Source organism: Vicia villosa, unplaced genomic scaffold, assembly GCF_029867415.1.
Source record: "Vicia villosa cultivar HV-30 ecotype Madison, WI unplaced genomic scaffold, Vvil1.0 ctg.001419F_1_1, whole genome shotgun sequence".
Taxonomy (NCBI): Eukaryota; Viridiplantae; Streptophyta; class Magnoliopsida; order Fabales; family Fabaceae; genus Vicia; species Vicia villosa.
Window position 1 is genome coordinate 334,922 of NW_026705611.1, and position 144,179 is coordinate 479,100.

General features: G+C 36.1%; 1 protein-coding gene, 1 long non-coding RNA gene and 1 other non-coding gene across 3 annotated transcripts; 1 reads left to right on the top strand and 2 right to left on the bottom strand.

Annotated features, from left to right (window-relative positions):
• Positions 1–77,159: 77,159 nt before the first annotated feature.
• LOC131635058 (uncharacterized) lies at positions 77,160–78,401 on the top strand. Its single transcript, XM_058905660.1, has one exon. It carries the CDS (start codon positions 77,160–77,162, stop codon positions 78,399–78,401), a length of 1,242 nt encoding a protein of 413 aa, XP_058761643.1.
• LOC131635065 (small nucleolar RNA R71) lies at positions 77,493–77,599 on the bottom strand. The gene has a single exon (XR_009293708.1). It is a non-coding gene; the product is annotated as a small nucleolar RNA R71 (small nucleolar RNA).
• Positions 78,402–94,928: 16,527 nt separating the features above from the next.
• Positions 94,929–98,711, bottom strand: LOC131635060 (uncharacterized). The gene is made up of 7 exons (XR_009293707.1): positions 98,191–98,711; positions 97,863–97,896; positions 97,598–97,727; positions 96,788–97,068; positions 95,884–96,321; positions 95,533–95,755; positions 94,929–95,177 (listed from the first exon to the last, which is right to left on the bottom strand). It is a non-coding gene; the product is annotated as an uncharacterized LOC131635060 (long non-coding RNA).
• Between the last annotated feature and the right edge of the window lie 45,468 nt (positions 98,712–144,179).

A 144,179-nucleotide genomic window follows, 5' to 3' on the forward strand; every position in this document is an offset into this window, starting at 1 on the left:
CTCGATCAAAGATACAAGACCTAATTGACAGTCTGCATTGTTCTTAAGGAATGCTCTTGTTCTGATTGGATCATCCTTCTTTCCAAGAATGACATCTTCTGAATGACCAGAGATGAGTCTGGATGATCTTCTGACAGATGGTTCTTCAGAAATGCTTAGATTCTCCAGAGAAGCTGATACTTGATCTTCAGATTCTTTGCTTCTGAGAAGCTCTGCTTCTGATGCGTTGCTTCTTGGCTCAACAACTTCTGATACATCAATATCACAATCTGCAAAATTATCAAACTGCTTTGGTTTTTCAGAACCAAGCTTATCATCAAACCTGATATTGATTGATTCTTCTACAATCAATGTTTCAGTATTGTATACTCTGTAGCCTTTTGAGCGTTCAGAATATCCAAGAAGGAAACATTTTTGTGCTTTGGAATCAAACTTACCAAGATGATCTTTAGTGTTCAGAATAAAGCACACACATCCAAAAGGATGGAAATATGAAATGTTGGGCTTTATATTCTTCCACAATTCATAAGGAGGCTTATTTAGAATAGGTCTGATAGAGATTCTATTCTGAATATAGCATGCAGTGTTTATTGCTTCTGCCCAGAAATGCTTAGCCATATTGGTTTCATTGATCATGGTTCTGGCCATTTCTTGCAGAGTCCTATTCTTTCGTTCTACGACTCCATTTTGCTGTGGAGTTCTAGGACAAGAGAAATCATTGGCAATACCATTTTCTTTGAAGAACTCTTCAAAGAATCTGTTCTCAAATTCACCACCATGATCACTTCTAACCTTTATGATTTTACACTCTTTTTCAGATTGAATCTGAATGCAGAAATCAAAGAACATTGAATGAGACTCATCCTTGTGTTTCAAGAACTTTACCCATGTCCAGCGGCTATAATCATCTACGATGACTAATCCATATTTCTTCCCTCTGACAGATGCTGTTTTGACTGGGCCAAACAGATCAATGTGCAAGAGTTCTAATGGCCTTGAGGTAGAAACAACATTCTTGGACTTGAATGCAGGTTTGGAGAACTTGCCCTTCTGACATGCTTCACAAAGAGCATCTGATTTGAATTTCAGATTAGGGAGTCCTCTGACAAGATCCAGTTTGTTAATCTGAGAAATCTTTCTCAAACTAGCATGACCTAATCTTCTGTGCCAGACCCACTGCTCTTCAGAAACAGACATAAGACAAGTCACCTTCTGACTCATAAGATCTTGCAGATCTGTCTTATAAATGTTGTTCTTCCTCTTGCCGGTAAATAGGATTGAGCCATCCTTCTGATTTACAGCCTTGCAAGACTTTTGATTACAGATTATATCATAACCATTGTCACTCAATTGACTGATAGATAAGAGGTTATGTGTTAATCCTTCTACAAGAAGTACATTTGAGATGGAAGGAGAGTTACCAGACTTTATAGTTCCAGAGCCAATTATCTTGCCCTTCTGATCTCCTCCAAACTTGACTTCTCCTCCAGACTTAAGCACCAGGTCTTGGAACATAGACCTTCTTCCTGTCATGTGTCGTGAGCATCCAGAGTCCAGGTACCACGACATGTTGTGCGTTGTCCTTTTTGCAGCCAAGGATATCTGCAATAGGAATAATCTTATCCTTAGGTACCCACATTTTCTTGGGTCCTTTCATGTTAGATTTTCTCAAGTTCTGATTGAACTTGGGTTTAACATTGTAAGCAATAGGAGGAACAGCATGATAATTCTTAATGTTTGTTTCATGATATTTCCTAGGTTGTGTCACATGCTTTTTGGTGTGTGTTATGTAAAAACTTTGAGCATGTGATGTGTGCCTAATATCATGTGAGTGGCCATACTTGAACTGCTCATACAATGGCTTGTATGTGATTTTCATTTTATCAACAGGTTCAAGTTTGTATGGGGTTTCACCCTCAAAACCAATGCCGACTCTATTGTTTCCAGACACAGCATATATCATAGAAGCTAGCTGACTTCTGCCAATACTTCTAGATAAGAACTTCCTGAAACTTAAATCATATTCTTTCAGAATATGGTTTAGACTAGGAGTGGATTTTTCTGAATTGGAAGGAGATCCAACATTATTGGATAATTTTAAAACTTTTTCTTTTAATTCAGAATTTTCCAACTCAAGCTTCTTCGTTTCAAATTCAAATAGCTTTTTCAGCTTTTTGTATTTGAGACTAATCTGAGACTTGAATTCCAGAAGTTCTGTTAGACTGGAAACTAACTCATCTCTAGTAAGTTTAGAAAATACCTCTTCAGAATCTGATTCTGATGTAGATTCTGATCCGTCATCTTCTGTCGCCATCAGCGCACAGTTAGCCTGCTCATCTTCAGAGTCTGAATCATCTTCTGACTCATCCCAGGTTGCCATAAGACCTTTCTTCTTATGAAACTTCTTCTTGGGATTTTCCTTCTGAAGTTTTGGACATTCATTCTTGAAGTGTCCGGGCTCATTGCATTCATAGCACATGACCTTCTTCTTGTCAAATCTTCTGTCATCAGAAGATTCTCCACGTTCAAATTTCTTTGAACTTCTGACGCCTCTGAACTTCCTTTGCTTGTTCTTCCAGAGTTGATTTAGCCTTCTGGAGATCAAGGACAGTTCATCTTCTTCTTCAGATTCTGATTCTTCAGGATCTTCTTCTCTAGCCTGAAAAGCGTTAGTGCATTTCTTGATATTGGATTTTAATGCAATAGACTTACCTTTCTTTTGAGGCTCGTTTGCATCCAGTTCAATTTCATGACTCCTCAGGGCACTGATCAGCTCTTCCAAAGAGACTTCATTTAGATTCTTCGCAATCTTAAATGCAGTCACCATAGGACCCCATCTTCTGGGTAAGCTTCTGATGATCTTCTTTACGTGATCAGCCTTGGTGTATCCCTTGTCAAGAACTCTCAATCCAGCAGTAAGAGTTTGAAATCTTGAAAACATCTTTTCAATGTCTTCATCATCCTCCATCTTGAAGGCTTCATATTTCTGGATTAGAGCAAGAGCTTTAGTCTCCTTGACTTGAGCATTTCCTTCATGAGTCATTTTCAAGGACTCATATATGTCATAGGCCGTTTCCCTGTTAGATATCTTCTCATACTCAGCATGAGAGATAGCATTCAGCAAAACAGTTCTGCATTTATGATGTTTCCTGAAAAGCTTCTTCTGATCATCACTCATTTCTTGCCTTGTCAGCTTTACGCCACTGGCATTTACCGGATGTTTGTAACCATCCATCAGAAGATCCCATAGATCACCATCTAGACCAAGAAAGTAACTTTCCAGTTTATCTTTCCAGTATTAAAAGTTTTCACCATCAAATACCGGCGGTCTAGTATAACCATTGTTACCGTTGTGTTGCTCAGCAGAGCCAGATGTAGATGTAGACTTTGCAGTTTCATCAGCCATCTTCGCTGATGGAAGACCGGACATGTCAGAAGTTTATGCTGAAATTTTCAAAACTCAGGAAGTCTCCTCTAAATCAAAATTCAAAAAATATGAAGGAATACTACCAGGTGTGGGCGAAAATATTTTTGGGATGTATCTTCCACCGTAAAGCCACGAGCTCTTCAGACTACGTAAATGCTGATCAACAATATCTTCTGTACTGCCTCAGCCAAGATATTAAGATTAATTCACCTTACATTCTCTTTAAGCATATGTGGTCTCATGTCAAGGAAACCAGAGAAGAGGAAAGAAACCGAAAAACTGGCAGCAAGAAAAACTGGATTCCACTGTCAAGACTGGTATCAAACATTCTGACGGAGAATGGCCTGATAGCACACCTTGAAGATGCAAAACTTCTAAAAGAGCTAGATCCAATATGTGGCAAAACTTTGAGTGAAAAGAATCTGAAGAAGATGAATATTATTAAAACAATATTCAGCCAAACCACTCCTTACACTGCTAGTTATATCACACAAAGAAGAGTTCAGATTAAAGACTCCCCCCTGTTCAATGCTGGAGACACTCTGTAATACGGTGGGAGAACTGACTTTTTGAAATATTGCGGATAACAAGAGTCGCCACCGACTTTTATTTATCCAATATATAGAAAGGCTAAAAGAACAGGAAAAGACCTTTTAAAAATATTTTGAGTTCGGGGGGTAGGTTATACAAAGGGAAGGTGTGAGCACCCATTGTATCCATGGGCTCATAATTGCTTAGCTCACTTTTTGTTTTCAAAATGTTTGAAGTGTAGTGTGTGAATAGAAAAAGAATTTGAATAAGAAATTTAGCTTGTAAATAAGCGTAGCCTTTTTAAAAATATTCTTTGAAAAGAAGTGGGAAAGGATTTTGCATTTTTAATTTGAATTTGAATAGAGCAAGCAATCAGGAGCACCTACCCTAAGTCAGAAAAATTGTTCTTTTAGCTTTTCAGTTTGAAAAGGCTATCCATACCATAAAAGGGTAAGAAGTCCTTTCATTGGATGTTGAAGGGTCATCGAGAAACATCGTTCGCCATAAAACTGAAGGATAGAAAAACACTTAGAAAGGGGGGGTTTGAATAAGTGTAGCTTTAAAAACTTGACCGATGAAAATAAATTGCACAGTTATTTTTATCCTGGTTCGTTGTTAACTAAACTACTCCAGTCCACCCCCGCAGAGATGATTTACCTCAACTGAGGATTTAATCCACTAATCGCACGGATTACAATGGTTCTCCACTTAGTCAGCAACTAAGTCTTCCAGAGTCTTCTGATCACACACTGATCACTCCAGGAACAACTGCTTAGATACCCTCTAAGACTTTCTAGAGTATTCTGATCCACACGATCACTCTAGTTACAACCTGCTTAGATAACCTCTAAGACTTCCTAGAGTATTCTGATCCACACGATCACTCTAGTTCCTTACAACTTAATGTAATCAAATCTAAGAGTATTACAATTGCTTCTTAAAAGCTATAATCACAAACTGTGATATTTCTCTTAACGTTTAAGCTTAATCTCACTAATATATTAAAACAGCAATGTAGTGAGCTTTGATGAAGATGAAGATTCTGAGCTTTGAATAGAACAGAGTTTCAGCAAGTTAATATGAGTTGTTTTGTTCAGAATCGTTAACCTTGCTTCTCATCAGAACTTCATATTTATAGGCGTTGGAGAAGATGACCGTTGAGTGCATTTAATGCTTTGCGTGTTCCGTACAGCATCGCATTTAATGTTATACGCTTTTGTCAACTACCTCGAGCCTTGTTCACGCTGTGTCTACTGACGTTGCCTTTAATAGCTTCTAACGTTCCTTTTGTCAGTCAGCGTAGCCTGCCACATGTACTTCCTTCTGATCTGATGTTTGTGAATACAACGTTTGAATATCATCAGAGTCAAACAGCTTGGTGCAAAGCATCTTCTGATCTTCTGACCTTGAAGTGCTTCTGTGCGTGATACCATTAGAACTTCAGTGCTTCTGATCTCATGTTCTTCTGATGCTTCCATAGACCCATGTTCTGATTCTGCTTCGACCATCTTCTGATGTCTTGCCAGACCATGTTCTGATGTTGCATGCTGAACCCTTGAGAGACAAAGCTTCTGAGCGCTGAATTATGCATACTCTTTATATATTTCCTGAAAAGGAAATTGCATTGGATTAGAGTACCATATTATCTTAAGCAAAATTCATATTATTGTTATCATCAAAACTAAGATAATTGATCATAACAAATCTTGTTCTAACAAAAACTGTCCTTACCATATAGAGGGTAGGTAGTCTCGGGGAAGGATAGAATAGTCATTTAATCTTTAGGCAACCGGCGAGGATACCTTAGCAATTGGGACAATCATCATTACCGAGGAAACATCGAGGGGACTATGATCTTATGATGATTGTCATACCCCAAAATTTTCCCATCTCATTTAACTTTCAAACTCATACAATGATTCAAGGCTCAAGGGTTAATCTAAGGCACACTCTCCTAATCAGAGACCTCCTGAATTAGGGTTTTGCATTCCTTCAAGAAAATTGCTGAATCAAGGTCTCCAAAGGGTTTCATATGACTTATGATATTTCAAACAATCTCTATGACAAAGTTCAAAGCTTCAATTCCAAAGATTGCTCAGTCAATTGCTCAGATAATCAACAGTCGACTAGTTTGACCTAAAAGTCAACTGTGGTCAAAGTACAGTTAAAGTTCCTGATTTTTGGTCAACATCCTTATTTTGAAGTATCATTCATCATTTGATCAAATTTTGAGCATGAATCATCAAGGAAAGCTCATAAATCGACAAAACTCATAGTTTCTAAATTAGGGTTTTTTGACCTAAGAGTCAATTGAACTTTGACCAGCCATAACTTTCACATGGAACATCAGAAATTCTCCATCCAAAGCTCATTTTTAAGGAAATTGAATTTTCTACAAATTTGTTTCTCACATTCCAAGGCTAAAATGCTTCATTTGAGAGATATGGATCAAAACATTACAGGTCCTTTTTGAAAGTCAACCAAAAGTAGTTTTTTGTCAAAGCCCATATCATTAAGATAAAATATTCAAATGGAGAAAAGGTTCCAAAGTGGGTTATAGAGGACATCTTGAGCTTTCCAATAACTCCTAGAAATCCTTCATATCTTAAAAATTGAGAGAGATATGCCTTGTCAAATTTGGACAACTTTTAGAGAAAAATGTGAAACAAAAGGGCTTCAAAATGGATTTATTTGCAAAGAGGCCCAAATTTTTATGATCCAATATTGATCCTCAAGTTATCCAAGGTTTCAAATCTAGTTGCCACGAATTTTTGGATTTTTATTTGATTTTATATGAATTTTTAATCATGTAAAAGTGATAATTAATTTATATAAATCATGTAAAATTCAAATATTCAATTAGAGATCTTATCCTAATCAAATCCAATCAACATTCACACCATAATACCAATCAAATTTTGTTCATATTTGATTTGGAATAATTAAATCAAATATTGGACAAAATTAGAAAGATTAGGAACCATATTTGAAATCATATTTTCTTAAATGCAAATAAAAGATTCAAGTGGATTATCTCTATAATTGTTAACCTAATTCGTTCTATCATAAATAGAGGACAAGTGCAGACCCCTAGACAAGTTTTTGCAGCATCTGAAACCTTGCCCGAGCTCTCTAGCGATCAAGAAAATCTCAAGATCGTTTTTGGAGTTTGAGGCCGATTCAAAGCATTGTGAGTGTGTTTACTACTAATTGCCATTGTTAGGGTTTCAAAACCTTTTTTAGGGCTTTACATTTAGGGTAAAATTAAGGAAAATCAAGGTTGTTTTTGAACTCTGGGCACCTGGACGACCACAACGGTGTGGTCGCAAAAAAATTTTGCTTGTGTTTTACTGTATTCGTAGGTGGCCAAACTATGGTGACGGCGCTGTCTGTCGGTAAAGGTACTTTCAGAGCTAATACGACGGTTCCACGAAGAAGACGATTAGGTGACGTTACCTGATTGGACGGATTCAAATCAAAAATGCGCGCTCTCCTTTGTGAAGCCCAGAATGAGCCAGTGTGTTGTCGTCCACGCTTGTGTGATGCGCCTTCGCTCCATCAGCCATTAGATGCGCTCCCAGATCAATCCAACGTTCCTGGATGCGCAGATGTACCATATACCTCCAGGAGCCAGCCACACCTAATCAAAGCTAAGTTTTTTTTCAAATTTTTTTTATTTATTTTTAATTACATAAATCTTTTTTTATTTACTTCATTTTTCTTTCCCTTATTTTATTTAATTTATTTAATTTAAACATATTATTATATAATGATTTTATATAGCTACTTATTCTATTTAATCGAAGATTTGATTTTTCTCACAATATTAAAAATAATTGTTTTTTTAATAATAAAAAAGAATATTATTTTTTATGTGTTTTTTAAATTGATTAATTAATTAGGGTTAATCCAGTAATTATTTAATTATTATATTTAATCAAATATTCGACTTTCTTAAACTTTTAATAGTTATTTAAAAATATTAAATTATTTATTTTACATAATTTGTTTAAGTCAATTATTTTGAATTAGGGTTTGTTAGATAATCAATAGATCTTTAATACACTAACCTTTCTCTTCTTCATTCTTAATATTCAGGGTTGATCAAGGATCGATGAAGGCTCAAGCCATTTGATTACCTTGAATTAATTATTCTCTTTTTCTTTTTGCTTTTATCTTTTTTCTTCTGCCCACAGGTGTTTATTGTAATAGCGTAGGAATTTATCTTTTCTGCCTTTAATTTCCGTATAATATTAATTGTTGTGGTTAGTAATCCTAGGGAGTGCAAGCCTGTTAATTGAATTAGCATCACTAATTATAAGATAAATATCTGAATCTAATCACCTGAATGTGCCACACACACACCTTTAGGGAAACCTCTCTTGTTGCCTGCTGCCTTTAATTACGATCAAATAGTCAAGTCCCTCGATTCCGAGGATACCTAAAGCAAAACAAATGTTGCCCTCAGTTCATTATCATCATCAATTTTGTCTCTCGAGGTTGCCTTGTAAATGATGATTGTCCCAATTGCTAAGGTATCCTCGCCTGTTGCCTAAAAATGACTATTATATCCTTCCCTAGATTACCTGCCCTCTTTATGGCAGGGACAGTCTTGTGGCGAACGATAATTTCGATGACCCTTTTTAAATCCAATGAAAGGATTACCTGCCCTCTTTATGGTATGGATAGACCTTTCCCATTAATGTCTAAAAGAACAATTTTAAAACTTGGTGTAATTGCTACTAATTGCTTGCTCTAAATTAAAAATCTTTTTCACACTCTCTTTTCAAATGCTTTCAAAAAGGCTACGCTTATTTTACAAGCTAAAGTCCTTATTTAAATTCTTTTTCTATTCACACATTACACTTCAAACTTTTTGAAAACAAAGTGAGCTAAGCAATTAAGAGCCCATGGATAACCATGGATACAAAGGGTGCTTACACCTTCCCTTTGTATAACTTACCCCCCGAACTCAAAGTCTTTTAAAAAGGTTTTTTTTTGTTCTTTTAGCCTTTCTATAAATTGGATAAAATAAAAGTCGGTGGCGATTCTTGCTATCCGCACATTTAAAAAAGTCAGTTCTCCTACCGTATTACAATGATGAACTGAGAGTAACATTTGTTTTGCTTAGGTATCCTCGTATTCGAGGGACATGAATATTTTAGAATCGTAATTAAAAGGCAACAGGCAGCATAAGAAGGGTTACCCTAAAGGTGTGTGTGTGGCCCAATCATGTGGTTAAATTCAGATATTTATCTTGTAAATAAGTGGGCTAATTCATTTTAACAAGACTTGCACTCCCTAGGATTACTAACCACGCAGTTAAGAATCATACATAAATTAAAGGCAGAGAATATAAGTTCCTACGCTATTACAATAAACACATGTGGACAGAAAAATTAAGGCGGAAAAGAAAACCTAAATCTGTTACAATAAACACCTGCAGATGAATAGAGGAAAAATAATAGAAACCCTAAGCTATTACAAGGCTTTGGGACAGATGTAATATAGAGGAAGAATTGGGCGCGAGAATAAAAGTAGGATAAAATTTAAAGGAAAGCGAAAAGGCAAAAAAAAAAAAATTTTGAAATCGAAACCCTTAAGCTAAACCCTTATTTTTCTAATTATCCTAATTAAAATTAATAATTAAATCAATTAACTAATTATTCTAATTACTAAATTAAAATTTACTAATTAATTAAAAAAACATTAATCCTAATTTTTTAGGTGATTAAACTAATCATACTAATTAAATTAACCTAAATGTATAACCTAAAAGGTTGACATTTTAAAAGAAAGTTTTTATAAAAAGATTTATGTAACAAACAAAAAAAAAAGTAAAAAAAAAGTAAAAAAACAACTAAAAGAAATAATGAAAGAAATTCAAACCAAACCCAGGCGCTGGATTTAGTGTGGCTCCCTTGCGCAAGTCCATGGTGGGCGTCATGTTCTGGGTCCTTGGATATAGCTTGAGTGGAAATCTTGTGGAAGAGATTGGAGGTGCATTGTAAGCCTGTGCTGGTCATACGCGTGGGATTTGGAAATCAAGAAATACAAAGAAAAAAATAGAAAGAGAGCCTGGACCAATGAGGATTGGGGAGAGTGCTTTGAAACGTTGACTGGCGAATGAATATGAAGCACGCGTGGAGGGAGAAAGAGGGATTCTGACCGGCCAATGGAATTCGCACGCATGCGCCGCAAGTGGGACTAGATGACACCTCATCATCTTCTTCCATGGGACATGCGGATTCACCCGCGAAATTAGCTAGGGCCTTACCTGCGGATTTTTCCACAGGCTCTTCTTCTTCTTGGCTGCGATTTGAAACCTTCCATAACCAACGTCAAGCAAACATAAAGCTTACCCAGTTCCACTAATTGGAATATTGTGAATTCAATGGTGACGGTCATGAGGTCTAAAACGGTCTGGAACATGCATCACGAACAAAACCTCTCTTATGCCCTAACCATGGCACAGTTGTGTACCTGTATTAAACCTTCAAGACAATGGTTCTAAAAGATCCTAAACATGATCATAAACACATTAAAGGCACAAAATCATAGTGAAACATGTTGGATAGCCAAGCACAAAAATTTCGAATATGAATGAATATGGACAAGCCTAATATGGAGATTCACGTGTTATATGAATCAAAGATGAACGTGCACCTACTCTTTCTTACCTCAAGAACGAGATTGGATGGTCGTTGGCCTTCGAAACTAGCTGCACCAAGGAATAAGGATTTCTCACTTTGTTTGACTTTTTGTGTCTTTGAAAACCTTAGTTCTTTCTCCCAAAAATTGTCCCCTTTTTCTATCAATGTGATGTGTATAAAAAATGGAATGAATTAGGGTAAAAGTTGGGCTTGGATCTTTGAGTTTTTGATCTCTTGAAAATTTGATAAAATATGATATTATTCTTTCAAATTTTAGCCAAATCTTGATCTTATTCTTCCAAAATTGATTAGCACGAAATTCAATCAAATATATGGTCCATTATGTGATTGAATTTGATTAGAAAATTTAACCAAATCAATCTTTTCATATTTTATTGATTATTTGATTTTAAATCCTAATTTTAATGAATAAAAATTCAATAAAAATCAAATAATTGTCAAAATTTCGTGGACTTGGACTTGGAGTTTCTTATTAACTTGAGGAACAAGATTGGATCTTAAAAGATTGGGCCCCTTTGCAAGACAATCCATTTTAGCCCTTATTTGCTTCATGTATTTCTTCAAAATGTTGCCAACTTCAACAAGTCATAACTCCTTCAATATTTATCATATGAAGGTGTTCTAAGACTTTTTGGAAAGCCAAAGATGTCCTCTACCAGCCACTTTGGAACATATTTTTCATTTGGAGATTTTATCTTGATGATATTGCTCCTGACAAAAAACAGCTTTTTGCGATCTTCTAGAAGGACCTGTAATGTTTTGGCTCATATCTCCCAAATGGTGCACTTCTGGCCTTGGATTTGGAGAGACAGTGTTGTAGAGAACTCAATTTCCTTCAAAATAGGCTTTTGTTGGAAAATTTCTGACGTTCCATGTGAAAGTTATGGCTGGTCAAAGTTCAGTTGACTTTTAGGTCAAAACCCTAAATTAGAAACTTGGACTTCTGATAATTTTGAAGCTTTCTTTGATGAATCATGATCAAACCTTGATCAAATGATGAATTTGACTTCAAAATATTGATGTTGACCAAAAATCAGGATTTTTGACTGTAATTTGACCATAGTTGACTTTTAGGTCAAATTGGTCAACTGTTGATCATTTGAGTAGTTGATTGATCAAACTTGTGAATCAAAGCTTGTAACTTGGCATGAGGATCCTTTGAAGCATATGGGAGGTAATGGAATCCATTTGAGGTATCAGAACTTGATTTTACTTTGAGAGAATCAAAACCCTAATTGGAGGTTTATTGCTTAGGAGAGAGATAGTCAGGCTCATTTCTCATTGCTTGAGCCAAAACATGATGGGCAAATTTTGGGGTATGACACACTCTTGAGATAATTCTTAACTTCATTGAACTAAACAAGTAGGCAGGCATACCGATCGATCCATTCTGGTTTCAGGGCGAAAACAACCCCATTCTAGAAGGTAAGAAAAATAAGAGGAAATCCAGAAAGAGGAAATCAGCCGAAGAAGGCACATTCGCTGAAGCTCCCAAGGTTCATAAGAGAAAGAAGAAAAAGTATTAAGGTAATCCTTCTACTTTCATCTCTGCTATTAATTCTGATAATATTGAAACATCTGAACCATTTGAATCTAAATCTACTGAAACCCACGACCATCAAATTTCCAAATCTTGTCCATCTCAATCACCTGAACCAGTCTCACCTCAACAAACTTCTAATCATCAAGATCAAAACATTGCACAACTACTATCAGACATAGATATTTTTGAACCAATTGAACATGTCGATCACAAGAAATCAACACCATCACTCAGCAACAAAAAAACCCAATTCTATCTTTCCATCTCACAAATTCAACCACCTCAGAGATCCTAGTAGAAACAGAACTTCAAACTTCCACACAAAGGGAATCCTCACCCATACCATCTGATGAAACTCAAACAATAATCACACCAGAAAACCTACCTGAAAATTCTGTCCTTGTTTTCACACCAACAAATCAAAATACATCAGAACTCTCACCGCCAAAAGAAAAAGAAAATCCCCCACGAAAGAGAAAGTATCTCCTATTCCTTCAAAACCAGAGACAACACCTTTACAAGAAAGAGTTCAACTAACTCTTGTTGAAAAATCCTGTCCAGAATCCTCTGAGATCATACCACAGCTTTCAAACCAAATCCCAAAACCTTATGAATGGCATCAAGGATCATGGAACATCCCTGGCATCACCAGTCCCCTAGCTGTGATAATGCCTGATATTCCAGAACATAACACATATGTTATCTCTGAATCAATCACACACTCACAACCTCATCCAATTGAAAATACCTCACCTCACTCCCCACAACATATTTCCATTCCATTATCGTCATAAGTACAAATTATCTCATCTTCACCATCACCACAAAACTCACCAATCAATACAACAGACTCACATCTGATCACAATAGAAGTTCTCTCTCTAGAACCCCAACCAACCAAATTTCCCGAACTTCATCAAGAAAAATCCTTTGAACCTGAACCAGAGCAATCTCTTGAACCAGAACCAGAACAATCTCCTGTACCTGAACCAGTACAACCCACTGAACCTCAACATCATGAACCTACCCCAACAGATGTTAACATATTATTTAAGAATTTTGAAACAGAGACGCAGGGTTGGATTGCAAGACTAAAAGCTGATTATGCAACAAACGGGAGCCCAGTGGCCTCAGAAGCCCTTTGGGATGCGTTCAGAAGGAGATTCAACTTTGAATCTCTCAAACTCAAAGAAGTATGCCGTATTCATGTTAATGAGAAATTTTCTGAGAGTCTAAATGTTGTCATCATAATAGTGATGGATCTCTGGGCGTGAAAGCCTCCTCTGGTGATTAGCAATGCTCCTTGTTGTGAATCCTCTGAACATATGGATATCGATGATGATCAAGAAAATCCTTTGGCCATAGTAAAACAAATTCCGGTCGAAGTGCCTAAAGATATTTGTGAAGGAAGAATACCAACTTGGTTGATAGATGCATATCGTTTGTCTCCTAATATTGTTATTGTCTCCTATGTGCTTGCAACTTCTGACAATGCCTCAACTTCCGATCCATCTGCTTAAATGCTAAGCACGCTTAATGAGCTGAAAAAGGAAAATGCAGCAGTGAAGGAACGTCTAGAGAGGCAGGACAAGGCCAACAAGGAATTCAAAACCTGGATGAAGAGACAAGAAGAATCCATAAATGAAATCAAAAACCTTCTTCTCTCTCTGATCCCTAAAAATTCTTAGTTCACGTCGTGTTTTGGATCTTTCGATTGTGATCTTCTTACTGTTTTCAATATTTTGTTTACCTTGTGAATTGCTTTGAATTTGGTGTTTTAGATATTTTGTATGATTATCCTTGCGTGCTTTATTGATTGTTTAATTCATTTTTACATCTTTTTGATTATGACAAAAAGGGGGGAGAATTAAAGTTAAGAAGTATTAGAAATTTTGAAGTCCTCATTAAAAGATATATATCTCTCAAAAGTAGAAAATTGATATTCTGATTATTGAAAAAGCTTAACATGTCTGATATCCTGATCATTAAACAAGTTAAGGAAAATACTATTCTAAATGATCTAAACATTGCTAACAAGTACAAAGTACAAAAATATTTTCTTTCTGAAAGTCTGCAGATAAATTCTGAAAGAAAGAACTTATCAAGAAGTGCACGAACTCATTCTGAATGAAAGATATTCTGAAACAAAAAGTGTTCTATACGATATCTGAAAGAAAGATATTTTAGAACTTCTAGAAGATGCGGCAATTAGTCAGGGAAGTTATCATTTACATTTCTCTTCAAGTATTTATTTTAGGGGGAGATTATACATCTCAGGGGGAGACCATTTCTCTTATATACAAAATTTCTGAACAGAACATAAATGTTTTGTCATCATCAAAAAGGGGGAGATTGTTAGAACATAGTTTGGTTCTAATCATATTTTTAGTGTTTTGATGATAACAAGCAAATATATTTTGTATAAGCAAATGTGGTACTCTAATTATATGTTTCTGATTTCAGAAGATGATTCAATACAAGTACCATCAGAACTTGATGCGCAAAGATAAACAAATGCAAAGATACTCAAGTCCTAAGGCAATTTTTGATCAAGCACCGAAGCGCTGCAAACATACTGATGTAGAAGATATATTCCAAGCTGAACAGAAGATCATGAAGTCTGATTCAATGAGAAAAGATACAGTTAAAAACATAATCATTAGCAAGGCGGTTGCAACACTCAAAAAGCGCAACTCCCACGGTTGATTAAAGAAGCTATCCACATCCAGTTCATTGGAGAAAACAAAAATGAAAAGCAACACACAAGCATTCAATGCTCTCCAATAACCAAGATTAAACGAGCAAAAGTCAGAAGATATAAATACACACAAAATCACTCCTTAAAAGTGTGTGTGGTGTGGGCATCCAACAAAGAATTGATACATACAGAACATCAACACATCACGATGAACTCATGCACTGAAGAATAACCAAATCTTTGAGTTTAAATATTATGTGCTAAATATTAGTGAAATATCACAGTTGTGTTTAATGCTTTATAGAAGCAATATTAAACACTATCATTTGAAGTTACACTATAACAGTTTCTTGAAAGACTAGTTGGGTCAGATTTCTCAAGAGGTCTAGGACTAGTTTAGTATTATTGGTTTCTGAATTAATAAACGTTATATCTCGTGGAGATCCCTGGACGATTATAGGTTTACTAAATTAAGTTGTTTACTAACAACATTAGGATAAAAAGTCAATTAATCGCGTAATCACTTAATTCACATATAATCACACAAATAACACGAAAAATTTACCAATCACAATTAAATAAATAAAGCGATTAAAAATGGGGCATTATAGTCACGAGCAGTTGGCTTGTGCAGGGTTAGTCACAAGCAGTTGGCTTGTGCAGGAGTTACTAGGCTGATGAACGTTATATCTTACTGAGATCACTGAACGGCTTATCATCTAGGGTTAGTCACTCGCGGGTAGCTTGTGCAGGAAGTTAGTCACGACAATTAATCGTGCAGTTGTAATCAGTTTGATTACAGTGGATTAAGTCCTCGATTGAGAGAGGCAAAATCACCTGAGAAGGGTGTACTGAATGTAGCCTTGTTGAGGAGGGTGTTCTACATCTTTCATTTAACTCAGAACATTCACGCTGATTATCTTTAGAACAATACTTGACTAAGTCAAAAGTTCTAATGGAGTTAAGAAGTTAAATTAAATGTATATCTCATTGGTTATGTCGTGTTATCTAAAATATGCTTCCGCAACAAATGATCTAATAATATTCAAAAAAATGAGATACTAGAAGAAAGAAAAGATTAATTGAAAGGGAAACAAAATTTGAAAGAACACAATTCAAACCCCCCTTTCTTGTGTTTTTCTCCACCTTCACAGAAGTCTTGTAATGGCGAAAGATCTGGTATTCGTTGCTATCATTGTAAGAAGGAGACACAAGAAAGGTGTGCCCTGAACGCCTGAAAGATCATGGTGGTAAGGATAATGGCAACACAACTATTGTTCAAGATGATTTCGAATCATCTGATGTTCTTTTGCTTTAAAGCAGTGACTTGAGTAAGGAGTGGATTATGGGTTCAGGTTGCACTTGGCACATGAATCCAAACAAAGACTTGTTCGAGGAATTATGTGATCAAGATGATGGATTTGTATTGCTGGGAAACAACAAAGCTTGCAAGATTGCAGGTGTTGGATCTTTGAGATTCAAGCTCCATGATGAGTCAATAAGGTTGTTGACTAAAGTCAGGTATGTTCTTGATATGAAGAGTATTGAGAAGCGTGAAGAAACAAGGCTTGTATACCCTCGAGGCTGAAGTTGTAAGTGGTTCGACAAATGTTGCATCCACGAAACCTTTGTCAAAGACAAAAATTTGGCACATGAGATTGGGCCATGTCCGTGAAAGGGGTCTGGTCGAATTGGGAAAACAAAATCTTCTTGGTGGATACAAAGTCTAAAAGCTGAAGTTTTGTGAACCATGTGTACTTGGAAAACATTGCATAATGAAGTTCAACAAAGGTAAACAAAGAACACATGGATCCCGTGATTATATACATGCCGATCTTTGGGGGCCTGAAGGTATTCATCACATTCAGGAGCAAAAAACAGAGTGGAAATCGATTTCCTACAGAGGGAAATCGATTTCCTGCGCACAGTTTTCAAAAAAACAGCATTAGGAAGCATAAAACCTTGTTTAAGGAAAAAAACAAACACCTTATGATCTCATATATCAATGTGCACGAATTTTCCATCAAATCTTCACCAATTATCACCAATATAGCATCAAAGATGCATCACACACAAGCACAAAAGAATCACATCGTGGAATATAAAAAAAGATATAGAAATTTACCAAATATTGAACAAAACTTGGATCTACTTCAAGAACACACCAACACAAGTCTTGATCTCTCAACAATTGAAGAAAAAAAGAGAGATGGATGATGGTTTAGCTCAAAGTTAGTGAGGTTCAAGATGTAACTCACTAACTTTATGAAAGAAAAGAGAGCTTTGAGTGAATTTGGTAGGGATGAGGAGAGAAATTGCAAGAGTTTATTTGGCTATTCAAGCTTGTCAAATGAAGAGGTGAAGGCCTCTATTTATAGAGTTGGAGATAGAGGTGTGGGAAATTTTGTCATTGTTCATTTGGTGATTAATTTGTGTTTAATTTGGTAAAGTGGGGTTAAAATGAGGTTAATGAAAGAAATTAATTTGTGGTGAGGTGGAATATTAGTAAATGACAAAGAATAATCAAGGAAAATGTGTTTGGTGCCAAAATGATGTCATGCTTACCTCTTTTTTTTTTCAAATTTCGTCTCAGGAAATCGATTTCCCATATGGGTAAATCGATGTCCACAATAAAATTTTCAAAATTCCTTTTCTTGCACTGTTTTAATTTTTGTCCGATCTTTTACCTGTAAAATATAAACAAAAGAAATAACATACATATTTTTGGATTTTGGTTTGTATAAAACAAATTAAAAGCTAGATGTGCTTGATGGTTCCCCTCAGAGATGATCACAGTATCAAAAATAGAGCTTCGAAATGGTGCTCTTGATTGATGATTAAGATGCAACTGATGTATGATCTTAGGGTCAAAAATTGGGGTATGACACAACTGCCAACGTCTTCTTGAGAATATTAACTACAACTTGGCTACTTAAGAAACAATATACAATGCCTTCTTGAGAATCTTAACCACAACTAGATTACTCAAGAAACAATACACAACGTCTTCTTGAGATTCTTAACCACAACTTGGTTACTCAAGAAATGTTACAATAATAACTTCTAACTAGTGAATTTAATGCTTCTTAATCTAAGCTATATCACAACTGTGATTTTTCACTATGTTTAAGTACAATGAATATGACTTTCGTATGATAACATGAACGAAATATTTTCATTCAGCGTAAGAGTTCACGTCAGTATGCTATACTTCTTTCTTTTTCAAATGATCTTCTATTTATAGCCTTTTGGAAGTTATTGTCTGTTGCTTCCTCGTAAGTTGTTCTGCAATAGATGTTGCGTGTCATCTTGGTTTTGTGCTTTGCATGCTTCTTAATATTTGTTCCTCACAAATGCTTCAGCCGTATTTTAATCATTATGTCTCTAACGGTATTTTATCTTGTATCGGAACTTTGCACTTTGTTTTTCCTTTTCTTCACAACTTCTGTCTTGACTTTGTGAATATAACTTCTATCAGAATTTGTCTACAGCGGTTGGTGCATTGATAAGTCTTCATGCATTAGAACTCCTTGAACTTCAGCGTGACTTTTCTTTGTTTGTTCAACTTTACATAAAGTCCATGTTCTAATGGTACTTGAGTTAGAACTTCTTCTGAAACAAGAAACATATAATTAGAGTACCACATTTACTTATACAATTTATTTAATTGTTATCATCAAAACTCTAAGATATGATTAGAGCCAAACTATGTTCTAACAATCTCCCCCTTTTGATGATGACAAAACATTTAAGTTCTGATCAGAAATTTTGTATGTAAGAAAGACAATCTCCCCCTAAAATAAGTACTTAGAGAAAAATTTAAGAGATAACATACCTTAGCATATTTTTCTCTCCAGCGTACTCTTTCAGAAGATTAACTTGTTTTTCTTTTTAGAGTGCTTCTTTAGCAGATCTATCAGATTTTCTTTCAGAATATGATTTTCCTGCATACTTTCAGAAAGAAGGACAACTTTTTGTATACTTGTTATAAATGTTTGAGACTTAGTCCCATAACTGTTATATTTAATCAGATCAAATTTCAATTTCTCTCCCCCTTTTTGTCATAAATCAAAAAGCGTAAATAAAAAAAATCTTTCAGATAAGAGAGTAGCGTAACCCCTGATCTTTTTATTCAGATATTATTGTTCTTTAACCAAAGCTTTTCAGAATATTCCTATTCTTACTTTAATGAATACACAAATATATTAAGTAAAATGTTTGAGGTATTGAGTTCAGGTAAGCTATTGTGATATCAAAATATTCTAAGTTCTTCCCTTTTATATCAATAATAAAGAAAAATGCAGAAACAAGGAAATTTTCATTAATGATATGGAAAAGAATTACAAGAACCAATTACAACAAATAGAAACTTCTAATAATTAATATCGAAATCTTTACAAGTAAAGGAAAAAGCTTCACAAGGCTCAACAAATAGAACTTCGTCGTTGTTTGGAAAGTCTGCATAGCGAAGAATTTCCACTACTCTGGCAGATTCGAACAGAGCGGAGAAGGCTCGACCATAAGGGATGTAGAAGTTCTGACCACATTTGAAGGCCAAGAGATATTCCCTCAAATGGTTGAAGATAATGGTAGGAAGACTTTTGGACGTCCTTTTTTAAGGCGATGGATGAGAAAACGATATCTAGAATGCAAGATTTTGTGAAAGTCTCCTCGAGGCTGCAAGTTGAAGAGAGCAAGGAGAAACAAGACCCTTTTTGTAGGAGAAATAAAAAATGGATTGTTGAGAACTCGTCGGGCAGTTTTGCTTAGGTTGTCGCACGCTCGCGAAAATGAACAGAGTCGCCACCAATATATTTATCCCATAAGGGAAAGGAATATCAGAAAACCTAGAATAAGGATAAGAGAAGGTCTTGCGACCAGAGATAAGGTACGGGAGTCGGTTACGCAAGGGGAAGGTGCTAGCACCCCTCACGCCCATCGTACTCGATGGTATCCACCTATGTTTGTTGCTATCTAAAGGGTGTATAAATCTAAAGCTTAATTACTAAGGGAATGCATGCAAATGAAAGAAGAAGAAACACGGGGAAAATAAGGTTTATAAATAGTTGTGCTCGCTTAGGCCCCGCGACCTAATGCCTACGTATCCTTTTCAGGAATCAGAGCGCCGTAGTTCGGCTCTTTAGTTTTTGTTTGTTTTTGTGTTTTTTAGTTGAACAGTTACATTCGCACTCCGTTGCTCGACCTCTGGAGTCTTAAGCTGGGAATAGAGCGGAAATAACGTGTCCGATTAGGAGAAAGAATGCCCTGAAGGCAAGAGAAAGAATGCCTCGGAGGCAAGAGAGAGAAGAGAGAAAATTGGTTTATGTCTTTTAGGTGTAATTCCATGATGGACGAAAACCCACTACAAGGCTTCGCATCACTTCCTTACTTTGCTTAGCTCTGAGCCTTTATTAGATATTTTGAAGTGTTTTTGGTTGGATATCTTTTAAGGGAAATTAATTTGTGACTTGAATCATGCCTTAAAAAAGTTTTTTTGAATATTTAGAGAACGCACATCGAGGCCTACACCACAATCGTTTCTCTAAATAGTGGTTAAGAAATACAAAGTTTTGGATATTTAGAGAATGCACATCGAGGCCTATGCCACAATCGTTTCTCTAAATAGCGGTTGAGAAGTACACCGAGGCCTACGCCTCAATCATTTCTCTCCCGCTAAGTGGGAAAGAACATACATCGGGGCCTACGCCCCAATCATTTCCTTCACACTAAAAAAAGGCATTTAGCATGATTCGCGTCGTCCTTTATTAATGTTTTAAAGTTGAAAAGAAAAAGGGGAAAAAACTAGCCTAAAATGAATAACTAGCCTAAGTGTTATGAAGGGAACTTCTAAGTCCTAATGTTGTCATGGTTTCTACCTAAAGTTAGGAATTAAAGAGACATGAAAATAAAGTCACATTAGAAGCAAAATTGAGAATGGTACAATGGTACAAAATCACACATAAACATGAAATATCAAGTCAAAAATATAGAACAAAATGAAATAAGATACTACTATTTTTTTATATTGTTTTTCATGAAGGAAATTGAATTACAAATCAAGTAAAGACTAAAACAAATAGCCTAAAACTAATATTTTTGTGATTATTTTTATATGTCCAAAATTATGTTAAAGTCTCAAAATTCATAGAAAAAATTAGTTTTTATTCACTAAAAAAAATGGCAAAAAAAACTAATAGAACCTAAAAATATTAATGGAAACAAGGGGTGTAAACTGAAATATATGGTGTGAAGAGCAACTGGGCGCAGGGCCCATGGAGTCTGGCCCAGAGGTTATTTTTGTTGCAGCGTTTTTCTTATGTCAAAAACAAGGTGAGAGTGATACATGGGCCCCTGGGGGTGTAGTAATTAGGAATTCCGGTGTAAGGCCCAAGATGGTTCTGTATTGACCCACATTTACATATTATTATAATTCTTAATAATAAAACCAAGAATTAAATGAAAATAATAAATAAAATAAGAAATAACAAAAAAGGAAGAAAAGGGCTAGGGTTGAGTTACGACGTGTTGCCTTCTTCAGTCTCGTTCTCGCCCCTTTCGTTCACTCACACACGCCGGCGACCGGAGAAACTCTTTCTCCTCCGACGGAATTGTAGCGATCTCCACCGCGAGAGTCCCCTCCTTTCAATTTCTCTCATACCCATTCTCACTCTCTAATTCTCAAAAAGAAACGAAAACCCTAAATGACAACAACTAGATTACGCGGCAATTTCGGTCCAATTGGAAGCTACTACCATGGGGTTTCGATCAACAGAGCAAGCTTTATTACATGGTAGATGAAGAAAACGCAAGAAGATGAAGAATCAAGAGATTGGGGCGTTTACCTGTGGAGTGTGAAGCTTGAAAGCAATGATGAAGCAGATAGAAATCCAGAGATTCTCAAGCAATTGGCGAAATAAACGCGACATATACTTCAACCGGTAATCACTCGTTCTTCTCCTTCTTGCATACACTTCTTCATCTTCTTCCGTCTCCGACTTTCTCTTTTGAACTTGTTGGTATTGCTGTGTGTTGAGATTGAACGATTAGGAATTGAAAGGAGTTAAGCTCTGTAGATTAGAGCCTCAGAGATTGAGACTCTAACAATAATAGAGAATGAGCTTTAGTGAGAGGGTAGGAGTGATCGATTGCAGAGAGTGTGAGGTTGATGAATTGAGTGTGTGAATGGTTGAAGGTTTTTGGTGGAGAGTGAATGTGATGTATTGTGAAGACCAGAAGTGAAGGAGTGAAGATGATAATGAATGAAGTGGAAAATGGTGGAGAAAATGGTCAAGGGATTGAGGAGTTGTGGAGAAGGATTCGAGAGAATGAAGATGGAGAGTGGTGAAGATTGAGAAGTTTCAGAGAGAATGAAGATGGAGAATGGTGAAGAATAGAGAAGTGGAGAAAAGATGGTGGGAAAAATGGTGTGAAGTGGAAGAGAATGATGAAGTTGATGATGAGTGAAGTGATGCTGAGAATGGGAGAAGAGATTGCAAGTTATGAAAATGGTGGAGGGAACTGATTCTGAAGAAGGAGCTCAAGTTATATAGAGGTTGATCCTCAAGGTTAGTTTTTTGAACTCTTCTCTTGAATTTCTGTTAACCGATTCTGTTATGACCTGTTCCCTTTTCTTCTCTGAATTCTGTTGGTGAACTGTTATACAATTCTGTTAGGGTTAGTTGAAATTCGGTTAGGAATTGGTTATAAACTAGTACTAGGTTATTATACTGTTAGAGGAAGTTGGTTTTCTGTTATAACTGATGGTTAGTTAGGTTAGAAAAAGGAGGTTACAATTCTGTTAAAGGTTGATTGGTTATAGGTTTGATTCTGTTAGGGAATGGTTAGAGATTCTGTTGTTATACTAATTTGGTATGTGAAATTGATTAAACTGTTAGGAGTCAACTGTCAGGGGATTAGAAACAGGTTGAAAGTTTGAATTATGACATGCTATGGTTTGGAATAAATTGAAACTAATTTTGACTTGTTCTATTTATGCAAGCTTCAGGTCCTGCCATGGTGATAACTAATGTTCAAGAATGTGTAGCATGACATGGATTTCCCTTGATCATGAAGAAGAGTGGCTTTATACTGATTTTTGGATGCTGAAGCTTTCTGTCCTTCTGATTTTTGCAGGTAGTGCCATGTGATGTGAATTTTTGCTGCGCAGCCAACTTTATCATGTACTGATATGGTCTTGTGTACAGGTAGTGTTAATGGCTTTAGGAATACACGAAGACGGGTCTGTCTGGACGCTTGATGATGCACATGAAAGTTCGTTTTAGCTATGGCATATAGATGGCGAGCAGAAAGCTGCAGTGAAAACACCATGATGAAGATATATCTCTTTTTTAGCGACCCTAGGCTTAGCATATATATTTGACATAATCCTCTCTTTATTTCTCTTCTGGAATTCTTGATGCTGATGTAATTTATTTGAAATCGAATGGCAATTTATAAACATCGGATGAAGTTATGGAAGTGGTTTCATAGCCTTAATGTATGCAGGGATATTTTCTTTGCATTGGCTTGAATCTGATATAGTGTTGAATAGCATAAATGTTTAGAAATTCAAAGTCAATGGGCTGGTCAATGGTCTATGGTTTGACTTGGTCCTCAGTTTGATCGAACGTCAAAGCTCTTTTTTTTGCTTTTTTTCCTTGCAATATATTTCAATTTGAATTTTCAAATCTTTTTCCAATTTGCGCTCCATGAGGTTTTAATGAGACACCAATGAATTATCCCACCGAACGGATGAATTTAAATCTTTAAAGAACGAACCAGCTCTTCGAACATCTGACTACCAAACCATGAGATAATTTCAATTAACCAATTGTTCACTAACCATTTAGAGAAATAAACTCTAAGCCACAAACTGGTTGTTTAATTAATGAACCATAAAAGCCATCTAATTAAGTGCCAAACCGCCATCTTTTTCATGACAAAAAGACGAATAAATAAACTTCATTCCAATGTTCCTTTAATCTCTTTATCATCACACGGAATAGGGAAATAACCCTAATCCATGTTCCAGGAGAACTTTAGTTGAAGCAAACTTGCAAAAGACAACGAGTTCACCATAAGAGCTTTGATCCCATGTCTCAATTTACTTCCTGAATGAATGCAAGGTTATGTACATGACCTATGAAAATATGCAGATGAATGAGAAACATAAGCCAATTAGAAATAAAATTAGATGGGCAAATTTTGGGGTGCAACATAGGTCATTCAGAACGACAAATGCATTCGAGTGATCAAAGTATGCTTGACTTGCAGCATTTGGGTTAGAGGGACAACCAATGGTTGCAGCAATAGATGCTTCGGTGATGGTGAAAGGAATCCCATGAATGAAGGATGTGATGCTTAAATTGTCATTGCTGACAGAAGCATGACTCCAGAAGTTTTTCACCAGGTTTCTGAACCAAATAGGTCAAATGTTTCTAAATGGTTTCACTTTTAACTTCTGAAGAATTATGAATCAGATAGTTCATTTTAGGCAAAAGAATGTTCTAAAGGCATTTCAGATATTTAACATAGCTTCATTCTGGACAAAATTCCATACTAATGTTTTTCAGAATGAATTTGAATATATCTTCAGAAAGAGGTTTGGTGAAGATATCAGCCCATTGATGGTCTGAATCAACGAAATTTAAATTGAGTATCCCTTTCTGAATATAGTCCCTAATGAAGTGATGTTTAATTTCTATATGCTTAGCTTTAGAATGTAAAATAGGATTTTTTGAGAGACAAATAGATGAAGTATTATCACAGAAAATAGGAATCTTAGACTCATAGATGTGATAATCTTCTAATTGACTTTTCATCCACAACATCTAAGTGCTACCGCCTGTAGCAGCTACATATTTAGCTTCTGTAGTTGTTAGTGCAATCGTAGATTGCTTCTTGCTATACTAGGAGATCAGATTCTTTCCTAGAAACTGACAGCTTTCGGAAGTGCTTTTACGTTCCACTCTGTCTCCAGCAAAATCAGCATCTCAATATCCTACTAAGTTGAAATTTTTTGATCTTCTAAAAAGCAATCTAACATTAGTAGTACCTTTCAGATACCTCAGAATTCACTTGACAACCGTCAAGCGAGATTCTCTAGGATCTGATTGGAATCTTGCACATAAACATACACTAAATAGAATATCTGGTCTAGATGCAGTTAGATAAAGTAGAGATCCAATCATACCTCTGTAGAGTTTTTGATCTACTTTCTTGCTTACCTCATCTTTTCCCAGAATGCATGTAAGATGCATTGGAGTTTTAGCTTCTTTACTTTCTGATAGATGGAATTTCTTCAGAAGTTCTTTGACATACTTTGTTTGATGTATGTAAGTTCCTTCAGAAGTTGGTTCAACCATAGAAACTAATCCACATAGAGATTCTTGATTGTTTCTGAGAAATGATCTGGTTCTAATGGGGTCATCTTTCTTTTCGAGTATAACATGTTCTAGATGTGCTAAGGTGAGTCTAGAAGATATTTTCTGTGAGGTTTCCTCAGAAATTCTCAAGTTCTCCATAGATGATGTAATTTGAGGATATTTTGAATTATCTTTTGCTTCTGAGTCTTCAGAGTTTGTAAGTTGAAATTCCATATCTGCAAAATTTTCAGCTTGCTTTGGCTTTTGATGGCCAAACTTATCATCAAATGTGACATTGATTGATTCTTCAACAATCAGAGTTTATGTATTGTATACTATATAACCTTTTGAACATTCAGAGTATCCAAGCAGAAAGCACTTTTCTGCCTTAGAATCAAACTTTTTCAGATGTTCTTTAGTGTTCAGTATATAACAAGTACATCCAAAAGGATGTAAATATGAAATGTTGGGTTTTCTTTTCTTCCATAATTCATAAGGAGTCTTTTCAAGAATAGGTCTTATAGAGATTCTATTCTGAATATAACACGCTGTGTTCACTGCTTCTTCCCATAAATGTTTAGCCATATTGGTTTCGTTAATCATGGTTTTGGCCATTTCTTGCAATGCTCTATTCTTTTGTTCTACAACTCCATTTTGTTGGGGAGTTCTAGGACAAGATAAATCATGAGAAATGCCATTTTCTTTAAAGAACTTTTCAAAGAGATTGTTCTCAAATTCTCCTCCATGATCACTTCTAACCTTTATGATTCTAAACTCTTTTTCATTTTGAACTTGGTTACAGAAATCAAAGAACACAGAATGTGACTCATCCTTATGTTTTAAGAACTTAACCCATGTCCATCTACCATAGTCATCAACAATTACCAATCCATACTTCTTGCCTCTGATTGATGCAGTTTTCACTGGACTAAACAAATCAATATGCATAAGTTCTAATGGCCTAGAGGCAGAGACAACATTTTTTGATTTAAAAGAGGGTTTTGAAAACTTTTCCTTTTGACATGCTTCACACAGAGCTTCTGAGTTGCACTTCAGATTGGGAAGCCCTCTAACCAGATTGGGTTTGTTAATCTGAGATATTTTTCTCATGCTAACATGTCCCAATCTTATGTGCCTGACCCATTGCTCATCATTAACGGACAGAAGACAAGTTACTTTCTGAGTTTTAAGTTCAAAAAGATCAATTTTATAGATGTTGTTCTTTCTCTTGCCAGTGAATAGGATTGACCCATCTTTCTGACTGACAGCTTTATAGGACTTTTGATTAAAGATTATGTCATAGCCGTTGTCACTTAATTGACTTATGGACAACAAGTTATGTGTTAATCCTTCTACTAACAGAATTTTAGTTATGGAGGGAGAATTACCGTTTCCAATAGTTCCAGAACCGATAATCTTTACTTTTTGATTTTGTCATACCCCAAAATTTTCCCAACATATTTCAATATATCTTGACTCATATGATCTTCAGTTACTCAAGCATATGCAAGAATTGGGCACACTTACTTATCTCTTAAGCAATCAACCCACAACTAGGGTCTTGCTTCTCTCAAGATCAAATCAAGTTCTAAGACCTCAAATGGATCACATGGTATCTCATATGCTTCAAAGGATCCTCGTGCCAAGCTTCAAGCTCTGATTCATAAGATTGCCCTGTCAACTGCTTAGATGGTCAACAATCGATCTACTTGACCTAAAAGTCAACTACGGTCAAAATACACTCAAAACTCCTGATTTTTGGTCAACATACTTCATTTGAAGTAATATTCATCATTTGATCAAGAGTTGATCATGATTCATCCAGAAAAGCTCTAAAATCATCAAAAGTCCAAGTTTCTAAATCAGGGTTTCGAGGAGAAAGTCAACCCAACTTTGACTGGGCATATCTCTCTCATACTTTATCAGAAATTACTCAACAATAGTTCATTCTCAAGGAAAATCAATTCTCTACAACTTTTATGTTGGACCCAAGGTCAAGAAATGCTTTCGCCTAAGAGATATAAGTCAAAACATTACAGGTCCTTCTAGAAGCTCGCAAAAAGCTGTTTTTGTGAGGAGCCATATCTTCAAGATAAAAACTCCAAATGCAAAAAAAAATCCAAAGAGGCTTGTAGAGGACATCTTGGGCTTTCCAAAAAGTCGTAGAACATCTACATATGATAAATATTGAACGAGTTATGGCTTGTACACGTTGGGCGATTTTGAGTAGATGCATAAAAACCAAATTGAGTAATTTTGGGTTTTTGAACCAATGGGCCCAAGTCTTATATTCCAAGCACACATATGATCCATGAAAGGGCCTATAAAACCATCCTTTTATTTTTGGAATTTTTATTTCTATTTATTTGAATTTTATTCATTTAAATTATAAATAAATCAAGTAAAATATCAAAAATACAAATTAAATTGTGAGGCTTTGGTTTGGATCATATAGAGGCCCAAGAAACTCCTTGAGGACCATAAAATTTCGTAGTGCATGGTTTCAATAATTATTTTATTTATTCTTTGATTTTATACAATTTAAATCAATGAAAAATAAAGTAAATATCTAATTGATGCATGATCAGATTTTTTTAATCAATAGCCATTCTTGGAACTCAAGCAAGTCATTCATATTTGATTGGAATAATATTTGGATGAAAATAGCAAGTTATTATGAGATTTTCAATCAAATATTTTGTAAAATTTCCAAATATTCAATCATCTTATTTTTTCCAAGTTTTCTTGGCCTAATTTTCTCCTATATATATAGCCAACATACTCGGCCAAAGGGGACGAAATTGAGAGAGAAAGAATAAGGGTTTCAAAGGAGCAAATTTTCAAAGAAAGGTGTGATTTTCGTGGGCTTTCCTCAAGCAATTCCAAAGCTCCCAATTCATTCAATCATATTCCCCTGGTAGTATAGGGTAAGAATGAGCCATTGATTACGTCCCGTAATGCATAAAACACATGCTTCATGTTCATCATATTCTAGACATTATGATTTTTGTTTTTGATTAATTACTATGTTTTAATCCAATCTAATTGTTTGCATGAGCTCCTGACACCATTTAGGAGAGGATTGAACCATCAATACGAAGCTTTAACGTCCATAAAGGGAGACGCCATTGTTAGGGCAAGAGGAGTCAAGCTCTTCGTTTTCATGCATACGAGCAATTTCAGGACAAACGAACCCCATATTTGAACTCAGGGGATGTTTTTACATAGAACTGGGGCCCTTCAATATTTTTCTAACATCGTTTTGGTTGAGTTTTTAATGTCTGCAAAATAGGAAGGAAAATCCGCAGGTAATTCCGCGGCTAAGGTCGCAGCAAAATTCGCAGGAAAGAAGGAACAAGATAATGAACAGGAACTTAGAATTGTTGACCACGCGTGTTCGTTTTCCATTCGTTGTTCAACCATCCTCATCCTCTCTCCTATTTTCATTGGATCGCGCACGTCAGGTGGGACCAGGCTGAGTTACGTTTTTTACTTTCTTCCATTTAATTCATAATTTTATATTTCTTTCATTGATTTGGTGCCATCATTTGTAAGTAAACACATCTCAATTGGCAAGGGCAAAGCTTCAGTAATCTCACATGTCTGGGTTCGAGTCTAGCGTAAGACATTTTTTTCTAATGAATTACTTGCAAATTCAGTGCACCACGCCATCGCAACTCGGTCGTGTGCCTTCACCTATCAGCCATTTAATCACCAGCGAACACAGATCCAACGCCTTAGAGCTTGTAGATACACCATGCGCCCTCAGAAGCCTCACACACCAGAATATATGCGCCCAGGTTTTTTAATAGTACCTTAATTTTTTTATTTATTTGTTTTCTCTTTCTTTTTATTTTTAATTAAATATTTTTTATAATTTCCTTTTCTTCACTTCTTTAAAATAAACTTTTCTTCACATATACCAAAATCAACCCTTTTTTATTGTTTAATTAATTTGATTTTTTTTAAAATTAGTTTCAATTAGTTAAATAATTAGGTTATTTAAAATTAAAATTAGGATTAATTAGTTTAGGTTAATTAAAAAACAAATTAGGGTTTGTAATATCAATTTAATCAGGATTAGCCGATCCTAAATTTAATTAGGTTAAAAATCAATAATTAATTTTTAGGTTTGTTAGACTTGATTTAATTAGAAACCCTAGTAGCCTTAGGTATTATTAGGCAGGTGTTGTCCATTAACTTAGCGTGTCAATTAGTCTCATAAAACTTCATTCCCTAAAAAATCAGGGTTTACCCTGAATATTTTCAGAAAATCTTTTGCCTTCTTTTTTTTTCAAAAACCTCTTATTTTCTTTTCTATTTTAATTTATTTTATCATTACTTTTTATTTGCCTTTGCCTTATTGTTCTGGTTTACAATTCTAATCTATAATGTATTTGCCCCAAAGCCATGTACAAAAAGTTTTCTACCTTTCTTTCTGCCTTTTATTTTCCGTTACCCTTCAGGGTTTTATTCTAATAGTAATAAGATTTATTTTTCTGCCTTTTGTAATAGTAATTCGGTTTATTTTTCTGCCTTTATTTTCCCGCATTCGCAAGTGTTTTATTGTAATAGCGTAGGATCATTAAATTGTTCATTATAACTGCTATGGTTAGTAATCCTAGGGAGTGATAAACCCTGAATTGAACATAGAATCACTAATTTTTACAAGATAAAATTATCTGAATATTAATCACTTGATTGTGCATCCACACACCTTTAGGGTAATCCTTCTTGTTGCCTTTATTTGTGAAAAATAGTCAAGTCCCTCGATTCCGAGGATACCTAAAGCAAAGGTTGCCTTTAAAGATTGAAATCATCATATGAGATCTAGTCCCTCGATGCTGCCTCGGAAAAACATGATGATTGTCCCAATTGCTAAGGTATCCTCGCCTGTTGCCTAAAAGAATAAATGACTATTCTATCCTTCCCTAAAGTCTACCTACTTCCACATGGTAGGGATAGTTTTATAGCGAACGATAATCTTCGATGACCCTTCCACATCCAATGAAAGGACTTCCTACCCACTTATGGTATGGATAGCCCCTTCACCTTGAAAAGCTAAAAGAACCTTTCTTTCAAACTTAGGGTACGTGCTCTTAAATGCTTGCTCCTTTCAAAATTCAAAACTATCTTTTTCCCACTAATTTTCAAATACTTTCAAACAAGGCTACACTTATTTACAAGATAAAGTCCTTAACAAAGTTTTTACTATTCACACACTACACTTACTTTCAAACATTCAAAAAGTGAGCTAAGCAATTAAGAGCCCATGGATAACCATGGATACAAAGGGTGCTTACACCTTCCCTTTGTATAACTTACCCCCTGAACTCAAAATCTTTTTAAAAGGTCTTTTCCTGTTCTTTTATGCCTTTCTATATATTAGATAAAATAAAAGTCGGTGGCGACTCTTGCTATCTGCAACATTTCAAAAAAATCAGTTCTCTCACCGTATTACAGAACTGGCGACTCTGTTGGGGATGAATTCGAATAAAAGAGGGGTTACCTTAAAGTTTAGGATCACTTAAATGTTTTCAATTGTTTGTTTTGATTGCTTTATTTTATAGGTTGCTTGGGAATTAAATGAAGGACGAATCCTATACCCGGATTCAAGTATACTTAAGATAGGAGTGGCATAGTCAAGGCGACCTCTTTTCACATATGTGGGAGATGAGTCAATATGAAGTTCACACTTAAGTTAGGACTCCATAGATATATACACACCTTGCTCAAATGAGGGAGGTCTATGTATATACCTTTGGGTGCGCCGGAGCTTAAGGACCTTTAGTTACCCTTTAACCCATCTTGGCCTTTAGGACGTAGTGGGGGGGCTACTCTTGACAAATGTTGAGGGCCTAGTCGCTACCCGATACTACAACTCAGATAGGTTATTTCTTAAAGTATCATTGCATGATGCGAATGCATCATGTCCGAGGGTGCTTTAGAGGGGCTGACAATTTTGAGTAACTGGTAGAACCCTGTTACTAAATCTCTTTATCCATAGAAGTACCTTTGGGGAAGGGTAGTTACCTGGTCAGACTCCATGCAAGCCTTTAAACCTAAGGACACTTGTGTGACTTGCTTGTGTGTGCTGCTAACCCTTTGATTTCCTAGCAGGTTTTGTTGTAGGATTTGTTTGTCCTTACTATCTTACGCTTGGCCTGATGCACTACATTCGCATAACATCATGACATCATAACATCATAACATCACATGTTAACTAACCCTTTCAAGGATCTTAGGAATTTAGGGCGCACAATTTCAGGTGCTCTTATCAAGGACTGAATTCCTACCAAGGGGCAAGAGGATTTATTTTCCTCTAGCCATGTACCTTCCAATTCAGAAGTATCCAGAATCAGAGGCGATGACCCACTCGATATGGTGAGCTTGATTCTCAAAGAAGGATGTTTTAGGACGAAAGCCAAGATTCTTCAGACGAATCTGCGACCGATTTAATTTCTAATGTTGCCAACTAGATTCCTTAAAGATCCTTGAAAACATTGCATTTGCACCCATAAAATCGCATCACAGGTTTCTACCACAGGTTTCTCATCCTCCCTCGCTATTTATTTCAGACACAAATGGATCTCGAGCAATCAGTCAAAGACCTTCAGGCTCAGAACACCCAGTTCCAAACTTTAATTTTGAACTTGTCCAAGGGGCAAGACGTGTTGAAAACCCTCTTGACCAAGAGTGAGAAGAAGTCCAGAAGATCTGTGGGTGTCCTTAATATGGGAAGAAGATTCTGAGGCCCACTTAAGAAAGCTGAAGAAGTCAAGGTTTTCGAAGAGGATGACGATGAACAAAAGGACGACGCTAGTGTCAAGACTGATGCAAAAAGTAATCATGATTCTGTCAAGCCCTCTCAAAAAGAAGGATATTACTACTTTGAGGACGAATATCCTGATGACAAACACAAGTTACTGGAAGATCGCATAAAATTTATGGAACTTCAGAAAGTATCTGGTCTGGATTTTAAGGAGCTAGGACTCGTCTCTGGAGTTGGTATCCCTCCGAAGTTCAAGACTCTAACTTTTGCTAAGTACGACGGAGTCTCTTGTCCTAAACTGCATTTGAAATCATATGTGAGGAAGATTCAACCTCACACTGCCTATAAGAAGCTTTGGATCCACGTTTTCCAAGAGAGCTTATCTGGAACTCAACTCGAATGGTACTATCAACTGGAGGGTACCCATATCCGTACTTGGGAAGACTTGGTTGTTGCTTTCTATAAGCAATACCAATACAATGCTGATCTCGCTCCAAGTCGCATGCAACTACAAAGCATGTCTATGGGCTCTAATGAAAGCTTCAAAGAGTATGCTAAAAAATGGAGAGACATGGCTGGCAGAGTTCAACCGCCGCTGGCTGACAGAGAATTGGTTGATATGTTTATGAGCACACTGACTGGTCCTTTCTATAGTCATTTGTTGGGAAGTTCATCGTCTGGGTTCACTGAGCTTATATTGACTGGGGAACGTGTCGAGAATGGCATCCGAAGTGGTAAGACTCAAGCGGCTACATCCTCAGGCGTTACAAAGAAGCACTTCAATGGGAAGTCAGCGTCCAATGCTGTGTATGGTCAGAAAAGGAGTAACCATGACCAATCTTTTGGGGCAGTTCTGATTTCCACACCGGCGCCTCAACAAGGTCGTCAAAACAAGCAAGACACGCCTAGGCGTCAGTTCACAAAGATCAATATGTCGCTGACTCAAGCCTTACAACATCTGCTGAAGGCAAATTTGATTACCCTGAAGGATCCTCCTAAAAATCCTAACACCTCTGCTCCTAGCTATAAACCCAACGCGAGGTGCGCATATCATTCCAATTGTCTAGGGCATGACACAGAAAATTGTTGGCCGTTGAAGAATAAGATCCAAGATATGATCGACGCGGGTGAAATTGTGTTCGACCCTCCTAAGACCCCTATGGTGATCACTGCTCCCATGCCTAATCATGACAGGTCTAACTAATGTCTAGAAGGATGGATTATTGGGTCATTAGCTTTGCTTTCATTTGCAATTTTCTTTCCTGTCGGTTTAAACATCTGACTCATGATAGACATTATCTGTTTTAATAATCATCATTAGTGCATTGCATATGTTTGTCTTGAATAAATTATTTTGCTATCACTCATTTTAAATTGTGTCTTTACTTTGCATATGTTTTGTGATATTCAACTCCTGCTAAGCTGTAAGCCTTTTTTAGGGAGGATGACGAAAACGATACCACAACCTCATAACCTCATACAATATGCTTTTGAACGGACTATGTTGACGATGTACAAAAATTGTTTCAATTCCTAAAAAGTGGAGATATAAGGATTTTAATCCCTCGTGAAACCCTTTGTGCCTAAGGTGTAGGAGTTTTCTTTCACGTGCAAATTGAAACCCTTTAATCATAACCTGGGGCAGGGTAGTTACTTAGTTAACTCAATTATTCTAGCCGTTGTTTACACAAATAATGATGGGTCCCCGCAACCATTAAGTCAGGCAGTCAATATCCACCAAAAAGATAAAGATGTTAAGTCAAAACCTATGAAGGAGACTTATCAAAAATCAAAACATCTCGCTGACAGTAATCTCAAAATAAACAGTTCAGGCAAAGTTAGGGATAATAAAGTCAAAAAACCAAAAGAGGTTGTTATAAATCCTCGACAAAAAAATTATTACAAAAAAGGATGACTGGCTGTCTAAATAAACTTACAACGCCTAAACCATCATCAAATATCAGTGGTATGACTTCAAAACCTACTAGAACTTAAATGCAAAGTTAACTGAGCATAGGATCGAAGAACATCACGAAGATTGGGATGGGTACAAATAAACTTTGAGCCATTATCCTTTGTTTCTTAAACTGTGAACCAAGCCACGTTACAACCCTTGAATGTCCTAACTGAAGCATGGTTAGTTCGAAAGCATACTGTCACCAAAAAGGTATCCTGACTCCTTAAGGTTTACCACAAATGCTGAGTTGATATTTAGTTTTTACAAATATCATGTTTTTATAAACATCACGCTTTTACATCTCCTGTTTTAATGTTTTTCAAAAAAACAAGACAGACATATGTATTGCATCTCATGAATTCATTATTAAACATATTTTGCTAAATAATTTCAAATGTTAACATTAGGAAGAATTTGCACAGTGTACAACTAATGACTAAAGGTTATCTCGACAGACGAAATCATTTTAGAAGAAACGTCTCCTACGTATACAAGGGGCTTGACACAGTTTATCCAGTCTATATGGGGCAATCTGGTTAAGATTCCGAGAATCTCTCAAGAATGCCAAACAATCAGGGGCATGCAACTACTTCCCAATCGACATGGGGCATTGTCCTAAGTCTATAATTACTGGGGGCATGTCATCGATAATACACATCTCATAAAAGTCCTCGCGAGGCAAATCTTTCCAAAATCCCTACTAGCAGGGGCAAATCTAGGCAAGTCCAGTTGACACTTCGACCAATACTTATTGGTGCCTCAATCAATACGAGTCCAGGAATGGCAAGTGCTATAATCACTGGGGGTAATATTCAAGGCATCCATGGTTTCCTACAGTGCCAAGCTCACAAGGATCATATCCCCACAAAGTAATCCTCAAGAAGATATCTCCAATGTTCTCTTCCTGACAAATACTTAGTTCCCCAACAGAGTTTACATCTTCAACACTGCCGGTTCTCCGATACTTCTGTTTTCTGTAAGCAAGGTTATTCAACTCTCTTATCCCCAGTCAAGGTACATCAAGATCAATCATTCAAGTGGCTCTCATCCCCAAGCAGAAATCATAAATCCCCAGCTGAGCATCTTCAAAACAAGATCAGACATCAAAATCACAATGATATAGAGATTTATTTTCTCAATCAAGAAAAATTACTAATATACTCCAGATAGCATAAACATATTCATACATTGCATACATTACTTCATAATAAACATACAAGTTTCTCATTTATTTTGAGAGACTCATCATATAATACATGCATCATGACATTGCATAAAGACTAACTTTACCTTTTTCAGAATACAGGTACAAACAAATAAACAAAATCTCCAATCTTCAAAGATCTAAATTCATCAATACGATTGGTGGATACGATCATTCTAAGATCTAAATTGGTTACCCCACGAGGTGCCGAGATGATCAACAATTCAAGATCTAAATTCATCAATACAAACAGTGGAGACGATCATTCTAAGATCTAAATTGGTTACCCCACAAGGTGCCGAGACAATCAACAATTCAAGATCTAAATTCATCAATACAAAAGGTGGAGACGATCATTCCAAGATCTAAATTGGTTACCCCACAAGGTGCTGAGACGATCGACATTATAAGATCTAAATTGGTTACCCCACAAGGTGCTGAGACGATCGTCATTACAAGATCTAAATTGGTTACCCCACAAGGTGCTGAGACGATCGACATTACAAGATCTAAATTGGTTACCCCACAAGGTGCTGACACGGTCGACATTCTGAGATCTAAATCAGTTACTATACACGGTACTGAGACGATCGACGATCCAAGATCTAAATCTATCCTCACAACGGTAGAGACGATCATTTTCTTAAAATCTAAATCAGTTACTACAAAAGGTACTGATACGATCGACATTCAAATCAATCTAACAAGTTAGATGGCATCTTTAAGCCCATCTCCAACAGACACTTCTCAACATACTAAGCTCAGATGCAGCCTAACGTATGGCTCATTCTGGTACTTCTCAAAACAAAGGATTCAGTCTAACGTACGACTCGTCCTAGGATACAACCTGACGTACGGTGTATTCTGACAATTATCAACACAGGGGACTTGGTCTAACGTATGACCTATCCTATAGCCTATCGTACGGCTTACTTATCCAGACATCTATCAATGCAATTGGACCCGGTCTAACGTATGACCCGTCCTACAGCCTAACGTACGACTTACCTTTCCAGACATTTAACAATGCAAACTGGACCCAGTCTAGCGCATGACTCGTCCTAAAAGTATAGCCTAACGTACGACTTACTTTGACACTTATCAATATAGTGGATTCAGTCTAACGTACGATTCATCCCAAGTATATCCTGCAGATACAGTCTAATGTACGACATATTCTGATCCTCAAATCTATCAAGCTGGATGGCATCTTTAAGCCCATCCCAATCAATTCTCCCAATAACTGATGGCATTTGCAAGCCCATCTCCGATAACTTTCTGTTAACATCCAGAAGGCATCTTTAAGCCCATCTCCCACAATACTGCGTCCAGATGGATTCATAAGCCCGTCTCCGACAACACTTTTCCTAGATGGCATCTTTAAGCCCAGTTCCGAAGAAGGTCCTGCATCATCAAGGGCAAATTTCTTGGTATTCTAGTGTTCAACCCTCTTCCACCTTCAGATTATGACAAGCACACAAGTCGATCTACATCCTCAAGTGTAAGAAGATTGAACAGGGGCAGATGTCATACCCCAAAATTTGCCCATCATATTTCAATATATCTTGACTCATATGATCTTCAGTTACTCAAGCATATGCAAGAATTGGGCACACTTACTTATCTCCTAAGCAATCAACCCACAACTAGGGTCTTGCTTCTCTCAAGATCAAATAAAGTTCTAAGACCTCAAATGGATCACATGGTATCTCATATGCTTCAAAGGATCCTCGTGCCAAGCTTCAAGCTCTGATTCATAAGATTGCCCAGTCAACTGCTTAGATGGTCAACAATCGATCTACTTGACCTAAAAGTCATCTATGGTCAAAATACAGTCAAAACTCCTGATTTTTGGTCAACATACTTCATTTGAAGTAATATTCATCATTTGATCAAGAGTTGATCATGATTCATCCAGAAAAGCTCTAAAATCATCAAAAGTCCAAGTTTCTAAATAAGGGTTTTGAGGAGAAAGTCAACCCAACTTTGACTGAGCATATCACTCTCATACTTTATCAGAAATCCCTCAACCAAAGCTCATCCTCAAGGAAAATCAATTCTATACAACTTTTATGTTGGGCCCAAGGTCAAGAAATGCTTCCGCCTAAGAGATATAAGTCAAAACATTACAGGTCCTTCTAGAAGCTCGCAAAAAGCTGTTTTTGTGAGGAGCCATATCTTCAAGATAAAAACTCCAAATGCAAAAAAGATTCCAAAGAGGCTTGTAGAGGACATCTTGTGCTTTCCAAAAAGTCCTAGAACATCTACATATGATAAATATTGAACGAGTTATGGCTTGTACACGTTGGGCGATTTTGAGTAGATGCATAAAAACCAAATTGAGTAATTTTGGGTTTTTGAACCAATGGGCCCAAGTCTTAGATTCCAAGCACACATATGATCCATGAAAGGGCCTATTAAACCATCCTTGTATTTTTGGAATTTTTATTTCTATTTATTTGAATTTTATTCATTTAAATTATAAATAAATAAAGTAAAATATCAAAAATACAAATTAAATTGTGATGCTTTGGTTTGGATCATATAGAGGCCCAAGAAACTCCTTGAGGACCATAAAATTTCGTAGTGCATGGTTTCAATAATTATTTTATTTATTCTTTGATTTTATACAATTTAAATCAATGAAAAATAAAGTAAATATCTAATTGATGCATGATCAGATTTTTTTAATCAATAGCCATTCTTGGAACTCAAGCAAGTCATTCATATTTGATTGGAATAATATTTGGATGAAAATAGCAAGTTATTATGAGATTTTCAATCAAATATTTTATAAAATTTCCAAATATTCAATCATCTTATTTTTTCCAAGTTTTCTTGACCTAATTTTCTCCTATATATATAGCCAACATACTCAGCCAAAGGGGACGAAATTGAGAGAGAAAGAATAAGGGTTTCAAAGGAGCAAATTTTCAAAGAAAGGTGTGATTTTCGTGGGCTTTCCTCGAGCAATTCCAAAGCTCCCAATTCATTCAATCATATTCCCCAGGTAGTATAGGGTAAGAATGAGCCATTGATTATGTCCCGTAATGCATAAAACGCATGCTTCATGTTCATCATATTCTTGACATTATGATTTTCGTTTTTGATTAATTACTATGTTTTAATCCAATCTAATCGTTTGCATGAGCTCCTGACACCATTTAGGAGAGGATTGAACCATCAACACGAAGCTTTAACGTCCATAAAGGGAGACGCCATTGTTAGGGCAAGAGGAGTCTAGCTCTTCGTTTTCATGCCTACGAGCAATTTCAGGACAAACGAACCCAATATTTGAACTCAGGGGATGTTTTTACATAGAACTGGGGCCCTTCACTATTTTTCTAACATCGTTTTGGTTGAGTTTTTAATGTCTGCAAAATAGGAAGGAAAATCCGCAGGTAATTCCGCGGCTAAGGTCGCAGCAAAAATCGCAGGAAAGAAGGAACAAGATAATGAACAGGAACTTAGAATTGTTGACCACGCGTGTTCGTTTTCCATTCGTTGTTCAACCATCCTCATCCTCTCTCCTATTTTCATTGGATCGCGCGCGTCAGGTGGGACTAGGCTGAGTTACGTTTTTTACTTTCTTCCATTTAATTCATAATTTTATATTTCTTTCATTGATTTGGTGCCATCATCTGTAAGTAAACACATCTCAATTGGCAAGGGCAAAGCTTCAGTAATCTCACATGTTTGGGTTCGAGTCTGGCGTAAGACATTTTTTTTCTAATGAATTACTTGCAGATTCAGTGCACCATGCCATCGCAACTCTGTCGCGCGCCTTCACCTATCAGCCATTTAATCACCAGCGAACACAGATCCAACGCCTCAGAGCTTGTAGATACACCATGCGCCCTCAGAAGCCTCACACACCAGAATATATGCGCCCAGGTTTTTTAATAGTACCTTAATTTTTTTATTTATTTGTTTTCTCTTTCTTTTTATTTTTAATTAAATATTTTTTATAGTTTCCTTTTCTTCACTTCTTTAAAATAAACTTTTCTTCACATATACCAAAATCAACCCTTTTTTATTGTTTAATTAATTTGATTTTTTTTAAAATTAGTTTCAATTAGTTAAATAATTAGGTTATTTAAAATTAAAATTAGGATTAATTAGTTTAGGTTAATTAAAAAACAAATTAGGGTTTGTAATATCAATTTAATCAGGATTAGCCGATCTTAAATTTAATTAGGTTAAAAATCAATAATTAATTTTTAGGTTTGTTAGCCTTGATTTAATTAGAAATCCTAGTAGCCTTAGGTATTTTTAGGCAGGTGTTGTCCATTAACTTAGCGTGTCAATTAGTCTCATAAAACTTCATTCCCTAAAAAAATCAGGGTTTACCCTGAATATTTTCAGAAAATCTTTTGCCTTCTATTTTTTTCAAAAACCTCTTATTTTCTTTTCTATTTTAATTTATTTTATCATTACCTTTTATTTGCCTTTGCCTTATTGTTCTGGTTTATAATTCTAATCTATAATGTATCTGCCCCAAAGCCATGTACAAAAAGTTTTCTACCTTTGCCTTTTATTTTCCGTTACCCTTCAGGGTTTTATTCTAATAGTAATTAGATTTATTTTTCTGCCTTTTGTAATAGTAATTCGGTTTATTTTTCTGCCTTTATTTTCCCGCATTCGCAGGTGTTTTATTGTAATAGCGTAGGATCATTAAATTGTTCATTATAACTGTTATGGTTAGTAATCCTAGGGAGTGATAAACCCTGAATTGAACATAGAATCACTAATTTTTACAAGATAAAATTATCTAAATATTAATCACTTGATTGTGCACCCACACACCTTTAGGGTAATCCTTCTTGTTGCCTTGTTGCCTTGTTGCCTTTATTTGTGAAAAATAGTCCAGTCCCTCGATTCCAAGGATGCCTAAAGCAAAGGTTGCCTTTAAAGATTGAAATCATCATATGAGATCTAGTCCCTCGATGCTGCCTCGGAAAAACATGATGATTGTCCCAATTGCTAAGGTATCCTCGCCTGTTGCCTAAAAGATTAAATGACTATTCTATCCTTCCCTAAAGTCTACCTACTTCCACATGGTAGGGATAGTTTTATAGCGAACGATAATCTTCGATGACCCTTCCACATCCAATGAAAGGACTTCCTACCCACTTATGGTATGGATAGCCCCTTCACCTTGAAAAGCTAAAAGAACCTTTCTTTCAAACTTAGGGTACGTGCTCTTAAATGCTTGCTCCTTTCAAAATTCAAAACTATCTTTTTCCCACTAATTTTCAAATACTTTCAAACAAGGCTACACTTATTTACAAGCTAAAGTCCTTAACAAAGTTTTTACTATTCACACACTACACTTACTTTCAAACATTCAAAAAGTGAGCTAAGCAATTAAGAGCCCATGGATAACCATGGATACAAAGGGTGCTTACACCTTCCCTTTGTATAACTTACCCCCTGAACTCAAAATCTTTTTAAAAGGTCTTTTCCTGTTCTTTTATGCCTTTCTATATATTAGATAAAATAAAAGTCGGTGGCGACTCTTGCTATCTGCAACATTTCAAAAAAATTAGTTCTCCCACCGTATTACAGAACTGGCGACTCTGTTGGGGATGAATTCGAATAAAAGAGGGGTTACCTTAAAGTTTAGGATCACTTAAATGTTTTCAATTGTTTGTTTTGATTGCTTTATTTTAAAGGTTGCTTGGGAATTAAATGAAGGACGAATCCTATACCCGGATTCAAGTACACTTAAGATAGGAAAGGCATAGTCATGGCGACCTCTTTTCACATATGTGGGAGATGAGTCAATATGAAGTTCACACTTAAGTTAGGACTCCATAGATATATACACACCTTGCTCAAATGAGGGAGGCCTATGTATATACCTTTGGGTGCGCCGGAGCTTAAGGACCTTTAGTTACCCTTTAACCCATCTTGGCCTTTAGGACGTAGTGGGGGGCTACTCTTGACAAATGTTGAGGGCCTAGTCGCTACCCGATACTACAACTCAGATAGGTTCTTTCATAAAGTATCATTGCATGATGTGAATGCATCATGTCCGAGGGTGCTTTAGAGGGGCTGACAATTCTGAGTAACTGGTAGAACCCTGTTACTAAATCTCTTTATCCATAGAAGTACTTTTGGGGATGGGTAGTTACCTGGTCAGACTCCATGCAAGCCTTTAAACCTAAGGACACTTGTGTGACTTGCTTGTGTGTGCTGCTAACCCTTTGATTTCCTTGCAGGTTTTGTTGTAGGATTTGTTTGTCCTTACTATCTTACGCTTGGCCTGATGCACTGCATTCGCATAATATCATGACATTATAACATCATAACATCACATGTTAACTAACCCTTTCAAGGATCTTAGGAATTTAGGGCACACAATTTCAGGTGCTCTTATCAAGGACTAAATTCCTATCGAGGGGCAAGAGGATTTATTTTCCTCTAGCCATGTACCTTCCAATTCAGAAGTATCCAGAATCAGAGGCGATGACCCACTCGATATGGTGAGCTTGATTCTCAAAGAAGGACGTTCAAGGACGAAAGCCAAGATTCTTCAGACGAAGCTGCGACCGGTTTAATTTCTAATATTGCCAACTAGATTCCTTAAAGATCCTTGAAAACATTGCATTTGCACCCATAAAATCGCATCACAGATTTCTACCACAGGTTTCTCATCCTCCCTCGCTGTTTATTTCAGACACAAATGGATCTCGAGCAATCACTCAAAGACCTTCAGGCTCAGAACACCCAGTTCCAAACTTTAATTTTGAACTTGTCCAAGGGGCAAGACGTGCTGAAAACCCTCTTGACCAAGAATGAGAAGATGTCCAGAAGATCTGTGGGTGTCCTTAATATGGGAAGAAGATTCTGAGGCCCACTTAAGAAAGCTGAAGAAGTCAAGGTTTCCGAAGAGGATGACGATGAACAAAAGGACGACGCTAGTGTCAAGACTGATGCAAAAAGTAATCATGATTCTGTCAAGCCCTCTTAGAAAGAAGGAGATTACTACTTTGAGGACGAATATCCTGATGACAAACACAAGTTACTGGAAGATCGCATAAAATTTATGGAACTTCAGAAAGTACCTGGTCTGGATTTTAAGGAGCTAGGACTCGTCTCTGGAGTTGGTATCCCTCCGAAGTTCAAGACTCCAACTTTTGCTAAGTACGACGGAGTCTCTTGTCCTAAACTGCATTTGAAATCATATGTGAGGAAGATTCAACCTCACATTGCCGATAAGAAGCTATGGATCCACTTTTTCCAAGAGAGCTTAACTGGAACTCAACTCGAATGGTACTATCAACTGGAGGGTACCCATATCCGTACTTGGGAAGACTTGGTTGTTGCTTTCTATAAGCAATACCAATACAATGCTGATCTCACGCAAACTCGCATGCAACTATAAAGCATGTCTATGGGCTCTAATAAAAGCTTCAAAGAGTATGGTAAAAAATGGAGAGACTTGGCTGGCAGAGTTCAACCCCCGCTGGCTGACAGAGAATTGGTTGATATGTTTATGAGCACGCTGACTGGTCCTTTCTATAGTCATTTGTTAGGAAGTTCATCGTCTGGGTTCACTGAGCTTATATTGACTGGGGAACGTGTCGAGAATGGCATCCGAGTGGTAAGATTCAAACGGCTACATCCTCAGGCGTTACGAAGAAGCACTTCAATGGGAAGTCAGCGTCCAATGCTGTGTATGGTCAGAAAAGGAATAACCATGACCAATCTGTTGGGGCAGTTCTGATTTCCACACCGGCGCCTCAACAAGGTCGTCAAAACAAGCAAGACACGCCTAGGCGTCAATTCACAAAGATCAATATGTCGCTGGCTCAAGCCTTACAACATCTGCTGAAAGCAAATTTGATTACCCTGAGGGATCCTCCTAAAAATCCTAACACCTCTGCTCCTAGCTATAAACCCAACGCGAGGTGCGCATATCATTCCAATTGTCTGGGGCATGACAAAGAAAATTGTTGGCCGTTGAAGAATAAGATCCAAGATATGATCGACGCGGGTGAAATTGAGTTCGACGCTCCTAAGACCCCTATGGTGATCACTGCTCCCATGCCTAATCATGACAGGTCTAACTAATGTCTAGAAGGATGGATTATTGGGTCATTAGCTTTGCTTTCATTTGCAATTTTCTTTCCTGTCTGTTTAAACATCTGACTCATGATAGACATTATCTGTTTTAATAATCATCATTAGTGCATTGCATATGTTTGTCTTGAATAAATTATTTCGCTATCACTCATTTTAAGTTGTGTCTTTACTTTGCATATGTTTTGTGATATTCAACTCCTGTTAAGTTGTAAGCCTTTTTAGGGAGGATGACGAAAACGATACCACAACCTCATACAATATGCTTTTGAACGGACTATGTTGACAATGTACAGGCATTTTTTTAATTCCTAAAAAGTGGAGATATAAGGAATTTAATCACTCGTGAAACCCTTTGAGCCTAAGGTGTAGGAGTTTTCTTTCACGTGCAAATTGAAACCCTTTAATCATAACCTGGGGCAGGGTAGTTACTCAGTTAACTCAATTATACTAGCCGTTGTTTACACAAATAATGATGAGTCCCCGCAACCATTAAGTCAGGTAGTCAATATCCACCAAAAAGATAAAGATGTTAAGTCAAAACCTATGAAGGAGACTTATCAATAATCAAAACATCTCGCAGACTGTAATCTCAAAATAAACAGTTCAGGCAAAGTTAGGGATAATAAAGTCAAAAAACCAAAAGAGGTTATTATAAATCCTCGACAAAAAATTATTACAAAAAAGGATAATTGACTGTCCAAATAAACTTACAACGCCTAAAAACCATCATCAAATGTCAGTGGTATGACTTCAAAACCTGCTAGAACTTAAATGCAAAGTTAACTGAGCATAGGATCGAAGAACATCACGAAGATTGGGATGGGTACAAATAAACTTTTAGCCATTATCCTTTGTTTCTAAAACCGTGAACCAAGCCATGTTACAACCCTTGAAAGTCCTAACTGAAGCATGGTTAGTTCGAAAGCATACTGTCACCAAAAAGGTATCCTGACTCCTTAAGGTTTACCACAAATGCTGAGTTGATATTTCGTTTTTACAAATATCATGTTTTTATAAACATCACACTTTTACATCTCCTGCTTTAATGTTTTTGAGAAAAGCAAGACAAACATATGTATTGCATCTCATGAATTCATTATTAAACATATTTTGCTACATAATTTCAAATGTTAGCATCAGGAAGAATTTGCACAGCGTACAACTAATGACTAAAGGTTATCTCGAAAGACGAAATCATATCAGAAGCAGCGTCTCCTACGTATAAAAGGGGCATGACACAGTTTATCCAGTCTATCTGGGGCAATCTGGTTAAGATTCCGAGAATCTCTCAAGAATGCCAAACAATCAGGGGCATGCAACTACTTCCCAATCGGCATGGGGCATTGTCCTAAGTCTATAATTACTGGGGGTATGTCATCCATAATACACATCTTATAAAAGTCCTCGCAAGGTAAATCTTTCCAAAATCCCTACTAGCAGGGGCAAATCTAGGCAAGTCCAGTTGACACTTCGACCAATACTCATTGGTGCCTCGATCAATACGAGTCCAGGAATGGCAAGTGCTATAATCACTGGGGGTAATATTCAAGGCATCCATGGTTTCCTACAGTGCCAATCTCACAAGGATCATATTCCCACAAAGTAATCCTCAAGAAGATATCTCCAATGTTCTCTTCCTGACAAATACTTAGTTCCCCAACGGAGTTTACATCTTCAACACTTCCGGTTCTCCGATACTTCTGTTTTCTGTAAACAAGGTTATTCAACTCTCCTATCCCCAGTCAAGGTACCTCAAGATCAATCATTCAAATGGCTCTCATCCCCAAGCAGAAATCATAAATCCCCAGCTGAGCATCTTTAAAATAAGATCAGACATCAAAATCACAATGATATAGAGATTGATTTTCTCAATCAAGAAAAATTACTAATATACTCCAGATAGCATAAACATATTCACACATTGCATACATTACTTCATATTAATGGTACAAGTTTCTTATTTATTTTGAGAGACTCGTCATATAATACATGCATCATGACATTGCATAAAGACTAACTCTACCTTTTTCAGAATACAGGTACAAACAAATAAACAAAATCTCCAATCTTTAGAGATCTAAATTCATCAATACGAACGGTGGAGACGATCATTCTAAGATCTAAATTGGTTACCCCACGAGGTTCCGAGATGATCAACAATTCAAGATCTAAATTTATCAATTCAAACGGTGGAGATGATCATTCTAAGATCTAAATTGGTTACCCCACAAGGTGCCGATACGATCAACAATTCAATATCTAAATTCATCAATACAAACGGTGGAGACGATCATTCCAAGATCTAAATTGGTTACCCCACAAGGTGCTGAGACGATAGACATTATAAGATCTAAATTTGTTACCCCACAAGGTGCTGAGACGATCGACATTACAAGATCTAAATTGGTTACCCCACAAGGTGCTGAGACGATCGACATTACAAGATCTAAATTGGTTACCCCACAAGGTGCTGAGACGGTCGACATTCTGAGATCTAAATTAGTTACTATAGACGGTACTAAGACGATCAACGATCCAAGATCTAAATCTATCCTCACAACGGTAGAGACGATCATTTTCTTAAAATCTAAATCAGTTACTACAAAAGGTACTGAGACGATCGACATTCAAATCAATCTAACAAGTTAGATGGCATCTTTAAGCCCATCTCCAAAAGACACTTCTCAACATACTAAGCTCAGATGCAGCCTAACGTATGAATCATTAAGGTACTTCTTAAAACAACGGATTCAGTCTAACGTACGACTCGTCCTAGGATACAACCTGACGTACGGTGTATTCTGACAATTATCAACACAGGGGACTTGGTCTAACGTACGACCTATCCTATAGCCTATCGTACGACTTACTTATCCAGACATCTATCAATGCAATTGGACCCGGTCTAACGTATGACCCGTCCTACAGCCTAACGTACGACTTACCTTTCTAGACATTTAACAATGCAAACAGGACCCAGTCTAGCGCATGACTCGTCCTTAAAGTATAGCCTAACGTACGACTTACTTTGACACTTATCAATACAGTGGATTTAGTCTAATGTACGACTCATCCCAAGTATATCCTGCAGATACAGTCTAACGTACGATGTATTCTGACCCTCAAATCTATCAAGCTGGATGGCATCTTTAAGCCCATCCCAATCAATTCTCCCAATAACTGATGGCATTTGCAAGCCCTGAAGGATAGAAAAACACTTAGAAAGGGGGGGATTGAATAAGTGTGACTTTAAAAACTTGGACGATAAAAATAAATTGCACAATTATTTTTATCCTGGTTCGCTGTTAACGAAGCTACTCCAGTCCACCCCCGCAGAGATGATTTACCTCAACCTGAGGATTTAATCCACTAATCGCACGGATTACAATGGTTTTCCACTTAGTCCGCAACTAAGTCTTCCAGAGTCTTCTGATCACACACTGATCACTCCAGGAACAACTGCTTAGATACCCTCTAAGACTTTTTCTAGAGTCTACTGATCAACACGATCACTCTAGGCTTAGTTCACTCCTAAGACTTCTCTAGAGTATTCTGATCAACACGATCACTCTAGTTACAAGCTGCTCAGCCAACTGCTAAGACTTCCTAGAGTATACTGATCACACTGATCACTCTAGTTCCTTACAACTTAATGTAAATCTAAGAGTATTACAAATGCTTCTTAAAAGCTATAATCACAAACTGTGATATTTCTCTTAACGTTTAAGCTTAATCTCACTAAGATATTACAACAGCAATGTAGTGAGTTGATGAAGATTCTGAGCTTTGATTGAATAGCGTTTCAGCAAGTTTATTTTCGTTCAGAGTTGTTAAGAATTGGTAACCTTGCTTCTCATCAGAACTTCATATTTATAGGCGTTGAGAAGATGACCGTTGAATGCATTTAATGCTTTGCGTGTTCCGTACAGCATCGCATTTAATGTTATACGCTTTTGTCAACTACCTCGAGCTTTGTTCACGCTGTGTCTACTGACGTAGCCTTTAATAGCTTTTAACGTTCCTTTTGTCAGTCAGCGTAGCTTGCCACGTGTACTTTCTTCTGATCTGATGTTTGTGAATATAACGTTTGAATATCATCAGAGTCAAACAGCTTGGTGCATAGCATCTTCTGATCTTCTGACCTTGAAGTGCTTCTGAGCGTGATACCATCTTCTGATCTTCAGTGCTTCTGATCTCATGTTCTTCTGATGCTTCCATAGACCCATGTTCTGATTCTGCTTCGACCATCTTCTGATGTCTTGCCAGACCATGTTCTGATGTTGCATGCTGAACCATTTGAGACACAACTTCTGAGCGCTGAATTATGCGTACTCTTTATATATTTCCTGAAAGGGAAATTGCATTGGATTAGAGTACCATATTATCTTAAGCAAAATTCATATTATTGTTATCATCAAAACTAAGATAATTGATAAGAACAAATCTTGTTCTAACAATCTCCCCCTTTTTGATGATGACAAAAACATATATAAATGATATGAATTTGCGATCAGAAAGAGTAGACGGCAAAAGACAAATTACACAGCTATAGCATAAGCATATGAATATGTCTCCCCCTGAGATTAACAATCTCCCCCTGAGATAAATAATCTCCCCCTGAAATAAATACTCGAAGAACTTTGATAAAAGACTTCCCTGATTATTTCGGTAGAGACGATCATATAAGCTTCTGCCTTCAGAGAATTCATAGCTTCTGACTTCTGCTTCCATTGGACAGCTTCAGAACTTGAATTTCTTTAGATCCTTAGAACACTCACAGCTTCTGATTCCTGCTTCCATCATGGACAGCTTCAGAACTTGAATTTCTTTGATCTTCAGAACATTCACAGCTTCTGACTTCTGCTTCCATTCAGGACAGCTTCAGAACTTGAGTTTTCTGGATCTTTTAGAACATTCACATCTTCTGATTTCTGCTTCCCTCGGATAGCTTCAGAACTTTGAATGTCTACCAATCATCACTTCATGCTAGATTTGTATCAGAACATTGTTGAATGTACCAGAGCATCATCAGAGCATCTCTACATCCTGAAATGTTACAGAACAAAAACTAAACGACAAAAGTCAGCATGAACGAGTTAGAACATAAAATGTATGTTTGAACACATTATATGTATCAGAGCCATATAGGCTGAAATAATGTATCAGAGCAAATAATGTATCAGAGCCATAACATTATATGTATCAGAGCAAATAGAATTTTGTCAGAACAGGATAGACAATGATATTCAAATTCTATTATCAGTGCTTCTGATTCATTCTTCTTTCTTGCTTCTGATCTCTGAAGCTTGACAGCACTCAGCTTGCTTCAGTTTCCAAGAGCTTATTCCTTTTACAGAATAACGCTTCTTATGGTTTTGCTTCTTGTGTTTGCTTTGAAGATTCTCTTCAGTATACCTGTACCTGCAAAACACTCAAATCATATAGAACTTGCAGTTCTTGTTAGTGAATGTGTGGGAGCCTCTTTACCCAGCAACTGATAGATTTAATCAAATCATTTATCATTTATCTTCTCCCCCTTTTTGTCATAACATCAAAAAGAATATTTAAAAAGATTCAGATGTATAAAACGACAAATAGAAACACTGGAATGAAAAAGCAAAGAAAATTTTTCATTGATAACCAAACAAGGATTACAAGAAAGGAATGCAGGAAAACAGATGCAGCAAGGAAAGGAAACTACAAAGACCAAAAGACTAAGATCCTAGCCTACGCAAAATCCGTGCCAGAACATCATGAATCCCGTCAGTGCTTGTAGCTTGCCTTGTCATGAAGGAACGAAACTCAGCATTGGCTGCTTCTTGCGCGTCCAAACGAGAAGCCAGCATAGCTTGATTCTGATGAAGAGTTTCCAAGGTCTCCATCAGAGCTGAGGTTTCACCAGAAGAAGAAGCACCAGTATTTCTGCCCAGAGGGACAGCAATCTCAGCAGAGTGATCTTCTGGAAGATCTTCAGCTTGTGCATATTCCATTTCCTCATCTGAGTCTGACTCAGAAGGAGCCTTGGCATATTCTGGTTCAGGCAGCTCAGAAGTTCCATCTTCCAATGCTTGAAGAATAGCTGCAAGGTTTGTTGGAGGAGTAGGACCAGCAACTTCAGCACGATAAACCACTACTGGAAAGACCATGAGAGGTGCTTTTTCAGAAGGGTTCATTCTGAACCAGTTGAACAGCCACTGAAAATCTCCAGTCAGCACAGGAAACCAGAGCACAGAAGACCGGGGTTTCCACACCACGATATCTCTGCAGAGATTTTCTTCTTCCAACTCATCTGCAGGTATCTTCTCTTCAAGAACGCTTCTGTTCCTGATGAGACAGTGGTGGCTGCTTTCACCCACTTCCAACTGACGACCACGAGGACCAGGAGCTTCAGACAAGATCCTTCTCTTAGTGTCAGTAGCCTTCACCAGAAAGTCCTGAAGAAAGGTATCCCAGAGGTTGCTCATAGCATACATATCCAGATGGTTAAGGTAGGCAGCACCCAGGATCTCCAACCAGCCGTTTACATCAGAATGTAAACGCTCCAGAGAGGATTGAGTAGAAGGGGTTGGAGGGATTATGGTGAATCTGAAGTCTGGACGAACAACACTATAGGGATTAGGTGTTCTGGTGGGAAAAGGGTATGAGAGAGGTGAAGAAATATCGGATGGAAGGGTTGAAGGAGAGGAGATATCAGATGGTGAAGAAGGTGGTTCTGAGAGGATGAATGAGGAGGAAGAGGTGGTGGAGGTCTTTGAAGAGGGGGTTGATTGAGGGGAACCGTCAAGGGGTTGATACACTTTGAGAGGGTCATAGGAGATCCTAACTCTTTTAGGTTTGGTTTCTGGTTCAGCAGATGCCTTTCTCTTTTGTTTCCTATCATTGTCTTGATTCCCAGAGCTTGACGATGGATTCATGATGAATTTTCAGATGTTGGAAACTGCTAGGGTTTATGATATGAAAAGAGAGAGAGAGACGAAAAGAAACCGAATGCAGAGAGAGAGAAATATGAGAGGGAAAAGAAACGTTTGAAGAGTATAAAAAGAAAACTGAAAGAGAGTAAATGATGAAAAGCATTTAATGTTACGTGACATGAGGAGAGATAATAATGACAAAAGACGTGATTTGCACAGTTACCTAAGTAGACGTCCCCTCAACTGCACGCACGCTTGTCCAGGAATAGTGAACACGTGTTTACCATCTGGATAGCCAGTTACAGCTGTTTTGCTTTTATAGAGATTCTGAATCAACTTAGACACTGAAACGTTAGTAATAACAGAATCACAATTTCTAATTGATTTCTATCAGAACTTCTAAAAAAAATTTCATATCAAAGGATACTCATACGTAAGAATTTCTCATCTTTTCATTCTGAGCTTGTTTCTGAAGACCCAAATTGTGCCGATTATATTGAATCCATCTGGTCTAGGAACAAGATCCTAAACATCATTCCTTGCAAACTGATTTAATTCTTCTTGCATGGCAATTATCCAGTCTGGATCTTCTAGAGCATGATCAACAGAAGTTGGCTCGATCAAAGATACAAGACCTAATTGACAGTCTGCATTGTTCTTAAGGAATGCTCTTGTTCTGATTGGATCATCCTTCTTTCCAAGAATGACATCTTCTGAATGACCAGAGATGAGTCTGGATGATCTTCTGACAGATGGTTCTTCAGAAATACTTAGATCCTCCAGAGAAGCTGATACTTGATCTTCAGATTCTTTGCTTCTGAGAAGCTCTGCTTCTGATGCGTTGCTTCTTGGCTCAACAACTTCTGATATATCAATATCACAATCTGCAAAATTATCAAACTGCTTTGGTTTTTCAGAACCAAGCTTATCATCAAACCTGATATTGATTGATTCTTCTACAATCAATGTTTCAGTATTGTATACTCTGTAGCCTTTTGAGCGTTCAGAATATCCAAGAAGGAAACATTTCTGTGCTTTGGAATCAAACTTACCAAGATAATCTTTAGTGTTCAGAATAAAGCATACACATCCAAAAGGATGGAAATATGAAATGTTGGGCTTTTTATTCTTCCACAATTCATAGGGAGTCTTATTTAGAATAGGTCTGATAGAGATTCTATTCTGAATATAGCATGCAGTGTTTATTGCTTCTGCCCAGAAATGCTTAGCCATATTGGTTTCATTGATCATGGTTCTGGCCATTTCTTGCAGAGTCCTATTCTTTCGCTCTACAACTCCATTTTGCTGTGGAGTTCTAGGACAAGAGAAATCATGGGCAATACCATTTTCTTTGAAGAACTCTTCAAAGGATCTGTTCTCAAATTCGCCACCATGATCACTTCTGACCTTTATGATTTTACACTCTTTTTCAGATTGAATCTGAATGCAGAAATCAAAGAACACTGAATGAGTTTCATCCTTGTGTTTCAAGAATTTTACCCATGTCCAGCGACTATAATCATCTACGATGACTAATCCATATTTCTTTCCTCTGACAGATGCTGTTTTGACTGGTCCAAACAGATCAATGTGCAAGAGTTCTAATGGCCTTGAGGTAGAAACAACATTCTTAGACTTGAATGCAGGTTTGGAGAACTTGCCCTTCTGACATGCTTCACAAAGAGCATCTGATTTGAATTTCAGATTAGGGAGTCCTCTGACAAGATTCAGTTTGTTAATCTGAGAGATCTTTCTCAAACTAGCATGACCTAATCTCCTGTGCCAGACCCACTGCTCTTCAGAAACAGACATAAGACAAGTCACCTTCTGACTCATAAGATCTTGCAGATCTGTCTTATAAATGTTGTTCTTCCTCTTGCCTGTAAATAGGATTGAGCCATCCTTCTGATTTACAGCCTTGCAAGACTTTTGATTGAAGATTATATCATAACCATTGTCACTTAATTGACTGATAGATAAGAGGTTATGAGTTAATCCTTCTACAAGAAGTACATTAGAAATGGAAGGAGAGTTACCAGACTTTATAGTTCCAGAGCCAATTATCTTGCCCTTCTGATCTCCTCCGAACTTGACTTCTCCTCCAGACTTAAGCACCAGGTCTTGGAACATAGACCTTCTTCCTGTCATGTGTCGTGAGCATCCAGAGTCCAGGTACCATGACATGTTGTGCTTTGTCCTTCTTGCAGCCAAGGATATCTGCAATAGGAATAATCTTATCCTTAGGTACCCACATTTTCTTGGGTCCTTTCTTGTTAGATTTTCTCAAGTTCTGATTGAACTTGGGTTTGAAATTATAAGCAATAGGAGGAACAGCATGATAATTTTTAATATGAGTTTCATGATATTTCCTAGGTTGTGTCACATGCTTCTTGGTGTGTGTTATGTGAAAACTTTGTGCATGTGAAGTGTGCCTAATATCATGAGAGTGGCCATACTTGAACTGATCATACAATGGCTTGTATGTGAGTTTCATTTCATCAACAGGTTCAAGTTTGTATGGGGTTTCACCCTCATAACCAATGCCAACTCTTTTGTTTCCAGATACGGCATATATCATAGAAGCTAGCTGACTTCTGCCAATACTTCTAGATAAGAACTTCCTGAAACTTAAGTCATGTTCTTTCAGAATATGGTTTAGACTAGGAGTGGATTTTTCTGAATTAGAAGGAGATCCAACATTATTGGATAATTTTAAAAGTTTTTCTTTTAATTCAGAATTCTCCAACTCAAGCTTCTTTGTTTCAAATTCAAATAGCTTTTTCAGCTTTTTGTATTTGAGACTAATCTGAGACTTGAGTTCCAGAAGTTCAGTTAGACCGGAAACTAACTCATCTCTAGTAAGTTCAGAAAATACCTCTTCAGAATCTGATTCTGATGTAGATTCTGATCCGTCATCTTCTGTCGCCATCAGCGCACAGTTAGCCTGCTCATCTTCTGAATCATCTTCTGACTCATCCCAGGTTGCCATAAGACCTTTCTTCTTATGAAACTTCTTCTTGGGATTCTCCTTCTGAAGATTTGGACATTCATTCCTGAAGTGTCCTGGTTCATTGCATTCATAGCACATGACCTTCTTCTTGTCAGATCTTCTGTCATCAGAAGATTCTCCATGTTCAAATCTCTTTGAACTTCTGAAGCCTCTGAACTTCCTTTGCTTGCTCTTCCAGAGTTGATTTACCCTTCTGGAAATCATGGACAGTTCATCTTCTTCTTCAGATTCTGATTCTTCAGGATCTTCTTCTTTGGCCTGAAAAGCGTTAGTGCATTTCTTGATATTAGATTTTAATGCAATAGATTTACCTTTCTTTTGAGGCTCATTTGTATCCAGCTCAATCTCATGGCTTCTCAAGGCACTGATCAGCTCTTCCAGAGAAACTTCATTCAGATTCTTTGCAATCTTGAATGCAGTCACCATAGGACCCCATCTTCTGGGTAAGCTTCTGATGATCTTCTTTACATGATCAGCCTTGGTGTATCCCTTGTCAAGAACTCTCAATCCAGCAGTAAGAGTTTGAAATCTTGAAAACATCTTTTCAATGTCTTCATCATCCTCCATCTTGAAGGCTTCATACTTCTGGATTAAGGCAAGAGCTTTTGTCTCCTTGACTTGAGCATTTCCTTCATGAGTCATTTTCAAGGACTCATATATATCATAGGCTGTTTCCCTGTTTGATATTTTCTCATACTCAACATGAGAAATAGCATTCAGCAAAACAGTTCTGCATTTATGATGATTCCTGAAATGCTTCTTTTGATCATCATTCATTTCTTGCCTTGTCAGCTTTACGCCTCTGGCATTTACAGGATGTTTGTAACCATCCATCAGAAGATCCCATAGATCACCATCTAGACCAAGAAAGTAACTCTCCAGTTTATCTTTCCAGTATTCAAAGTTTTCACCCTCAAATACCGGCGGTCTTGTATAACCATTGTTACCGTTGTATTGCTCAGCAGAGCCAGATGTAGATGCAGGTGGATTTGTCGGAGTTTCACCAGCCATCTTTTAAATGAAGCGTTTTTCTCTTCCTGAATCTTTTCTAAACACGGTTAAGTGCTTGCACCTTAGAACCGGCGCTCTGATGCCAATTGAAGGATAGAAAAACACTTAGAAAGGGGGGGATTGAATAAGTGTGACTTTAAAAACTTGGACGATAAAAATAAATTGCACAATTATTTTTATCCTGGTTCGCTGTTAACGAAGCTACTCCAGTCCACCCCCGCAGAGATGATTTACCTCAACCTGAGGATTTAATCCACTAATCGCACGGATTACAATGGTTTTCCACTTAGTCCGCAACTAAGTCTTCCAGAGTCTTCTGATCACACACTGATCACTCCAGGAACAACTGCTTAGATACCCTCTAAGACTTTTTCTAGAGTCTACTGATCAACACGATCACTCTAGGCTTAGTTCACTCCTAAGACTTCTCTAGAGTATTCTGATCAACACGATCACTCTAGTTACAAGCTGCTCAGCCAACTGCTAAGACTTCCTAGAGTATACTGATCACACTGATCACTCTAGTTCCTTACAACTTAATGTAAATCTAAGAGTATTACAAATGCTTCTTAAAAGCTATAATCACAAACTGTGATATTTCTCTTAACGTTTAAGCTTAATCTCACTAAGATATTACAACAGCAATGTAGTGAGTTGATGAAGATTCTGAGCTTTGATTGAATAGCGTTTCAGCAAGTTTATTTTCGTTCAGAGTTGTTAAGAATTGGTAACCTTGCTTCTCATCAGAACTTCATATTTATAGGCGTTGAGAAGATGACCGTTGAATGCATTTAATGCTTTGCGTGTTCCGTACAGCATCGCATTTAATGTTATACGCTTTTGTCAACTACCTCGAGCTTTGTTCACGCTGTGTCTACTGACGTAGCCTTTAATAGCTTTTAACGTTCCTTTTGTCAGTCAGCGTAGCTTGCCACGTGTACTTTCTTCTGATCTGATGTTTGTGAATATAACGTTTGAATATCATCAGAGTCAAACAGCTTGGTGCATAGCATCTTCTGATCTTCTGACCTTGAAGTGCTTCTGAGCGTGATACCATCTTCTGATCTTCAGTGCTTCTGATCTCATGTTCTTCTGATGCTTCCATAGACCCATGTTCTGATTCTGCTTCGACCATCTTCTGATGTCTTGCCAGACCATGTTCTGATGTTGCATGCTGAACCATTTGAGACACAACTTCTGAGCGCTGAATTATGCGTACTCTTTATATATTTCCTGAAAGGGAAATTGCATTGGATTAGAGTACCATATTATCTTAAGCAAAATTCATATTATTGTTATCATCAAAACTAAGATAATTGATAAGAACAAATCTTGTTCTAACAAGCCCATCTCCGATAACTTTCTGTTAACATCCAGATGGCATCTTTAAGCCCATCTCCAACAATACTGCGTCCAGATGGATTCATAAGCCCGTCTCCGACAACACTTTTCCTAGATGGCATCTTTAAGCCCATTTCCGAAGAAGGTCCTGCATCATCAAGGGCAAATTTCTTGGTATTCTAGTGTTCAATCCTCTTCCACCTTCAGATTCCGACAAGCACACAAGTCGATCTACATCCTCAAGTGTAAGGAGATTGAACAGGGGCAACTGTCATACCCCAAAATTTTCCCATCATATTTCAATATATATTGACTCATATGATCTTCAGTTACTCAAGCATATGCAAGAATTGGGCACACTTACTTATCTCCTAAGCAATCAACCCACAACTAGGGTCTTGCTTCTCTCAAGATCAAATAAAGTCCTAAGACCTCAAATGGATCACATGGTCTCTCATATTCTTCAAAGGATCCTCATTCCAAGCTTCAAGCTCTGATTCATAAGATTGCCCAGTCAACTGCTTAGATGGTCAACAATCGATCTACTTGACCTAAAAGTCAACTATGGTCAAAATACAGTCAAAACTCCTAATTTTTGGTCAACATACTTCATTTGAAGTAATATTCATTATTTGATCAAGAGTTGATCATGATTCATCCAGAAAAGCTCTAAAATCATCAAAAGTCCAAGTTTCTAAATTAGGGTTTCGAGGAGAAAGTCAACCCAACTTTGACTGATCATATCTCTCTCATACTTTATTAGAAATTCCTCAACCAAAGCTCATTCTCAAGGAAAATCAATTCTCGACAACTTTTATGTTGGGCCCAAGTTCAAGAAATGCTTCCGCCTAAAAGATATGAGTCAAAACATTACATGTCCTTCTAGAAGCTCGCAAAGAGCTGTTTTTGTCAGGAGCCATATCTTCAAGATAAAAACTCCAAATGCAAAAAAGATTCCAAAGAGGCTTGTAAAGGACATCTTGGGCTTTCCAAAAAGTCCTAGAACATCTACATATGATAAATATTGAACGAGTTATGGCTTGTACACGTTGGGCAATTTTGAGAAGATGCACAAAAACCAAATTGAGTAACTTTGGGTTTTTGAACCAATGGGCCCAAGTCTTAGATTCCAAGCACACATATGATCCATGAAAGGGCCTATAAAACCATCCTTGTATTTTTGGCATTTTTATTTCTATTTATTTTAATTTTATTCATTTAAATTACAAATAAATCAAGTAAAATATCAAAAATACAAATTAAATTGTGAGGCTTTGGTTTTGATCATATAGAGGCCCAAGAAACTCCTTGAGGACCCTAAAATTTCGTAGTGCATGGTTTCAATAATTATTTTATTTATTCTTTGATTTTATACAATTTAAATCAATGAAAAATAAAGTAAATATCTAATTGATGCATGATCAGATTTTTTTAATCAATAGCCATTCTTGGAACTCAAGCAAGTCATTCATATTTGAATGGAATAATATTTGGATGAAAATAGCAAGTTATTATGAGATTTTCAATCAAATATTTTGTAAAATTTCCAAATATTCAATCATCTTATTTTTTCCAAGTTTTCTTGAACTAATTTTCTCCTATATATATAGCCAACATACTCAGCCAAAGGGGACGAAATTGAGAGAGAAAGAATAAGGGTTTCAAAGGAGCAAATTTTCAAAGAAAGGTGTGATTTTCGTGGGCTTTCCTCAAGCAATTCCAAAGCTCCCAATTCATTCAATCATATTCCCCAGGTAGTATAGGGTAAGAATGAGCCATTGATTATGTCCCGTAATGCATAAAACGCATGCTTCATGTCATACCCCAAAATTTGCCCATACATTTCCTCCTATTCAAAATCAGATCAATGCATAAAACTCATAGACACACTCTCCTATACAAGGCTCTGAACTAGGGTTTGGGTCATTCAAAGGAAAATCACTAAATCAATAGCTCAAGGTGGTTCCATAGGGTCACAAATATCCCAAAGAATTCCATGTAAGGTTTCAAGCCAATCAGAGCAAATTGAGTCCCTCAAATCTTGATTAGGTCAACAGTCAACTCTCAAGGGCAAAATAGTCATTTCAAGTCAATATACAGTCAAAGTTCAAGATATTTGGTCAACAACATCCTCATAAGCCTAAAATCATCATTTGATCAAGGATTGATCATGATGATGCAAGGAAAGATCAGAGAAGTCAAAAGTCAAAAGTTACTATTTTGGGCATGAACTGAAAAAGTCAACCAAACTTTGAAAATTCACCAAATATTCATACTTCATCAAAAAAATTCCCACTAAAGCTCATTTTAAAGGGAATTCATTCCTCCATCCAATGGTTCAAGAATCAGAGCTCATAGGTCAATGGTTTAAGAGATATGGCTTCATACATTATAGGTCCTTTTCAAAAGTCAACAAAAAGACACTTTTTTCAAAAGGACATAAACTGAACATGGAAAATAATTTTGATATGAGACCAAAGACACTGGTTAGAAGACTCTTCAAGGTTTCTAAAAAGTCCTAGAACACCTCCATACCTCAAAAATTGAGGGAGATACACCTTGTCAAAGTTGGATTATTTTTGAAAAAAAAATGTGAAGAGAAAAGGTTCAAAACTCAAAATATTTCTAAATGGGCCCATATTACTTCCATCTAAACCTCATCTTAGGCCCATGCACGCCCCAAAATATATATTCTTATATTTTTATTATTTTTATTGATATTTATGGTTTTTTATTTATTAAAAACTATAATTTAATCATGAAAATATTAAAAATAAAATATATGATTTGTTTCTTCAATTATGAGCCAAAGATTCAAGCAAATATTCTCCAAAAGTCAATCAATTTTCGTGCACATTATAATTGGGAAGATATTGGATCATTTAAGCCAAATTTGGAAGGATTCCATAAAAAATTTTCAATCAAATTTCTCAAAAATTCAATCAAAGATTCAACAAAGATTTGTTTGGTTTTATAACCCTAAATCATTCTCCTATAAATGCATAACAAGTCCAAGATGCAAGGGTTCAGAATTTTCGGCCACCAAAAGCTCCAAACCCGAGTTCAAGAATTCAAGAAAATCTCAAACTACAATTCTACACTACAAGCCAATTCAAAGGTTCTTATTGATTGCAAAACGTTCCCTGGACATCACTGAAGCAATTCCAAACTTCATACACGAAGCCAATCGTTCAGAACACACTATAATTACTCACGGTTTGTAAATTTTGAAATCCTTTCGTTTTCATTGAATCATCGCATATAACTACATTTTAATTACATATTCATGTTCACGTTGATGTTTTGATCGATCCGGGATCTTTAATCGTGTTTCTGTGCTGGTTCGAGTCATATGCCATAGTTAGGGATTACGACCTCAAAAGGGGGCTTTCTTGTTTAAGCAAAATTAGGTTGAATCTCTGCCACCATTGAATTCGCGTGAATGAAACGAAGCGGTCTATGGTGGTGCGCCATATTTTTTCTGCGTTTTGTTTGCATTCGTTGTTTTGTAGGTGTAAAAGATGAAGCTTTCTACAGCGCGTCTGCAACAAGCGGCGTAAAAGCTGTGTTGCAGAAATTTAGTGGAAGAGACGATGAGGTGGCGGCGCCCTATTGGAACTCATGCGCGCACGTTTTGGTTTTTGAAACAACAGATTTGCTGCTTCTCGGTCCACTCGCTGATGGTGCGCCTTCACCATCCTGACCATCAGATCTCACTGATTCTTCATCCAACGCGCCAGATGCTACGTGACCACCATACACCACACGTCTGCGCCACATATGATCACAGCTAAGTCTTTTTTTTTTTTTTATTATAACTTGTTTTTTTATTTATTTATATATATATATATATATCATTTTAAATACTTTCTTTTTTTTATTAATAATAAACTATTTGTTTTCTTTTATTCTAAAAACTCTTTTATAGTAATATTATTTATTTATTATATTTATATATTTGTTTTTTTACATTTATAATTAATTTGTTTTAATTTACATTTAATTATTTATTTAATTGTATACATATCTTTAAAAAATCATATTTATTTTATGTTAACTCTAAATAATTCATAAAAAACACCTTTGTGTCTGATTTTATTTTCTCTGCTCGATTTAATTAATTAGGTCGCTGAACCAATAATTAATTAAATTGTTTATGTTACTTTACTCAATTTACGCCCGAATCAGGGTTTACGAGAATTAATCCTACACTGAAAATATTTCTTTGTGCATTTTTTCAGGGTTAACCCCGAGTATCCCCGACTATCAACCACGTCAGATCAAATGCAAAAAGCTAAGTGCCCTTCATTTAATTACTCATTTCAAATTATTGTCCCGACCTTCTTATTTTAGGGTTAGAGGTGTTCGCCTCTGAATTAGCCATACACTCACCCTATTTTTATTTTTTCCTTTTCAGGATTCGATGATTGCCAAAGCTACGAATGTTTGGTAACCCTAAACCCTGACTTTAATACTTTTCTGTTTAATTATTACTTATGTCAAACCCTATTAAGGGATCCGCTGGTTACAATTTCCCTCTCCCATATCTGTTTGATTATATTATTTAAATGCGTGGTTAGTAAAATAGGAGTGACAACCATTAAATTGAATTAGCCTCACTAATTTACAAGATAATATAATTGAATATAATCACGTGATTGGTGCACACACGCACGCTTTTGGGTAACCCTCTCTGTTGCCTTGTTGCCTGTTGCCTGCTGCCTTGTTGCCTTGTGTTTTTTTTGCAGAATAGCCAGACCCCCGAATATGAGGATACCTCAGCCGTGTTGCCTCGATAAAAGGTCATGAGACCCTAAAATGATGCTGCCTTCGATACACTAACATGACCTCGACCCTCGGAAGTTGCCCACGGAAAAGGCTGAGGTATCTTCTGGTTGCCTACGAAAAAAGGCTATTCTGATCATTCCCTTTAGACTACCTGCCTCTCTATGGCATGGGTCAGTCTTAGGGCGAATGATAACGCGATGACCCTCTAACCTCCAAACGAAAGGCTTCCTGCCCTCTTATGGCAAGGATAGACCCTTTCATTCTGAAAGGCTAAAAAGAGACCTATTATCTGAGTTTAAGGTAATTGCCCCTAATTGCCTTGCCATGCTCTATTTTCTATATTCTTTCTCAAAATTCTTCAAAAACTGGCTACGTTTATTTACGAGCTAAAGTCCATTTTTTCCTCTTTCATCTACATTTTCTGAAAACGAGCAAGCGAAGCAATTAAGAGCCCATGGCAAACCATGGATGCAAAGGGTGCCTTACACCTTCCCTTTGCATAAATTACCCCCCGAACTTAGATTTCTTTAAAAGGTTTTTTTCTGTTTCTTTTTGCCTTTCTGAATTTGTTTGGATAAAATAAAAGTCGGTGGCGACTCATGCTTAACCACGACATTTCGATTGATAAAAAGTCAGTTCACCGTATTACAGAACTGGCGACTCTGCTGGGGATAAAATTCGATAAAAGAGGGGTTACCTTAAAAGTTTAGGAATCACTTAATTGTTTTCTATTGTTTGCTTTGCTTGCTTTATTTTTCAGGGCTGTTTTGGGAAAATTGAAGGACGAATCCTATTCCCGGATTCAAGAACACTTAAGATTAGGAGTGGCATAGTCATGGAGACCCCCCTTGTGCATGCTTGGGGTTGGTCAAAATGAAGTTCACACTTGAGTTAGGCCTCCACTGGTTATTGTGTACCTCTTTTGCATGAGAGAGGTTTATGCATGTATCTTTGGGTGCGTCGGAGCTCAAGGACCTTTAGTTACCCTTAACCCATCCTGGCTTTTAGGAACGTAGTGGGAGGGCTATTCTTGGTGCATGCCAAGTTATGGTCGCTACCCGATACTACAGCTCAGATAGGTTTCTTCCTAAAGTATCATTGCGTGGTATGCATTTACCATGTTCGAGGGTGCTTTAGAGGGGGCTGACAATTCTGAGTCGCTTGGTAGAACCCGTTGCTGAAATCTCCTTATCCATAGAAATGCCCTTGGGAAGGACACCTAATCAGACTCCATGCAAGCCATAAGCCAAAAATTGTGTGATTTGTGTGACTTATTTGTGTATGTGCATCATGCATACATGCATCATCCATACATAGCATGACTAACTCCATTCAAGGGATTAAAGGATTGTTAACCATAATTTGTTTTGTAGGTCATGGAAATTAAAGTTCGTAAGCCTTTTTGCCTTAGCTTTAAAGGAGTGCCTACACCTTTGAAGTTGCTTTGTGACAATGTTTCTGGTTCCCTCGTGCTTTCCGAGTCTCTTAATAAGCTAATCAGTTTGGTACGAACTAAAGTGGATGAAGCACTCCTCAACACCATGATCCGGTTTTATGATCCTCTACTACATTGCTTCACTTATAGGGATTTTCAGTTGGTTCCTACATTGGAAGAATTCTCTTCTATTTTAGGGTGGCCGGTACTTGATCAGATGCCCTACACTGGTGAAGAAGAGACTCCTAAGTTGGAAGATGTTGTTGCTGCATTGCATTTGCCTCGATCAGAAATCAAGAAAGTTTGGGTGAATAAAGGAGAATATACTGGTTTACCGATTGACTTCTTGTATAATCAAGCTGACATTTTGATTAATGCTACAAGTATGGATGCTCTTGAAAAAGTTCTTGCTTGCATAATCTATGGACAAGTGTTGTTCCCTCGCTATGATAAAATTGTGGATGTGATTGCTCTCAAGATCTTCATTAGTAACAATCCGGTTCCTACTTTATTGGGTGACTTGTTGCATTCCATCCATCATCGATCATCTAAAGGCAAAGGTTGTATTCTCGGATGCGCACCATTGTTGCATAAGTGGTTTATTTCGCACTTATCCCGTTCTACAATAAAGAATGAAGAAGGTTGGACTTGGGCTCAAAGAATCATCAAGCTTTCCTACGACGATGTTATTTGGAGTCAAAAGGGGTTTGAAGGATCTCACTTGTTCGATAGTTGTGGGGATTTCCCTAATGTACCTCTTCTTGGTACTCGAGGGGGAATAACTTATAATCCTATTCTGGCTCGACATCAATTTGGTTTCGCTCTAAAAGACAAGCCTCGTTCCATATATCTTAGTGCAGAAAATTTTGATTATGGTGCGGACCCTACTGGAAAAAAGAAATTGTTCATCAAAGCTTGGACCAAGGTGAAGAAAATAGGAGTAAGAGAATTAGGAATGAAGAATCACATCCCTTCAGATCTTTATTTTAAATGGGTTTATGATCGAGTGGTTGAGTATGGCATACCATATCCATCCGATACTCCTATAGTTCCAAGGATTACTCCTCCCGTTGTTCATGTGGAGGTAGAACCATATGTACCCGCTCCTAATGAAGACCTTGCTGCCACCATTGCTTGCCTAAGACAAGAAAAAGCTGACTTGGAAAAACGCCTACGTGAAGTGGAGGAAGAAAAAGCAATAATGGCGGCCAATGCCAAAGAGCGCGATAGTATGCTTGATTACTTCTCCCGCAAATGGAAGATTGAAGACTTCATCTCTCCCGATCAGATACAATCATGGGAGCAAGAGATTGATAGACTTGTCCAAGAGAGAAATGAGATGATTAAGGCTCACAAGGAAGAAGTTCGAAGTTTGAAGAGAAAGCGCCGACTCGAAGATTGATTTCCTATTTGTTTTATTATTATTATGTTATTTATTTTTAGAGTATTTTAATGTAACTCTAAAAAAGATATAAAGCCATAAGCTCCTGAAACTTATTATTATTATTATTAATAACATTCTTTTTTTTATTTTCCTTTTGATATGTGTTAAAAGTCCTTTAATCTCTTGAAAACATTGCATATGCATAATCATGTCATTCATAAACATTGCATCACAGGTTTCATAAAGACAAATGCCTCATCTTTCCGCTGTTTATTTCAGTAAGAAAGATGGATCTCGAACAATCTGTCAAGAATCTCCAAGCTCAGAACAACCAGTTCCGAGAAATAATCTTTCACTTGGCCAAGGGGCAAGAAGAATTAAAGACACTTCTGATCGAGAAGGAGAAGGATCAACATAAGCTTCAAGGTAGTGAAGATAGTCGAAAATCCAAACCTAAGCGATCATTTACTCCACTACACATGCCGCTGTCTCAAGCTTTGCAACAACTGCTCAATCAGAACTTGATAACTCTATTGCCTCCATATTCATTTCCTACTAATCCCGCTCCTGGGTATAAGTACCATGCGAGATATGCTTATCATTCGAATAGTCCTGGTCATGATACAGAGGATTGTGGACCATTGAAGCACAAGATCCAAGACCTCATTGTTGACAAAATCATCGACGTCAACTCACCTGAGGAACCTCATATGGCTAAGGATGGGTATAATCGGAAAGGTCGCAATGAACACCACCAATCTGTAGGGGCAATTCTGATCTCTACACCCGTTCCACAACAAAGACACAAGTCGGATACACCTAAGCGTCAATTCACAAAGATCAATATGACTCTGGCCGAAGCGTTGCAACAATTGCTGAAGAAAGGGCTAATCACTTTGAAGGACCCTCCGAGGAATCCTAGTACTTCCTCTTCTCGTTATAATCCTAATGCAAGGTGTGTCTATCACTCTGATAGTCCTGGACATGACACTAATAACTGTTGGACGCTGAAGAATAAGATCCAAGACTTAATCGATGACAAGACCATTGACTTCCACTCTCCTGAGAAACCTCATACTGTGTACGACCGGAAAGATCACGATGAACATAACCAATCTATGGGGACAGTTCTGACCTCTACACTAGCTCCGCAACAAAGACGCAAGGTAGCCGCACCCAAGCGTCAGTTCACAAAGATCAACATGCCGTTGGCTCAGGCATTACAACATTTGTTGAGAGCAAACTTGATTACTGTGAGGGATCCTCCTATAAAGCCCAACACTTCCGCTCCTAGCTATAAGCCCGATGCGAGGTGCGCATATCACTCCAATAGCCCTGGACACGATACGAATGATTATTGGCCATTGAAGAACAAGATCCAAGATATGATCGATACTGGCGAAATTAAATTCCCTCATCCCAAGACTCCTGTAGTGATCACTACTCCCAGGCATAATCACGACAAGACTGACTAATGTCTGAAGTGGATGAACTTTTAATCATTAGATTTACTTTCATTTGCAATTTCTATTCTGTTTGTTTAAAACATTCAAATTATGATAGACATTATCTGTTTTAATAATTATCATCAGTGCATTGCATATGTTTGTCTTGAATAAATTATTTCGCTATCACTCATTTTAAGTTATGTCTTTATTCTGCATATGTTTTTGTGATACTCAACTCCTGCTAAAGTTGTATACCTTTTGAGGGAGGATGACGAAAACGATACCGCAACTTCATACAGTATGCTTTTGAACGGACTATGCTGACGATGTACAGGCATTGTTTCAATTCCTAAACAGTGGAGATATAAGGATGCTAATCCCTCGTCAACCCCTTTGAGCCTAAGGCGTAGGAGTTTTATTCAAAACCTTTGATTATAACCTGGGGCAGGGTAGTTCTCAGTTAATTTGGCTGTGCATTCTATTTTAAGAGAATCATTTAGTACACCTTTCAACAAAGGTTTCAATCACAAGCGTTCATCCGCACACATCAAAGAAGTGTTGGAGATGTCAACCAAAAGACAATGACGGTTCATCAATCATCAAACAAGGCGGTCAATATCTTTCAAAAAAAGAAAAATGAAAAAACATAAGCCTGCTAAGTCAAGAAAAAATCAAAAGATGACTTAGGCAAAAATCAAGGCATCCCGCTAACTGTAAGCTCAAAATAATCAGTTCAGGCAAAAGTTAGGGATATCAAAAAAAAAGATGAAAAAAAAGAAGTCAATAAATTCTTGAACAACTCAAAGTTATGACTACCGAAAGGAAGAAGTGACTGCCATCTCAAAAATTCTCTCTGCTTGCGAATCATCATCATTATCAAAGGTGCAAATCCAAAAGTCTCTTGGAACCTGAATGCATAAGCCGAATTAACTGAGTTTAGGACTGAAGATCATCACGAAGAGGGGTGGGTATAAATAAACTTTGAGCCTTTATCCTTTGTTTCTTAAACCGTGAACCAAGCCACGTTACAACCCTTGAAAGTCCTAATTGAAGCATGGTTAGTTCGAAAGCATACTGTCACCAAAAAAGGGTATCCCGACTCCTTAAGGTTTACTACGAATGTTAAGTTGATATCCTGTTTTTACAAACATCACATTATTACAAATATCATTTTTTTACAAGTGTCGTGTTTTTACATCTCATGTGTTAAAGGTTTTTCAAAAACTCAAGACAAACGTATGCATTGCATCTCATGAATTCCTTATTAAACATATTCTGCTACATAATTTCAAATGTTAGCATCAGAAAGAACTTGCACATGGTACAACTAATGACTGAAAGTTATCCCGACAGACAAGATTACTCCGAGAAGCAATGTCTCCTACATATACAAGGGGCACGACACGCTTTGCCCAATTAATCTGGGGCAATCCGGTCAAAAATCTCTCAAATGCCAAAAAGTCAAGAGGCATACATCCCAAGTGGGTTTCAAACTATTTCCCGATCAATCTGGGGCAATCAAGTCAAGATTCCGAGAATCTTAAAAGCAAAAACAGTCAGAGGTATCGTCCTAAGTTTATAATTACTAGGGGCATGTCACCCATAGTGCATATCTCATGAAGTCCTCGCGAGGCGAATCTTTCCAAATTCCCTAATATCTGGGGGCAAACCTATGCAAGTCCAGTTTGATATCTTCAATCAATACTCATTGGCATGTTCTAATCAATACAAATCCAGGAATGGCAAGTGCTATAATACCGGGGGCAACTGTCAAGACACCTATGTCTCCCCACAAAGCCAAGTTCACAAGATCATATCCCCACAGAGCAATCCTTCAAGAAGATATCTTCAAACATACTCGTCCCGACCAATACATGGCTCCCCAACAGAGTTTACATCTTCAACACCACCGACACTTTGTTCTTCTCCAACACGGTTTATTAATATCTCTAAATCCCCCAATCAGGGTACATCAAGTTACTGATCATCCCCAAGCAAGAAATCATAAATCCACAGTTGAGCATCCTCAAGACAAGATCACAGTGACATAGAGATTTATCTTCTCAATCAAGAGAATTCGAGTAACACAAATCTTATCCATACATCATATACATCACATGCATATTCATACCTTGCATGCATTTATAATTCATACATAACATACAAAGCGCCCCATTTATTTGTGAGAACTCCATCTCATTCATTACATACATCATGAACATTGCATAAAACTGACATTGTTACCAAGTGAATATTATCTGACAGGAACATTACAAAGATTCGAATCTTATTCAAAGCCTAACGCACGGCACTCCAAACATCTACAGATGCAAATTGGGTAGTCTAACGCACGACTTATCCATCAACCTAACAAACGGTTTTCCAGACATCCGAGGATGCAATTGAGAATAGTCTAACGCACGAATTGTTCTTCGACCTAACGCACGGTCTTCCAGACATCTACGGATGCAAATTGGGTAGTCTAACGCACGACTTATCCATCAACCTAACGCACGGTTTTCCAGACATCTGAGGATGCAATTGAGAATAGTCTGACGCACGATTTATTCTCTGACCTAAACGGTTTTCCAGACATCTGAGGATGCAATCAAGATTAGTTTAACGCACGATTTATCTTCAGCCTAACGCACGGTTTTTCCAGACATCTGCGGATGCAAACTAGAAACAGTCTAACGTATGACACATTCTAACTCTCGAGCTTATCAAGTCAGATGGCATCTTTAAGCCCATCTCTAAACAACTACTTCTCAAACACTTCAGTCCCAACATCTAGATGGCATCTTCAAGCCCATCTCAATCATACATTTTCTCCAAACACCTGGATGGCATCTTTAAGCCCATCACCAACAAAGGTCCCTACTTCAGCTAGGGCAAATTTCTTGGTATTCTAGTGTTCAATCATCTTCCACCTTCAGATACCGACTGGCACACAAACCACTCTACATCTTCAGGTTTAAGATAATTGAACAGGGGCAGCTGTCATACCCCAAAATTTGCCCATACATTTCCTCCTATTCAAAATCAGATCAATGCATAAAACTCATAGACACACTCTCCTATACAAGGCTCTGAACTAGGGTTTTGGTCATTCAAAGGAAAATCACTAAATCAATAGCTCAAGGTGGTTCCATAGGGTCACAAATATCCCAAAGAATCTCCATGTAAGGTTTCAAGCCAATCAGAGCAAATTGAGTCCCTCAAATCTTGATTAGGTCAACAGTCAACTCTCAAGGGCAAAATAGTCATTTCAAGTCAATATACAGTCAAAGTTCAAGATATTTGGTCAACAACATCCTCATAAGCCTAAAATCATCGTTTTATCAAGGATTGATCATGATGATGCAAGGAAAGATCAGAGAAGTCAAAAGTCAAAATTTACTATTTTGGGCATGAACTGAAAAAGTCAACCAAACCTTGAAAATTCACCAAATATTCATACTTCATCAGAAAAATTCCCACTAAAGCTCATTTTAAAGGGAATTCATTCCTCCATCCAATGGTTCAAGAATCAGAGCTCATAGGTCAATGGTTTAAGAGATATGGCTTCATACATTATAGGTCCTTTTCAAAAGTCAACAAAAAGACACTTTTTTCAAAAGGACATAAAATGAACATGGAAAATAATTTTGATATGAGACCAAAGACACTGGTTAGAAGACTCTTCAAGGTTTCTAAAAAGTCCTAGAACACCTCCATACCTCAAAAATTGAGGGAGATACACCTTGTCAAAGTTGGATTATTTTTGAAAAAAAAATGTGAAGAGAAAAGGTTCAAAACTCAAAATATTTCTAAATGGGCCCATATTACTTCCATCCAAACCTCATCTTAGGCCCATGCACGCCCCAAAATATATATTCTTATATTTTTATTATTTTTATTGATATTTATGGTTTTTTATTTATTAAAAACTATAATTTAATCATGAAAATATTAAAAATAAAATATATGATTTGTTTCTTCAATTATGAGCCAAAGATTCAAGCAAATATTCTCCAAAAGTCAATCAATTTTCGTGCACATAATAATTGGGAAGATATTGGATCATTTAAGCCAAATTTGGAAGGATTCCATAAAAAATTTTCAATCAAATTTCTCAAAAATCCAATCAAAGATTCAACAAAGATTTGTTTGGTTTTATAACCCTAAATCATTCTCCTATAAATGCATAACAAGTCCAAGATGCAAGGGTTCAGAATTTTCGGCCACCAAAAGCTCCAAACCCGAGTTCAAGAATTCAAGAAAATCTCAAACTACAATTCTACACTACAAGCCAATTCAAAGGTTCTTATTGATTGCAAAACGTTCCCTGGACATCACTGAAGCAATTCCAATCTTCATACACGAAGCCAATCGTTCAGAACACACTATAATTACTCACGGTTTGTAAATTTTGAAATCCTTTCGTTTTCATTGAATCATCGCATATAACTACATTTTAATTACATATTCATGTTCACGTTGATGTTTTGATCGATCCGGGATCTTTAATCGTGTTTCTGTGCTGGTTCGAGTCATATGCCATAGTTAGGGTTTACGACCTCAAAAGGGGGCTTTCTTGTTTAAGCAAAATTAGGTTGAATCTCTGCCACCATTGAATTCGCGTGAATGAAACGAAGCGGTCTATGGTGGTGCGCCATATTTTTTCTGCGTTTTGCTTGCATTCGTTGTTTTGTAGGTGTAAAAGATGAAGCTTTCTACAGCGCGTCTGCAACAAGCGGCGTAAAAGCTGTGTTGCAGAAATTTAGTGGAAGAGACGATGAGGTGGCGGCGCCCTATTGGCCCTCATGCGCGCGCGTTTTGGTTTTTGAAACAACAGATTTGCTGCTTCTCGGTCCACTCGTTGATGGTGCGCCTTCACCATCCTGACCATCAGACCTCATTGATTCTTCATCCAACGCGCCAGATGCTACGTGACCACCATACACCACACGTCTGCGCCACATATGATCACAGCTAAGTCTTTTTTTTATTTTTTATTATAACTTGTTTTTTTATTTATTTATATATATATATATATATCATTTTAAATACTTTCTTTTTTTTATTAATAATAAACTATTTGTTTTCTTTTATTCTAAAAACTCTTTTATAGTAATATTATTTATTTATTATATTTATATATTTGTTTTTTTACATTTATAATTAATTTGTTTTAATTTACATTTAATTATTTATTTAATTGTATACATATCTTTAAAAAATCATATTTATTTTATGTTAACTCTAAAAAATTCATAAAAAACACCTTTGTGTCTGATTTTATTTTCTCTGCTCGATTTAATTAATTAGGTCGCGGAACCAATAATTAATTAAATTGTTTATGTTACTTTACTCAATTTACGCCCGAATCAGGGTTTACGAGAATTAATCCTACACTGAAAATATTTCTTTGTGCATTTTTTCAGGGTTAACCCCGAGTATCCCCGACTATCAACCACGTCAGATCAAATGCAAAAAGCTAAGTGCCCTTCATTTAATTACTCATTTCAAATTATTGTCCCGACCTTCTTATTTTAGGGTTAGAGGTGTTCGCCTCTGAATTAGCCATACACTCACCCTATTTTTATTTTTTCCTTTTCAGGATTCGATGATTGCCAAAGCTACGAATGTTTGGTAACCCTAAACCCTGACTTTAATACTTTTCTGTTTAATTATTACTTATGTCAAACCCTATTAAGGGATCCGCTGGTTACAATTTCCCTCTCCCATATCTGTTTGATTATATTATTTAAATGCGTGGTTAGTAAAATAGGAGTGACAACCATTAAATTGAATTAGCCTCACTAATTTACAAGATAATATAATTGAATATAATCACGTGATTGGTGCACACACGCACGCTTTTGGGTAACCCTCTCTGTTGCCTTGTTGCCTGTTGCCTGCTGCCTTGTTGCCTTGTGTTTTTTTTGCAGAATAGCCAGACCCCCGAATATGAGGATACCTCAGCCGTGTTGCCTCGATAAAAGGTCATGAGACCCTAAAATGATGCTGCCTTCGATACACTAACATGACCTCGACCCTCGGAAGTTGCCCACGGAAAAGGCTGAGGTATCTTCTGGTTGCCTACGAAAAAAGGCTATTCTGATCATTCCCTTTAGACTACCTGCCTCTCTATGGCATGGGTCAGTCTTAGGGCGAATGATAACGCGATGACCCTCTAACCTCCAAACGAAAGGCTTCCTGCCCTCTTATGGCAAGGATAGACCCTTTCATTCTGAAAGGCTAAAAAGAGACCTATTATCTGAGTTTAAGGTAATTGCCCCTAATTGCCTTGCCATGCTCTATTTTCTATATTCTTTCTCAAAATTCTTCAAAAACTGGCTACGCTCATTTACGAGCTAAAGTCCATTTTTTCCTCTTTCATCTACATTTTCTGAAAACGAGCAAGCGAAGCAATTAAGAGCCCATGGCAAACCATGGATGCAAAGGGTGCCTTACACCTTCCCTTTGCATAAATTACCCCCCGAACTTAGATTTCTTTAAAAGGTTTTTTTCTGTTTCTTTTTGCCTTTCTGAATTTGTTTGGATAAAATAAAAGTCGGTGGCGACTCATGCTTAACCGCGACATTTCGATCGATAAAAAGTCAGTTCACCGTATTACACTTCATGTTCATCATATTCTTGACATTATGATTTTCGTTTTTGATTAATTACTATGTTTTAATCCAATCTAATCGTTTGCATGAGCTCCTGACACCATTTAGGAGAGGATTGAACCATCAACACGAAGCTTTAACGTCCGTAAAGGGAGACGCCATTGTTAGGGCAAGAGGAGTCAAGCTCTTCGTTTTCATGCATACGAGCAATTTCAGGACAAACGAACCCCATATTTGAACTCAGGGGATGTTTTTACATAGAACTGGGGCCCTTCACTATTTTTCTAACGTCGTTTTGGTTGAGTTTTTAATGTCTGCAAAATAGGAAGGAAAATCCGCAGGTAATTCCGCGGCTAAGGTCGCAGCAAAATTCGCAGGAAAGAAGGAACAAGATAATGAACATGAACTTAGAATTGTTGACCACGCGTGTTCGTTTTCCATTCGTTGTTCAACCATCCTCATCCTCTCTCCTATTTTCATTGGATCGCGCGCATCAGGTGGGACCAGGATGAGTTACGTTTTTTACTTTCTTCCATTTAATTCATAATTTTATATTTCTTTCATTGATATGGTGCCATCATTTGTAAGTAAACACATCTCAATTGGCAAGGGCAAAGTGATAACACGAAAATATACCATATTATTTGATTTAATTAACATAGATTATGTCCTTATATTAATTAATTATATTGTTTTATTTTAGTATTATGCTGGTATTCTTATCTTATTGCAGGTGTTTAATTTATTTTGAGTTCGGGTGAAAAACATAGCATATTGTGAGAAATTACCGGAAAGAAGAAGAAAAATATTGAATAAAAAAATAGAAGAAGAAAGAAAAAAAATATAATAATAAATTGGTGGGGACACCCGTCCCATGTGATACGTAGAGGAAGGAATTGGTGGGGACACCCGTCCGTCACCAAGGGACACCCGTCCCAGTGAATGAAATGAAAAGAAAGAAATTGATGGGGACACCCGTCCCTCACCAAGGGACAACCGTCCCACTTGCATTTTCCGAATGTGTCAAATGTGCTCCGCATCTTCAGCAACTTCCCTTCAGCAACCCTGCTATTCGCTATTTTTCAGCACCCGATTCAGCCCACTCTCCCCTAGATTTTCTCTTCAGAAACTGCATCCTACAACTATATAAGGAGAAGAAACCAGCTTGATTAGGCTCTCCGCTTTCGTCCGTCGTTTTCAAGTTCAGAGCTTTGTTTATTTTTTTTCAGTCTTAAGTTTTCCTTTCAATTTTCCAGTTCAAGCTTTTGGTTTCTACACCGGAAATCAAAAGCCCCTTAGTTTGTTTTTAAACTTCCAGAATTAGTTTTAGGTTTTACTGTTCGTGCAATTTCCCTTTTCTGCATTTGATTTTAATTCGAGAAGGAAGAAGCAAAAAGCCTACCGGTCTGTGGAGGATTTGCATCTGGTACTCAAAGCATATTTCAATCTTCAATTTAATTTCCAGGTTTTTATATTTATATGTTTTTGCCATTAATTTCCATATCTAATAACATGTTTGAGTTTATGTCTGTTTATCATTATTATTCTGGATTTGTTATTAATATCAAGTCTAGCTAAACATATTAATACCAGTATGTAATCTTAAACGAAGGAGTTTAGTAACGAGTTGGCATAAATATATTTTTACAATCAAATCTATTTTCTGGTTCGATTCTTAAATTAAATATTATAACTGTTTATTACGAGAGTAAAAGCAATATAGAGGTTAAAATTAATAAGAACGAGAGTTTGCAATTTTAACTAGGCAGTGAGAATGAAACGTTAGTTTTGAATACAGCGCGAGCGCTCATTTAGAGGTTAACTGAATTTTATTTGTTTTCAAAAAGCATTTTTGAAGTGTTAAGAGATATAGCGAGAGCGCTCATTTAGGTTCAATTTTGTAGTCGGAGTCAATAAACACGAGAGTGTGAGATACAGATTTTTAAATAAGTAATTTTCACTAAAAAAAAAGGGATTTGTGTCATTAGGAAAAATGCCAACAAGTTACCGAATCCCTGAAGTTAGATGATTACATACCGGTGTTTTCCCACTAATTAATTTTAGACTTTATTAAATTACTTCGCTCCCCTTATTCGTTAACCGAACATCATTAGCCTAAGATTTACACCTCAACATTAGATAACGGTAGTTTGACTTTTAGTCCTTTGGGTTTGATAATCTTTAAAGCTACGCGATACGACTGTGCACTTGCAGTCACGAATCTATAGACATACTAAGTCGTGATCAAGTTTTTGGCGCCGTTGTCGGGGACTAATTTAGTCAATATCGTAACTACGCTGTTGCACCGTATAGACTAAGGCAACAGTTTTCCTTTCTTTGAACAATTGTATGCCAAATACTCGTTTACAAGGAAGGGATTTAATACAACGAATCAACGAAATCGAACGTTTTGTTAACATAAGACGTCGCGCCCACAATCTTCCAGAAGTAGACCTAATTCCAATTCCCGAAGAGTTGATTCCCATTCCTGAAGAACCAACTCCAAAACTAGACATGGCTGAACTAGTTAACCGACCGCTTAAGGACTACGCTGCTCCTTCTCGAGCTGAACCGCACTCGAGTATTGCTGCTCCTGCCATCGAGGTGTCATACCCCAAATTTGCCCGCCATATTTCTAACAGTCGAATTTTCTTTAACTTGAGTCTCATGATTTTTAGTTTATTTTTACTAATATTTTGACATCAATTTATTTTGCATATTCCAAAATATACAGCGTATTTTAAATTACTTGTAACAAATATTTACTTGCCCTTCATATGCTTTCAAATGCTTTTTTATTTCAACTAAATCAAATAGTGCAATTGGTAAGACGTATTGGTAAGAGGTAAGACATTCAAGCATAGGGTCATGAGTTCGATCCCCAAATTCTACATTTTTGCGTGTTTTTTTTTCTCTCTTGTCATCTTTTACAAATTATTACTATTGGACGTGTATAAATTATTACTTTCTCTTAACTCGCATAAATATTTTATAAAATTTCTTTACTTTTAAAATCTTTAATTTATTTACTATTAGAATTATTTTTGGTCCAATTACCTTTTTTTATTAAACTTTATAAAAAATCATTAGCATTACTATTCGGTTACTATTTTAAAGGAAAGTAATAAAACAAAATTTTAATGCTATTTAAAATTCTAATTATGGTATTAGGAATTGGTGTAGTTACTGTTAACTGCTTTCCTAAAAAAAAGGAATGAATTGCTATCATTTTTTTGGTTTTATTACGGTTTCTAAATTAAAATTAGGTGCTATATTTTAGATTAAGTCAATAAGATTAGAATTTTTATTAATATTAAATTTATTTTCATTGACTCCCATTAATAGTTATATGCAGTTATATATATTTATATTTTATAATTATTAGTACATTACTATTGTTATAAGTTTCAGTAAACAAATTTTAGACTTTAATTTTATTAAAATCTTAGTTTAATTAGTATTAAATTATTATTATATTATTATATTATTATTATTTAAAAAAAATGTTTAGTCGTTATATATAGTTTAAGAATCTTGGTTTCTTAATTTTATTTAGAAGTTTAAAAAAGAAAAAAAACTTATCATTATTTTTATTATAGAAAAATGAAAAAATTAGAACCCAAAAGAATACACTCTTATGTCATTATTATATCAATTTTAGATTATAATTAGTGTTATTACTGCTAGTTAGTATTAGTTAGTACTATATTAGATTTATTAGAATAAATCTTTATTGCATCGTAATTAAATGGAGTATTAAGAAATATGACGGAATTAACTCTGAAGATGAAAAAAAATTCAAGAATTGAATCTCCAAAGTTAAAAGCTCCACAAAATTATTCAAGATCCAAATCATAATAATTCAAGATCCAAATCATAATAATTCAAATCTCATTCATTCAAGTATACAGTTAATGTGTGTTTCAAAACTAGAATCAAAATGGTCCCAAATAACACTAAACCATTTCAAGAGGAAGTATAATTACGGTCATAATTTTATTCCAAATCTGAATCACAATTGCAAATAAAAACAAATCGATTTTTTCCAACAAAAGAAAACGCGTCTAAGGTCACAGATAGTAAGAAATCTTCATCCAATATTTCCTCTGAAACAACAATAAATTAGAACTAACTGCAAAATCTCAAATTAAACCGAAACAAATATTCAATCTTTCATAATCAAAGAAGTTTAATTCTAATTCCAAACCGGAAAACAAAATCTGAACAAATAAACTTTTAACCGCAAAATCGAATCTCATACAATCAATTTCATAACAACAAATACGAAATTTCCTAATTGAATCTATTGCTAACTCTATAAATTAGGTCCTAATCCTAGTTAACAGGGGACCGAAAAATTAACAGAAAAATTATACAAAAAAAATTTAGAAACGAAAGAAGGAGAAGAAGAAGTTTGAGAGCCGGAATTCAAGACTCAAATCCTTGAGATCTTGACCGCTAATTCGAGCCTTCACCAGAAAATCTCCATCACTTGAGATCTGAATTTCATGACCGAAATCCTAGATCTTCGAACCCAGTATCTGGCCGCCGCACCTACAAAACAGAGACGATGAAGAAATCAAACAAAGAGATCAGAGAAATTTGACATCGATTTGCAAAAAGATTCACGGCGGAGAGGTAAAACGAAAACCCACTTAGCTTTAAATTGATCTTTGTTTTTTTCTAGAAATTTGGGGTTGAGGGGGTTTGGATATTGTTAGATTTCTGGGTTTTCATTATATATATTGTTGTTGTTGTTTGGGAGAGAACGAGAGAGAAAGGGAAGGAGAAAGAGAAAGTCACGTAAAAATGAAATAAAAATGAAATGAAATAATACTCCCCTTGTTTTTTTATGTCACGAGATCCTGTGTTCTTCCCTTAATGTACACCTTTTTATTAACTTGAATCCTAACGGTCCTTTTAGATCAATGGCCCCGAGGCTAGACATTGGGAGCCGTTTGATTAGATCAAACATGCCAAATTACGCAAGCGCACCATAACGCATGTTCCTCCCCACACCGGATCCGAACGGATCAAGGTGTTAGCTGTGTGGGCCTGGCCCAATGTTTTTTTACACCCCCAATTTCCTCTTTTTTACAAAATTTACGTAATTCACACCCCCTGTACTTATTGGGTCCTGATTTACATCTTGGCCTGACTCCTTATACAAACTACATGTTAACTTTTTACCATCATAACTTATTAGGTTTAAATTGACATTTGGACCTAACTATTTCATTAACCAAATATTTATTTCAATATTATTATCTCCTCTATTTAATTAATATACTATTTCATTAACATATAATTTTTATTTTAACTTAATTTTTATAATCACAAATATCTAATTTATTTACTATAATTCATAGAAAATAATATTTAAATCTATTTTTTAACTTAAACTTTCTATTGGAATACATTCTTGACACATATCTTACTAATTTTAATTCAATTATTATAGATACATCTAATTAAAAATCTCAAAACATCTAAAACTTTTTTTTACTAATACCAAATCAATATTAATTCCATAAAAAAGGATTGTACAATTGTTTTTTTACTAAACTTCGAACTACGCCCACAATTACCTTATTTTCTAAACCGGACGAAATTCAAAGGAGAACCTGAAAGTAATTATACAATCCTGTAAAAAACACAAACCAAACCCGAACTACGAATTGGGACTCTGATTCTCCATAAGGAGATACGTAGGCATTCAATCAAAAATTGAAACGAGTCCCCTAATAAATAAATAAATCTCATTCCTTTTATAAATATGAAAATAATGCTTTCGAAACCTTAGAAAAAAAACCTAGATCTAGAGGGGGTCCCCTTGAGTACAAGGGAAATAAAGGGTGCCTAACACCTTCCCTTTATTTAATTAACTCACGAACTTAGAATCTCTGAAAATATAGGGTTATCCATTTAATTCCCTTCCCTTAAGATAAAAATAATGGTGGCGACTCTAAAAATTTTAAGCCGGTTGCTACACGAGGCGAACAAATTCGAGCTTAAACCGTCATTGTTGCAAGCCGTGCAACAAAATCAATTTTCTGGAAGCCCTACGGATGATCCGAATCTCCATTTATTCATGTTCGTGCAATATGCCAACACAGTGAAAGCCAATGGCGTTAGTCCCGAAACTATTAGATTACGTCTTTTCCCATTCTCTCTAAGAGATAGAGCCAGAGCTTGGCTCCAATCCTTACCTTCGAATTCCATAACTACATGGGACGAACTGAAAAAGGTCTTCTTAGCAAGATATTTTCCATCCAGTAAGACCGCGATGCTGAGAGGTCAAATCAACAAATTTACTCAAAAAGACAATGAATCGCTTTTCGAAGCTTGGGAAAGATACAAGGATATGCTGAGACTCTGCCCGCATCATGGACTTGAACCATGGCTAATCATTCACACCTTCTATGGTGGTCTCCTATATAACACCAAGTTATCTCTAGACGCTGCCGCTGGTGGCGCATTAATGGACAAACCTTATAATGAATCCTATCAACTCATTGAGAACATGGCACAAAACCATTATCAATGGGGAGGAGAACGAGCATCTGTGGAGAAACCTCAAGCTAAAGGAGGGATGTATGAAGTCAGTGGCATAGATCACGTCAACGCCAAAGTAGACGCCCTGACTCAGAAAATCGAAAATTTATCTATGACTCCATCAGCCATCGTGGCTGCCATAGCTCCAAACTGCGAGTTATGCGGAGTACAAGGACATATCGTTTCTGAATGTCAATTGCTAGCTGGAATTCCTCCTGATCAAATGAACTACGCGCAAGGAAATCCTTATTCTAACACCTACAACCCAGGATGGAAGAATCATCCTAATTTCTCTTATAAGAATAACAATGCGTTATACGCTCCACAAACACCTCCTGGTTTTCAAAAGCCAAATCAAACTGCACCTCAGGTTGCACCTCAAGCACCCCGAAAGTCCAACCTTGAGATAATAATGGAAAACTTTGTTGCTACTCAAACACAACAAAATAAGGAATTTATGAACCAAAACATACACACCTCTGAATTAGTGAAACAATTAGCAACCAAAGTAGATGCCTTGGCCACACATAACAAAATGTTAGAAACCCAGATTTCTCAAGTAGCCCAACAACAAGGAACAACTGCTGCTCCTGCTGGAGTTTTTCCTGGTCAACCACAACCTAACTCAAAATCTTTTTAAAAGGTCTTTTCCTGTTCTTTTATGCCTTTCTATATATTGGATAAAATAAAAGTCGGTGGCGACTCTTGCTATCCGCAACATTTCAAAAAGTCAGTTCTCCCACCGTATTACAGATTTCCTCCAAATGTGGCGTCTCCACCAGATTTAAGCTCCAGGCTTTGGAACATAGACTTTCTTATCGTCATGTGTCACGAGCATCTAGATTCCAGGTACCATGACTGGTGTTTCAACTGTGCTGCTAAGGATATTTGCAACATATATTATTTTCCCCTTAGGTACCCATATCTTTTTGGGTCCTTTGGTGTTTGTGTGCCTTAAGTTCTGTTTGAACTTAGGTCTAGCATGAAAGTTTTCAGAAAAAGAAGTGTATTTAATGTCGTGTGTGTGACCAAATTCAAATTGGGTGTGTAAAGGTTTATATGTAATAACCATATCATCAATAGGTTTAGTTTGATATGGTTCTTTCCCTTTGGGTGTTTCATAACCAATTCCTTTTCTGTTGTTTCTGCTAACACCATATATCATTGAAGCCATTTTGCTTCTGTCTATGCTTCTAGCAAGAAATTTTTGAAAACCATAATCATATTCTTTTGGAATATCTTTCGAAGTTGAAGCAGTATCTAAATTAGAGATTTTTTGAATTTTTAATTCCTCTATGAGTTTAAGATTACTTTCTTTAAGTTCAGAGTTTTCTGCTTTAAGTTTCGCAGTTTCAACTACAAAACTATTTTTAAGTTTCTTGTATTTGATTCTGAGTTTACTATGGTTTTCCAGAAGTTTTGATAAGCTTTCTACAAGCTCATCTCTAGTAAGTTTCAGAGAATACCACATCAGTTTTTGATTCAGAGCCAGAGTCATCTCCTATGGTAGCCATTAATGCTAAGTTGGCTTGTTCATCTTCTAAGTCAGATCCAGCTTCAAAAGATTCAGAATCATCCCATGTGGCCATCAGAATTTTCTTCTTTTCAAATTTTTTCTTTGGCCTTTCTCTCTGCAGCTTGGGACATTCATTCTGAAAGTGTCCTAGTTCTTTACATTCATAGCAAACAATTCTTTTTCTGCTAGGCTTCTTATGTCCAGAAGATTCTGCTTTATTTTCTGGTCTCCTGTAGTTTTTGAACTTCCTTTGTTTATGATTCCATAATTGATTGACTCTTCTAGAGAGAAGAGATAACTCATCTTCTTCTTCTGAAGCAGAGTCACTATAGCTTTCCTCTTCAGCCTGAAAAGCGTTAGTTTCAAATTTTCTAATAGATTTAAGGGCAACAGACTTACCTTTCTTCTGAGGCTCATTTGTTAGAACAAGATTGAGAATCTATATTCAGAATCTAGTTTTGATGATAGCAAGCATATATTTTGTGAGTAACAATTTTATTACTAATGGTTTCATTCAGTGTGCAGATATTATGTTATAAATCTTCTACAGGATTCATCAGGAGAAGAGTACAACAACTACATCCGAAACATCTAGAAGATTGACGAAGCTAAACATCATACATCAGATGTTCTGAATAAGAACGTGTTAAACAAGCCAAAGACCACAGATCAGAAGCAAGAGTAGCAATAAAAATCAGAGACAAGATTATTCAGAAGAACAAGCAATATCAATGCTCACATACTACAAGTCTCAATCAAAAAGTACATTAGAAGCTGCAAGGAAATAAACAAGAAAGATCAACCGCAAGAAGCTTTGCAAACATCAGAAGATCACACAAGTATGAAGATCAGAAGTTCTGAAGCTACAAGTTATGAAGATTACGCTACAGTGAAGTCACGCCAATAAAGAATCTATGGCTCAGCATACAAATTGAGTAAAATATAAAGAGCTTAGAATCTAAGGGAGATCCATTAGAAACATCATCATAAAGCAAAACGGTTGCAACATTAAATGGATCAACTCCCAAGGCCAAAAGAAGAAGCAAGCCACATGCAGCGCATTGGAAAGACAAGCTTAACTAAAGCAGCACGCCATCAACTGCAATTATCATGCTGAAGATAAGATTCTGCAAAGAGCAACACTTATCACTAAAGGATCATACGAGACAAAGTTTTCAAAGAAATATTGAATCAAACCTCAACGGCTAGATTCTAATGGTAACACTCATCAAGCTATAAATAGAACCAATCTTCAAACTTAAATTGTATGGAGTGACCACGGCATATTGAATCCATCCATCTTACTCAGAATGAAGAATCAATTTATCTAGAGTGAAGAGTGAGAGATCATCCATCCCTTGAATGGACCCGAAAGAGAAAAAGACTATATCCAGTAAGGATCATCCAGGGAGATAAGAAGAAAGTGTGCAACCAAAGATATATTCCGCACAACAAGACGAAGAAAGAATCTACAGAATACATCTAGGCATTTGTAGATGAAGCAGCTGAGCATGAAAAATTGAATGAAGAAATATAAAATCATGCATCAAAAGATACATAGAGGCAACACATACTCAGTATGTGATGAACTAATCCACGGTGATATTATTTCACTATTATCAACCTAAGGATAGAAGATGAAGAAGATGAAAATTTGTTGTTAACAGCATGCTCCATTGGAGATTATGAAATATACTCATACTTGATCAATGCCTGCATTGTTCATGTTGAATAACAGAAGTACCTGGATGCACTGAGTTGTTGCTCGATAGTGATTCATATCTACTGATGTTCATCAACATACCATCAAGTTGTAACAAGCTTTATGATCAAAATTAAAGAAGGAGGAGCTGAAGACCAACATGAAGAAGCACATAAAACAGAACTGGTGTTCTGAACCTGCTTAAGGAAATAGAAGCTCAAGAAGTAATTTAAATAAGAGTTGTTGCTTTTTATCTGCTTACAGAAGAGGAAGATGAAGATCATTCTGATGAAGCAGTCTCAATAAGGGTTGTGTCCCTTAATCAGCTTTCAGGAGACACAAGAGATCAAGACAAAAGCATTCAATATAAGAGTCGAGTCTCTTAATCTTCTTATAAGAAGAAGGAGAAGATCTCAATCAGAAGATAAAAGAAGAAGACTACAAGTTCTGTTATAACTTGTAATATAATGTAAAACACATAGAGTTGTTGCTCGCAGTGTGTCATATCTTAGAAACTTCTGATAAATTGTTTAGGCTTCAGAAGTGACTTCTAGTCAGTGAGTCGTAAACATATGTATTGAGAATATGAGATAATATGCTTAATTAAGAAGCGCACCTTTAATCTCTAGAAGATAAATGAACGTTATATCCTGCTGGGATCCTGTCATACCCCAATTTTTGACCCTAAGATCATATATCATTCATATCCCAATCATTAATCAAGAGCTTCACTTGGAAGTTTTGTTTGTGGTGTTGCACTCACCTCATCAATAAGAGGGACCATCAAGCACCAATGATTGTTTATCTTATATGCATATTATACTAACCCAAATACCAAAAATATTGCTTTGTTTCTTTGTAGGCTTTTGTTTTGTAGGTACCAAGCCAAGACATGCAATAAACAAGGCATTTTCCATATTTTGGACTAATGAAATCGATTTCCCTCTTGGGTAAATCGATTTCCCTACAGCAATTTTCAACAAAATCACATTCTGGACAGCATGAAATCGATTTCCCTCCTGGGTAAATCGATTTCCCTAGTGTATTTTGCACCAAATTCTCTTCTGGAACAGAGTGAAATCGATTTCACTCCTAGGGGAAATCGATTTCCTTAAGGCGAAATTCAAAAAAAATAGAGAGGGAAGCTTGATTTGATTTTGGCACCTATTTTCTTTGACCATTTTTGTCATTTTACCAATTTTCCACCTCACCAAAATAATTCCCTTCATTAATTCCATTTTAACCTCATTTTACCACTTTTTACCATTTAAATGCCACTTTAATCACCAATTAAACACAAGTTAATTAACCAAGAGCAAATGACCAAATTGCCACTACTCTTGCTCTCATCCTATAAATAGAGGCCACTACTCTCTCATTTCTCAAGCTTGGAGAGCCAAAAAATTGCTTGCAAATTCATTTCTCACCCTTTCCAAAACCCTCACCCAAAGTTCATTTTCATAAGATTAGTGAGATTCACATTGAATCTTGCTAATTTTGAACTAAACCTCCTAAATTTCTCTCTTTTCTTTGGTTGTTCATCTCCAAATTTGAAGGATCTATACACTTTGTGCTTGCTCTTGAAGCTACTCCAAGACTTTTGTTCAAGAAGTGGTAATTTGCTAGATCCATGATGTAGATCTTTATTGCTTGTGTTCAATGCATCTTTGATGCTATATTGATGATATTTGCTGGTTTTGTGATGGAAATTTCGTGCTCAAGTTGATGTGTGATCATAAGGTGTTTGTATATTTGTTTAAATCAAGTTTCATGCCTTTAAATGATGTTTTTGCTGAAATTTACACTGATGAAATCGATTTCCTTAAGGCTGAAATCGATTTCCTGCTGAACGTAACTTGTTTTTTTTGAAAACTGCACTATGGAAATCGATTTCCCCCTGCATGAAATCGATTTCCTGCTGGAAGAATGTGGTTTTTTGCCTTTTTTATGCTTGTTTTGGCTTCCTTCTTCCTCCACTTCATTAATATCATTGGATCTAGGATGTTGATAGGTTTGAAAGGACCAAATCCATAATATTAGATGAATGATATTAATGATAGTGTGAGTTGATTTTACTTTATGCATTTTATCTTCTTCTTCTCCTTTTTTTTCTTTTGATCGATGAAAGTCTTAACACTTTGAGAATTCTTATGGATTCTTAGTAAAGACAAGATCGTTACCTATTTTCTTTTCGTGCGGTATTGCTTTCGGAGAATGATCTACATATCATTTCTCTCGCATGCATTAGCACATAAAGTTTTGACCTCGTTGTAGGGTGATTTCTACATAAATCACTTGGCGATCTGCTTAACATAGCGCAATAGTTCGTGTCCCGAATAAAAAAGATCAAATGTGGAAGAGAATTGTATGCGGTTGATTTAAGACTTATGGAAATTTATCGTGTAGTCGCTATGATTTTATCAAGCTTCTGATAAAGTTCCATTGAATTTAAATCCGAGAACATCCTTCACTCACCATCGATCTTTACTACTAACTTTGATAACATACTTGACAAGTTTCAAGATGGTTATCTTTAACATCTAACAATTGACTTTAATTTCCGCAATTTATTATACCGCTCTTTATATTTCTCGCTTTATCGCTTTCTTTTATCATTTCATCATATTTACATTCCGCTATTTTTCCTTTGTCCATTTGGACGTTTATATTCCGCTATTTTCTCTTTGTCCATTTGGACACTATGTTTATGTTTCTGCTATTTTCTTTTTGTCCACTTGGACCATACTTTACTTTTATGCTAAAACACTAATAATCAACCAAAATCTAAAAAACACATAAGGCTCTCTTTCGGACTATTGGTTACTATCCCTAGCATTTTGGAGATTCGGACTTATGGACTTAGTGCCTCTGGACCCTTATTTTGTTATTACTCTGTTGTTGTCCTGTCTTTCTGGCATTGGATTGTTGTCTGTTTGTGTATGCAGGTATTTCCTTGAAAGTCCTTGATGGTTAATTCCAAGGCATTGAGATAAGGATTTTACCCGAAAACAGCCGTTACTCTGCCCGATTTTCGTCAGAATTTTAATGTGCTTAATGCAAAGCGGTGCTAAAGATAATAAGTTCATCTGGATCCCCGAATGATAGTGTTGGTTTAGTATTGATATTCCAAAGGATGGGGAATCTACCTTGACTCACAATGTCAAGTGTTGGCTTCTTAATTCGGTTAGACCGTTTCTTTCCTTAGCTTTTATTTTACGCAATAGGATAGCCTCTTCATCTCCTCCCCTTCTTAAATTTTCAAAATCTTCTCCCTTTTTCAAAAACATTCTTATGTTTGCAAACCTTTTCAAAACCTTTTTTCTTAAAAAATATCTTTTGCCCTTAGTGGCTTTTTCCTCTTTTTCTTCAAAGTTTAGACACTGTTAATTGTCTGAACGAGTGGTTATACCCCACGATTTTGAAATTGATTGATATAATGAGATCTTTTCCGCGTGAGAGAGCTAGTGGCATACTCGTTGATTTTATCCGAGTTGGAGCCCTTCTTTCATTTGCGATGCAAAGAACTCGTTTGTTCTCATGCTCAAGATCAATGGCTGAGTATTTCTCTCTGACGACGATAAAGTGTTTATTCGTTTTTAAAAATGTTTTCCCTTTAAGCGGAACTACATTAGCTCTGACTTCTCCATTGCACCGAGGAGGTATGTAGGCACAAAGCTTAACGCTTTGCCGAGCTTATATTTAAAAATAAAACAAACCCTTTTTCTAGCACACACGACACAGATTTTCAAAAAGGTTCCTGTGGAGTACCACAGATATGAGGGGTGCTTTAAACCTTCCCCTCATATAATCAACACCCGTACCTGAGATCTCTTTCTTGTTTTAAAAAAAAAACTTTGGGTTTTTCGTTCTTTTCCCTTTTCCTTTGAAAAAATAAAGTGCGGTGGCGATTCCAAACGAAATATTGATTTGAGTCAATTCCATGGCTTCGATCTCAGATTTTCCCCGCTACAGAAAAATGGCGACTTCACTGGGGATCCAGTTTTAAGTGTGTTAAGCCTATTTTTGTTTATCTGTGTGCTTTATCTGTATATATTGTTGTGTGCTTTGTTTGTTTATCTTCTTTTTTTTTTGTGCTCGATGGTTCCTCTGTGATGAGATAAAGTTCTAACCCGAACTTTGGTGAGTAACTTGAGATAGGAGGTGGTAAGACCAATAGTCGCATGTCAGGAGCAATCCTTACCATGAGCGTCATATGGTGGAACCCCAATCAGTGGAGGCCTCATGGAAGGTAGTAGAGGTTGTTACGAACCATCGTGATAACGCTATTACTTTCAATAGTGAGTGTCCGTAGAAGCTGAATGGCCTAGAACCTTTTTAACCCATCTAAGCCTTTTTTAGGATGTAGTGCAGAAACAAGATCAAGTACCAATTTAAGCTTGTTGTCATGCAATACTACGCTCAGACGAGGTCTTTTTAGGCATATTATTGGCGCCCATGAGCAATTGTGCGTGCCGGTAATATCCGATAGAAGATTGAAAACTCTGGGAACCTTTGTAGAACCCGATTGGCAGGTACAAAACTCCTTAGATCACGCCTTGTGGTATGGGTAGACCCATGGCTCCATGCTCGTGACGTCGAACCTAAGAACCTGGACTGTGTGATTTTGTGTGATTTGATGTGATCTTATGTGATCTTGATTGTGGTTGATGCATAAACCATGCATTCATGCATTCATAAAAATGACATTCACAATTGGTTTTCAAGGAACTTAGAGACATTTTTTGTAAACATCACAGGTACCATGGATCAAAAGAGAAGCATCTAGAAGTACACTTTCAGGAATTCAAGTGCAAAGGCTAATCTTGACAACTTCAAAAACCGTTATGGAAAATTGATCTCTATCTTGAAGACCAAAGTGGAAAAAGGGATTCTTGAGACTCTTGTGCAGTTTTATGACCCGGTTTATCACTGTTTCACCTTTCCGGATTACCAACTTATGCCCACTTTGTAGGAGTATTCTTATTGGATTGGTTTGCCGGTTACGAATGATATACCGTTTAGTTGTCTGGAGAAAGAGCCTCAGGTTGATTAGATAGCAGAACTCCTTCATTTGAAGATATCGGATGTGAAAGCAAACATGGCCAAAAAAGGAGGAATTTGGGGGTTGACTTCTAAGTTCTTGATTGGAAAGGCTTCTATGTTGGCTAGTAAATGAAGTATGATTGCTTTTGAGACATTTTTGGCCTTGCTCATCTATGGTTTGATACTCTTTCCCAACATTGACAATTTTGTCGATGTTAATGCTATTCGGATCTTCATGATTGGGAATCCTGTGCCTACTTTGCTTGGGGATACTTATCATTCCATTCACTATAGGACTGATAGGAAAGGTGGACTTATCAACTGTTGCACTCCTTTGCTCTATAAGTGGTTTATTTCGCACTTACCTCAAGCTAAGAGTTTCTTGAACAATCCTGATGGTCTCTCGTGGTCTCAGAAGATCATGCCTCTTACTAATGGGAATATCCATTGGTACAATCCTGCTTATGACATTGGTGAGATTATTGATCGTTGTGGAGAATTCCCTAATGTACCTCTTCTTGGTATACAAGGAGGAATTACCTACAACCCCGTTCTTGCAAGGCGTCAATTTTGTTACCCCATGAAGGAGCGACCCGCTAGTATTCTTGTGTCAGGAATCTTCTATCTTAATCAAGATGGAAATTCGGATATGAGAAATCGGTTTGTGCGTGCTTGGCACCATATTGATAGGAAGAGACATTTGGGAACGAAACAATGTGTTGCTCTCAAAGACTACACTGATTGGGTTCAAGCTAGAGCTCATACTTTTCAGATGCCTTATTTGCTCGAGGAGCCTTCTCTACTCATTACTCCACTATCATCTTCCCTTATTCCCATCGAGAATAGTGAGGAGTGTCATACCCCAATTTTTGACCCTAAGATCCTGTATCATTCATATCCCAATCACTAATCAAGAGCTTCACTTGGAAGTTTTGTTTATGGTGTTGCACTCACCTCATCAATAAGAGGGACCATCAAGCACCAATGATTGTTTATCTTGTATGCATATTATTCTAACCCAAATACCAAAAATATTGCTTTGTTTCTTTGTAGGCTTTTGTTTTGTAGGTACCAAGCCAAGACATGCAATAAACAAGGCATTTTTCACATTTTTGACTGATGAAATCGATTTCCCTACTGGGTAAATCGATTTCCCTGCAGCAATCATCAACAAAATCACATTCTGGACAGCATGAAATCGATTTCCCTCCTGGGTAAATCGATTTCCCTAGTGTATTTTGCGCCAAATTCTCTTCTGGAACAGAGTGAAATCGATTTCACTCCTGGGGAAATCGATTTCCTTAAGGCGAAATTCAAAAAATAAAGAGGGAAGCTTGACATCATTGTGGCACCAATTTCCTTTGATCATTTTTGTTATTTTACCAATTTTCCACCTCATCAAAATAATTCTCTTCATTAAACCCACTTAAACCCCATTTTACCACTTTTTACCATTTAAATGCCACTTTAATCACCAATTAAACACAAGCTAATTACCAAATGCAAAAAGACCAAACTACCACTACTCTTGCTCTCATCCTATAAATAGAGCCCACTACTCTCTCATTTCTCAAGCTTTTGAGAGCCAAAAAACCCCTTGCAATTTCTCTCCTCATCCCTACCAAATTCACCAAAGCTCTTTGTTCTTTCATAAAGTTTGTGAGTCACACCTTGAACCTCACAAACTTTGAGCTAAACCACCATCTATTTCACTCTTTTTTCTTCAATTGTTGAGAGATCAAGATTTGTGTTGGTGATTCTTGAAGTAGATCTAAGTTTTGTTCAAGATTTGGTAATTTTCTTCATCCTTTTGGTATATCACAATGTGATTCTTTGTTGTTTGTGTTCAATGCATCTTTGATGCTATATTGGTGCTATTTGTTGGTGATTTGATGGAAAATTCGTGCTCTAATTGATGTGTGATCATAAGGTGTTTGTACATTTGTTCAAGTCAAGTTTTATGCCTCTAAATGCTGTTTTTGCTGATTTTTACACTGAGGAAATCGATTTCCTTAAGGCTGAAATCAATTTCCTGCTGAGCGTGACTTGTTTTTTTTGAAAACTGCACTATGGAAATCGATTTCCCTCTGCATGAAATCGATTTCCTGCTGGCAGAATGTGGTTTTTTGCCTTTTTTATGCTTGTTTTGGTTTCCTACTTCCTCCACTTCATTAATATCATTGGATCTAGGATGTTGATAGGTTTGAAATGACCTAATCCATAATATTAGATGAATGATATTAATGATAGTGTGAGTTGATTATCTTTTGTGAATTTTATTCTTCTTCCTCCATTTCATTAATATCATTGGATCTAGGATGTTGATAGGTTTGAAAGAACCAAATCCATAATATTAGATGAATGATATTAATGATAGTGTGAGTTGATTATCTTTATGCATTTTATCTTCTCCTTCTCCTTTTTTTTCTTTTGATCGATGAAAGTCTTAATACTTTGAGAATTCTTATGGATTCTTAGTGAAGACTAGATCGTTACCTATTTTCTTTTCGTGCGGTATTGCTTTCGGAAGGCGATCTACATATCGTTCTTCTCGCATACATTAGCATATAAAGTTTTGACCGGCCTCGTTGTAGGGTGATTTCTACATAAATCACTTGGCGATCTGCTTAACATAGCGCAATATTTCGTGTCCCGAATCAAAAAGATCAAACATGGAAGAGAATTGTATGCGGTTGATTTAAGACTTGTGGAGGTTTTTATCGTGTAGTCGCTATGATTTTATCAAGCTTCTGATAAGCCCCATTGACTTTAAATCCGAGTACATCATTCACTCACCATAGATCTTCCTACTAACTTTGATAACATACTTGACAAGTTTCAAGATGGTTATCTTTAACATTTAACAACTAACTTTAATTTCCGCACCTTTATATTACCGCTCTTTTTTTTCGCTCTTTATATTTCTCGCCTTATCGCTTTATTTTATCATTTCATCATATTTACATTCCGCCGTTTTCTCTTTGTCCATTTGGACGTTTATAATTCCGCTATTTTCCTTTTGTCCATTTGGACATATGTTTATGTTTCCGCCATTTTCTCTTTTTCCACTTGGACCATACTTTACTATTATGCTAAAACACTAATAAACAACCAAAATCTAAAAAACACATAAGGCTCTCTTTGGACTATCAGTTACTATCCCTAGCGCTTTGGAGATTCGGACTTATGGACCTAGTACCTCTGGACTCATTCTATTACTATCCTGTGATTGTTCTGTCTGTCTGGCATTGTTCTGTTGTATGTTTATGTGTGCAGGTATTTCCTTGAAAGCCCTTGATGGTTAATTCCAAGGCACTGATATAAGGATTTTACCCGAAAACAGCCGTTACTCTGCCCGATTTTCGTCAGAATCTTAATGTGCTTAATGAAAAATGGTGCTAAGACAATAAGTTCATCTGGATCCCCAAGTGTTAATGTGTTGGTATTGATAAATCCAAAGGATGGGAAAACTACCTTGGCTCTTAATGTCAAGTGTTGGCTTCTTATTCGGTTAGACCGTTTCTTTCCTTAGCTTTTATTTTATGCATTAGGTTAGCCTCTTCATCTCCTCCCATTCTTAAATTTTCAAAATCTTCTCTCTTTTTCCAAAAACCTTCTTATGTTTGCAATCATTTTCAAAACCTTTTCTCTTAAAATATCTTTCGCCCTTAGTGGCTTTTCTTCAAAATTTTAGACACCGTTAATTGTCGAAACGAGTGGTTATACCCCACGATTTTGAAATTGATTGATAATAACGAGATCTTTTCCGCGTGAGAGAGCTAGTGGCATACTCGTTGATTTTATCCGAGTTGGAGCCCTTCTTTCATTTGCGATGCAAAGAACTTGTTTGTTCTCATGCTCAAGATCAATGGCTGAGTATTTCTCTCTAACGACAACAAAGTGTTTATTCGTTTTAAAAACGTTTTTCCCAAAAGCGGAACTACATTAGCTCTGACTTCTCCATTGCACCGAGGAGGTATGTAGGCCCAAAGCTTAACGCTTTGCCGAGCTTATTTTAAAAATAAAACAAACCCTTTTTTAGCACACACACACACACACAGATTTTCAAAAAGGTTCCTGTGGAATACCACAGATATGAGGGGTGCTTAAAACCTTCCCCTCATATAATCAACACCCGTACCTGAGATCTCTTTCTTGTTTTAAAAAATAAAACTTTGGGTTTTACGTTCTTTTCCCTTTTCCTTTGAAAAAATAAAGCGCGGTGGCGATTTCAAAACGGAATATTGATTCGAGTCAATCCCATGGCTTCGATATCAGATTTTCCCCGCTACAGAAAAATGGCGACTTCACTGGGGAGTCAGTTTTAAGTGTGTTAAGCCTATTTTTGTTTATCTGTGTGTTTTTATCTGTATATATTGTTGCGTGCTTTGTTTGTTTATTTTCTTTTTTTTCTTTTTGGTGCTCGATGGTTCCTCTGTGATGAGATAAAGTTCTAACCCGAACTTTGGTGAGTAACTTGAGATAGGAGGTGGTAAGACCAATAGTTGCATGTCAGGAGCAATCCTTAACATGAGCATCATATGGTGGAACCCCAATCAGTGGAGGCCTCATGGAAGGTAGTAGAGGTTGTTACGAACCATCGTGATAACGCTATTACTTTCAATAGTGAGTGTCCGTAGAAGCTGAATGACCTAGAACCCTTTTAACCAATCTAAGCCTTATTAGGATGTAGTGCAGAAACAAGATCAAGTACCAATTTGAGCTTGTTGTCATGCGATACTACGCTCAGACGAGGTCTTTTTAGGCATATTATTGGCGCCCATGAGCAATTGTGCGTGCCGGTAATATCCGATAGAAGATTGAAAACTCTGGGAACCTTTGTAGAACCCGATTGGCAGGTACAAAATTCCCTAGATCATACCTTTTGGGATGGTTAGACCCATGGCTCCATGCTCGTGACTTCGAACCTTTGAACTATGATCTTATGTGACCTTGCATGCTCTTGATTGTGATTGATGCACAAACCATGCATTCATGCATTCATAAAAATGTCTTTCACAATTGGTTTTCAAGGAACTTAGAGGTCTTTCCTTGTAAACATCATAAGTTTCATCAAACTCAATGGATCTTGGGTGTTGATGGGGTGAAAACTCTAATCCATCAAAATGGATGATTGATTTTGATGATAACTTAATCAAAGATTTAGTCTAATGTTTGAGTGTTTACAAGTTAATATCTTAAGTTCCTTGAAACTCAAATAATAATAAAAAAAAAAAAATCATTGCATTTCATGCATCATTCTGCATTTGGTCCTACTTTCTAAAGAAGTTTTCCAGAGCCTTATTTCCTTTCTCCTGGTATCATCAGTACAACACTCTTGCTAAGAAGAAATGGAAAGCATCAAACAAGAGATTCTCGAGCTCCGTGAAGAGGTGGTTACTCTGAAGGCTGGTATGAAGCATCTAATTACTCTGGTTGAGGCTCTAGTTGATGCCCAAGTCAATCCTCCTATGATGGAAGAAAGGATGGCAAAGGTCTTTCTTGAAACTCTGAACTCGTTCTTTCCCAAGGGGACGGTAGTCAGTACACCTGCTGACTTCCACAGAGAGGTGGATATGAAAGCGCTTCTAGAAAAGGATGTCCGAAAGGAATGTTTGTTTGAAGAAGGTAACTCAGCTGGTAGTGTGAAGAAGTTTGGTAATGACTTTTCAAAGAAGATAATCAGGGGAGGAAACAATCATCATCAACATCAGAATGTTTCCTATGTCATTCCTGTATCCAATTCAGTTCATGCAATCCCAGATTATCAGCAGAGCACTCGTCAACAAGATTCTCCACCGAACGAGCAAAATCAACCTCAAAAGGGGAATTTTGATCCTATCCCCATGACTTACGCAGAATTGTTCCCTGCTCTAATTCATAAGAATTTGGTTCAGACAAGGTCACCACCTCCAATTCCAGAGAAGATTCCTTGGTGGTACAATGCTAATGTCACTTGTGCTTTTCATCAGAATGCTCCTGGACATGACTTAGATAATTGTTGGCCTCTAAAAAATGAAGTTCAAAGATTAATCCATGCTGGTATTTTGACTTTCCAAGATGTTGGTTATGATGTTCAAGCCAATTCTTTGCCAAAGCATGATTGAATCACTATTGATGGTAGCCTGAAGCTCGAAAGATGTTTCGTTCAGCATATGCCCAGATGGAGAGAGTTTTTCTCAGTTTTTAGTATTCTTATTGATTTCCATTTGTAATATTTCTTGTTTTTCAATGCATTGTTTGCATGTAGAAACTTGTTTATTTTTGAATGTTAATGCTAACACAATAATAATGTTTGTCTTGAAGTAATCCATTCGTTTCACTCATGCTTATTTGTTTTTATGCATTATGATACCAATTGCTTTTGCCAAACTCTTGCTTATGCAAAGATTGGAGGGAGGATGATGATCTGAAAACGCAAAATTTCTAGTTGTATGCTTTTGAATAAGACCCTGCTGATGATGTACAGGCATTGTTTCAAATTCCCAAACACCGGAGATATAAGGAAGATAATCCCTTGTTAACCCCTTTGAGCCTTGAAGTAGGAGTTTCTTTTTCTAAAAAAAAAAACCCTAATTTTTTAACCTGGGGCAGGGTAGTGTTCAGTTGATTTGACCAAGTGTTCATATTTCAAAAAGGATTGTGCATCCAAGGGTCGAATACGTCATATCCACATCAAAGGATGGATCATGGGAAACCACAAAGGTTATTCCCCACGCATCAAAAGGCTGGAAAATGTGAAACCACAATGGTTATCCTCCATACGCCAAGAAATGAGGCAGTCACAACCCTCTCAACAAGTCAAGACAAAGTCAATGTCACACGATTTGTTCAAATCAAAAGAATAAAAAGGAAAGAAAAAAAAAAGAAAGAAGGAAAAAGCTCGCTAAGTCAAAAACTTGAAAACAAGTGACTTAGGAAAAAGTTAGAGCATCCCGCTGGACGACCAATTCAAAAGAATCAGTCCAGGCAAAAGTTAGGGAAAATAAAAAAAAAAGTGAAAAGTGAAAAGAAAGGACTACAAAGCAAAAGTCCTCAAAAATGAGCAAATCTGTGTGAATACAAAAACGAAGACAAAAGGGTGACTGCTACGCCAAGACAGCTTCATTAGGTCTTTAATGGCACAAAATCCTTTTGAGAGATGAATACTCATGTTGAGTTGACTGAACATAGGACTGGAGAACATCACGAAGTTGGGGTGGGCTAAATAAACTTTGGGCCTAAAAATCTTTTTTTTTCTGAACACCGTGAACCAGGCCACGTTACAACCCTCAAAAGTCCTAATTGAAGCAGGGTTTATTTCGAAAGCATACTTAAACAAGAAAGTGTTCCTGACTCCTATCGGTTATGCTGAAAACTTGTGTTGGTATCATATGCATACAAAAATCAATCTCATACCTAACCAGTGATTCATTCACAAGGTTCTGTGACATCTTTTCAATAAAACTTCAAGACTTACATAATTGTTGCATTTTCATTATCATTCTCAGAACTAGTAGAAGACCCGTGCGTCCGCACGGGTAATTTAAATCTTAAGATGAAAAATGTATTACAAACGTATAAAAAAAGTTTAAAAACTCGAATGAGGAATGTTAAATTAAAATTCATAAAACATGGAAATGCAATAGTCATTTGCATCTTAATTAATTCGATAAGGATAGGTTGTTGGTGATATACAATTGTTATTATAAAATCATTAATAACTTTAAAAAGAAATATTTATCAAATCACCAACATGATAAATTTAATATAATAAATATAAATATTTACATATATGACTAATAACTAAATATTTACAAATATCACTGATGATTATAAATATTTATTCTATTTTATTGTTTAAGTAAAAAAAGTATTTGTGGTGATAGTGTCCCGTAAAAATAGTGAATTTATGCTAATTATAAATATTTATAATATTTTGTTGATTAAAAAAATGTATTGTGGTGATAGTGTCCCGTGAAAATTTCATAGATGAATTATATTAAATTAAATAACTATATAAAAGGAAAAAAAAACCCATGGAATGTAAAAAAAAAAACATAAAAAATTAAAATTTTATCTTTTAAATAAAAATAATTGTTCCCTAAAATAAATATCTAAAATAAATATTGTACCGAGTAATAAACAAATAAATATAACCACCATCGACTATCAATATTTACTTTTATCTACTTACTGTTTGTTGATATCTTTTAATATTATGTTATAGTTTATCTTAATCTATTTCACTAAATTTGTTTATCTTAATTTATTTACTTTTAATATTAATATTTATTATATTATATTAAAACCTTTATAATGCAATATTTTTATAATAATAATAATAAAAATTGTAATTTGGATTTCAAAATCAATCCAAATTAAATTATATAAAATTGGATAAAATTGGATTGAATTTTTTAATTATTTAAATATAATTGGATTGAATCACGAGTAATTTTATCTTGATCGAATTCAATAAATTTTTGCTTCAAACACAATCCCAAGCACCTCTAATGTTTGGTAATGGTTAAAATTAGTTGGTTTGTTAATTAATATATATTGATTTAGTCATATTAATATATGACTCATATATATATATATATATATATATATATATATATATATATATATATATATATATATATATATATATATATATATATATATATATATATATATATATATATATATATATATATATATATTATATAAAATAAAGAATTTGAATGTGTTTGGTAGTAATTGTAATTAATCTTCACATTTATATTATATATAAAATAAAGAATTTGAATGTGAAACTCCCAAACTATTTATAAAAAACTGAAAATTACACGTTTGAATAATCAATACGAAAACAACAATAAAGATATTGAAAAAAAACGAAGATGAACAGTGAAGTTTTCTAGTTTTGCAAGCATATATATATATCAACAATGAAAACTCATCTCTATTTTTATCTTTCACTTCCAATTTTTCCTCTAACCACAACCTATTATCCAAATCACTCCTAGTCTTAAACATAAACACAGCATAACCAGAAGCGCCTCTATAAAAACCAATTATAGTTAGCATCTTCACAAAGGCTATGCATAACCTTCCTGGATAGTACCCTCCCATAATTTTCAGTGCACCCAAAAAGAAGTTCATAAAACCAGATGCTAGTTCGTAAAAGTCTGTAATAATCAATTAAATTAAACATGGTTAGTTAATGCATAAGTGAAGTGACAATAAAAAGATCAACTGATAGTGAAAGATACATTTGAAACAAAAAAAACAGAAAACGAATTTAAAAAATATTTGTCCAGTATTTAAACAAAACATATATGATGTTCTGTCTCAGCCACCTTTAACATCATTTGACAAAACAAAAACATATAATGAGGAATTCAATTTCTAAATTGTGATAAAAAATTACAATTGGAAGAAGATATGTAATATTCACTCAGACTCGGGTCAACAAATGACTCAACAGTTAGTGGAACAATGCATGTAATCATGAGTTTAAACAAACATGTTCTAGGCACATACCTTCAAATAAATATTTATAGCAAAGTATATATAAACCATCATCCAAAGGCATGGCATACTCTAGAACAGCAGGAGCAACCTCTGCCAGGTATCCTTCTGCACTGGAAGTAGTTGATCAATTTATTCTATAAGAATCTTCTTATCTTCTTCAGATAGTGGAGACCCTAAAGCTGTCAAGGTTAGCAGGGTACTGAATTCATCGAAAACCTTGCATCGATTTAACCTGGAAAATACGTTATCGCATAGAACGCATGAGAACCAAGAATAATTTCCTGCCTAATACCCCGAGATTCCATGACAACTACCAGCCTCTTATAAATTGGTAAACTCAAATTTACAATATCCTCATACCTCCAATCTAAACTTGTATTCTTTGGTCTTGTCGCGATACTTATCCCATTCCATAAAACACTTCCCCCATAACTTTGCAAGGAACCACCGTGTTCTCAAATGAAATGCAGTACAAATAAAACAAACCAAACATATGTAAAATCATAATAGTTAAAACAAACAGGAGAGCATAACATTAGTCATACTGTTACTATTTTAACACCTAAAAAATTCACAGAGCTTGTTAAATTGGAACGTGAACATCGACACTGGTAGACTTTAAACAATGGGCATGTCAGTGAGGAAATGATCCTGAATTATCATATCATATATCAGCTGAAGCAAGCATCAATTTCGGGCTGCAGTTATTTGTGAAATTCTACAAAGATGATACTGGATTCTTGGAGTGAAACTCTTCACTTGAATACAATTTATTTGAGGCAGAATTCACAAGCAGATCTGCATCAGTGTTGTTTCCTCTAAATCATTAGTCTTTCACTTTGAAGGTTTCTAAGATGTTTTATATTTCGATTTATATGAAAAACGCTTATGCTGTAAGTGTTAAATGAAGTTGTTTAGCAAAATAGAATTAGTTTACAGAATATGACAATTTTAATAGAATTGTCATTCTGCATTGTCAATTTACATTTACAGTTTCAGTAGAATTAGTTTAAGAGTAAACCAATTAGAGATATTGGGTCAAATATGAATGTAACTATTATTGTCAAGAGAAATCCTCAAGATGACAAATGACAATTTTGCGAAATGGAAAGAAAGGGATTAAATCACTTTGTAGTTTTTAACAAAAGCAGAAACACAACAACAGATGAGAACGATAATATGAAAAAACATGATTAGCCACATTGTCTAAACTGTAATCAAGATCTTTCTGTGCTTGGTGTTTTTAACTAAGAGCCTAGTTTACCTTCATCAATCTCGGCAAGATCTTCATGTGCTTGTTGTTTCTAATATGAATTTCTGTCATTAGCAATCTTAGCGACATAGAGAAGAGCGTGTTTTATTTTCAAAACAATACTTATATTAATTAAAACTGAACTTGAAGACATTGGAAAGCCATCGTTTAAAAAGATGTATTGCGTACCTGAGTTTGAACGGAGAAGCGAGAGGTGAACAGAGGCGACAAAGCTTTACCTAGTATGAGAGGCGACAAAGCTTTACCTAGTATGATCACTCCATATTTTGTTGCTGCACAAAAAATACATAAAAAAACAGATCTAATTATCTAAAACCCTAGTAAGCATCCAACAGAACAAAACTCAACATCGACTAATTTTATTAAATCTTGTACAACACAAATAACAAAACAAAAAACACATCTCAGTTGTACCACAAATGATATAGATTAAAATCAACATTTTCAGCTAGAATTCTAAAATGCAATGACCATATCTCAGATACCTATGACCCTCTTTAGTCCATGTTTATCACCGCCATCCTTAACAACCAAATTTTATATAAATGAAAATACAAACGTATTATAGAAGTCGTGTTTGTGAGACCAAAAGCTTGATGTGCTTGGGTTTGGATTGATGTTTGAGGGACAGAGAGTGATGGTTGAAGCAGAACCAGAGAGAACAATAGAACAATATGTTGAAGCAAAATAAGCATAACAAAAACCAGAACACGATAAGATAAGCGAGCTTCGAACATTAGAAATTAAAAATCTGAATGAGGAAAAACCAAACCTTAAAAATGTCGAGAATCTCAAACTAACCTTAAACTAACCTTCTCATGTATTATGGATTCCTCACTTTGTTGTTTCCTTCTTTTAATGACAGTAACAAATGTTCATTCTTCTACACCATCAGCATCATCAAATGCAAAATCGATTTACAACAAAACAACTGCAAGTTATAGAAATCAATTAAGCACATAATATAACCAAATCTTAAATTTAGAAATGAATTCAAAACAAAACTTCAAAACCATAAATTTGAAAATTGCATAAAGCTTCCAAATGTGTTACAAAGGAAACATACCAGGAGCAGCAGCAGGCAGCAGGAGTTACAGCCACTGCAAAAACAACAATGTTTCATTAATATCATGTCACAAACCTAAGATTATAATTAAAATTAAAATAAAAATTTTCTTCATCCTAATAAAAATATAAAAAAAACAAATAAACTTTATGATAAAAAACAACCTTAATCTGAGTTTAGCAGAAAAATAAGACAAGTGAATAAAAAACAAATAGTGATACAAAACATAAACCTAGGATGAAAAAAAACAGCCATAAATCAGGAAAAGAACCGTAAATCAACAGAAAGTCAGTAAATCAAAGATGATATCTTCACTGTGTGAATGTACATGTATTTCTCATCATCTCCCCGAAAAACCGCGCATCAAACAACACCATTCCATCGATTACAAGCATGGGATGGGGATTTTGGGTTTCCATGATTTGTTTGTTGATAGCAGCTTCAGATTCAACATGAAATTTATGGCGAGCAAGAGAGTTAGCAGCCGAGTTATCAAAACTACCTGGACTACAGAAACAACAACATCAACAACAACACCAGGAGAAGCTTTTCATGTTCCAAAACCAATTGCTGTGGTGAGCGTTGCGTGGGGTGAGGTGAGAGGTGACTCGGAGGCGGCGGCGGTTTTAGGGTTTAAAGAGAAAAGAGAGTGGAGAAGAAGAGAGAGAGAACGAAATTAATGAGGAGGAAGAAGAGAGATGGGTATGATTTTGAAATGAGGGGAAGAGGGAAAAATAAAATCGGACCAATAATATTGCAACACTTGGTGAATTTGTTATGAAAAGTAGTAGAAAGAAGGGTTTATTTTGTTAATTACGAAAATGACCAATTGTTAGTGTAATTTATTTTGAAGGAAAGGGCATTTTCGGTACTATGCTCAATCTTATAATAATGGGTAGATAGTAGATAAACATTTTTCTGCTTGTAAACATTTGTTTGACATCCAGGAAGTTTACATCTGATCATCAGTAGAAAACAAAAACATTGCCAGGGGCATGTTGTTTTCCCAGTATGATGCTTTTGCAAGTTTGATTACCATCATAGGGCAAAGCTCGAAGACTTTGTCGAGTAAAGGAATGTGCCAAGTTCAGTCAGTCAGGGGCAGTTACGTCGAGATTCGACAAATCTCAAAAACAAGAATCTGTTGATCTGGGGCAGATTATTCCAAGTCTGCATGACGCCAAGGATCTCTATGAACCTTTTTGAGGTAGTTTCCTTTCATAGACCATGTAATCTGGGGCAAGTTGTGAATCCGAAGTTACCTTGATCACCTCATTAGCTTGAAGTACAAAGGTTGTTGCCATGATCAATCTAGAGTATGTCACTCTCTACCAAGAAGTTTTGAGACAACGGTTGACTGTTGGGTTTTCTTTCTCACCTTGTGTTGAGTTTTGAACTAAAATCCCCCGCATGTTAATTTGTTTGCTTTGATGTTAACTTCTTATTTCCTCTGCAAGTTCGGAATGGTGATTTTCTCCAAAAAAAAATTTCTCTGATTTCCCATAATAGAGCTTGATGTGTTGTTCAATCTTTTTTGATAAGAAGAAGATGATCTGTAAATTCCTTGCAGAGATTGATAATCCCCACTGAGTTTGTTCCTCGTGGAAGAATTTTGAATTGGTGTTCCTCCTCAGCTCATTTGTCAGGATGGAATTGTTCCTCAAAGGGCAAAGCTTTGTTTGACCGTTCCTATCCAGTTTGTTCTTGGAGTTGAACTTTGGTCTCTTACAATACTATTTTGAACCTCTCTAGGCTGGGAAACCTAGATTGAGAAGGCATTTATTTTGCACCTCTTGAGGATTCTGCTTTCCCCAATAATGGAGAATTCGTTTGTGATTGATGCTCCTATCAGATATTGAAAGATTTATTTTCCAGCGGTGATGTTATTGCACTCCCAGGGAATTTGTGCATGAAAGCAAGGGGCAGGTTTTGACTTTAAGCAACTTATGTTATCCCCATCATGTTTTGGTTGACAACAAATTGTAGCCTCTTTATTTGAGCAAGTTTGTACGTCTCCACATATCAATCTTATCTTCAAAGCAAGTGATAATCTCTCAAGCTTTATGAACTTCTTGATTCCAAATGGAAGAAGCTTAGCAAATGGTAAGTCTCTTCAGTATAAGTGACAGTTTGCATCCAAGTGGAAGAAGCTTAGCAAATGGTAAGTCCCTTTGTCAGAAGTGACAGTTTGCATCCAAATGGAAGAAGCTCAGCAAATGGTAAGTCCCTTTGTCAGAAGTGACAGTTTGCATCCAGTTCCTTTTCTCAAGCCATGTCCTTGATTAAAGAAGAAGTTGATCCCTATTCTTAGCGGAAGCTCATTATTCTCAGCAGTTTATCGTCAACTATTGAGGCGATGATTCAATTTTCTTCTACCTTCAACTATTTAGTTGGTAGCCTATCGTCAATCATTGAGGCGGTAATTCAATTCTCTTCTACCTTCAACTATTGAGTTGGTAGCTTATCGTCAACCATTGAGGCGATGATTCAATTTTCTTCTACCTTCAACCAATGAGTTGGTAGTTTATCGTCAACTATTGAGGCGGTAATTCAATCTTTCTCTACCTTCAACTATTGAGTTGGTAGTTTATCGTCAACTATTGAGGCGGTAATTCGATTTCCTTCTACCTTCAACTATTGAGTTGGTAGTTTATCGTCAACTATTGAGGCGGTAATTCAGTTTCCTTCTACCTTCAACTATTGAGTTGGTAGTTTATCGTCAACTATTGAGGCGGTAATTCAGTTTCCTTCTACCTTCAACTATTGAGTTGGTAGTTTATCGTCAACTATTGAGGCGGTAATTCAGTTTCCTTCTACCTTCAACTATTGAGTTGGTAGTTTATCGTCAACTATTGAGGCGGTGATTCAATTCTCTTCTACCTTCAACCATTGAGTTGGTAGTTTATCGTCAACTATTGAGGCGGTAATTCAATTTGCTTCTACCTTCGACTATTGAGTTGGTAGCCTATCGTCAACCATTGAGGCGGTAATTCAATTTACTTCTACCATCAACTATTGAGTTGGTAGTTTATCGTCAACCATTGAGGCGGTAATTCAATTTCCTTCTACCTTCAACTATTGAGTTGGTAGTTTATCGTCAACTATTGAGGCGGTAATTCAATTCTCTTCTACCTTCAACCATTGAGTTGGTAGTTTATCGTCAACTATTGAGGCGGTAATTCAATTTGCTTCTACCTTCGACTATTGAGTTGGTAGCCTATCGTCAACCATTGAGGCGGTAATTCAATTTTCTTCTACCATCAACTATTGAGTTGGTAGTTTATCGTCAACCATTGAGGCGGTAATTCAATTTCCTTCTACCTTCAACTATTGAGTTGGTAGTTTATCGTCAACTATTGAGGCGGTAATTCAATCTTTCTCTACCTTCAAATATTGAGTTGGTAGTTTATCGTCAACTATCGAGGCGGTAATTCAATTTTCTTCTACCTTCAACTATTGAGTTGGTAGCTTACCTTCAGTGGAACGTTGGTATATGTTATCGTCAGCGGTACAGCGGTACATCTCTTCATATCATCAGTGGTACGACGGTGTGTTTTCTGTTGATGGAAGATTGGCATTCTGATTCAGGATGCATACTTTCTCATCCCCAGTGAAAGAGAATGTTCCCCTTTTCTCATCCCCAGTGAAAGAGGATTCTATAACCTCTCTGACGCGAAGTGTTTTCCCCAGAGAAATTTCTTTCCCTACCAAAGTTTCATCTCTCCAACAAAATCTTACCTTCCCTAGTGGAGTTTCTACTCACAAGACGTTTGTTTCCCCAGCGGAGTTATAGCAAGACATTTGTCTTCCCCAGTGGATAACCTGTTACTCCCCAGTGTTGTCATGCTTCATCATCATCATAGGCATTCATTAACATTGCATTGCATCTTAGGATCAAAAATTGTGTTTTATATATTTCAGTCTCTTCGATCTTGTCAAAACGAAGATTTCCAATCATCGTCTCTCCAAAACCGAAGAAACTTAAATAGGGGCATCTGTCATACCCCAATTTTTGACCCTAAGATCCTGTATCATTCATATCCCAATCACTAATCAAGAGCTTCACTTGGAAGTTTTGTTTATGGTGTTGCACTCACCTCATCAATAAGAGGGACCATCAAGCACCAATGATTGTTTATCTTGTATGCATATTATTCTAACCCAAATACCAAAAATATTGCTTTGTTTCTTTGTAGGCTTTTGTTTTGTAGGTACCAAGCCAAGACATGCAATAAACAAGGCATTTTTCACATTTTTGACTGATGAAATCGATTTCCCTACTGGGTAAATCGATTTCCCTGCAGCAATCATCAACAAAATCACATTCTGGACAGCATGAAATCGATTTCCCTCCTGGGTAAATCGATTTCCCTAGTGTATTTTGCGCCAAATTCTCTTCTGGAACAGAGTGAAATCGATTTCACTCCTGGGGAAATCGATTTCCTTAAGGCGAAATTCAAAAAATAAAGAGGGAAGCTTGACATCATTGTGGCACCAATTTCCTTTGATCATTTTTGTTATTTTACCAATTTTCCACCTCATCAAAATAATTCTCTTCATTAAACCCACTTAAACCCCATTTTACCACTTTTTACCATTTAAATGCCACTTTAATCACCAATTAAACACAAGCTAATTACCAAATGCAAAAAGACCAAACTACCACTACTCTTGCTCTCATCCTATAAATAGATCCCACTACTCTCTCATTTCTCAAGCTTTTGAGAGCCAAAAAACCCCTTGCAATTTCTCTCCTCATCCCTACCAAATTCACCAAAGCTCTTTGTTCTTTCATAAAGTTTGTGAGTCACACCTTGAACCTCACAAACTTTGAGCTAAACCACCATCTATTTCACTCTTTTTTCTTCAATTGTTGAGAGATCAAGATTTGTGTTGGTGATTCTTGAAGTAGATCTAAGTTTTGTTCAAGATTTGGTAATTTTCTTCATCCTTTTTGTATATCACAATGTGATTCTTTGTTGTTTGTGTTCAATGCATCTTTGATGCTATATTGGTGCTATTTGTTGGTGATTTGATGGAAAATTCGTGCTCTAATTGATGTGTGATCATAAGGTGTTTGTACATTTGTTCAAGTCAAGTTTTATGCCTCTAAATGCTGTTTTTGCTGATTTTTACACTGAGGAAATCGATTTCCTTAAGGCTGAAATCGATTTCCTGCTGAGCGTGACTTGTTTTTTTTGAAAACTGCACTATGGAAATCGATTTCCCTCTGCATGAAATCGATTTCCTGCTGGCAGAATGTGGTTTTTTGCCTTTTTTATGCTTGTTTTGGTTTCCTACTTCCTCCACTTCATTAATATCATTGGATCTAGGATGTTGATAGGTTTGAAATGACCTAATCCATAATATTAGATGAATGATATTAATGATAGTGTGAGTTGATTATCTTTTGTGAATTTTATTCTTCTTCCTCCATTTCATTAATATCATTGGATCTAGGATGTTGATAGGTTTGAAAGAACCAAATCCATAATATTAGATGAATGATATTAATGATAGTGTGAGTTGATTATCTTTATGCATTTTATCTTCTCCTTCTCCTTTTTTTTCTTTTGATCGATGAAAGTCTTAATACTTTGAGAATTCTTATGGATTCTTAGTGAAGACTAGATCGTTACCTATTTTCTTTTCGTGCGGTATTGCTTTCGGAAGGCGATCTACATATCGTTCTTCTCGCATACATTAGCACATAAAGTTTTGACCGGCCTCGTTGTAGGGTGATTTCTACATAAATCACTTGGCGATCTGCTTAACATAGCGCAATATTTCGTGTCCCGAATCAAAAAGATCAAACATGGAAGAGAATTGTATGCGGTTGATTTAAGACTTGTGGAGGTTTTTATCGTGTAGTCGCTATGATTTTATCAAGCTTCTGATAAGCCCCATTGACTTTAAATCCGAGTACATCATTCACTCACCATAGATCTTCCTACTAACTTTGATAACATACTTGACAAGTTTCAAGATGGTTATCTTTAACATTTAACAACTAACTTTAACTTCCGCACCTTTATATTACCGCTCTTTATATTACCGCTCTTTTTTTTCGCTCTTTATATTTCTCACCTTATCGCTTTATTTTATCATTTCATCATATTTACATTCCGCCGTTTTCTCTTTGTCCATTTGGACGTTTATAATTCCGCTATTTTCCTTTTGTCCATTTGGACATATGTTTATGTTTCCGCCATTTTCTCTTTGTCCACTTGGACCATACTTTACTATTATGCTAAAACACTAATAAACAACCAAAATCTAAAAAAAACATAAGGCTCTCTTTGGACTATCAGTTACTATCCCTAGCGCTTTGGAGATTCGGACTTATGGACCTAGTACCTCTGGACTCATTCTATTACTATCCTGTGATTGTTCTGTCTGTCTGGCATTGTTCTGTTGTATGTTTATGTGTGCAGGTATTTCCTTGAAAGCCCTTGATGGTTAATTCCAAGGCACTGATATAAGGATTTTACCCGAAAACAGCCGTTACTCTGCCCGATTTTCGTCAGAATCTTAATGTGCTTAGTGAAAAATGGTGCTAAGACAATAAGTTCATCTGGATCCCCAAGTGTTAATGTGTTGGTATTGATAAATCCAAAGGATGGGAAAACTACCTTGGCTCTTAATGTCAAGTGTTGGCTTCTTATTCGGTTAGACCGTTTCTTTCCTTAGCTTTTATTTTATGCATTAGGTTAGCCTCTTCATCTCCTCCCATTCTTAAATTTTCAAAATCTTCTCTCTTTTTCCAAAAACCTTCTTATGTTTGCAATCATTTTCAAAACCTTTTCTCTTAAAATATCTTTCGCCCTTAGTGGCTTTTCTTCAAAAGTTTAGACACCGTTAATTGTCGAAACGAGTGGTTATACCCCACGATTTTGAAATTGATTGATAATAACGAGATCTTTTCCGCGTGAGAGAGCTAGTGGCATACTCGTTGATTTTATCCGAGTTGGAGCCCTTCTTTCATTTGCGATGCAAAGAACTTGTTTGTTCTCATGCTCAAGATCAATGGCTGAGTATTTCTCTCTAACGACAACAAAGTGTTTATTCGTTTTAAAAACGTTTTTCCCAAAAGCGGAACTACATTAGCTCTGACTTCTCCATTGCACCGAGGAGGTATGTAGGCCCAAAGCTTAACGCTTTGCCGAGCTTATTTTAAAAATAAAACAAACCCTTTTTTAGCACACACACACACACACAGATTTTCAAAAAGGTTCCTGTGGAATACCACAGATATGAGGGGTGCTTAAAACCTTCCCCTCATATAATCAACACCCGTACCTGAGATCTCTTTCTTGTTTTAAAAAACAAAACTTTGGGTTTTACGTTCTTTTCCCTTTTCCTTTGAAAAAATAAAGCGCGGTGGCGATTTCAAAACGGAATATTGATTCAAGTCAATCCCATGGCTTCGATATCAGATTTTCCCCGCTACAAGGAGCACCTAGGGCTCGTGGCTAGGATGAGAATGGAAAGAGATGCTTGGGAGAAGAAGTTTCATGCTTCGGAAGGGGAGAATAAAGAGTTGAAGATACACTTGAAAGAAAAGGATGAAATGCTTGATATCCAAGATGGTTGGTTGATGGAGAAGGATGATCAGATCCGTCATCAGGAAGAGCTACTTCAACAACATGGTGAAAAGCGAAAGAGACAACAAGAGGATTTATTTTCCTCTAGTAGTCAAGAAGATTCAGTTGCATGGAAGGAAGTGGCTAATAAGCTGATGGTCGAGAATGCTCATTTGAAGGCCTTCTATGAAGAGGAGTTAGAGAAGCTCCATAGGAAGCTGCAGAGAGGAGTTAGATCTTCATCAGAAGTGTTCCCTTCTAGTTTTTTGCTTTTCCTTTGTTTTGTAATTTTGGGATCTTTGAATCCTTTTGTAAGCTTTTCTATTATTAATGAAGAATATTATTATGTTTTATGTTTTTTGCTAATGTTTACAATCAATGTCTTAAAGTTCCTTGAAAACCAAAAAAAATAAAAAAAATCATTTGCATTGCATTTCATGCATCATTCTGCATTTTGGTCTTGCTTCCAAGAGTATTCCCGAGGTCTTATTCAGTGTTCTTCATACAGAATCAAGCTATCTCACCGGTATAACACTCGAGCTAACTGCAAGAAGAAGATGGAAGGTCTTGAACAAGAGAATCGTGAGCTACGTGAAGAGGTTGTTACTTTGAGATCTGGTGCGGATCGTCTCACTGCTCTGGTTGAGACATTGATGGCTGCTCAGAATCAGAATCGGAATCAGAATCAAGTTCCTTCTCCCAATGCCCAAGCTCAGGGTCAGACCACTGTGATTTCTGAAATTGCTGCTATAACAATTCCTGCTGTTCCTGTTGGTGCTACTCAGCAACGTATGCCTAATAGTTATCCCTTGGGTATGCCTGAAGGTTATTTGTCTGTTCCTGAGATGACTCATCCGTTGACTCCTGTTATGGTCAACACATCTCCTATTGTTCATACAGGTCCTTTTGTCCCAGAGCCCATTTATGATGCTGCTCCAAGTGAAATTCAAGATAGAATGGATGGTTTCCAAGATCAGTTTGAAGAATTGCAGAAAGAAATGAAAGCCTTGCGTGGGAAAAAACTGTTTGGAAAGAATGTGCATGATCTTTGCCTTGTTCCCAACGTGAAAGTACCTGCTAAGTTCAAGTTACCTGAATTTGAGAAATATAAAGGAAATTCCTGTCCTCAGGCACATCTGGTGATGTACGTAAGGAAGATGTCCACTCACAATGATGATCAACGTTTGTTGATCCATTATTTCTAAGACAGTTTGACTGGAGCTGCTTCAAAGTGGTATATGGGCCTTGATAGCACCCATATTCGCACTTTTAATGACTTAGCTGAAGCGTTTGTGAAGCAATACAAGTATAATGTGGACATGGCTCCTGATAAGGATCAATTGCGAGCTATGATGCAGAAAGAGAAAGAATCCTTCAAGGAATATGCTCAGAGATGGCGTGAGGTTGCCGCCCAAGTGATTCCTCCGATGGAAGAAAAAGAGATGACTAAGATTTTCCTTAAGACTCTTGGTCCGTTTTACTATGAGAAAATGATTGCGAGTGCTCCTATAGACTTCACCAAAATGGTGGGTATGGGTGTCAGGTTGGAAGAAGCTGTGCGAGAAGGTCGTCTGGTTCGGAATGACAATTCGTCTGGTGGTGCGAAGAAGTATGGTTCTTCATTCCAGAAGAATAAGGAATTAGATGCTAATGCTGTTTCTCATGGGAGGAATAGTCGATTCAGAAATCAATCTCAACAAGTGGCGTCAGTAACTCCTGTTGCGAATTCAGTACCTGTAGCTCCTGATAATCAACAACCAGCAAGGTGGAATCCGTATCCTCGGGTTAATATTGATCCTATCCCCATGACATATACTGAACTGTATCCTACACTAATTCATAAAAAGTTGGTTCAACCAAGGTCACCACCTCCTGTTCCAGAGAAACTCCCTTGGTGGTACAAAGCTGATGCCACTTGTGCTTTTCATCAGAATGCTCCTGGGCATGATTTGGAAAACTGTTGGTCCCTGAAGAATGAAGTTCAGAGATTGGTCCAATCGGGTATGCTTTCTTTCCGTGATATTGGCCCAAATGTGCAGAATAATCCGTTGCCAACTCATGAGGCGTCTGTTGTGAATATGGTGTATGGATGCCCTGGGAAGTATAAGATTTATCGTGTGGAACACATCAAAGGATCATTGGTAGAGATGCATGCCACTCTGTGTGAATACAGTCATTATGAGCATAATCATGCTGCTTGTAGGATCTGTTCAGTTAATCCTCGAGGATGTTATATTGTGAGAAGAGATTTACAAGAGATGATAGATCAAAGGCTCATTGAGATTCTGAGAGATAGAGATGAAGATGATGTCAATGTGATTGAACCATGCTTTGAAATCCCAGAATGTGTAGAGATTAGTTATTATGGCAAAGCTGTTGTAGAACCTCTTGTGATATGTTTGCCTGGGTCTGTACCTTATAGTTCTGACAAAGCTGTACCCTGCAGATACAATGCCACCATGTTGGAAGCTGGAAAAGAAGTTGAGATTAAGCCTCTGTCTTCTATTGAGAATATAGCAGTTGTTAGTAGAGTGACTAGAAGTGGACGAGTTTTTACTCAGCCCCAAATAGTTGTGGATGTCCAGAGGAATCCTACTCAAGTGCCTGTGAACAATAATAATGCGACAAAAGTGAATGCTGGGTCATCTTCAGGAAAGGAGATGGATGAGAGTTTGAAGCTTATCAAGATGAGTGATTATAAGATCGTGGATCAGCTACACCGTACCCCGTATAAGATCTCTATAATGGAGCTGCTGACGAGTTCTCCTGCTCATAGGGATTCTTTGATGAAAATACTTGATCAAGCCTTTATGAATCATGATGTGACGCTGGATCAGTTTAATGGGGTTGTGAGTAATATCACTGCGTGTAACAATCTGAGCTTCAGTGATGCAGATTTGCCTGAGGAAGGAAGAAATCATAATTTGGCTTTGCACATCTCTGTCAGTTGCAAAGAGGACTCAATGTCCAATGTGTTGATCGATACTGGTTCATCGCTGAATGTCATGCCGAAATCCACTCTTGCTAAGCTGTCTTATGGTGGCACACCAATGAGATTTAGTAATGTGATTGTCAAGGCTTTTGATGGATCGAAGAAATCAGTGGTTGGAGAGGTTGATTTTCCTATTGGTCTTGGACCATTTGTCTTCAAGATTACTTTTCAAATCTTCACCAAAAATTGAAATTTGTGAAAGATGGAAAGATGGTTGTTGTGAATGGAGAACAAGCTTTGCTGATTAGTCATCTCTCTTCGTTCCGTACCATAGAAGCTGATGAAGTGGTCATTGGAACTGCATTCCAAGCCCTGTCTGTTAATGATGAATTCAAAAAGGATGAAGCTTCCATTGCCTCCTTCAAAGATGCTCAGCTAGTGGTTCAGAATGGACATTCAGGAGTATGGGGACAAGTGGTGAGTCTGCAAGAGAACAAGAATAGAGCTGGTCTGGGATTTTCTGCTTCAGACAAGTCTGTGATGAAGCCGGAATCTGCTTTTCGTCCTTATCAAGAGATGTTCCATAGTGCTGGGTTTCTACATCCGACTCCTCCAGAAGTGAACGCTATTATTGAAGACAAACCAGAGCCAAAAGTGCCAAACTTTGTGACCCATGGAAAGATGATTAAGAACTGGATCACCATTGATATTCCTGAGTGTACTCATGCTTCAAAGTAATTTGCTTTTATGTTTTTCAAAATCCTTTCATTCTGCCCAAGATGAAAGTGAAGTTGTTGGGCTTTTTTCCTATTTGTTTTAAACATTAAAATCATCAATAAAAGTCATTTTGTTTCTGCATATACATGCTTTTTATCTTTTTGCTTTTTCTGGAAAGTGGTAACACAAAAAACCTCAAAAATTGTTTTCATTTGCCATAATCTGCACGATTACGTGTTTGCATATATCTTTCCTTTTCCTGAAATAATAATCATTTGTGCAGATTAATCAATAAAACCGTTGAAAGTAATGACCCTGCACCCTCTCCTAACTTCGAGTGTCCTGTGTATGAGGCGGAAGAAGAGAGTGATGAATGTATTCCTGATGAGATTTCCCGACTGCTTGAGCACGAGGAAGACACCATTCAGCCATATAAAGAGCCGATAGAAGTCATCAACTTGGGTTCTGAAGAAGATAAGAAGGAAGTCAAGATTGGAGTACTGCTTGGTCAAGATGTTAAGAAGAGGATGGTAGAGCTTCTTAAAGAGTATGTTGACATTTTTGCGTGGTCCTACCAAGACATGCCTGGGTTGGACACAGATATTGTGGAGCATCGTTTGCCGTTGAAACCTGAATGTCCTCCTGTCAAGCAAAAGCTGAGAAGAAGTCATCCTGATATGGCGGAAAAGATTAAGAATGAGGTCTTGAAGCAGATTGACGCAGGTTTCCTTGTCACTTCTGTGTATCCTCAATGGATTGCCAATATTGTGCATGTTCCGAAGAAAGACGGAAAAGTTCGCATGTGCGTTGATTATAGAGATTTGAACAAAGCCAGTCCGAAAGATGATTTTCCTCTACCTCACATTGATATGTTAGTAGATAGTATGGAAAAGTTTGAGGTTTTCTCCTTCATGGATGGTTTTTCAGGATATAATCAGATTAAGATGGCACCTGAAGACATGGAAAAGACAACCTTTATTACGCCATGGGGGACATTCTGTTACAAAGTGATGCCTTTTGGGTTGAAAAATGCTGGCGCGACATATCAGAGGGCCATGACCACTCTTTTCCATGATATGATGCACAAAGAAATTGAGGTTTATGTGGATGACATGATTGCCAAGTCCCAGTCAGAGGAAGGGCACATGGAGGATCTTTTGAAGTTGTTTCAGCGTTTGAGAAAGTTTCGTCTCCGCCTAAATCCAAACAAATGTACTTTTGGTGTCCGTTCCGGAAAATTATTGGGTTTCATTGTCAGTCAGAGAGGAATTGAAGTAGATCCTGATAAAGTTAAAGCAATTCAGGAAATGCCAGCACCAAAGACTGAGAAACAAGTGAGAGGTTTCCTCAGACGTTTGAATTATATCTCCAGGTTCATTTCCAATATGACTGCTACCTGTGAGCCCATCTTCAAGTTGTTAAAGAAAAATCAGGGATGTGTGTGGAATGAGGATTGTCAGAAAGCTTTTGACAACATCAAAGAATATTTGCTTGAACCTCCCATTTTGCTTCCTCCAGCTGAGGGAAGGCCTTTGATTATGTACCTCACAGTGCTTGAAAATTCAATGGGATGTGTGTTGGGACAGCATGACGAGTCTGGTCGAAAAGAGTATGCAATATACTACCTTAGCAAAAAGTTTACCGAGTGCGAAACAAGATACTCGCTGCTTGAGAAAACTTGCTGTGCTTTGGTGTGGGCTGCTCGCCGACTAAGACAGTATAAGTTGAACCACACCACCCTATTGATTTCTAAAATGGATCCAATTAAGTATGTATTTGAGAAACCTGCATTAACTGGAAGGATCGCTCGCTGGCAAATGTTGTTAGCAGAATATGATATTGAATACCGAGCTCAGAAAGCTGTAAAAGGAAGTGTGTTGGCAGAGTACCTCGCTCACCAACCAATTGATGATCATCAATCTATCAGAATGGACTTCCCAGATGAAGATATAATGTATTTGAGATCTCAAGATTGGGATGAACCGTTGCCAGAAGAAGGACCCGATCCTGAATCCAAGTGGGGTTTAATTTTTGATGGAGCTTCTAACGTTCATGGCCATGGAATTTGTGCTATTATTATCACTCCACAAGGTTCACATGTTCCTTTCACTGCAAGGATATGTTTTGACTGTACAAACAATATTGCTGAGTATGAAGCATGCATCATGGGACTTGAAGAAGCCATTAATCTGAGAATTAAGATTCTTGATGTTTATGGAGATTCTGCGCTTGTGATTAATCAGATTAAAGGAGAATGGGAAACTCGTCATCCTGGTTTGATCCCTTACAAAGATTACGCCAGAAGGCTGTTGACGTTCTTTAACAAAGTTGAATTCCACCACATCCCTCGAGATGAGAATCAGTTGGCTGATGCATTAGCCACATTGTCCTCCATGTACAAAGTGAACTTCCATAATGAGGAACCTCGGATTACAATCAGGCGTCTTGATAGACCTGCTCATGTATTTGCAGTTGAGGAATCAACAGATGAAAAGCCTTGGTATTTCGATATTAAGCACTTCCTTCAGACTCAAGAATACCCACTTGGGGCATCAAATAAGGATAAGAAAACTTTGAGGAGATTGGCTGGCAGTTTCTTCATCAATGCTGATGTTTTGTATAAAAGGAATTATGACATGGTGTTGCTCAGATGCGTGGATAGACACGAAGCAGACATGTTGATGTATGAAATCCATGAAGGTTCTTTTGGTACCCATGCCAATGGACATTCGATGGCTAAAAAGATGCTTAGAGCAGGTTACTATTGGCAGACAATGGAATCTGATTGCTACAAGTTTGTAAAGAAGTGTCACAAGTGTCAAGTGTATGCCGACAAGATTCATTTGCCTCCGACACTTCTCAATGTTATTTCTTCTCCATGGCCTTTCTCTATGTGGGGTATTGATATGATTGGCATGATTGAACCCAAGGCTTCGAACGGACATCGATTCATCCTGGTAGCAATCGATTACTTTACCAAGTGGGTAGAAGCTGCTTCATATGCTAATGTGACAAAGCAAGTTGTGGTCAGATTTATCAAGAACAACATCATCTGCAGATATGGTGTACCGAGCAAGATCATTACTGATAATGGCTCGAATCTGAATAACAGTATGATGAGAGAACTGTGTGAAAGTTTTAAAATTGAACATCACAACTCTTCGCCTTATAGGCCAAAGATGAATGGAGCTGTTGAAGCAGCAAATAAGAATATTAAGAAGATTGTGCAAAAGATGGTTGTTACGTACAAGGACTGGCATGAGATGCTCCCATTTGCTTTGCATTGGTACCGTACATCTGTTCGTACTTCAACAGGGGCAACTCCCTTTTCTTTGGTTTATGGTATGGAAGCAGTGCTCCCTATTGAGGTTGAGATTCCATCGTTGAGAGTTTTAATGGAAACCAAGTTATCTTAGGCTGAGTGGTGTCAGAGCAGGTTTGATCAATTGAATTTGATAGAAGAAAAGAGAATGACGGCTTTATGCCATGGTCAGTTGTACCAGAAAAGAATGAAGAAAGCTTTTGATAAGAAGGTTCGACCTCGTGTATTCAGAGAAGGCGACCTCGTGCTCAAAAGGATCTTGTCTTTCACCTCCGATTCAAGGGGCAAGTGGACTCCTAATTTCGAAGGACCCTACGTTGTTAAGAAAGCCTTCTCTGGCGGTGCATTAATTCTTGCAACTATGGATGGAGAGGAGCTCCCACGTCCCGTGAATGCTGATGTAGTCAAGAAATACTTTGCCTAAAAATAATAAAAGAACAGCTCGCTAAGTTGAAAACCCGAAAGGGCGGCTTAGGCAAAAAAGAGCGCCTCGGTGGATTGAAAACCCGAAAGGGTGGTCCAGGCAAAAATTAGAGACATAAACAGAATAAAATACCCGGTGGACTGAAAACCCGAAAGGGCGGTCCAGGCAAAAGTTAGGGATTCATGGCAAGTAACTACATCAGACAAGACTTGATCATCAGCAGTCATCTGTTTATTATGAAGAAGTTCAACACATTTCAACGGAAGCCTTTGCTTAGGAATTCCAAGTTGAGAGAGAGGACGGGGTCATTACATTTCAATGTACCTTTTCCACAAAATTACCACTTTCCAAACTTTGTAATCATCTATGGGGTCTTGCCTTTTGCAAGCTACCATTCTATTAAAAAAGTTTGAGCCTTTACCCTTTATTGGCAATCTTATTTCTTTCATATCTCTCAAAATGTCATTTATTGTTGATAGTAATTTTTGAAACAAAGAGAAAATCGATTTCAACAAAATCTTTTTGAAAAATATAAAAGAAGTTTTGTTTTGATTCATGAGTACATTACAAGGAATGGATATGTTGATGTATTCATATACAAAAGGGGAAGAATATAGTCCACTTAATGTACTTTTGGCCTGGTTCGAAGATGATGTAGAACTCGGTTATTTTGTTTTCTCAGCTCCAATGTTTCCTCAATGTTGGGTAGCATTTATTCTGAGGCCATCAAAAGACTGTTATAGCAGTTTCTGCTCTGGTGTTCAGCTTGAGACATGCTTGATTATGTTATCCTCGTACTCTATCTCTTGAGTTACTCCTTGTGCTAAGTTTTGGCAGCATATGCATCATTAACATGCATAAAAAAACAATCATGCATTCACATTTGATATCATAAAGTTTACTGTCAATCAGATTGCTCTTTCATTTAGAGTGTCTTAAGCAGAAAAAGCTCACTTTCCTTGAAAAATCCCCACTGAATTTGTTTCTAGGTGGATAATATGTTTCAGTTATTCTGTTCAGATGTCTACGAACAAAAGACCAGTGAGTTTTTTTCCCTCACTTGGTCCAATCTTTTTGGGGCAGCTTCTTTCCATTTGGTCATGGATTGAATTTTGGTTGCTGGACGATGAATATTGAGATTATGCATTTGTGTTTGCATCCTCAAATCTTTGAAAAAAGTATTATTGATTGCTCTTCACCAACAGTGGTACGAAAGGGCATCTCTTTCTACCTCTAGTGGGACGTTGGTAGTTCACCTTCAGTGGAACGTTGGTGTATTTTGTTATCTTCATCGTCAGTGGTACGTCGATGTATTTCTCTTCAATACCTTCAGTGGAACGTTGGTAAGTGTTATCGTTAGTGGTACGGCGATACATCTCTTTCTACCTCCAATGGGACGTTGGTAGTTCACCTTCAGTGGAACGTTGGTGTATTTTGTTATCTTCATCGTCAGTGGTACATCGATGTATTTCTCTTCAATACCTTCAGTAGAACGTTGGTATGTGTTATCGTCAATGGTACGGCGGTACATCTCTTTCATCGTCAGTGGTACGTCGATGAATTATCTCTTTTATATCATCGGTGGTACGGTGGTATATCTCTTCAATACCTTCAGTGAAACGTTGGTATGTGTTATCGTTAGTGGTACGACGATACATCTCTTTCTACCTCCAGTGGGACGTTGGTAGTTCACCTTCAGTGGAACGTTGGTGTATTTTGTTATCTTCATCGTCAGTGGTACGTCGATGTATTTCTCTTCAATACCTTCAGTGGAACGTTGGTATGTGTTATCGTTAGTGGTACGGCGATACATCTCTTTCTACCTCCAGTGGGACGTTGGTAGTTCACCTTCAGTGGAACGTTGGTGTATTTTGTTATCTTCATCGTCAGTGGTACATCGATGTATTTCTCTTCAATACCTTCAGTGGAAAGTTGGTGTATTTTGTTATCTTTATCGTCAGTGGTACGTCGATGCATTTCTCTTTAATACCTTCAGTGGAACGTTGGTATGTGTTATCGCTAGTGGTACGACGATACATCTCTTTCTACCTCCAGTGGGACGTTGGTAGTTCACCTTCAGTGGAACGTTGGTGTATTTTGTTATCTTCATCGTCAATGGTACGTCGATGTATTTCTCTTCAATACCTTCAGTGGAACGTTGGTATGTGTTATCGTTAGTGGTACGGCGATACATCTCTTTCTACCTCCAGTGGGACGTTGGTAGTTCACCTTCAGTGGAACGTGGGTGTATTTTGTTATATCTTCATCGTCAGTGGTACGTCGATGCATTTCTATTCATCAGTGGAACGATGGTGTGTTCTCTGTTAACGAAGGATAGGTATTCTGATTCCCCAGTGAAAGAGGATGCATATTTTCTCATTCCCAGTGAAAGAGGATGTCCCCTTTTCTCATCCCTAGTGAAAGATGATGCTTTGACCTCTCTGGTGCGAAATGCTTTCCTCAGTGAAGTTCCTTTCCTCAGCAGAGTTTCGTCTCTCCAACAGATTCTTATCTTCCCCAGTGGAATTCTTCCCACAAAGACATTTTGTGTTCCCAGTGGATTTCCGTTGCATCCCCAGGGTTGCTATGCTTCATCATCATCATATGCATTCATTGAACGTTGCATTGCATCTTAGGATCAAAAATTGTGTGTTTTATATATTTAAGTCTCTTCAATCTCGTCAAAACGAAGATTTGCAATCATCGTACCTCCGGATCGAAGAAACTTAAATAGGGGCATCTGTCATACCCCAATTTTTGACCCTAAGATCATATATCATTCATATCCCAATCATTAATCAAGAGCTTCACTTGGAAGTTTTGTTTGTGGTGTTGCACTCACCTCATGAATAAGAGGGACCATCAAGCACCAATGATTGTTTATCTTATATGCATATTATACTAACCCAAATACCAAAAATATTGCTTTGTTTCTTTGTAGGCTTTTGTTTTGTAGGTACCAAGCCAAGACATGCAATAAACAAGGCATTTTCCACATTTTGGACTGATGAAATCGATTTCCCTCTTGGGTAAATCGATTTCCCTACAGTAATTTTCAACAAAATCACATTCTGGACAGCATGAAATCGATTTCCCTCCTGGGTAAATCGATTTCCCTAGTGTATTTTGCGCCAAATTCTCTTCTGGAACAGAGTGAAATCGATTTCACTCCTTGGGGAAATCGATTTCCTTAAGGCGAAATTCAAAAAAATAGAGAGGGAAGCTTGATTTGATTTTGGCACCTATTTTCTTTGACCATTTTTGTCATTTTACCAATTTTCCACCTCACCAAAATAATTCCCTTCATTAATTCCATTTTAACCTCATTTTACCACTTTTTACCATTTAAATGCCACTTTAATCACCAATTAAACACAAGTTAATTAACCAAGAGCAAATGACCAAATTGCCACTACTCTTGCTCTCATCCTATAAATAGAGGCCACTACTCTCTCATTTCTCAAGCTTGGAGAGCCAAAAAATTGCTTGCAAATTCATTTCTCACCCTTTCCAAAACCCTCACCCAAAGTTCATTTTCATAAGATTAGTGAGATTCACATTGAATCTTGCTAATTTTGAACTAAACCTCCTACATTTCTCTCTTTTCTTTGGTTGTTCATCTCCAAATTTGAAGGATCTATACACTTTGTGCTTGCTCTTGACGCTACTCCAAGACTTTTGTTCAAGAAGTGGTAATTTGCTAGATCCATGATGTAGATCTTTATTGCTTGTGTTCAATGCATCTTTGATGCTATATTGATGATATTTGCTGGTTTTGTGATGGAAATTTCGTGCTCAAGTTGATGTGTGATCATAAGGTGTTTGTATATTTGTTTAAATCAAGTTTCATGCCTTTAAATGATGTTTTTGCTGAAATTTACACTGATGAAATCGATTTCCTTAAGGCTGAAATCGATTTCCTGCTGAACGTAACTTGTTTTTTTTGAAAACTGCACTATGGAAATCGATTTCCCCCTGCATGAAATCGATTTCCTGCTGGCAGAATGTGGTTTTTTGCCTTTTTTTATGCTTGTTTTGGCTTCCTTCTTCCTCCACTTCATTAATATCATTGGATCTAGGATGTTGATAGGTTTGAAAGGACCAAATCCATAATATTAGATGAATGATATTAATGATAGTGTGAGTTGATTTTACTTTATGCAATTTATATTCTTCTTCTCCTTTTTTTCTTTTGATCGATGAAAGTCTTAACACTTTGAGAATTCTTATGGATTCTTAGTAAAGACTAGATCGTTACCTATTTTCTTTTCGTGCGGTATTGCTTTCGGAGAATGATCTACATATCATTTCTCTCGCATGCATTAGCACATAAAGTTTTGACCTCGTTGTAGGGTGATTTCTACATAAATCACTTGGCGATCTGCTTAACATAACGCAATATTTCGTGTCCCTAATAAAAAAGATCAAATATGGAAGAGAATTGTATGCGGTTGATTTAAGACTTATGGAAATTTATCGTGTAGTCGCTATGATTTTATCAAGCTTCTGATAAAGTTCCATTGAATTTAAATCCGAGAACATCCTTCACTCACCATCGATCTTTACTACTAACTTTGATAACATACTTGACAAGTTTCAAGATGGTTATCTTTAACATCTAACAATTGACTTTAATTTCCGCAATTTATTATATCGCTCTTTATATTTCTCGCTTTATCGCTTTCTTTTATCATTTCATCATATTTACATTCCGCTATTTTTCCTTTGTCCATTTGGACGTTTATATTCCGCTATTTTCTCTTTGTCCATTTGGACACTATGTTTATGTTTCCGCTATTTTCTTTTTGTCCACTTGGACCATACTTTACTTTTATGCTAAAACACTAATAATCAACCAAAATCTAAAAAACACATAAGGCTCTCTTTCGGACTATTGGTTACTATCCCTAGCATTTTGGAGATTCGGACTTATGGACTTAGTGCCTCTGGACCCTTATTTTGTTATTACTCTGTTGTTGTTCTGTCTATCTGGCATTGGATTGTTGTCTGTTTGTGTATGCAGGTATTTCCTTGAAAGTCCTTGATGGTTAATTCCAAGGCATTGAGATAAGGATTTTACCCGAAAATAGCCGTTACTCTGCCCGATTTTCGTCAGAATTTTAATGTGCTTAATGCAAAGCGGTGCTAAAGATAATAAGTTCATCTGGATCCCCGAATGATAGTTTTGGTTTAGTATTGATATTCCAAAGGATGGGAAATCTACCTTGACTTACAATGTCAAGTGTTGGCTTCTTAATTCGGTTAGACCGTTTCTTTCCTTAGCTTTTATTTTACGCAATAGGATAGCCTCTTCATCTTCTCCCCTTCTTAAATTTTCAAAATCTTCTCCCTTTTTCAAAAACATTCTTATGTTTGCAAACCTTTTCAAAACCTTTTTTTCTTAAAAAATATCTTTTGCCCTTAGTGGCTTTTTCCTCTTTTTCTTCAAAGTTTAGACATTGTTAATTGTCGGAACGAGTGGTTATACCCCACGATTTTGAAATTGATTGATATAATAAGATCTTTTCCGCGTGAGAGAGCTAGTGGCATACTCGTTGATTTTATCCGAGTTGGAGCCCTTCTTTCATTTGCGATGCAAATAACTCGTTTGTTCTCATGCTCAAGATCAATGGCTGAGTATTTCTCTCCACCGACGATAAAGTGTTTATTCGTTTTTAAAAATGTTTTCCCTTTAAGCGGAACTACATTAGCTCTGACTTCTCCATTGCACCGAGGAGGTATGTAGGCACAAAGCTTAACGCTTTGCCGAGCTTATATTTAAAAATAAAACAAACCCTTTTTCTAGCACACACGACACAGATTTTCAAAAAGGTTCCTGTGGAGTACCACAGATATGAGGGGTGCTTTAAACCTTCCCCTCATATAATCAACACCCGTACCTGAGATCTCTTTCTTGTTTTAAAAACAAAACTTTGGGTTTTTCGTTCTTTTCCCTTTTCCTTTGAAAAAATAAAGCGCGGTGGCGATTTCAAATGAAATATTGAGTCGAGTCAATTCCATGGCTTCGATCTCAGAATTTCCCCGCTACAGATCCCTGAACAGTTCATTATCAGAAGTTAGTCACAGTGGTTTGCTGTGCGGGGTCAGTCACAACAGGTTGGTTGTGCAGGGTTAGTCACAGTAGGTAGACTGTGCAGGGTGCCTTAGTCAATTGACGTTATATCTAGCGGAGATCGCTGAACGGGTCATTGTCCAGATGGTTAGTCACAGCAGTTGGCTGTGCAGGTTGTTAGTCACGATGGAGGTTCTTGCAGTTCTAATCATGATTTGGTTATAGTGGATTAAGACCTCTGGTGAAAGGCAAATCACCTGAAGAAGGTGGACTGGAGGTAGCCTTAGTTAGAAGGTGTACCAGGATAAAAATGAATGTGTCTTTTACTTTCTGCACATGTCATTTTAACTTAAAACTTCCAAGATTTAATCTGCAGAACTGTACTGAGCAAGTTAGAAGTTCTTATATCCTTTAGAAGTTAAAATGAACATCTTATTGGTTATGTAGTTCTACACTTCATGCTTCCGCAACATCAAAGCATAATCCAATAGATGATTAGACAAAAGAAAGAAAAGATGTTAAAGAAAAAGAGAGGGAATTTTTATTTGATAAAGAACACAATTCAATCCCCCCTTTCTTGTCTTTTTCTCCACCTTCATCATTTTCATCGAGTTCTATCTCGTGGCTTCTCAATGATTTGATAAGTTATTCAAGAGATACATCATCTAGATTCTTTGCAACTTTGAACGCAGTAACCATTGGTCCCCTTCTTCAGGGTAAACTTCTGATTATCTTCTTGACATGACCTACTTTGGTGTATCCTTTGTTCAAAACTCTCAAGCCAGCAGTCAGAGTTTGAAATCTTGAGAACATGGTTTCAATGGACTCATCTTCTTCCATTCTAAATGCCTCATACTTCTGGATGAGGGCCAGAGCTTTCGTCTCTTTAACTTGAGCATTTCCTTCATGAGTCATTTTGAGAGACTAAAACATATCATGTGCAGTATCTCTGTTGGTGATTTTTTCATATTCTGCATGTGAGATAGCATTTAACAAGATAGTTCTAGCCTTGTGATGATTTTTGAACTCTTTCTTTTGTTTTTCACTCTTGTTTTTCCTATCAATCTTTTTACCAGCATCTACAGGATGTGTGTAACCATCTAACACAATGTCCCATGGGTCAGCATCTTGTTCTAAAAAGAAACTTTCCAGTTGTAATACGGTGGGAGAACTGACTTTAAAGAAATGTTGTGGATAGCAAGAGTCGCCACCGACTTTTATTTTATCCAATATATAGAAAGGCTAAAAGAACAAAAAAACCTTTTTAAAAGACTTTGAGTTCGGGGGGTAAGTTATACAAAGGGAAGGTGTAAGCACCCTTTGTATCCATGGTTATCCACGGGCTCTTAATTGCTTAGCTCACTTTGTTTGTTTGAATTGTTTGAAAAGTGTCGTGTGTGAATAGGAAATGATTTGAATAAGGACTTTAGCTTGTAAATAAGCGTAGCCTTGTTTTGTAAATATTTGAAAATAAGTGAGAAAAAGAGTTTTGAATTTGAAAAGAGTAAGCAATCAGGAGCACCTACCCTAAGTTAGAAAAATTGTTCTTTTAGCTTTTCAGTTTGAGAAGACTATCCATACCATGAGAGGGTAGGAAGTCCTTTCATTGGATGTAAAGGGTCATCGAGGAAGCATCATTCGCCATAAAACTGTCCCTACCAAATAGAGGATAGGTAGTCTTTAGGGAAGGATAGAATAGTCACTATTCTTTAGGCAACCGGTGAGGATACCTTAGTAATTGGGACAAATCATCATTTACCGAGGCAACATCGAGGGACAAGATCACTTTTTTATCGTAGGCAACTTTCAAGGGACTATGATCTTATGATGATGAACTGAGAGTAACATTTGCTTTAGGTATCCTCGAATTCGAGGGACTTGACTATTTTAATATTGAAAGGCAACAGGCAACAAAAGAGGTTACCCTAAAGGTGTGTTTGTGGCACAATCAGGTGGTTAAGTTCAGATATTTTATCTTGTAATTAGAGTGATACTAGGTTAATTTTAACAAGGCTTGCACTCCCTAGGATTACTAACCACGGAGTTAAAAATAAAAAATAAAGACAGAATAAAAATTTCCTACGCTATTACAATAAACACCTGTAGGGAAGAAAAGTTAAGGCAAGAATGTAAAGACGGAAATTAAAAACCTAAATCTATTACATTAAACACCTGCAGATGAATAGAGGCAAAATAATAGAAACCCCTAGCTATTACAAGGCTTTGGGGCAGTTACAATATAGAGAAAGAATTGGGCGCGAAAATAAAAGCAGGATAAAATTGAAAGGAGAGCGAAAAAGCAAGGTTTTTTTGAAAACAAGGCTAACAAACCTAAAATCAAATTAATTAGCCTAAAAATAAATTAATTAGCCTAAAATAATTATTAGCCTAAAAATAATTATTAGCCTAAAAATAAATTAATTAGCCTAAAATAATTATTAGCCTAAAAATAATTATTAGACTAAAAATAAATTAATTAGCCTAAAAATAAATTAATTAGCCTAAAAATAATTATTAGCTTAAAAATAAAGAATGTGATAAAATGTAACCCTAATTCATGAAAATGGACAACATCTACCTATTATATATATTTTAGGGTTAATGGTTAAAAAAGAGAGATTTTACCAAGGTTTTCAAGGGCAATGAAGCAAACAAATAAGTGTAAGGAAGAATTGACACCTGCTCCCCTTTGGCCAAAGGAGGTACCTCAAAAATAAAATAATAATAAGAATAAGAATATTAGTAATAGTAATAATAATAACACAAGAAAAGAATTGGGGTTTAGCAAATTAAATTATGGACAAAATTACAAATAACCTTGATTTGGCCAAATACCACAAGATTTTTGGGCAAATATGAGTAACCTTGATTTGGCCAAATACCAAAAGGTTTTTGGCCAAAAAAGCAATTGGGGTACCATCCACCTGGTCAATCCATAGAAGACCTGTTCATAAACCAACGCAATGTCGCGTGAAAATCGGGATGAGACACCGGATGCCTTCTTTGGGCTCGGGCTCAAAAAATGATTTTTTGTTTTCGGGTCACGACCAAACTTTTTATTGTTTCCAAAATAGGAAAAGGGAAAAAGTTGCATAAACCTTAAAAGATATGCAATGCAAATAATACAAAATTAAAAGCAATGCAAAAAAGGGGGAGAGATTCCGCGTAAGGGGTTGGTTATACGAAGGGAAGGTATTAGCACCCTACGTATCTTTAGTACTCTATAGGTTTCTTTGTTATGTTTGTCTATTTATTTCTTTCTATGCTATTGGGGAGGTTTTCTGTTGTGAGATAGGTGGGACCTAAGGTGTTTGTTTGATTATGCTCGCAAAGATCATCGCAATCTTCTGCATACATATCCCTTAGAGGGAATCAGAGCATCTGTAGCTCGAGGTCTACGAGGTGCTAAGGTTTGAGTGGTTTATGGGAGATAGAAGTTTGCTCGCCAAGGATGCTACCTTGTGCCTACGTATTTTCAAAGGGATGTTGAGAAAGTCAGAGCAATCGTAGTTCCCACTTATGCTAGTGGAAGCAAAGGATAAGAAACAAATGTTATCTTAATGCTCGATGTATCTAATCTATTTCATCACATACATCTGTTTGATTTTTGTTTGAATCTTTTCATTATAAGACCTGGGCTGTGCCACTTATGGTTCTTAGAATGATAAAGATGTTTTGTTTAGCCAGCCTTGTGGCAAAAACTTTTGATAAGCCAGCCTTGTGGCAAAAAGTTTTGATGAGCCAGCCTTGTGGCAAAAAGTTTTGATGAGCCAGCCTTGTGGCAAAAACTTTTGATTAATTATCCAGCCTTGTGGCAAAAAGAAAGTTTGATTATGATGATATAGAAGAGATACTCCTATCATAGAGATGATAAATGTCTAATCTCCTTGGGTATTTGATTTGGATATGGGGATGCTTTTAAGAAGCCCGTGGGTCCTTGTACGAAGCCCAAGAGGAGGCTATCCGAGGGTCCTTGCATTGTAAGCCCAAGAGGAGGCTATGGGAGGGAAAATCGAGGGTCCTTGTATTGTAAGCCCAAGATGAGGCTATGGGAGGCACAGTCGTTTGTATGAAGCCCAAGAGGAGGCATGGTATAGTTGGTTTGAGCTCTTAGAGCGATTTCACCGGGAAACCATACTCTATGTCCTAACCTAGCTAAGGGAGATTCTTTGCACGAAGCCCAATAGGAGGCTATGGGGAACCTAGTGTTGTACTAAGTTGAACAAGTATATATAACATGAACAAGTATATGAACAAATATGAACAAGTATATGAACAAACATGAACAAGTATATAAACAAGTATATATATGACAAAGTGTATGTGTACATTGGAGTTTATGAAGGAAATATACCTTTAAAGATGAACAGTTTATCAAACAAGGTTATGTACACGGGAGTTGGGACATATACTCGGGGAGAGGCCCAATGAGTTTATTCAAAGCTATGTAAACAAATATTTACAAAGGGGGTTGGGACTTATACCTTGAGGGAGGCCCGGGAAGATTTTGAAGAAAACCCTAATTTTTGATTTGTTATTCGAGGGTTTAAATCAAATTGATCGAGGTATAAAAAATATAGGAGTGTATACAAAGAAATACCTAATTTTAAACAAGGGAATGGGACTTATACCTTAAGGGATGCCCATGTTTTATTTTATAAAACATGGTGGATTGATTTATTAACAGACGCGAGGTTTCGTCGTTTGAAAAACTTTGATCGTTTGTTGAAAACAGTTTGAATTTTGACAAAAGTCAACTTAATTAAGATAAAGACAAAGCTTATACCTAATTAAGACCTAAGTGATTAAGGTTTGATCACAAAATATTTACAAGTGATTAGGTTTTGAAAATCAAATGAAAAAACTATTTTTTAAAATATTAAAAACACTTAAAAATAAGTCATTTTAAACCTAATAAAAATGCATCAAATAAATATTATTTTTGTGATTTTTTTGGACATTCATAAAATATACATATTAAATGAGAAGTGTACAAAAAATGAAGTTAAAATGATGAGTTTTGATTGGTTAAAACAATTGATGAAGTTGTATAAAAAAAGATGAAAAAAAGTGTTGAAAAAGAAGGTTTGGTCTCACAAGGGCTAGAACCCATGCCCTTAGGTTTACCACTCAAATACTTAGCCAAATGGACCACGCGCGTAGTCTGTTTAACATTTGCAATGAATTGATTATATTTTGAATCAATTTTCTAAATTCAGTTTCAAAAATATGGCGCCAAGAACACAACCCCAATTTGATTTTGAACTTTCTTAAAACTGAACCATTTTGATCAAGTGAATAGCCTAACTTGCTCAATTTTTCACAAGGAACATGATGGTACCATTTAATTTCATTTATTTTCACTCTAAGATCATTGATTTTCTGATGAACACGAAGAACCCTAATTCTATGATTGATCATGAAATCGTGTACGTGCAAGTTATGATGCAATTGATTGAGGGTTAATGATCTATATGTGTGCAGAAACAAGATGGAAAATAAATTTCTAAACCCTAATAATATTCATCATTAATATTATTTCCAATATTAATATTACTAAATAAACAACTTAATCGACCAACTACACAACTAAATAATCAACTTAGAAACGCAATGCAATATATAACAATTATCAATAATTAATCCGACAATTAATTTAATTAAATAATTAATTAAATTACGGGCGTTACAGTTAATGATCCTTATAAGTGCATAAACATGATAGGAACTTGTTTTAACATTTATCATGCTTGGATCATAGAGTTTGAAGTTGAGATTACTAACCTTAAAGTGAAAATCGAGTATCTTGATATGGATGTTCCAGTTGCAAGATTTTGATCTGGGAAGCTTCTATGATAATCATGGAAGGTGTTTGGATGCTCCAATGGGCTGAGACCTCCTAAATTGCTCCACATAAGTCCAACTGCAGCAGGACCAAGTTGAAGATGGAGATGTTTGTTTTGATGTTTTAGAACCTCAATGAGGTCTTAGATCACTCCTACATCATCTGTAGGAAGTGTAGGAATACTCACTTTCAAGGGATTATCCCATGTTTGAAGAATTCAATTCTTCACACCACGAAAACCTTGAAAAAAATGAGAAAAGAGAGAGAAGTGAGAAAGCAAGAATTATGGTTTCTTTGATGTGATTTTGAATGAGAATGAGCTCTCTATTTATAGGCAAATGAAATGAGATAGCCTTGAGAGCAAAGAGCTTGAGTTTGAACAACTTGATGGAATATTCCAATTATGTAATGATGAGTTTTTTGGCTATGGTTTGATTCCAATATTCTAGCTTCTCATTTCCCTAACTTTGAGTTTGATTCAAATTATATGATGTAATCAAGTTGGTAATTTGGAGATAAGTTTGATGATTCATTATTTGATAATGATTTCCAAAAAAACTAATCATTACTTTTTCACATGGCAAGTGAAAATTTTGGTACTTTGATATTCTCTTGTAATTATCCAAAACTATACCACTTGCTCTTGGTTGATGACAATGCATTAACATGTGCATAATTGGTGAAGAACTTGTGAAAAATTGTTTAAGAGAAAAACTAGGTATGCATAAAACTAGTATTATGGTGCCTTCTTTGGAAAATCATAACTTCTTGCTCGAGTAAGATCCAATCATGTTCTAAGACTTTTTGGAAAGCTTGGAGGATGTACTTCAACTCTATTGTTGATGGATTTAATGAATTGTTCTTGAATCAATGCGAAAAGTGACTTGGAAGTTGGTGGAAAAGTTGCTAAAAAAGACTTAGAAAATTTTCTAAGTGTTTTGGAAGGAACTTCATGAACCCGTATCTCTCAAATGGTTGATTTTTTGAGAAAACGTTATATGTGACAAAGTTATAGATCTTGATTTTCTCTTCAAAATGAGCTTTGGTTGAGAAAATTTGTCCAAGGGATGAGAAAGTCATGACTTTTCAAAGTTTGGATGAAGAATATGTAATTCTTCATTAAAAAGTCAAAACCCTAAAATGTTGACTTTTTTATTCTTGATTAACTTTCTTTATTTATCTTGATCAAATGGCTTCAATAATCATATGTGGATGATTTTGATCCTTAGAAGTCCATAGTTGACTAAATTTCTTAAAAGTCAAAGGTGATCTTTAACAGTTGACTTTTTCCTAATGTACTAAAATCTTTTGGATTTCAACTGAGGTAATCTCTCTAAACCAAATGAGTGATATGAGTGATTCATAATGTATTTTTAGATATTTTTGAACCAAAATTTGATCCATGGGATCATGTCTTGATCAAAAGTCAACTTCCTTGGTGAATTAGGTCAAAAACCCTAATTGTGGACCAGGTGAAATTGGGAGTTGTTGAACTTGAATTGAAGTACATCTTGGCTTAGATATTGATGTGGGAATAATTTGAGGATACTTGAGCTCTTTCAGTCATGTCTTTGAGGCCTAAGGATCTTCCCAAGTGAAAGCCTTGATTTCAGTCCTTGATGAACTAAAAACCCTAATTTGGTGCCTCTGAGGGACTTAAGGCTATTGGAGATCATTTGTAGATGAATGAAATAACTTGGGCTCTAAGATTGTGTTAAGGATCATTTTCATCTTTGGTTGATCCTTAGCCTGAATTTCTGGGTTTGAAACCCTAATCTGAATACTTGGTGAACAAGTAACTACTCTGGGTATCTGTTTTGAGTTGATGGAGTCGATGAGATGCCATATGATGTGACATCTTAGGAGGGGTCAAAATTTTGGGTATGACAATTATCCATTTGCTCTAAACATATGGATGCAGTTATTTCCCACAAATAACAAGAATATTTTGTTATGAATGAAGTTGACAACTGGATATATATCAATATATAGAGTGCGGATTGATAGAATATATATAAAATATGTATTTATTTTTGTAAATAAGTCCCACATCGACTATAACATGTAATGAATTGTAAGTCTCTCTCTCTATATATAAAATAGTCTCTATAGTGCTATGTGAAGGTGGAGAAAAACACAAGAAAGGGGGGATTGAATTGTGTTATTTATCAATTAAAATTCCCTTTCTTTTTCTTTAACATCTTTTATTTCTTTTGTTTAATCATCTATTGGATTATGCTTTGATGTTGCGGAAGCATGAAGATGTAGAACTACATAACCAATAAGATGTTCATTTTAACTTCTAAAGGATATCAGAACTTCTGACTTGCTCAGTACAGTTCTGCAGATTAAATCTTGGAAGTTCTAAGTTAAAATGACATGTGCAGAAAGTAAAAGACACGCTCATTTTTATCCTGGTTTACCTTTTAACTAAGGCTACCTCCAGTCCACCTTCTTTAGGTGATTTGCCTCTAAACAAAGGTCTTAATCCACTATAACCAAACTTGATTACAACTGCACGATCCTCCGTCATGACTAACTATCCTGCACAACCAACTGCTGTGACTAGCCATCTGGATAATGACCCGTTCAGTGATCTCCACGAGATATAACGTTCATTGACTCAGGAACCCTGCACAGTCTACCTGTTGTGACTAACCCTGCACAAACCACTGTGACTATCCTTAGATGATGAACCGTTTAGGGATCCCAGCAGGATATAACGTTCACTAGTCTATTGGAGATTACAAGAGTGCTTCTTATTCAAGCAGATTCTCTCCTATCTTAAGCACAAATGTTTATGACACTCTGACTGGACGTCACTTCTGGTGTGTAAACAATCTGTCAGAAGTTCCTAAGATATTACACACTACGAGCAACAACTCTATGTGTTTTACACTGTATTACAAGTTATAACAGAACTTGTAGTCTTCTTTTTTTATCTTCTGATTGAGATCTTCTCCATCTTCTCTTAAGCAGATTAAGAGACTCAGCTCTTATGTTGGATGCTTCTTTCTTGATCTCTTTTATCTCCTGAAAGCTAATTAAGGGACACAACCCTTATTGAGAATGCTTCTTCAGAATGATCATCATCTTCTTCTCCTGTAAGCATATAAAGAGCAACAACCCTTATTTAAATTGCTTCTTGTGCTTCTATTTCCTTAAGCAGATTCAGAACAACAGCTATGTTTTATGTGTTTCTTCATATTGGTCTTTAGCTCCTCCTTCTTCAATTTTGATCATAAAGCTTGTTACAGCTTGATGGCATGTTGATGAACATCAGTATACATGAATCACTATCGAGCAACAACTCAGTGCATTGAGTTACTTCTGTTATTCAACATGAACAATGTAGGCATTGATCAAGTATGAGTATATTTCATAATCTCCAATGGAGCATGCTGCTTAACAACAAAATCGACTTCTTCTTCTTAAGATGTCTTCTTCACTTAGGCTGATGATTAGTGTATAACAACATTGTGGATTAGTTCATCACATACTGAGTATGTGTTGCCTCTATGTATCTTCTAATGCATGACTTCATATTTCTTCATTTAAGTGTCCATGCTCAGCTGCTTCATCTATAAATACACATATGTATTCTGCAGATTCTTTCTTCTTTTGTGCAGAATATGTCTTTGGTTGCACACTTTCTTCTTATCTCCATGGATGATCCTTATTGAATATTGTCTTTTTCTCTTTGGATCCATTCAAGGGATGGATGATCACTCACTCTCCATTCTGGATAGATTGATTCTTTACTTAGTGCAAGATGGATGAATTTCATATATTATGGTCACTCCATACACATTAAGTTTGAAGGTTGGTTCTATTTATAGCTTGATGAGTGGTTACAGTTGGAATGTAGCCGTTGAGATTTTGAATATTGCTTTGAAGGCCTTCGCCTCGATTTGCTCATTAATGACAAATGTTGCTCTTGGCAGAACCTTATCTTTAACATGATGATTATAGTGGATGGCGTGTTTCTTTGTTTAAGCTTGTATTTCCAATGCGCTGCATGTGGATTGCTTATTTAATCAACCTTAGGAGTTGTTCCTTTTAAGTGTTGTAACCGTTTTGCTTATGATGATGTTTCTAACGGCTTCCCATTTGATTCTAAGCTTTGTATTTTGGTTAATTTGTATGTTGAGCTGTAGATTCTTCATTGGTTCATAAGTGACTCTTTTGTTGTTTGCATTTTATAAGTCACTGCATTGTAGCTTCAGAACTTGTAACTTCAGAACTTCTAATCTTTCTACGTGCGTGATCTTCTGATCTCAATCAAAGCTTCTTGTAGCTGATCTTTCTTGTTCATTTCCTTGCAGCTTCTGATGTACTTTCTGATTGAGACTTGTTGTATGTAGGCATTGATATTGCTTATTCTTCTGAGTGGTCTTGTCTCTGATTGTTGCTTCTCTTGCTTCTGATCTGCGATTTTTGGCTTGTTTGACGTGTTCCTAATCAGAACATCTGATAATGATGTTTACCTTCGCCAATCTTCTGGATGTAGTTGTTGTACTCTTTTACTGATGAATCTTGTATAAGTTTTATAACATAATATCTGCACACTAAATGAAACAATTAGTAATAAAATTGTTACTCACAAAATATATGCTTGTTATCATCAAAACTAGATTCTGAACATAGATTCTCAATCTTGTTCTAACATTATGGTCACAAAGTTAATCTCAATATCTCTCAATATCTTACATGGTATCGGTTGAGGTAAAGATCTAAACTTAATGAAAGTCGCCTCCGTCATAGCTCCTCCGCGAGCACTGCCGCCACCGCCATAGCTCCTCCTCCAGTCCCTTTGTTAGCATCTTAGCTGCTCTTATAGAACTTCCACCACCACCATAGCTCCTTATCAAGCACCACCTCCATTGTAGATCCTCCTCGAGCACCGTAGCAGCCGCCGCCATAGCTCCTCCTCGAGCACTGTCATAGTATCTCCTACTCCAGCACCGCCACCGCCATCGTAGCTCCTCCTATAGCACCACCATCGTAGCTCCACCTGCAACACCCCGCTTCCGTCACACCAATCACTGATGTGTTCAGCAACCATTGTGCTGCATCTTTCTCTCTCTCTCTCAGTCAATCACCATATCATCCTCTTCCGCATTCTTCATGTTGCTTCTCGGCACCATATTGCTGATATCTTCACCAAAGGCCTTCTTAGAGCTCTCTTTGATGATTTTTTTTATCAATCTAAGCGTCCGTCAACCTCCTACTTCGACTACGGGGGTTTGATAGAATATGTATTTATATTTGTAAATAAGTCCCACATCTACTATAAAGTGTAATGAACTATAAACCTCTCTCTCTCTCTCTCTCTATATATATATATATGCAACAATCTTCGTAGTACTATGGTCACATGGTTGATCTCAATATCTTTCAATATCTTACATGGATCAATGGATAAGTGATGGTGCGCGGAATGACATATGGGAAATTGTTGTCATTGTATTTGGTAGTAGAGGAACAAGGAGATGAATGAGGAGGATTTTCTTCGACCAATAAAACCTGTTCAAGTTGTTACTAGACTTAAGCATGATTATGATAAAAGAATGGTTAATAATAAACATGTTATGGCGCATGCTTGTGTGATGAAAAAAATTGGCTGGATTACCAAAGGAAAATTGTGTTAAGTTAAATTCAGATGATGCTTGTAAAGATAGTAATAGAGCAGGTTGTGGTGGACTGATTCGGGTATGCGGATTGGTTAGGAGGTTATGCTAGATGTACGGGAGATTGTAGTGCTTTTATGGTAGAGGTTTGGGGGATGCTTGAAGGTTTGAAGCATGTGTGGCAGATGGCCTTTCGAAAGGCAGCGTTAAATGTTGATTCTATGGTCGTAGTTACATCATCAACAGTGGCAAGATGTAAAGTCCGGTGGGACTTTCCCTAGTAAAAAACATCCTTCAAGTGTTGTTGAGGAGTTAGGAAGTAAAGATTTTCCATTGCTATCGGGAGACAAATTGTTGTGTAGATGCATTAGCAAATTTAGGGTGTCATCTATAGTATTCTCTAACTATTTTTTAGCATTGTCCTCCTCATTTGAGAGAAATTCTAGATTTTGATATTTTGGGGACTACTACCCCTGATTAATTATTGAGTAGTTTCTTTTCTATTGGCTTTTAGCCCTCCATTGTATAAAAAGAATATCTATTTTTTCATAAATAATTAATTAAAAAGGATTTAGGTGTGGGGATATCACCTAATAGAGATCTAGGGGTCCGGGAGGTTGGTTATACAGATGGAAGGTATTAGCATCCTAAGTATCTGTAGTACTCTACGGGAGCCCTTTACTGTTTATGTTTGTGCTTTGGGTTATTTGCTATTTGTTTACTAGAAAAGTTTCTCCTTTGTGATAGGAGAGAGAATTGAAAGAAGACAGGGAAACTAACTGTTTTTGGTTTTTTGTTCGCTCGCAAATATTCCTTGTGAATCTCATGCCTACATATCCCTAATGGAAGTTAGAGCTTTCTGTAGTTCAGGGAACTAATAGGAAAATGAATTGAATTTTGTATCTTGTTCAAAGCCCAAGATGGAAGCTAATCAAAATTGATCTGTATTTCAGAGAAAAGAGACAAGTCGTCATCTTAACAGAGAGATATCTCTACTATTCCACCACAAACATTTTTGAAAGTAACAGAAAGGATGTTCTTTTCATAATAAGAGAGGGACCTTACTTAGGTGTTCAAGTATGCCAGTATTATCTTATATGAAAGAACAGTTTTCAACCATTATGGAAGGACAACAAGTCTGGATTTTTGAATCAACAAAGCATGCCACTTGCATCACCTAAATGGGAAAATGATTTGATAATGATTGATAATTTTTTTTGAATGTGGTGTAATAGAAGAAATGTCTCTTCTGTAGAGATGAATCATGTCTCACTTCTGTATAGAAGATATGAATTTTGACTATCTTGTACAAGGCCCAAGATTGAGGCTTAAATGGAAGTTTGAGACTGACTCTGTTGAAGGTGTCTCCATTGGGGATTACTTTGACTGGAAGATTTTATGTGTTCTGTACTAAGCCCAAAATTTAGGCTAACTAAGAGGGGATACTCTATTGAGTGGAGACTAGTGAATTTATCTGTTCTATACTAAGTCCGGAATTGAGGCTGGCTCTCTTAGGAATGGACTTTGAATTGTTTCTATTGTGTATGAAGCCAAAGATTGAGGCTAACTCTGATGGGAGTGGAATGCTTCTTTCTTAAAGCACAATATTAAAGTTGACTCAACTGGGGAGTAAATTTGAAAGATTGTATGGCAGTTTGTTTTGGTGTCTTGTACAAAGCCAAAGAATGAGGCTGACTCAGTGAGGAAGAAAAGTTCTGAAGACTATGAATGATTCTATTTTCTGTCTTGCACAAAGCCCAAGATTGAGGCTAACAGAGCTAGGGAAACAGATTCAGAGATTTGAATCCTTTTGACTATTGAAAGAGGGTTTCTCTGTCTTGTACAAAGCCCAAGACTGAGGCTGACTACTGAGGAAAGATGGGTGACTGAGATTTTCAATATCTCTTGATCCCAAGGGTTGATATAGTGAGAAGATTTTGAATACTTGAATGATTGTGATTGTGTATTTTATGGATTTGGATTCTCATAGGAGTTTGGATAAAGGTAACTAAAGATTTGTCATGTTCTTTTAAGAAGCTTGAGAGTCCTTTTATACAAGCAGAAGAGGAAGCTGAAGGAAAATACTTATAAGAAGCCTGTGGGTCCTTGTATTGTGAGCCCAAGAGGAGGCTAATCGAGGGTCTTTGTTGTAGCACAAGAGAAAGCTATGTTGGCTTACCTAATTTGGCTCTAAGCGAAAGGGGTAAGAGGTTTCACCGGGAATTAATCCTCTTCAAGTGGGTGTGTCCTATTGTTTGATCTAAGGGTTTCAAGATGTTTCACCGGGAATAATTCATCTTGTGGCAGGAATCTATGTTATTCTAATTAGGAGAGGCTTCACCGGGAAGTAATTCTCAATCCTGGTCATAGTCCTATAATATATATAGTTTATCTGTCTTAGGTTTTTCTCTGACGGGGATCTAAGTAGTATATATATATATAGTTTATATGTGACAAGGTATTAAAGCAGTAAATAAAGCCATAAAAACTTACAGTATGAAGAAGAGGCTCAAGACTGATGTGCGTATAGAGCCTTATTAATAGTTGAATGTTTTTTTATGAAAACAGTGGAGTGTTTTATAGAAAAGAAAAGGTGTTGGGTCTTATAACTCAAGGAGAGAACCAAAAGATTTATTTACTGTATGAATAATAGGTGTTGGGTCTTATACTGTAATAGAGGCCCAAGAATCTGAGATGAGAAAGAAGGGATGAGACTTATACTCAAGAAGAAGCCCAATGAAATATTTATAGAGGATGTGGCTTATACTCAAGGAGATGCCCAAATGATTTGAATAAAAACAGATGAGAAGTTTATTTGAAAATAGTTGAAGTTTGAATTGAAAACAATTGAAGTTTTTGATTGAAAATAGTTTGAAGTTTGAAAAAGAAGAATTGAAGTTTAGGGCTTATAACTCAGAAGAGAGGCCCAAAGGTCTAAGAGCGGTTACACCAGGAATAATGCTCCTCTTAGTACCAAAGTTTTGTTTTGAAAAAATAAATGAAAATATTTACAGAAGAGAAGTTTTGGGGCTTATAACTCAGAAGAGGGGCCCAAAGGTCTAAGAGCAGTTTCACCGGGAATAATGCTCCTCTTAGTACTAGAGATTAAAAAGATGAGAAATTTTTACAGAAAACAAGGTTTTAAAACAAACAAATATGTACAGAGAATGGGGCTTATACTCAAGGAGATGCCCAACTGTTTTTGAAATTGAACTATATGTATTTGAAAATTGAAATAAAAAAAAGGTTGGGTCTTACACTCTTTAAAAATCAAGGGTCCCAAAATTAACTATTTATGAGAAACAAGTGAAAAAAATAATTAAGAAAGGGATGAGACTTACACTCTATTAGAGGCCCAAATGATTGTTTGAAAATTGTTTTGTTTGAAGAAGAAAGAAGAAGGGATTTGCTGAAGGAAAACCCTAATCGTTCGATCGATCAATACTAAAAATAGTTTGACTTAAAGTGTAAAGACAATTAAATCAAGGTGAACATGGTATGTACATCAAACATTGTTAAAAAAAATATTTAATCACATGGAGGTTTAAAAAGAGATTAGATGAGAAAAGAAATAAAAACTATGGTTTTATAACTATTAAAATACTTAAAAATATGACTTTTTCAACTACTTAAAAATACATCAAATAAATATTATTTTTGTGATTTTTTTGGATATTCCTAAAATATATTAAATGAGGAGTGTGCAAAAACTCAATCGAAAATGATTAATTTTGATAGGTGAATTAATTAAGTGAAGTTGTGAAAAAAAATGAAGAAGAATAGTTATAAAAAAGAAGGTTTGGCCTTGCCAAGGGTTGAACTCACGCCTTTTAAGTCACCAGCACAAGACATTACCAACTGAGCCACGCGCGTGGCTTTTAAGAGAGGTGACTTCAATTTATTATATTTTTTAAACGTTTCAGAGATTCAAAAATGGCGCCATGGTCGTCTTCAACCTCAACCTCAACCTCAATTCTCAACCAAATGCAATGATCCAAACATGGTTTTCACTCGATTTTCAACAAGGAACATGATGATGATCTTAGAATTCATTTATTTTAAGTATATCTCAATAATTTTGATATTAACACATGAAGAACCCTAATTCTTAAAAATAAAATTAAATGATGATCATGTTGAATAAATGAATGCTAATAGAGAGTTTTTGATCCTCTCATGATGCTGAACAAGATGGTATCAAGCTTTATTAAAAAGGATGCAAGAATGATAGAGTTTGAGTCTGAGTTACTTACCTCTGAAACTGAGATCGAAGGTTATGATTGAGAGCTTCCAGAAATGTTTTGATGATTGGAATAGCTTCCTAGGACCTCAAGGATGCTAAAGGACTACTTACTTCACCTTGAATGACTCTGAATTGCTCTACTCGATTCCTCTTGCAAAAGCTTGAAGTAAAAATGGAGGATGGTGATTCAGCTGCTACAGAAGTGATGTTAAACCTCAAGGAAGATGTTGATGTGCTCAAATTGGTTTGACATAGTCTAAAACCTTCTACCCGACCCAACCTGCTCAAGCTCTAAGTTGAAAGTGGATATGGTGATCCTGGAGTTACAGAGCTGGAAAGAAGACTTGGATCACTTCCACATAGTGCCTATGAAGTGTTAGAATACTTACTTTCAAGGGAGAAGGTCTAGTTTGAAGAATTCACTTCTTCTTGCCAAGAGATCTTTTGAAATCCATGAGTAAAAGAGAGAGATGGAGAAAGCAAGAACTCAAGCTACTTTGGTGTGATTTTGAATGAGAATGAGCTCTCTATTTATAGGCAATTGGACTAAGATAGTAAGAGAGTGAGGTAAGCATAGTGAGGTCATTTTGAGTGAAGCTTAGGAATGAAGAAATATGGAATATCTCATAATGCAACGATGGATTTTTTTATTCCACTTGATCCAAGCCCTAGCCCTTGATTTGATCTGATCTTGCAGATCATTTCTGATGTTTAGAGGCATCCATTTGGCCTTGGAAATATTTCTTTAATGATTCCCCAATTCGCCATAAATTTCCATTTTGTGATGATTACTTAATCACATGGGAAATGAAAATTCTTGTACTTGGCCATTTTGATGTAATGATGCAATTGATTATACTTGATCCCTTCTGATATTATTTGAATTTAGATGCACCAATTTGAATAGGTACTTGCACAAAATTGGCAAAATGCAAAGTTGGTTATGCCTAAAATCCAACTTTAAGTGCCTTATTTCCACCATGCATAATTCTTTGCTCAAATTGAATCAAGAGATGTTTTAGGAATCTTTGGAAAGCTTAGATGATGTACTTCAATTCACTTGTTTAGGTCTTGGAAGGATTCGTCTTGGATCTTGGAGAAAAAAATCTTGGAAGCTGGTGAAAAAGTTGTTAAAAAGACTTAAAATTTTTCTAAGTGTTTTTGGAAGGAACTTCATGAGCCTATAACTCTTAAATGGTTGATCTTTTGAGAAAATGTTGTATGTGGCAAAGTTTTTCATTGGGTCAAGATCTACAACTTTCATTTTGAGAGATTTTTCAGTTGCATACTTGAAATTAGAAGTTACTTTCCCATGAAGTTATGACAAAAATACTTGAAAATACTTACAATTTTTCTAAGTCTTTGAATTTTCAAACTTTGACTTTTGTTGACTTTTTGATTCTTGATTTTTCTTGATAAAATGACTTTAATAATCATATTTTGATGATTTTGATCTTCAAAAGTCCATGGTTGACCAAATTTCTCAAAAGTCAAAGTCAAACTTGTACAATTGACTTTTTCTAAATGAATTGCATTCTTGGAGATTTCAAATGAATCAAGATCTCCTCTTTAAATGAATGATGTGAGTGGCTTATGATGAAGTATTGGAGACCCTTGAACTATGATTTGAGCCATGGGATCTTGTCCTGGTCAAAAGTCAACTCCCCAAGTGAATTAGGTCAAAAACCCTAATTGTTGATTAGATGAAATTGGGAGTTGTTGAACTTGAATTGAAGTACATCTTGCATTGGATATTGATGTGGGAATCATTTGAAGATGATTGAGCTCTTGGGATCCTGCTTTGAAGCTTTATGAGTCTTCCCAAATGAAAGCCTTGATTTCAGTTCCTGATAGGCTCAAAACCCTAATCTGGTGCCTTTGATGGATTTGAGTTTTGATGCTTTGATATTGGAGATCATATGTAGATGAATGAAACATCTTGAGCCTTATGATTGTGTTGAGGATCATTTTCATCTTTGATTGATCCTTTGCCTGAATTTCCTGGCTCGAAACCCTAATCTAAGTACTTGGTGAACAAGCGACTGCTATGTGTATCTGTTTTGAGTTGATGGAGTATTTGAGATGTTATATGATGTGATATCTCAGGGGGTTCAAAAATTAGGGTATCACAGAGAGGTGAGGGAAATGGAGGGAGGATTTTAATAACATATATGTTTAGTTCAAAATATGAAAGGAGAGCGGGGGAGAAGAATTTTGTTTACAAATATGTTTAGTTCACAAGGGGAGAGAGGTATTTTAAAACTAATTTACTTTTTTATCCTTATAATTTTACCATAAGACTAGTGATATTTACCACTTATAATTCAAATACAAACTCATTAACAAAATATAAATGTTCAATCAAAAAACATCATGAAAGATTTTATGAAAACGTAACGATTATAATTTATAGTTTTCAAAAAATTATCGAATACAATAAAATCTAACAAAAAATATTATAAACAAAAATATTACGATAATTAAAAAGTAACATTAAAATATAAAAAATAAAATAAAATAATTTAAACGAATATAACAATAATAAAATGAAGATATAAAAATACAAGAAATATAAAAAAAATTGTTCAAAATAAAACTTTTAATATTTTAATAAGTTAAATTTATATTTAAATAAATAAATAAGGATAAGTATGTAAATATAATTATAATTAAAATGGAACACCTCTCCTTCCCTCCAAATCCCCCGAATCGGAGAAAACAAAAATTGGCTCGGGAGATATTTTGGTCCCCTCCATCTAACCTCTCCTCCTCTCTTAAAATTTGAACCAAACATGAAAATTACTAACTCCATAAGTATTATGTGATACAATCACACGGAAATAACAAATTCATGTTAAGTATAAATAACATGTAAACTAAAATTTTCTATTATTATCATTATAATACTCACGCAAAATGTAATAACATGTGCTAGTTATGAAGTTGTATAAAAATGTAAAAATTATGAATCATTTCATATGAATAGAAAATGTATCTGCATTTTTTTGTTATAAAAATATTTTCTATCAATATCTTATTTTCTATCTCAGTTATTTTTGTTAGAACTATTTTCACCAATACTTTATATTTAGCGCTTTAAGTGAGTTTTATTTGTTAATGCTTCTTTTACAATATATTCTATCACTATCTTATTTTCTATTCTAGTTATTTTTTATTATTATATTTGTTTGCAGGTCAAGATTATAAAATGTAGGTTCTAAATATGGAATATGCAAAAAAAAAAAAAATTTCTTTTCTTTTTCCCCAATTTTATATATTCATAATTTGTTAGAATAAGTAAAATATTTTATTATTTGAATTAGTGTTTAATCCATCAAAAAAGATAATAAAAATAAATTTTAATATTTCTTACATTCTCTTGTATTTTCTAAGCAAAAGACTATAAACCCTAAGAAAAAGGTAGAAAAGTAAATGAATAAAAATACAAAATTTTAATGATCTCTTTTATAAGATTTATCTATGTCAAATATCTTAATATCAAGGCAACACAAACATAACAACACATCACAACTCTTCCTTTAGTTTATATATATATATATATATATATATATATATATATATATATATATATATATATATATATATATATATATATATATATATATATATATATATATATATATATATATATATATATATATATATATATATATATATATATATATATATATATATATATTAAAGTTAATAAAATTGTTAATTACAGTCTAAAATTAAAACTAAAGTGTTAACAAATATTATTATTACTTTTACAAAGATTCATATTATTGATAGTAAAAATAAAAATGGCATAATTCTCCTTTTAAATAAACTCATTATAGTTTCGAGAAATGTTTAAATAAGTAAATAAAATTTCATATATGTTAAAAAATTTAAATCATTTAATCTTGATAAATTTGTTAAAAAGAAAAAAAGAATTCACGTTATTGAGAGTATAAAAATTAATACAATCTTTAAAAAATTAAATAAACAGTTCTCGCCAAAATTTAAACATTTGTGTTAAATAAACAGTTCTGGCCAAAATTTAAATATTTTCACAAATGTATAGTATCATCATGTATATGGTCTAATTGATTTGTCCCCAACAAACCTTTCACCATAAACCTGTCCATGGGTATAGAAATTTCAGTGTTATTAAAAAAGTCTTACAATAAGTTGGTCCCCAGTTGTTAAACAAAGGTCAAGTACTAATATATTTGGGAACTTTCAACAAATCTTTGAGAGATTTCAAAAAAATAAAAATGTAAAAGAAAAAGAAGTATGAGCATAACTGATAAAAAACAATGATATTTAAAAAATAGAAATAATAATTATTAATTGTAATTAATAAATATTTATAAAGAATTTATTTTTTACGTACAAAATCATATGCTAACGAGATTTTATATTTTATTTTGACAAAATATTCATTTTTCTCTTAACTAAATCATTGGGTGCAAATTGATCCCTTAATTTTTTATATCAAATTTGTCTTTTAACTTTTTAATAGATGAATATGAGTCCTTAACTTTTTAATAGATGAATATGAGTCTTCGGTCTGATTTACTTAAATGTCCGTTTATGTTAGTGTAGTGACAGCTGAGTTCGCAATGGTACATCATCTTTCTTGACAAAAAAAGATATTTTGTCTTTTTATTAATTTCAATTAAATAATAAAAAAAACAAAAAACAATAGATCAATCCTCACTTTCCTCTCTCACTCATGCCACTCAATTCCCTTTCATCTATCATCATCACCTCTTTTTCTTCTCACGATTCACTTTCCAGAAAATTAACAAAACCAAAATTCTATACAAAATTTTTAACCTTGGCATCTTAAATTCAAACAATTGAAACAACAAACATCAAGAAATCAAATAATTAGAAGAGAAAAGAGAAGTGAACAGTTCGCGTGTAGAAGCTTTGCAACAGCGAGTGAGTGGCTGAAGTGTGATTCTGGTAGCGAAGGGACGGCGTGGAGGAGGTTTCATGTTCGTGTGATCAGTGTATGGCATATGGCAGGGATTCACTGCATGAATGGAGGTTCGGTGGTCCAATTCGATGTGGGGCGACCGAAATCGGTGGATGTGTCGTTGTTGTTCTATTTTTCTTTTTCCTTTGCTTCGGTTCATCTTTTTTTATTTGTGATGTGTTTTTCTTCTTCTACTTTGTTTCACATATCTTTTTTTACTGTGAGTTTTGATTTTGTTTTTTTAAATTATTATTGTTGTGGTGATGAATATGTTTAGTTTGTGATGATGGAGTGGAAGGTTGAAGAGAGATTTGGTTTTGGTTGATGTTGTTGTTATTTTAATGGAAGAAGATGAAGGTTAATGGAAACGATGAACATTTCCCTAATTCGATTTGAGTTGCAGAAAATGGATAAACACAGTGAAAAACAAAGAAGCACTGTGGAAATAAGGAAGATGATGTATCATTGCCAACTCAACTGCCACGTACACTGACATAAATGGATGTCTGAGGAAAATAAATGAAAGGGACTCATATGCATCTATTAAAAAGTAAAAGGACCAATGTGACACCAAAAAAAATTAAGGGACCAATCTAAATCTAAGGATATAATTAAGGGACCAAATAAGTATTTTTGCCATTTATTTTTTTTTGTATATATTCTAAAGGCTTGCATTACTAACTCTTAAGTTAGTTATAATAGGAGTTCATAATTCACTACAAAAAATAATACATTTTATGACAATTTTTATCTCAATTAATTAAAAATTAAAATAAAATATTTTGAAGCGCGATCTTTTAATTTTTTTAAAAATTAAATCTATCTCCTTAGTTTTATTGTTCAACCCACATAAAATGTCGCTCTCGATTTGAGCTTTGATTCCTAGTTCCTGTAATTCCGTGTTTTATTTAGAACCAAAATGACGCCCTTATTTTATTTATTTTTTAATTACAATATAAATCATCCATTCCCCTGTTTTTTTGCCAACCTAGAGCAAATGTTGCTCATTATTTTATTTAAGGCAAAATACCCTTTTTGGTCCCGTATGTTAGCCTCAAGGTTTATTTTGGTCTTTTAACTTCAAAAAGTTCCATATTGGTCTCTAAACTCTCCAAAAGGTGTCATTTTAGTCCTTTTTGTCATATTAGCGATGGAAAAACTTAAAAATTGGTCGCTAAATCAGTCGCTAATATGACAGAAAGGACTAAAATGACACCTTTTGAAGAGTTAAGGGACCAATATGGAACTTTTTAATTAAGGACCAAAATGAATCCTGAGGTTAACATACGTGACCAAAAAGGGTATTTTGCCTTTATTTAATTAAGGCTTAAATAGTCTTTTGGTACCTGTAAGTTGGTGTGTTTGTGATTTTCGTCCTTGTATCTTATTTTTCTTAGAAATGATCCCTCAATATTAAAATCTTTTTTGTTTTAGTCCCTAAAATTAAAATCCGCAGGAAAATTCAAAGGAAAATCTGCAAGAAACTTGCAGATTTTCTTGCGGATTTTAACTTTAAGGACTAAAATCAAAAGGATTTAAACATTTAGGGATTATTTCCAAGAAAAATAAGATACAGGGATGAAAACCAAAAACACGCCAACTTACAGGGACCAAAAGACTATTTAAGCCTTTAATTAATATAGAACTCTGCTATAACCTCGGTGTTTACTGCAACTGATATATAAAATCCAAAAAATATTTTATTCCAACATCAAAATGTTAACTCTCATTCACTTTTACATTTCTCATGATTTTTTTTCGCCCTAGCAAACAAAGCACCTTATTCATTTTTTCCACCAAACAAACGAAACACCATTCTTTATCTTCTCCACTAAATCCTAAACCAAACTCCATCTTCCAAGTTAAACTAAGTCAACAAAGGATGAAGAAAGATCGAATAAGAAAACTCAAAACTCAAACCGACACATTTATTTGACTCTCTCATCACATTTTTGGTACGTAAAACTTTCTTCATGGTTGTACTAATAATTTTGTTGTTGTTGCTTTTGAGATTTAGGGTATAATATTGTTGTTTTTGTATTATTTGTAGTTATTGTGTTAAGATTGGTGTTATTGTTGTTTTGTCAAGATTGAATATTCATTGTTATTGGTTGTGTATGGTTTTTATTTAATTTTTAGAAGATACATAATTATGGATCGTTGTTAGATGAAAGCCAATAGATTAAGTAAAGTGTATGAGAATAGAGTGATTCACTTTCTTGAATTTGCGGATATAAAGCTTCCTAACTATAATGATATTTTTTTATTGTATTTGTAAAATATGTCGAAATACGCAAAAATATTCAAAGAAAGAAATATTCAATTATTTAGGTTGTGATGGAATTATTTAAATTTATATCAAATGGGTATGGCATGGTAAAGTGATAAAAAAAATCTATGTCACATAAAGATGAAGTTGATGAAGATATGAATGATAAACTAGAAGACATGGTTCGTAATTTTGGAGTAGTTTCTTTTAAGAATACCATGTGTATGATACTTTACATACTGACATGCAAGAGCTGTTATTTTCGGGGTGACATTATTTTACAAAATTGTTAGCTCTGTTAAGACTATTTAATCTTAAGGCTAAAAGTGGGTGGACAGGTAGAAGTTTCACTGATTTACTTAAATTGTTGCAAGAAATACTTCCAGAAGGTAACACGCTATCGAACCGTAGTTATGAGGCCAAGAAGATATTGTGTCAAATGGATTTGGAATATGTAAAATTTGAAGGTGTTCTCGAGTTATGGGGAGTCAGACTATAAACTGAAAGACAATCGTGATGAAAATGGAGGTACATGCCATACCCTAATTATGGAGGTACATGTCATACACAGAAATTAGGTCATGATTATGTTCCTTTCAAGGTGATGTGGTACATGTCATACCCTATATTTTACCCCTAAGATTCCATCTATCATTTATTATCATATCATTTGCATCTAACTAAAGATCACAAACATGGCATCCTCCTAACCCTTAACCCTTTGGTTTGGCTCTTGTGGGAGATCATCAAGCACCATTTGTGTTTCTTTTTGCATTTATGATTGTTTATAATTTTTAAATTAACTTTGCTAACCTTATTCAAAATACACAAATGTATGTTGCTTTCTTTTAGTATTGTACAAGGTAAGGGATTGCAATCAAAGAAGCAAAAGAGTGTCTAATTCCTAAGAAGATCTTATCTAACGATCAAGAATGATTTGAGGTTCAAGGTTACTTGGTTTATGGTTAAAGATATCAATGGATCAAGCTTGGTTTCTAAATTAGGGTTTTGGTTCACAAAGTCAAAGTTTTGGTCAACAATTGGTCCAAAGAGCTTTTTTCTTCAAGGCATGACCTATAATCTTAGGTCATATTCATGTCAAGCTTCATTCAACTTCATTAGATCAAGAGAAGTTCAAGTTTGGTGCATGATTTCAAATTTGATTCAAGTATGGTTCATGTGTTTATTTCCATGCCATCTCCATCAAATTCTCAAGCAATTATCAAAGTTCTTAAATGGGCAATTAACATTTGTTCATTTGGTATTCAAGTGTTCGCCATTAGGCCATTGGATGCAAAGAAATAGCAAAAATCACAAGTTGGTGCATGGTTGGTTGACCTAAATTCAAATATGGCATGTCACTTGGTCAAATATGGCATGTCACTTGATCCAAATGTCACATTTGAACTCCTCTACAACTTTGATTCAAGGGATAAACATCAATTTTTCCTCTAAGTACCTCAATTTTGGAATTGGTTAAGATGCCCATGTGTGCACAAAAGCTGGTCCAAAACTTTGTTCGACTTATTGTCTGAGACAGAAATCAGGTCATGATCTGAACTTGTCATCCATGCCATTTTCAACTTAAGCATCCTTTTAATTTGATTATTTTTGCATTTGATTCTTCATCATAAGGAGATCATTTGGCACAAAGAACATCCCAAAATGCACGAGTAGATTGCATTTGGACTAAGCTCAAACAGTGTGCCATGGACTCTGCATTCCACGGATATTCTTCAAAGTTCTTCAAGGGACAATCAACATTTATTCATTTGGTATTAAAGTGTTCATCATTGGGCCATTGGATGCAAATAAATAGCAAAAATCACAAGATGGTGCATGGTTGGTTGACCTAACTTCAAATATGGCATGTCACTTGGTCACAACACCATAACTCTCTCATTTCTCAACATTTTAGAAATCTACTTTGAGCCAAATGTCACATTTGAACTCCTCTACAACTTTGATTCAAGGGCTAAACATCAATTTTTCCTCTAAGTACCTCAATTTTGGAATTGGTCAAAATGCCCATGTGTGCGCAAAAGCTGGTCCAAAACTTGGTTCGACCTATTGTCTGACAAAGAAATCAGGTCATGATCTGAACTTGTCATCCATGCAATTTTCAACTCAAGCATCCTTTTAATTTGATTCTTTTTGCATTTAATTCTTCATCATAAGGATGTAATTTGGCACAAAGAACATCCCAAAATGCACGAGTAGATTGCATTTGGCCTAAGCTCAAACAGGGTGCCATGGACTCTGTATTTCACGCATATTTCTTCAAAGTGAAGGATAGAAAAACACTTA

Coding starts and splice junctions, on each gene's coding strand:
- LOC131635058 (XM_058905660.1), top strand. CDS start 77,160: ATGGTGGCGACTCTAAAAATTTTAAGCCGGTTGCTACACGAGGCGAAC.